We start from the raw sequence: 144,179 nt of genomic DNA, 5'->3' as shown, positions 1-144,179 counted from the left end.
TGATGAAACATGCAGGCATTTCATGTTCCTCTGCACCCATGAATTAAGAGTATCTAGATTTATTTTGACAGCTGTTTTCATATTTATTCATTTTTTCTGTCAATCTAAAATTCCCAAACATGTTTCTCATTGTCCTATTTTTTGATATCTTTGTATTCATGTTACAAACAAAAAGAAACTGCTTTCATAATTCAATTAAGTGTTGAGTTTAGAAATTATTTAATGATACTCATTTTGTCCAAGTAACGGGATCCTTTTAAATGGCTTGTAAGCTACCATACTGAAGTAGAGATAGTAGGAACTGCAGATGCTGGAGTCTGAGATAACAAGGTGTGGAGCTGGAGGAACACAGCAAGCCAGGCAGCATCAGAGAAGCAGGAAAGCCGATGTTTCGGGTCTGGAACCAGACCCGAAACATCAGCTTTCCTGTTCCTCTGATGCTACCTGGCCTGCTGTGTCCATACAGAAGTAGATATGTCTGGATCAATAAAATATATTGTATTCTGTTGAAGGTGGCTGTTACTAAATCTGGTCAGCATTTATTAGTACTTCTACAAAACCACGAGACAAATCGAGACGATTCTGTTTTATGTGAGCTAACTAATTTCAGAGAGGAATACCAGTACAATTTGCAATTCAGCACTCCAGGATCATCAAAATGGCTCTGGAGCAGCTTCGTTCTCTTGATCATTGAGCACTGCTGGATTGTGATGTGGTTGGGTCTTGGTTGACAGAATTGAGCACTCTCAAGATGCTCACTGATTTAATAGCCTGATAATACTCTCACTGTCTGGAGGATTCTAGATCATTTCCTTGCTTCCTTGGAAATTCCGATCATTATGTCCTCGAATGGTCAGTCCAGATATAAAAATGGTTTCTAAAATCTCCAAGCCATTCCTAGAATGAAGTGATCAATTTCAAGAAACATCTGATATCTCCAGTAAAACTTTCTTCAGTATGTTTTCTTTTATTTACTTAGGTTTCTGAAGATTCTACTTTACCTTCCAGGGAAGGACCAGTTTGATCCAGCGTGACTACAACCAATGCAATTCATCTCTGTTTGGCATTGACCTGCATCAATTCAGCAAGTGACACCAATGATGGAATTTAAATTGGGATATCTGGCCTGGGAATGGGTGATTGTACTGCACTTCTACCCATGAAGTAAGATCACTGACTCTTGATGGGGTATTGGTACCTCCACAAAAGCCTGTTTTATTATATCAGTCTACCCTCTGGATGTGCCAGGCTCATCAAACAGTCCATCAGATGTAAAAAATAAAACAGCCTAGCCCAATCTTATGCTATTGTGCAGATATACATATTTCCAAAGGACAAAGTGTTAATCTTCTCAAGAAAAATCCAAAGTAACTTTAATGTCAAAATAGAAATACATCCGAGATCAAGTAAGAAACAATGTTGTATGATTAAAACGCTGCAATAAAGTGTTGATGCTTTAGTATTTGAAATGGTAAGAAAATATCAATTCTGTTTGGACACTCGAACATGTCCATGGTTTATCCTTTATACTGGTCCTGGCTTGAGCTGCAGGCACGATAGGAATTGAAACATAGTTTTCTATTATATAGTATCCTTGAGAGTTTTCTTTTCTATAAATGAAAGGGATGGATTGGGACACCTGGTTAAGGGAAGTATTTAGGTTTGAAAGTTTTGATGAACTTCAGTGCTCAATAGCAAAAGTTTCAAAGTTTTTTTTTCACATTACTGAAACTGACTTTGCAAAGAGCATCTTTAATTCATGCTGCATTGTTTCTGCTTGTACAAATTATTGAGCAAACAATCAATGCATATATCCAGCATATTTAACAGATATCTGTTTTAGAAATAATTAAATGGAAATTGGCATTCTTTATTGACAATGGTTTCTTTAATCTCACAGCCTTTAATTCCTTTCTCCCTTGCATTGGGAATATATATTTCACAGCATAGAAAACATTGTGACGTTGCATTCCTACAACAAAAGGCTCTTAATCATCTCTCCAAAGTAATTAATTACTGCTTCCAGATAAAGTGAAAACACTCACCTTGAAATAACAAAGTGTGGAGCTGGGTGAACACAACAGGCTAAGCAGCATCTTAGGAGCACAAAAGCTGACATTTCACCTTGAAAACTTGCTTCTACTGTTTGGATGAAACAAAATCAAAAGTGCGAGGAGTTGGGTCTTAGAAAAGTATCTTTGATTTAAATTTAAATTGCTTGAAGCCTTGAGCACGTCATGTTAGTCAAATAAACTTGTGAAACTGAAGTTAGTAGATTAATAAGGAACAAGCTTGAATAGGTTGAGAGTTTACTGTCCTATACAGTGCAATTACTACTAAGAATCAAAGCAGGATAAACCTTGTGTGTAATGGGCTATATATGATCACTACTGATCAAGTTCCACAGCCAAGACTAAAAGAAGGACCCCCAATCTGCATTCTGCCAATGGGTGATGTCACTTTAGGTCACGCTTCACCTGTGACAGTAAATGAAAAGCTCACCACTGGAACAGACATCCAGGTCAGTTTGCAGCTTATCTCTCAGAGCTGGCAAATCAGCGAATTGTCAATGTCACTGTTAGAGTTTGTCACTCCTGAGGACACAGGGTTTATGCCAAGTTATCCTCAATTTAAATTTTCTAGTAATTGAGCTGGGGCTAGGCAGATAAACCCTACTGATTCGAGTGGGTGACACCTGAGAACATCTGAGCTGAAGCTGAGGGGGCCAATCATTGCCTCTGGTGGACCTTTTCTTTCTCCTTCAACAAGGGATCCCACTCTGTGGAGAGGCTGCTCAGGTTTCCCTGTTGGTCTCGCAACACAACAGTGGTCACTGCAAACACTTTGAAAATAATAACAAAAGCAGAAGATGGCCCAAATTGGACACTCAACTGGTAAGGTCAGTTGTCTTCCCTCTTCCCAATCACTGCCCTTACTTTAACTTTTCCCAGTTCTGACTGAAGGTCCGGACCACATGGAATCCCCAGTGGACCTGACTCTGTGACAAGTGCCCAGAGAAATTAAAGTTTCTGTTTGGTAATTCCACTGCATCCAGAAACTCTGAAATAATTCATTAAAATCAGAGAATTCAGAGTGTTTTGACTAACTTAAGCTTAATACTTATCCAGGAATAGGTAAGATTAAAAACCTACACTTACTCCTTTCATGCTCTACTGCACCCTCAACCCACCAAATTCGCCAAGATTCCATCAAATTAAATTCCCTGATCCTTGACACCCCTCCACTCACCAACATGACCAGCTGCTGCTGGATCTGATACACTCCAAATCCCGGCCTGATGAGACTCCATTGGATCAGATCCCAACCAGACCCTGGCCCAAAACCACCCACTTACCAGATCCAATGCCCCCTGACCTGGCCCAACATCATGCCTTCTAGACCTGACTCCATGAACTACCCTAAAGTATTCATCCACTTATCTGAAACCCTACCCACCTTGCACCTTGTCACATCATCCAGCAGGCGCACTGCCTCTCTCAACTACCTCACACCTTCACACCAACATTCACCTGGCCTAAACATTTAGCTCTTCTCAGTTGGCACACTATCCCCTTCACCCACCTGGCACTCTAACTCCTTCACTAACCTCACGTACCATCCCTTTCTCAAACACTATTAAAGTGGATCATTGTGCTGCTAGTCAATTAAAGCACAAAAGACAGCATGTTGGCTGCTGCAAAAGGGGGAGGGAGTTTTCTTCAGAGATCAATATCACTTCTGGATTCAAGGTTTTTGGGCAGTAAGGGGAGGCATTTTCCAGAGAGTTCTAGTGAACAAGACCACAAGGCTTTGAATCTTAATTGTATGGCAATCCTCCTATATTAGGAAAATCCCCAAGACTACAACAACCATCTCTCACAGGACAGAACATTCTATATCTCTCCAGTTAAAATATTTTTATCTGTTTTAAACATCGTTGCTCATTGGATTTCTGTGGGCTTTTCTTGATCTTACCTGAACTAACGTGCTCTTGTATGTAATTTGTCATTTTTTCTTATTATGTTTATTATTTTATGTTTCATTTTTTACCTTTCAATTTTTTAAAGAAAAAGTTTCCAAAAAATTGCTACAAATAACCATAATTGAAATATGTATGACAAACCTAAATTAGGTTTCAATTTTAGAACATCAATCAATGATCATATGCAGTTGTACTATTGAGTTTAATTAATTACACTACATATTTAATGAAATATTTGTATTTCCCCACTGCCAGTTTGAACCACTGCCCTCGTACCAAGGGAAGAAAGCTTACATTTCTCCAATTTCCCACCTGATTACCTAGTTAATGCCTCCAATCTTCACCGCTTAGGTTTCACCATCTCCGATGCCCTCTCTTGGACCGCTTCTTCTTGCAAAAGGCCAGAACAGCACTTCTTAACTCACTGCACCAAATTCTCTCATTTACCAAATTCTCAGATTTCAGAACTCACAACTGAGTTGCCAATCCTGTGCACCAAGGGAAGATGCTTCAGAAAGTCACTGCAGAAATTCAAGCCCTTCATTAAGCCTTTCATCATGTTTCTCATGTTCTCCTCTCATGTATTAGGTCCAATTCATTACTTTTTGAGGTGTATATACTGTTGTTGTGTATCTGGAGTAAGGATGCTCATATTTCTGCCTTTGACTGGATAACTGTTTTGAAACATAAACAAGTAGAAGAAAAGAAGCACAATGCAACATGAGTGAGTTTTCTTGGCGAGTCGGACTTGAATATTTAAACAATTCTAGATTTAGACCATAGTGTTTTATTAGAATTTACTTCAATTGTAGTCAACTAATGTCTATAACTTTTTGAAGTTATCTTTTTTATGCGTTGTGCAATATTTTATTTTAGTTTAGAAGAAGGCCCATTTATTTTATTTTCATTCATTTCATAAATTACACAATGTTTGCCATTTTAATGTAATTCACTGTAATCTAATTGTATTAATCCCGAAGCCTGAGCAACGTGATGGATGAATGCAGCCTTGTGTTGCCTTCAGACTTGTCAACTGACGATGAAAAGATTTTTTTTATTTCCACGTAGTTTTTTAGGCCCTTGGCAACAATGTTCAAATATTTCTCAGGCTTCATTGTCCAAATGCTTTGGAAACATGGCAATAATTCATACCGGAGAGATAAAAGAGCATCCGAAGGACAAACTAATCTTTTACTTCATTCACTAATTAATTCTGATTAATTAGATGCTCTCAATGAGAATCAGTTCTAATTGCTGGAGTTAATTTAATGTTTGTTGACACAACCAAGGCTTTTGATACTCAGGATTCTGAGGCCACCTGTCCTCATATTCAAATGCTTGGACAAGTGTGTTCAGATGATTTATAAACTTATCATTATTGTTTTCAGGTCAGGGTATGCACTAACCATGCCTTCTGAATTATTTACTGTGATAAATAAGGGAAGTAGGACTACATTCAATGACTTGGTCATTTTTTAACCTCTTACCAGAAGCAATTCAAACCCCAGCTCACTTATTTAGTTATATTGTCTAGACAAGCTCCCTTCAGTGGAGGGTAACAGCTTTTGAAAGATAAGTTTGGTGGTGAATGTTTAGAAGCAGCTGGTTAGACAAAAAGATAAATGAGTTGGTTAGATCAAAGTCGGAATTTCAGGTATCATAAGGGCTGTTAACTACAGTAAGAAAAAGAAAGATAGCCAAATATAGACATTGAGACAATAATTGAGGGAATACAGGAACAGAAGTAGACCATTCAGCCCTTTGAGCATGCTCCAACATTCTAGATCATGACTAATTGTCTCCCTCAATGTCACAAACTCGTGCCATTCCCATGTCTTTTAATGCCACTAGAAGTCTATCAATCTCAATGATGAACAGAATGACTCAGCTTCCACAGCCCTCTGAGGCAGAGAATTCTAAAGTTTCACCACCCTCCAAGTGAAGAGATTCCTCCTCATCTCAGCCCTAATGTCTCTGCCTTCTAATCTGAGATTATGCCCACTGATTCTAGGCTGCATTACCATGAAGGAAACATTTACCCTGTATTAACGCTGTGTACCTTTCTAAGAATTTTCTAAGTTCCTGTCAGATCACTTTCCATTCTCCTACACTACAGAGAATACAAACCCAGTCTCTTCAATATCTACTTGTAGAACAATCCTGTCATTCCAGTAATCAGCCTGAGAACCTCTACCGCAGTGTTTGACAAGTTAATGCTTCCTTAAGCAAAGGGACAGGAGCTATTCATAATGGTCCATCAATAATCTCACCAGTATTCTACGCAATTCAAACTAGGCCTCTTTGCTCTTGACCTCAAAGCCTCTTGCATAGGGGCGAACATACCACTTATTTGTTGTACCTGCGTACTAGCCTTAAGTGACTTATGAATGAGGACACCTAGATACCTTTGGACACCAACATTTTCTAAACTCTCACCATTTAAGAAATACCCCACATCTTGTTCCACTACTAAAGTGGATAACCTTGCACATATCCACTTCATAACCCAGTTGCCATGCTTTCATCCAGCCACTCAGTCTGACTAAATTCCATTGAAACTCTTTGCATCCTTTTCCCAATTCACATTCCAAACATGTTTTGTTTATCTGCAAATTTGGAAATGTTACAGTTGGTCTCCACATACAAATCATTGATATTGATTGGGAAATACTGGGGCACAGGCACTGGAACTCATTGTGTTCCATTGGTTACAATCTGCCAACCTGAAAATAACCCATTCAGTTCTATACTATATTTTCTGCTTGTTTACCAATCCTCAATCCATGCTTAGATATTAAGACTAACCCAACACTTTAAAATTATTTACTAATTTTTTCTGTGGATTTGGAATTGCATTTCAGAACTCAATTGAGCACTGCTGCCTCACAGTGCTGAGGACCTGGGTTCGATTCAAGCCTTGGGTCACTGTTTATGTGGAGTCTACACCTTCTCCCTGTATCTGCATGGGTTTCCAATTAGTGCTCCGGATTCTTCTCACAGTTCCAGGATGTCCAGCTTAGGTGGATTAACCATGCTAAATTATCCTGTAGTGCCCAGAGATTTGCAGGCTAGGTGTATCAGCCATGTTGAATGTGGGATTACAGGGATGGTGGGAGAAGGTGGTGCGTCTGGGTGAGATGGTCTTTGGAGGGTTGGTGAAGACTTGATGGGTCAAATGGCCTCAGTATACACTATAGGAATTCTATGATTCTATGACTCTGAGTCAACCTCTGGTGGCACATTGTCTCCAGGCACTACATTTTCAGAAGCATGTCAAGGCTTTGGAGAGGTGTTTAGGATTTGGAAAGAGCAGCCTGTAAAGCTGTCAGATATAGATTCAGTAGTGGGCTTTAAAATGGATTTGGATAATCAATTGAAAGATTAAAAAAATACAGGAGCATTAGAAAGAACCAGTGCACAGCTATGGATCAGTTATCTGTTTCTGTGCTTTAGTTGGTCAGAAATCACATGACACCAGGTTATTTGGTATAATTCCATGCTCAAAAACTACCAAGACATTTTACCATGACCTGGCCAATATAGGTTTACCATTGTCACTTTGTTTTCACACTTACGGCTAAATTTATAAATTGCTTCTTGAATGTAGTAAATCCATGCCTCCAGCAGTGGCTTAATTGAACTGAGGGGAAGAAAAATCAATGGGACAACAATAGTGATCTGGATTCTACCGTGCAGGGAAATGACAGATTTTTCTGCAGCTACAGATATGACACTAGGCTGCCTCCCTGGTGCTGAGGTCAATGATGACACTGAGCAGCTGCCGGACAGGGAAGGGAGGGGAACCATGTCGGTACCAATGGCATAGGTTAAAGAGAAGCGAGGCACTTAATTAGAATATTGAGAATAAGGAAATAAGTTAAAATTCAGGACTTCCCAGGAATACTTGCAATGCCATGTGCTAGCAAGATCAGGAATAGGTTGTCTTCGCAAATGAAAACATCCCAGAAATGATAGAAAAGCAAGTGCTATTAAGATGCAGGACATGAAGGAAAAGTCTTAAAAAACTTTAAAAAAAGTGTTGGAAATGTTCCTGGGACTGAAACCTAATAAAGCTGATGGGATCTGATAATTTACATCCTCCAACACTGAAGAAGATAAACAGGTAAATAACACTTGCATTTTCCGAAATTGTGTAAATTCTGAAATAGTCCGAGTGAGTTGGAGGGTAGCAGATGCAACTCCATTATTTAAAAAAAAGAGAGGGAGAAAACAGTTTTATAAATCAGTTAGCCTAACAGCTATAGTAGATAAAATACTGGAGTTTATGACGAAGGATGCAAATATGGTACACCTTGAAAATATCAGCAAAATTAGACAAATGAAAAAGGGAAGTCATGTTTGACAAAGTAATTGGAATGTTTGGAGGAGCTAATGAGTAAAAAAGGTCAGGGAGAACCAGAGGATGAATTGATTTCTGAGTCTCAGAAAGCTTATGATAAACCAAATCCTGGAAAAGGTTCTGCAACTTGTTATAGTTCCAGATGGGATATCCTTAATTGCTCTGATGAACTGGCCATCATTCTTTATTCACACATCCCCTCATTTGGTCTCAATGACATTAACTTAAAAATGGATCCATTCTCTTGTGGATACCTTTCTCCCAGATTGAAATTAAGTTATATTTTAAAAGAAGTCAATTTAATCAGACTGTCTTGAATTAACAAACAGTGAGATTATTAATTGCTAATTGGAGAAAAAATTACTAATACAACATACATGCACAAAGATTAGCAATTATAGGTGAGTTCAAAAGTATAAAAATTTAAAGAAGTACTGCTTAGTCTCTGAGCTAATTGCAAAGAGTGGATAGTTAAAATTTGTGACCATTGTGGTCGAGTTTACCAATAATATTGATGTTGATAGTTGATCAGTCAGTTTAACAATCCTTAGTTTTGTAGATTGGTTGAGATTCTGACATGTTGATTTCTTTGACCATGGTTGGATTCCAGTATTTGCAGTGAAAGAGAGAGACCTTTATTTGTAATATTCCTTTTTGCCTGGTTGCTAGCTAATTCTAGCCATTAATGTGAGAGAGAGTCTTTACCTGCAGCATAACGATAATTAGGGGATAATTCCCGATGGTGCCCTTTACTGTACAGTGATGTTTACATCCAATGGGGCTATGCAGCATTAGTGTATCAGTTTCTTAGACTAATCTGTCCTCTCGGCAAGAGTATGATGCCTTCATATAGCCCCAACCTTACTTTTGATGGCTTCATTTTTGGACTGCTATGTTGAGTCATTTCGCACAGGTCTGTGACGTTAATGAAGAGCACGACACACTGATATCCATCCGTCATTTCATGTTGATCTGTTGTTCTCCTCAGGCAATTCTCATTTCAACAGTAACAAACTATGTATCACCTATTGATCTGACTAAACTAACCTGTCATATGATGTACAGCTAAGTTTGCCACTCAGTTTACTTGTCATTGCTCAGAACTCTGAGATGATCATATTGAAGGATAGAGCAAACTTAATGCCTATTCTCACTTCTATGTTTCTAGAATCTGGAATCAGCACACTGTCAGGATGCAAGCAGTGGTGATCTCAGAAGTTATAAATAGCTAAACTATTGGCTGCACATCAAAGGTGACACAAGTGTCATTTGTAGCACAATGTGCTGGACAAATAGGACAGCCATGTTACTAATTCTGAGCATTAAAATGTAGAAATTCAAAGAAATCTGGGATATGGTATTCAAAGGGATGACAGCCTTGCCAAAAATACTGTACAACAAGATCAAACAAAACAAGTGTTCACAGCATGGGCACAGAATGTATTTTATGAGCATGCTTAAAAGCAGCCTGGTGCTTGGTAGGAAAATGCAAACTGCTGCAAATACTGGAAAACTGTGACAAAATAGAAAATGCTACGACATTCATTGCGTCAGACACAAAATTTGTGAATGCTCGACATTTCAGATGTTGCTCTCCATCTCTCGGAATGTTGCTTCTCACTTTGAGTGTAGGGTGTTTTGGCTCAAATTACCTGGTGTCCTGCTAGTCGGAATCCAGATGGACCCTGACAGAAGCTCCATGAACCTCTTAGAAGACTTGATGCATGAACTGCACATTAATTGCCCAAGATGTTTGAATTGTTGATGGGCAATTATCCTGCATCTGACTCCTTTGAAAGGGTGTCAGCTCTGAGTTAGAGTTGGAAAGTGTTGTGTAGTGACTTATTTACCTGAAGAGTTACCCAGGAAACATTAGCAGGATTAAAACTTGCTGTGAATCCTGGGTAAATTGCTTGTCATCACATAGACTCATCGCTGACTCTCCCCAGCCACTCACACTGACCTTGCAAATGCCTTGAAGCACTGATCCAATGCCCTTGCCCCGTCATGGTCTCCCCTTGACCTGACTACCTGATACCTGAACATCCTATCCCCTCACCCAGTATTTTGTAACCTCAACCCTCTCACCCAACTGTTACCAATATTCTTCACCAATATACTAGCTATCCCACACACTCGCTTCCAATTTATACATTTACGATCTCTCTGTAGATTATAAAATTGGTTTTGCAACCTCCGAACTCCGGAGTACAGAAGTTAATGCTGTAAAGAGGGGGAATATCTTGACCTTCAGTGCTGATCACACACTGCGCTGCCCTGGATCATGTATGCCCTGTGTTTCTGAAGAGGCTAAAACCTGATATTTGGATCAGAAGTGCAGGAGTAGGGCTAGAGAGAAAAAAAAAGTGGAGTGGCAATCTGATGCTATATGACACTCTTTAGAAGATTCAGCCTTTTCTATTTAGAAGTTGTGAGGCATTGATTTAAACAACTGACAAATGTTTGCGAAGAATAGCAGGATTAATTTGGGTGTTTGAGATTGCCGAACTGACCAGCAGCAGTAGCAACTGCATTGAAGGAAGTAATTGTTGCATATATAGAATTAAATGTACTGGTGAGATAGCTTTCCTGTTAGTCCTATTTGTCATAGGCCATATGAAAGGGTAAATGCTGTAAAGTCTTTGGTTTCTAAGGAGATGAGGTCTGTTTACAAGCAATTCTATGAAACTACTGAAAGGTAAGACAGTGTCACAAAATGGGCATTGTAATTTATTGATTCGATAATTGACTCTTTGTCAGTATGGTTTTTCACTTGGAAATGGCTCCCCTGGTGTTTCCTTTCAAATCTGTCTAGAAGTGGAGCTTTCAAACAAATTTGTCCCCTAGTGATTATGAACATCTATCCCTGTTTATCTGAAATTTGTTTCTTCCATTACTTTAGTGGAGATGATAACTTATTTGTTTTGAACAAGTTAATAGCCTCTGGTAACAGAGCGCTAGGAGGAATTTCAGATGAATGTTGACATCGATTACTGCCACAGTATAATTTCAAAGCCATGCTCTCTGCTTGACAGGAAGTTATTTCAGCCCCAGTGGGCAGATGATAGTTTTGATGCTTGATTGCATCGTTGCATCCCTTGTCAATGAATGTTGAGAATTTAAGAGCAGTGGAATTATCCTAGCCCTTCTCACCTCAATATGATCCTCATTGTTTCTTTCTCATTCTGCCTTCACTTTGCTTTGGGTAGCCATAGATCCCTATTGTAGGTGGGTGAACCATGAGCTTTAATGCAACATTGATCGCAATTTGCTTTATTATGCATCCATTCCTCACAATGCATCAACAGAACCTTCCAGTGCTCTGACTCAGACTGCTGGCTCACTGCGAGTGCTTATTTCACAAAGTTTAATCGTTTAGATGAATCCTGTATCATAACCTCCTTCTCAATAACAGTCAAGAAGACTCTTTTCTTTGTCCTGAGCAGTTAAGTGATACTTTACAATGTCTTGGCGCCTTTTCTCAATAGACATAATTCACCTTTCAGCTACAAGCTTTTCTTCGCTTCTTAAGCTGTTAAAATAGATTCTTGAGCCCATGCACTTGGTATGTTCACGGCAGAAGCTCATAAGACCATCATGGAATCGTAGAACAGCATTGCACAGAAGGAGGCCATTTGATCCATGGAAACAGTGCCACATCTTATAAAGAGGAATCCTGTTAGCCCCATTCTTTCCTCTTCCCATATCCCTGCAATATTCTATCTTTTACTTATGCAGTTCTATTTTGAAGGCTATTAAAGAAACTGATTCACTTCCTATTGGGCCTTGCATTTCAAATCTAAGTCATTTTTTGTGTTAACAGACTAAAACGTCCCTATAACAGCTCTGGATCTTTTACCAATCACTTTAAGTTGTTATGCGCTCTGTATTTATGCATCAACCATTGGAAACAATTTATTTTTACTTCTACTTCTGAAATTTTGTGCTCATACAGCAAGTTGTTTTGTTAGAATTACGTAAGATGCATGGCACAGAAAGGGGCACTTGGCTCAGAGAATCCATTGCCGTATTTCAGTTTCACTTACATAGAAACATAGAAAATAGGAGCACTACTGGGCTCATCTAAATCTTTGTAATGCTCTACTTCCTTTTTGCTCATATGCTTGTTGTAGCTTCTGTTTAAATGCACCTACACTATTCACTTCAACTAATCCCCATGTGTTTCAGATTTCTTCTGAATTCACGGTTGAATTTCTTCATGGGTCTTATGGTCTCTGTTGAGACGAATAACTTTCTAAAAAAAAAGTTACCCAAACCAGCAAAAGGAGATAAACTGGTGAACAAGATTTCACTTTTGAAGGCTTTTACTGTATCAAGAAAATAACATCAAACGTTAACTATTAGGGAATTAATGAGTTAAGTTACAGAAATGGTGCTTTTACATTAAGCCACTAACCAACCAAACTGAGCCTTATGAAATCATTTCACTGGATACTACACTTTGAATAGATATCCAGCATTACAGTTTCACAGTTACTTCCACCTTGAAGAGATTCAAGATTCTCTCTCACACCGGATCAAAGCATCAAACGCCTTTGCCAGTTATTCTCTATTTGAAGTTTCCAGATCCAATTATTTCCAGCAAGGCACTATGCAACAACTCTCCATTCCTACAAGAATCTCGTCTGTTCTGTTCCCTTTCTTTTGAATGGAAACTGAATTCTCACAAGCATCCTAATTGTTTGTTAATGCAAAACAGCTCTCCCCCCGCTCCGACCACCAGTGTAGCTCCTTCATTCTGTTTCTTAATCAGTGACTGTCATTTTTCTATACTAGGGTGTGTAAAGGTACTAAAATTGCTACCTCCAGTTCAAGAGATAACAAGGTGCAGAGCTGGATGAACACAGCATGCCAAGCAGCATCAGAGGAGCAGGAAAGCTGACCTTTCGGGTCTGGACCTTCTTCAGAAATGGGGGAGGGGAAGGGGATTCTGAAATAAATAGGGAGAGAGGGAGAGGTGGATGGAAGATGGATAAAGGAGCAGTTAGGTGGAGAGGAGATAGACAGTTCACAGAGGCGAATATGGAGGCAGTAAAGGTAAGTGTATATGGGGAGTTAGGGTAGGGATAGATCAGTCCAGGGAGGAAGGACAGGTCAAGGAGAGGGGATGAGGCTTATAGATAGGAGGTGGGGATGGGGCTTGAGGTGGGAGGAGGGGATAGGTGGGAGGAAGAACAGATTAGGGAGGTGGGGATGAGCTGGGCTGGTTTTGGGATGCGGTCGGGGGAGGAGTGTTTTTGAAGCTTGTGAAGTCCACATTGATGCCATTGGGCTGCAGGGTTCCCAAGCAAAAAGGAGGTGCTGTTCCTGCAACCTCAGGCAACGCCAGCTATGGTTACAGTTACTAAGAAGGCTAAAACTAAAATAGCTAACACCCTTGGCGTACGCGTTAGAATAACTTAACATTTCACTGTAAATTGCATCTTATGATGGGAGGAACAGTGCAATTACCACTTCATCACTGTGCTCAGCACAAGTGATAAGAAGATCAGATGCTACTTGCACCTTGTTTAATGTTTGCTCATCCTGGGCAATCTGGTTATTAGCCTAGAATAATATTTCAAATTCTGATCAAAATTAGTGAAAATGATACATGACACAAAACTAAAGAGTAAACATGTCTGCCTCTTGACAGATCCTTCCATCTTTAAATATGAGATTGAATGAAAAACTACCTTCTTTATATTTGGTAGGCAATCTTCCAGGACATTTATTGGATTAGTCTGCCTTTAATTTGCTTGTAAACCTATCAGTATGATTTGAAGGTCTTGCCTTAATGATTTGATCAGGGCATCTGCCAGAATAAGTCGTTTAAGGAATTATAAAATGCCTTCATTCTATTTTGCCAGGTTACTTTGAAGAACAATAGTTTAATGCAAGCAATTTTTCAGTTCTCCTTTTAGCTATCTGAAAATGTTCATTTATTCTATAAAGTAGCTTGTTAATATAATCTTTGGCTAGTTGGGATATCATTCATGCAGTCTATGACTTTTCAAATGCATAGAGGGCCACATTTTTCCATCACTTGTACTTGCATGTCTTTAAGGACTGACAAGAGACAGCTTATGCAAAAAAAATTTTAACATTTAACCCTGATCATTCAGATAACTTTTCTATGAGCTTATACCAGCCATTTCTTTTTTGTTCTAAGTTTAATTTGATAGCATAAAGATTTGATACAATTTTAATCCAAAAGAGGCAAATCTAATTTCCCACGAAATAGATGATTCTGTGCCTCCCAGATAATCATAATTGAACCAATTAATATTCAATTCCATCCAATCCTGAACAGACAAAGCGTATACTGTGCTATCTGTTGCTGCACAATTTAGTTGGGCTTGGAAGAAACATTGATCCTGAATATTATTGGTCTTGATTCCAACAAATATAACTAGTGATATGTTGTACAGTTCAGTGGAAGTTGGAAAACATATATATTTTGCATTTGGGCATTGTCACAGACAGCAGACTCTTGCACCTAGGAAGTGCCAAGGCAGAAAGAGTATGTTTCTATGTCAGATTCTGCTTTATTAGCACAATGAACTTAAACATAAACAGATGTCCTCAATCACTTCTCCTTTGCTGTCATCTTTAAATGTTTGACTTTACCAGATCAGTAATTCACACACACATCTGCTGACTAGAGGGCAGTCTTTCATTTGTTGGATAATTTCAAATAACCTCAAATTTTAAGCATTAATGTTCTGCTATCATTAGTTAAGACAACTTAGACTAGAAGATTCAATGGTAATAATGAAGCATTAGAAGGCAGTGGAAACCATCACTGCCAAATCCTACCAGGAAAATAGCTCAGTGAGTAATAGCAAACAATGAACCAAGGAGAATCAAGCAGAACACACGTATGAGTGAATGAATGAACCAATGAATGAATGAATGAAATGGTAGATCTTTCAGATTTTGTCATTTGTCTTTGTGGCTAATGACCTTGTTTTAAGTCATGGGTTGTGTTTTTATGTTTTCAGCCAATAAAATGCACAATCATAAAGGAAACTTACAGAATCTATTTTACAAAATTTTACAGTATGGATCTTGACATCAAGAGTAAAGAAGAGGGTGTACTGAAAACAAAAAAATGCCAGAAAACGCAGCCAGTCAGGCAGCACCCATGGAAAGAGAGCAAACTAATGTCTTGAGTCTTGATCATCCTTCATCAGATATCTTCATCTGGACTCGAAATGTTAGCTTGCTCTCTCTCCATGCATGCTGCCTGACCTGCTGTGATACCTGACATTTTTTGGTTTCAATGCAAATTCAGCACCTGCAGTAATTTTCTCCTAGAGAGAAGAGGGTGTGCATTTTTGTGTATGTGTAGTGCAGGTAGTTATGATGTGGGAGAGCAGGATGTTTATGAAGGGCAATTCTTATTATGAGAACATTTGACTCTTTGTTGAAATTATTTTTGTGTACATAATTATGTATGGAAGTTTTCAGTGTTTCAGTTTCAGTGTAGTTGTTTGTTGTTAAATGACTATCACACTTTGGCGTGGTTCTCACAATGTGAAACATCTAACGTCACAACATACGATTACACTGGTTGCATTAGGAATTTAATTATCACACATGGGACCATTATTTTGTCACAGTGAGCTATTGTCAACAACGCAAAACATTATTCAAAATGTAATTCCTAATGTGATAATAAAATGTGCAGGTTCACATAACAGAATTATATTCAAAGGCATAATTTGACAGGTTACCTTAGTACTTTCATTTCCATTTATCCCAGTTATATCCATGTCAGTTAGGAATATCCTCACAAAACATGACAGTTTAATGGAACTGTTCATTAATGTCCATGGCTGACAAAGTGAGTTTTTGGGTTAGTTCAGTTCATTTGAAAATATAGATGCAAAATATTGTAGCGAACAAGTGTCAGAATAATAGTAATTTATGTAAGACTGTGTAATACAATAAATGATTTATTTATGATGAGGTTTATCAGTGTCTAAGGCATGTTTGTTTATTTGTAAATTAATTGTAGTTTGGATGTCCTAGCCATCAAGGAAGATTCGTTGTCAAGTACTGTGCTGCTCTGCCATAACCACCACAATGAAATCATTCGTAGCATACCCAAATCAGTACCGTATTTCAAAACTCATTCCCTCTCATCTCCTACAGGTACGAGCAAAGCCTGCATGATCTCTGCCATCGAGAGGGCAATACCACCAGACCCCATCTCCTTCCCCTCTGAGTAACATGCCACAGAGCTCTCATAAGAAGCATTGGCAAGACTGCCTCCTGTACTCTCCAGCGGCTCAGATGCAGTCACTCCGGTGAATATGTTACCTACTTTAGACTTAGGAATATATTTTGGGGGATATGTCATTGGCAAGTCTCCACAGCTGGCAGAAGAACAAACATCCCAGGTTGCCGGCTCTCAGGGTACTGCCAGAGATCAGGCTCCAGCTCAGCTTCATGCAGGAGATGATCCCATGGTGCTGATTGTCAATACTTCCACTAAAATGCACAACCTCACACAGGAGCAGCAGGTACATTTAACAGAAGCACTCTGAAAACTGGCTGGAAAGTTGGGGGAATCTACAAAAACTATCTGTGTCATGCTGGTTCTAGAATGCATGACTCCTACATAGTCAGGCAAGTGGCTGCCATGGAAAACCAGGACTAGCACACACAGCGCCTGTCAGATATGCACATAGACTTATAGCCCATCCCTATAGTCACTACTTCCCTGCAGTATTAACAAAGCAACATGGGAACAGGAGACGTTGATGTCATTCTGGGGTTCCCCTTCCTCACAAGGAGACTGTCTGGTGCTGATCGACACTCAGCCGGAGGTGGGACTACATCTCAGGAAATTCTGGAGGTGTGGGAACCCTCCACCTCCATACTGCCTGTGACCTTCAACCCCGTGGGTAAGTCAAGTTGGGGAGGGTGATCCTCCATCTGGCCACTTGGACAAAACTGTCCTGGAGTCATTCACCAAGACTCTCAGGCTAACAGGTTTCACGATAGGACAGGCTCCTCTAACTGATAGAAGACAGAGTTGGGCTAAGTGGGATGTTTTCAGGATGGCAACTCGTGACTAGTAGAGTGCCACAAGGATTGGTGCTGGGGCCACAGTTACTTACAATATACAAGAACGACGTGGATGCGGAAAGAATGTACTAGCGCTAAGTTTGCAGAAGGCACAAACATAAGAGGGAAGGTGAGTGATAAGGATGACACTAAGAGTCTCCAGAAGGATATCAACAGATTAATTTTGTCGGCAAGAATCTTGACTGAATGAATATAATGCGGGGAAATGTGAGTTTATGCACTTTGGCAAGATGAATACAGGAATTGAATATGATTTGATATGATAACATGATAATATCCGGAGGGGTATAAATAGTCTAAGTGATTGGGCAAAGGTCTGGAGGATGGAGTACATCCATTTTGGTAGGAATAACAGCAAAATGGACTATGTTTTAAATGGTAAAAAATTGCAGCACGCTGCTGTGCAGAGGGACTTGGGTGTCCTTGTGCATGAATCGCTGAAGATGGGATTGCAGATGCAGCAGGTAATTAAAAAGGCAAAGGGAATTTTGTCTGCCATTGCTAGAGGGATGGAGTTTAAAAACAGGGAGGCTATGCTGCAGCTGTATAGGGTCCTGGTGAGGCCACACCTGGGAGTACTGTGTGCAGTTTTGGTCTCCTTATTTGAGAAGAGATATATTTGCACTGGAGGGGATGCAAAGGAGATTCATTTTGTTGATTCCAGAGTTGAGAGGGTTGAATTATGAGGAGAGACTGAGTAGACTGGGATTATGCTCATTGGAATTCAGAAGAATGAGGAAAGATCTTATAGAAACATATAAGATTGTGAAGGGAATAGATAAGGTGGAGACAGGGAGGTTGTTTCTGCTAGCAGGTGAAACTAGGGCTAAAGGGCATCACCTCAAAATAAAGGGAAGCAGACGTAAGGCTGAGGTCAGGAGGAACTTCTTCACCCAAAGGTTGTGAATCTGTGGAATTCCCTGCCCAGTGAAGCGGTTCAAGCTACCTCGCTGAATGTTTTTCAGGCAAAGCCCAATAAATTTTTGAACAGTAAAGGAATTAAGGGTTATGGTGAGTGGGTGGGTAAATGGACCTGAGTCTCAAAAACCAACCCTCTGGAGAACATCCCACCCAGACCCACCTCACTCTATAACCTTGCATTTCCCATGGTTAATCCACCTAGCCCACACAGAAAATAGATAAAATAACTATTAGATTAGATTCCCTACAGTGTAGAAACAGGCCTTTCGGCCCAACAAGTCCACACCACCCCTTGGAGCATCCCACCCAGACCCATCCCCCATAATCCACACATCCCTGAAAACTACGGGCAATTTAGCATGGCCGATCCATCTAGCCTGACATCTTTGGACTGTGGGAGGAAACCGGAGCACCCGGAAGAAACACACACAGACAGTCGCCCAAGGCTGGAATTGAACCCGGGTCCCTGGCGCTGTGAGGCTGCAGTGCTAACCACTGAGCCACTGTGCCGCCTTAATTAACGGTTCCAATGTAGTAACATCCCATAAACACACCCTTGGCAAATAACAAATTCAAAAAACAGATTGTCTCACTTGCAACTCCTGTAGCAGGCAGAGAGCCCCCAGCTTTTGGCTGTAACCAAGAGAGAGAAAAAAAATAGCTTCTACCTTTTCAAGACCCCAAAAGCAACTACAGCAGCCCAGAAGGAAAAACATCAAGAGAACCCGGAGAGTGGAGCAGGTGGGAGAAATTTACTACAGCTTCCAACCTGGCTGAGACCCCAGCAACAACAGTTGAATGCTAAGCCTAAAAATACTGGTTCTGTGGTGGGAGTTTAGGATATTCCTATTGTCTCAACTTTTAAAAAAAAGCACCTAAGACTTCACAAGTTGTTTATTTTCTCAAATACTACTCAGCACATGTCCCCCAAACTCTCTCTAAAAGAAAGCAGGACAAAACATGCCTCTTAAAGCCATTGTATCACCACACGTTCACATGGACCTTGAATGTCCGAGCAGTAGCAGAAAAAACAAAGGGAATGTAAAATTTGAGACCATGCGTGCTGTGAATTTGATTGAAATATGGTTATAGCTAAGTGCCATTGCGTTGTTTATGATATACTCACTCTATCTCTGCTACTGTACCCACCTGCCTCCAAGATTCAGGCTCGCATTATTGACTGTAGCATCTTCCCTCCAAGCCTGCCACTGACCTTACATGTTCTCTGCACTGCATACATCGTCACTCGGAGTGCTTCCTTGCAAGTACTAAAGTAATAGCTGTGTCATCCACTGTGTCACATCCCTTAATATCTGCCTCTCTCTCATTCCGGGAGGATACTATTGCAAGTAGGACAGAAAGAGTCAAGATTGGTGGTGGGCTGCATGCTATTTAGCTCTTTACCCTTTGTGTGGGCAGCATCCTGACTAAGACTGTCCCGAGTGGCTGCCAGGCTGTTTACAAGCTTCTGGACTGGTATTGAAGGGTGTCCTTGCCTGGCTGTGTTTGCACCACTAAGCAAACTTTATCTCGACTGATGCATGAAAATAATCATGACAAGCTTCCTGCCTTTGTGCCTGTGCTAAATGGCCAGACGAGACATAATATGAGGTTGATATCTCTGGCTGAGGGACAAAGCGCAAAGAGACAAGAAACAACAATGAAATACCATGAGCATCCTGTTAGGGTCAATGCAAGTGAGTGCTCTGACAATGACTGAAGAGGCTAGAGATGCAGCCTGGTCTAATCAATGTGCTGGGTGTCAGTCCCTCACTACAAAATACAGAATACTTACTCCAACCTGAAGTAAGTGGCAGGCTTTGTTCACCAGGTACCTGCTCTGTTTTTGCAAGTCGAGTTTTCGCAATGTCTGAATTATTTGGCACATTTGGGAAGATAAGAAGCTGAATAGTAATGAGGCGAGTTGGTGCAGTAATAAAGCATTTAACAAGCAACAATTCTCCTTAATTGGCAACTTGTTGCTGCCTAGTAAAACACACTGCAACAACAACAGAAATTGTTGGTAAGACTCCCAGGCCCGGTGACATCTATGGGAAGAAAGCAGGCTTCACGTTTTAGATCCGGAGACTCTTCAGCAAAGCCTCACTCTGCCACTTTTTAAAAGCACTAAAGATGGAGAAAGATGCTCCCAAAGTGGAGGTTGGCCTCTCCAGGCTTCTTATCTAACTCTGCCACAAATCTGTCCATTGTCCTCATTACTCAGACCTCTGTAACATTCTGCCTTTAATTTTGTACTGTCCCTTCATGTTTTTTGCATCAAAATATATTACTTCACGAATAAAAACTGAAAGAATTGCAGATGCTGTAAATCAGAAACAAAAACAGAAATTGCTAGAAAAGCTCAGCAGCCCTGGCAGTACATATGGGGAGAATTCAGAGTTAACTTTTCAGGTCAAGTGAAATTTCCTCAGTTCTGCCAGACCTCCTGAGCTTTTCCAACAAATTCTGTTTTTGCTTCTACATGACTTCACCCTTCTTCACACTGAACTTCATCTGTCACTATTGTTACTCCTGAGAGTACCAGTCATCAATTAAACAACTGTCCTCTCAGGTTAAAATTTAACAACTCCAGGACTCTTTTGACTTTTAAACTGCCTTTATTCTGCCTGTGTGTACAAGTTGCTCTCTCCCTTTGAAGTTGCTCTCCTCTGTGTGTGTGTCTGTGTGTGGGTGCATGTGTGTGTGTGTGCGTGCGTGTGTTTCATGTCATGTTTTTATGTTTCCTTCTGGTTAATCAGTAATAATATTCCCCACTCCTTCACTTGTGAATACCTTGCAATTGGCTGCTTAATGTCGATCTAGTTATTTGCATCTTTAATTTAGGTGTGATGGCTGCAAGCTAAAAAGAAACTAAAATAATTATTGCAATGACTGATAGCGATTTAGAAAGAGGAAAGCCAATCACTTACCCTCACCCGACTATGAACAAGTAAACAACACATGGTGTTGAGGAATGAAGAAGCTGCCTGCACAGAAGAAGAAAATAAAAAGACGTAGCTGGCATACTGACTTGGAATAGACGAGGATGCTAAGCTTATCTTTCATAATATCTATCAATACACAATGTGACTATGATATATTGAGTTAAAGTAGTCACCTGTAAAGGAAAAATCAATAATCTATTTACTGAATTTATATAAAAACACATTAGTATCAATAACAATAGAAAGTGCTCACATGCAGTTAAAAGTAATGGTACAACTTTGTAGTAAAGCAATGTAGCTTTATTGCATTGCAAGATAGTTGTAATCCCAGTCCAATCAAAATCACTACTTTCAACGATTTTGAAAATATTACTTGCCTAAAATGGCATGCAATAGCAGAATGGCTTTATTACCTGAAGAATGAGAAATGACATCTTAAATCAAGTCAGATTAAAGAAAAATATTTCAATTACATGAAAAAAGATAGAAAAAATGCGTGCCAGAAAGCAATTCAGATTCAGGGTGGGTAGGCATTAAGCCAATTGTCACTTTGGGAAATGAACATCACATTGGCACTACAAAAAAAAACTCTTCACTGTCCAAATCTTTGGAATGCATCTCCATCAATGGAATGAAATGGGATGAATCTTGCTTTCCTTTTCTGATCCTATGAGTTGATATTGGAACGAAATGATGGATTCCTTTCTAACCAAGGGCACATCCAAATCTCACAAACTGGGAGAAAGCCAACAAAATATAAATCAAATATCATGCCAGCCTTCAGGCTGCTTTTGGAAGCCTATATTCTCTGGATCCACAGTTACGTTCCCCAGACCCACACACACTTTACGCTATCATACAAAAATATAACATGGATGGCAAATTGAAAATCTTTTCATTTCTGTTTCTCTGCCTATTTCTGCCTTGAATTCCAATGATAGTTCTCTGTCACCATGGCTGGAGACAGCTACAACAAAGCAAGTAAAAAAAACATTGGTTTTTATTATTTCTCAGCCAGATTGAGAAACCTGGCAACACAGTCCAGGGTACAGTCAGTAATGAAATGTATTTTCTGTAATTGTTTGAAGTTAAACCACAGCTTGAGCAATTAAATGGGCGAAAGAACAAATTGGTCAATTTTTATCAGCGGTAGATGGGAATTCTGGTTCAAGCGAGTCGTGTCTTGGCAGAAGTATGTGCATAGGTCAGGGTTCAATTCTTTAATCTATTTGTTTGCCTTAATTTTGAACCATCTGAGAGAAAGAACTTTAGTCTGTATACCCATGCACCTGTAAATCCACAACTGCCTTAAGGAATTATGGGATGTTTCTGCACACATGCTCTGAGATTGATGAAATTAACTCTGTCTTAAAAAGTCATGTAAACCAGTCATATAGTTAAAGACTCAGTGTGACATCTTAAAGGGGCATGAGCAATACGGGCTATCATGAACTTTGTGGCAGAATTGCAACAGAAATCTGTTGAGGTCTATCTTGATGTTGGATGCTACTCACTGCATCTTTTATGCATTTATTGAGCAGCGAGGCAAGTTTCTTGCTGGACAGTGGTGAGCTGCTGACTAAGGGGAGTATGGCTTGTGAAATATATGATTGGAGGCATCTCTCGCTCCCTTCATATTTAGCATCCTGTCTTTTCAAAAGCAGTGAACAAGCTACGCATGAGAATTCTCAACAGGGACAGCAGATTGTATACCTGGCGGCTTCATCTTGCCACTGGCTGCATTTTGGACACTAAAAACGAACATTACAATGCCCATCCATGGGCACCATCTGCATGCAGCTCACATTGGCATCTGATATGTCACAACCTTTTGGAATCCTCATGGCACATTTCCAATCCACTTACCAGATGCTTTTGGGCTTCACTGCACCATAGGCTGGATGAGCAACTATCATTGTAATGCTGCAGCAAGGACCCAGTGTGCTGAGGAACATGAACTCAGCTCTACACTGGACTAGGCTGTATCTCCCACCTGTACTCATGTCATCACAGTACTAATTCACTCTGAACCTCCCTGGATGCTCACACATCCCTGCCTCGCATTTCCTTGTCTGTTTGCTCGCTGCCCCCCAGCTAGAGATACCAGGCTCACAGCACTAATGCATTGCTGTACTATTTAGAGAAAAAGCATAGCCAGGAGGCTTGTCCAGTAGGTCAGCAGGCCTCAGTCAAATCATGAAAGATCACCTTTGGTCAGGAGGTGTTAGCACCATGGGTCAAGGGCAGCCTCCAATAACAATACAGGAGCTTGGACATGGTCAGTCATTGGCAGGTTGAGAAAGCCCTGTGGGAACTGTTGTCAATAGCTAAAGGTGACTGTATCTCCTAGTTTCTGTTGAAATTAAGGAAGGAGATCAGGAAAAACTTGTGGGATTGTGCCGCACAAAGCATTACAAGCTTCCTTAGGCCATTTGAAAAAACAAATTTGACCAAGTACAATTTTAGATTAGATTAGATTCCCTACAGTGTGGAAACAGGCCCTTCAGCCCAACAAGTCCACACTGCCCCTTGAAGCATCCCACCCAGACCCATCCCCCTATAACCCACACACCCCTGAACACTACAGTCAATTTTGCATGGCCAATCCACCTAGCCTGCACATCTTTGGACTGTGGGAGGAAACCGGAGCACCCGGAGGAAACCCACGCAGACACGGGGAGAATGTGCAAACTCCATGCAGACAGTTGCCCGAGGTGGGAATTGAACCCGGGTCCCTGGCGCTGTGAGGCTGCAGTGCTAACCACTAAGCCACTGTGCCACCCCAAGTGCTTGGTTAATAAAACCATCTATTTTGTTAAAATCTCCTGGTCAGAACATCTTGTAATTTTGTCATTGGAATACTGTAAGGATGCAGTTCTCTAAAAGTTACAGACGTCTTATATTTAAATTATTGAAGAACATTTTAATCCTGACAAGCTCACCTTCAGGACCTGCAAAGGAACTAACTATGGATGTTGAATTTTCATCATACACACATTGCATAGTCTAATAACGTTCATGCTAGGTAAAAATCGATTCTTACCTTTTAGTGTAAAACACCAAACTCTCCATTCTCACCAATATTAAATATGTACTATTAAAGTCATATTTGCCTGAGTGCAAAGCTACTCACTGTGAGAAGCATAGAACAGCATACCGTGGAAGGTAACTGCTCAATTCCTTGTGTCTGTGCGTTTTAAGGCTTCTTTTGCATTTCCATTTTGAGGTGACCTTAACTGGAATAGTCTCTGGCTCAGTAACTCTGTGATTATGAGATGATGGGAGAGAGTGGATTCATCCTATTGAAACAACCATGCATGTAAAAGTCAGCACTTCTTTCACTAAAAATTTAATATAAGAATCTGGACATTTACATTAGATTATATGGCATTTTAAAAATTCTAGTTATTCAGTAAACTGGGGAATACAGTCAGATATAAATGTTATCTCATTTTAATGATTCTTTTTTACTTCCACCCATTAATTGTAGAATATCCAAGTAGTAATCTTTAGTAGGGAACTCATGAAGAAGCCTCTGAAGAGGTAATCTTTTCTTTGGAAGATGTCAGATACTCTTTAAGGAGGTTGAATGTTCTTTGGGAGAGATCAGGACCCCTTTTGGATTTATTGAGAATAGACAAGCATAGGCCAGAACCTTATCAGGGTCTGGGCGACATGGTCTACGGTGAGACATGAGGCAGAATCAGGCATGAAATGCAGCAAGCACCATCTCAACGCAAGATCATTTCACTCCATTTTTTAAGGATTTCACAAGCAGTACAGCGAGACAGTCATGAAGGAAGCAAGATTTGCCAATTGACGGGGCGTTTTGTTTGTTAACTGTGCTGTTAACAGCCCAACTCACCTCATTGATATTCAGCCACCCTTCTTATCTAACTCACCAAATAAGCTTGACATTAGGAAAACTCAATATGGAAACAGAGTGGGTAACCTGCTGGATTCAGCTTGACACTTGGCACAAATGAAACTCCATGTTGGAAGGCAGGCACTAAAATCTAAAGGCATACTCCATTGGCATTGGCCAAATATACTTTATTTCCACAACATCTGGCATTTCCCAGCCTCTTTTAATTATCAACCATAGTCAGTGCATAGACTAAAGAATAAAACACCTGACTTTGGTGCCAATTGGGCTGCTATCAGAAGATTACAGGTTCCTGTCTTGCTGCAATTACTTTTGGTGCAACATCGTGGCTCAGTGGTTAGCACTGCTGCCTAAGAGCACCAGGGACTCAGGTTTGATTCCAGCTTTGGTGACTGCCTGGAGTTTACGGCTCTGCAAGTTCTGCCTCTGAGTGGAATAGCCACATAGAAAAAAAACCTGCATTACCAGAAACAACTTACACCAAAGCTTTTGTCTAGCCATTGCAAGCATATGAAGTGGTACGAGCAGTCAAAAAATCACTAGAAACCTTTGTAGCTTTTGAGAACAAGTGAACAACCCACTGAATAACAGGTGATGGAAATGGTTTCCTTCTTCCCAATGCTAATAGTAGTTTGTCAGATCCTCTTGCAATTTTAAGGGCTGATGACCCATGATGGCCTAATCAGTGCTAATGAAAGGGACCTGACCCCAAATGCCCTCTGAAACACTCATGGCAGTGACTTTTGGGGGGCTAAGAGGATCTGAAATGTTTTACTAACCTGCTGAGGTTTTCTAGCATTTGTTGGAATTTTTCTTCCTGATTTCCAACATTCTAGATATTTTGCTTTTTATGATGTTTACTTCCAGCTCAAGTGAAGTTTAGGATATTCTGCTGCCTGAAAGGCCACCTTTATTCATGTTGAGCACAGGCAGCTCACCAATCAAATGCAAATGGGGGTAGAAATTGGTTTTATTCTCTCAAATGTGCTATTGTATGGGTAGTACTATTATTCTGCCCACCCAATGTAAGCTGTTTATGAACATAGGCCACCCAAAATTTGATTTTGATTTACACTTTCTGATAAAACCTTGGTGTTTGAAACTTGTTTAAGGTTCAGAATATTTTAAGAACCTTTGGTCTGGTCATGACAATTGTTAAAACATTCATCGGAGAAAATCATGAAGTTCTGCAATATCACATCTCAGCTTTGATTTCACCGAACTGAGGTTAACTCCTTAATCTATTATTGAATAACTGATTCATGCTCTGTCAGAATCACAGTCAATATCAGAATAATAAAGCAAGACAAATGAGTGTAGTCCAAGTTTTTGAGGGTGATGTGCTTTGATGTGCACTTTAACAGGTACTCTTTCAAATACTGAATGGAAATCTAACAATTGCATCACAACCTTTAATTATAACAAACTGCTTTGATTGCCATCCTGGATAATATTACTGTTGATATAAATGCATGTAATAGCTCATAATGCACCAAGTATTGTGTAGTAATTGCTAACCATGCTTGTAGGCTCACAGATTCAATGCATTAAATGCAGAGAGAAATAAAACAAGATAGCATTTTAAATTTAAATGTTAATTAAATTAATTTCAATTTTAAATAGATGTCAACAGAGGGGTTCAACAAAAAATTACTAATATAATTGCCATATTTAAAAGGATCAAATATACTTTATGATTAAGCAATACCCTGAATAGAGAAAACAAGCATGGGCTTGGACTGATTTCTCGAGTTTCTCAAAAATATACAATGTCCTGAAAGAACTTAAGATTGAAGAATCTAAATTACTTCAATGCATTTGATTTAGTGAAGATCATAGTAAGTAATTGGGAAGGACAGAAATATCTTATCAATGGGAACTGTGTCATAAGGAGCTCATTTTCAGCATTATTTTGATCATTATCTATGTAGGCAAGAAACATTTTTTGAGATAAAATAGTTACGCTAAAAAAGCTCGTGTTAAGCTTGCATTGAGTTCCCCGTAATCTGATGATCCATAGCGTTTTTGAGTACAGCAAAGGCACTCAATGTTAAGAACGTGGTGGAGACAGACATGTCATTTCTGTCTCCTGATTGTCTTTTTAATTATGCCGAACTAGTTGATGCAATTTTTATCTATTGCTATCCTGCAAAAAAACCACATTGTTATGTAAGAAAAGCGAATCTTCTCATTAAGATTAAATCATAGTTCATTTTCTATCATTATTGAATAAATGGGCACTTAGCAAGGAGCATTATTGGAGCATTCTACTCTAACTACAAGTTGCTCGTGGTTGATTCCACAAAATACACAATTTTCTCCCCAGGAGACTTTGTATGATCTAAAGAGGAAGAAATCAAAAAAGACCTTTCATTCCCTTTGTTCATTTCACTTGTTTCTCCATACATTCAGATATTATCACATTGTCAGACCCAGCTAATTGAATATTGCACAATTTTTTTCAAGTGATAATAGACTTAGATTTTCGACAATTACATGTAGTATCAGATGGTACTCTAAAAAACTGCACAATGAATGTGTACTGCTTATACCTTCCTGTTTTACCATCAGTGATACACTCTATGACCTCCTGTACTGGATGCTCTAATGCTTCGTCCAGACAAACGGTGAGTGTGCAGAGACTTGGATGTCCTTTACCTCCCTCTGTCGCCTGCAATGGGATATTTTCACTTCCATTTTGATGTCTAATCACCATAAACCTTGGTAAAATCCAGGTATTAATATGGCGTTGAATTTTATGCCCACCAGGAAGTAGGAAGGCAGGCAGAGGGACATATATAAGGCTCGAAAGCAACAATGCTGTGCTGATACTTGCCTGTCGTCTACCATCTGAAATTATTTCCCTGTGGGAGGTTGGTTAGCTCAGTTGTTTGGTTTGCAAGGCAGAGTGCTATCAAAAGCACAGTTTTAATTCCTGCATCAACTGAGGTTACTATGTAGGACTCTCCTCCCCTTGCCTAAGCAGCATGCTGATCTTCAGGTTAAACCACAATCACTTGTCTCTCTCTGTTTCTGTCTCTGTCTCTGTCTCTCTCTCTCTATAATGAGACAGCAGCCCTGTCTGGTAGGATTATGGTGACTCTATCTTTATTACCTTGCAGTGAATGGAGACATCAGAGGTCTCACTCATCCGTTGGCCAAATGACGCCTTTAAGACACCTATGGATGGAGCTCCTCGTACCACAGCTCAGTGGTGGGTGTGGTATAAAAGGTTAACAATTGTTATGCTAATAGCTATGCTGCAACATCAGTGACGTCAAATGACATCAGATCAGATGGAACTGAGAGTTGAGTGAAGATGTGAGGTCCTCACAAACCTTGACTTGGCGTAAACAGTTAATATATGTTTGTAAGTTTCCACTAGAATTGGATCCATTTCCTCATCTTTCTGAAGTGTCAAGAACCTGGTCATGATATCACTGCAGTGGTGGAGGCTAACACCAAGGTCCAGGTCACCGGGTGAAAGCAGGTAGTATTCTGGATATGCCTGCACACCCTCTGCCCAGCTGAAGCCCAACACCCCTGTCCTAAACCATGTTGGTCCAGGCCCCACCATTCCACTCTCCAAGGGCTGCTGGCCTGACCCCAGCCAGATCTCAGGCTTACTTCAATATCCAGAATGCAGCTGCATCTGCTCATTGGGATTGTCTGTCGTTCCAGTAGTGGCCATTGCTACAAGCGATGCTGCTGGGTCAAGAAAGTTGCTGCCCATGTGTGTGACTCAGATAGGGTTGGAAGCCTTGCCTCAAGATGATTAATGGCCGTGAAAATTGCTGCAGATTGAGCCAGGCAACATAAGTCAATTCACACCCCATCCTAATTTTTGCACCAGGGCAGAGAGGCTGCATGCTGGATAAATTTCAGTCCAGTGGGATGATGATATTGGACCAAGAAAACTAGATCAGAAATAAAACTTTTAAGTGGAAGTAAGTATGTAAGGATGTGAATGATAGTGTACTTGCAGATTAAGCTTGAGGTTTCAACATCCTCTACAGTACTTCATGGGCATTGACTACAGGCTAACAAAACATGGGCCAAATTTTCAAATGCCAAAGGGATTGTAACCTAGTGTGGTTCAGATTCAAAATCAAGGTCCCACAGGTCGCCACAGGATTTCATTTGTTGTCGTGGCGGATCCATTGTATATTTTAGCGGATGTATTATTCCGTAGCAACAAGCTGCAGTTATTTTTAAAAGAACAAATACATTTATAAACAAGCACTTACAATGATTTATATCTTATTCATTATATCCTTCATTTAAAATTAATTATGTTTTTGGCATCAAACTAATTTGTACTTTGCTGCCTGCCAAGGAACAGAAAGTTCTTAACTGAGCTGTGAGTCCTTCTCATTTGGTATAATAACATACAAATGAGTTTTCAATTTCGACTTGTGCCAACAACGTGATATCCTCTTGTAATTAATAACGGCAGGATATTACTATTGTAGCTTAGGAATGTGGTCAGCGCTAACTTATGCCCTTCTCCAGCAATGTATCAACCTGTCATCTGACCTTCCATGGCATTGGCACAGAGCATTCAAAAACCACTGAAAAGCAAGGAGATGGAGAGGGAGGAATCTTGTAGGGGTCTGAGCAACGTGGCCCATGGTGAGATGTGTGGCTAAGCTAGGCAACTAGTTTGGGGAGGCTTTTCTCACTCCACCTTTTATACTTACCACAAGCAGCGTGAATATATTCTCGCTAAACAGAGGCACAATTTCAATTTACAGTAATTATTAATTGACAAACACCTTGGTAACACCAATTCTTGCCTCATTAATAGTTAGAGCTCCATCTTACAAAACTCACTAAACAAGCTCAACTTGAGGAAAACCTGACATGAAATCAAAGCGGGTGCCTAAAACAAACCATCTCTTTTTGTTCCAAATGACCACTAGGTTGGGAACTGGGTCAAAACATCTCATGGCGCAGTTCATAGCCACTAGCCTGTCATCCAGTGATATTGGAATCTGATATGTGCCAGCCTCTAAGAACACACATGGCATATTTCTGATTCACATACAGATTGCTTTTGCACTTTAATTCTACACCTCCGGCTACACCAAAAACTATTATGCTGTAGCAAGAGCACTGTGTAACTCAGGAATACGCTCTGCACCCACCTTGATGTTTACAGCATCCCTGTATTGCATCACATTGCCTTGCCTTTTTGCACTGCCCACAATCCCCCCAACCCCACGCCCCCACCCCCCCCCCCACCCCCACAGTGCCAGCTAGAGATAACCAGGTTTATTTTTTCTTGTCTTGTCTTGTGTTTAGCACAGACACAAATCCAGGATGCGTGTTACGATTGTCAACATGCCTCAACCAAGGTATGGGGAATTATCTTTGCTCATGAGGTGCTGGCACAGTTAGTCAAGCAAACTTCTGTTACCGTTCCAAAGGACTTAAACACTGTGAGTCAGCCTCCTGGGGTGGTGAGAAGCAGAATCCTCACCTCACGAGGGATGAATAAATGAACGTTGAAACCAAGCGGAGTCTTGGGGACTGCTTTGCAGAACACTTCCCCTCGGTTCGCAATAAACAACTGCACCTCCCAGTTGCGAACCATTTTAACTCCCCCTCCCATTCCTTAGACGAGATGTCGATCCTGGGCCTCTTGCAGTGCCATAATGATGCCACCCGAAGGTTGCAAGAACAGCAACTCATATTCCGTTTGGGAACCCTGTAGCTCAATGGTATCAATGTTGAAGCTTCAAAATCTCCCGCTTCCCCATCTGTATCCCAAAACCAGCCCAGCTCGTCCCCGCCTCCCTAACCTGTTCTTCCTCCCACATATCTGCTCCTCCCACCTCAAGCCGCACCTCCACTTCCTACCTACTAACCTCATCTCGCCCCCTTGACCTGTCTGTCCTCCCCAGACTGACCTATCCCCTCCCTACCTCCCCACCTATACTCTCCTCTCCACCTATCTTCTCTTCCCCTCTATTCATCTTCAGTCCGCCTCCGCCTGTCTCCCTATTTATTTCAGAATCCTCTCCCCATCCCCCTTTTCTAATGAAGGGTCTAGGCCCGAAACGTCAGCTTTTGTGCTCCTAAGATGCTGCTTGGCCTGCTGTGTTCATCCAGCTCCACACTTTGTTATCTCCTATAGATTGAAGTGTTGCTAATGTAAGCCTACTATTTGAAAAATGGAAGGTAGAAGGAAAACGGAATTATAGACCAGTTAGCCTGAGATCAGTAGTGAGGCAAATGTTAGAGTTCACTATAAAAGATTTAATAGCAGAGCATTTGAAAAACGGTGACAGGATCTGACAGAGTTAGCATGGATTTATGAAAGGGAAATTATGCTTAACAAAGTTACCAGAATTCTTTGAGGATGTAACTCGTAGAATTATTAGGGGAAGCCAGTGGATGTGAAACTTTGTATAAAAGACGGGAAAATTAACTCACCATGGTTTGACAGCATCTTCCAAAACTCATGACCTCTGCCATCTAGAAGGACAAAGGCAGCAGATGCATGAGAACACCATCACCTATAAGCTGTACCCGCTTCCACTCCCCAAGTGACTCACCATTCTGACTTGAAACATGTCTGTGGCTGGGTCAAAATCCTGGAATTCCTCTCCTGGTGGCTGTGTAGGCTTCCATCCCTGCATCCCTACGAACTGCAGCAGCTCAAGAAGGCAGCTTACCGCCACCTTCTCACCTTCACCTTTAAATGTGCAAGATAGGAAGAACATTACATTTCTAAGACATAGGGAAGCTATGAAGAGATGCAGAAAAGGTAAATGCCTGGGCAAAGATCTGGCAAATGAATTGCAATGTGAGCAAATGTGATATTGTCCGTTTTAGTAGGAAGGATAAAAAAGAAGCATATTATCTAAATGGTAGAAGATTACACGCTCTGAAATGCAAAGGTGTCTGGGTGTCGTACTGCACGAATCACAAATGATTAGCTTGCAGCAAATAATTAGGAAAGCTAATAGAAAGTTACTATTTATTGTAAGAACAACTGAATTCCAAAGTAGGGAGGTTATGCTTTAGTTTCTGCCAATAGTGAGGCCATATCTGGAGGTACTGTGCACACTATTAGTCTCCTTGTTTAAGGAAGGATTTAAATGCATTGGAGGCAGTTCAAAGAAGATTTACTGGACTAATACCTGGAATATCCAAGATAATAAAATGTGAGGCTGGATGAACACAGCAGGTCCAGCAGCATCTCAGGAGCACAAAAGCTGACGTTTCGGGCCTAGACCCTTCATCAGAGTGATGAAGGGTCTAGGCCTGAAACGTCAGCTTTTGTGCTCCTGAGATGCTGCTGGACCTGCTGTGTTCATCCAGCCTCACATTTTATGATCTTGGATTCTCCAGTTCCCTGCATCTGCAGTTCCCATTATCACTAATACCTGGAATAGGTGGGTTGTCTTATGATGAAAGGTTGGACAGGCAGAGTTTGTAACCATTGGAATTTTGAAGTGTAAGAAGCCATATGTTTATAAGACATAGGAGCAGAAGTAGGCCATTCAACCCATCAAGTCTGCTCAGGCATGTACCAAGATCATGGCTGATCCAACAATCCTCAACTCCACTTTCCTGCCTTTTCCCTTGAACCCTTGATTCCTTTGCAGATTACAAAGCTGTCTCAGTGCCTTGAATATACTTGGCAACTCAGCCTTGACAGACCTCTGTCATAAGGAATTCAGATTCACAGTCCTCTGAGAGAAGAAATTCCTCCACATCTTTGTCTTTAATTAGCCATTCATTATTCTGAGAATATACCCTCTGGTCCTAAAATCTACCGCAAGAGGAAACAACCTCACTGTATTTACTCTGATAAGTTCCTAAAGAGTCTTATATGTTCCAAGAAAGTTGCTTCTCATTCTTCTAAATTCCAATGAGTACATGCTCACCCTACACAATTTTCTCCTGATAGGATAGTACCTCCATGCCAACTATCAAAGCGAACCTTTTCTGCGCTGTCGCCTTTATCAATATGTCTTTCCCTTAGGTAAGGGTAACTTGATTGCAACATATATGATCCTGAATGATCTTGGCAGGGTCATTGTGGAAAGGGTTTTTCCTCTTGTGGAATAATCTACAACAAAGGTTTACTATTTATTTAAGACAAATTTGAGGAGGATTGTTTTCTCGTGGAGGGTCATGAGTTTTTTGGAATTCTCTTGCCCAAAAGACATTCGGTGCAGAGTGCTTGAGTATTTTTAATGCAGAGGCAGATAAATTCTTGATAAGCAAAGTGGTAAAATGTTATTGGTAGTAAATGGTGTTCTCAGTTGTAGGTCTTTTTTGGAGTTTTATTGAGCTTTCTAATCCACTAATTTCAGCGGCCATCTGATTGATGATTCCATCAGGCCAGGAAAGACCAAAATTGCCTTTATGTCTGGTTCATTCCTTAGAATGACTGTTTTGTTTAACTCCTATGGGATGTAATCAAATCCTATTTAATGCTTCACTATTGTTCAGTACTTGGCTGACGAATTTATGTTGTTTTAAAAGAAACTTCTTGTTTTGGAGTCAAGACAATAACAATGACTTAGGAATTTATGTGTATTTTTGAATAGTGTATAGAAAGACTCATAGAATGATACAAGATAGAAGGAAGCAATTCTGTCCATCTTGTAGCCTCCAATCTTCTTCACAACACTCTAAGGTGACCTCCTGCAAACATTTGTCAATTTGTTTTGAAATGTATTGTTGTAACCTAAATCATGAAACGGCATCAACAACCTCAATTACTGGGGTCATGAGTTCAAAGTGAGAGGAGGAAAGTTTAAGGGAGATATGTGTGGAAAGTTCTTTACACAGAGGGTGTGGGCGCCTGGAACGCATTGCCAGCGGAGGTCGTAGACGCAGACACGTTAGCGTCTTTTAAGATAAAATTAGACAGGTACATGGATGGGCAGGGAGCAAATGGACACAGACCGTTAGAAAATAGATGACAGGTTAGACAGAGGATCTTGATCAGCGCAGGCTTGGAGGGCCAAAGGGTCTGTTCCTGTGCTGTAGGTTTCTTGGTTTCTTTGTTTGTTTCTTTTCAGATAGTGAATTCCAAGTCACATCTGCTCACTGTGTGAATGGATGCTTCTTCATGATGTCTCTGGTTCCTTTAGTAATTAGTTTATATATTGTTATCACCTCTTCTTCGTGTGGAAATTGTTTCTTTTCATGATTTTGGACATCACCATGAATTTCCCTTTCAACCTTGCCTACTTCAAGGAAAGTAACACCAGTTATCAAGTAGCTAAAGTATTTTAGGTCTGGTATGAATCTAATCGATCCACTCTGCATCATCCCTGTAGTGTGTCACTCAGAACTAGAAACAATATTACATCTGAGGAATGACTGGTGTTTTAGAAAATTTTGCTTTCTTAACAGCCTTCACAACTTGCCCTGCAGTCTTTGAAGACATTTGTCCATGTACAGCCAAATCTCTCAACTTCACCTTTGGAATTATAGACATTTTTAATCAACCTATTAAAGAATGTTATTACACATTTCTGGAGCAGGTGGGATTTCTGGCATAGAAATAGGGGCAACAACCTGCATCACAGTTTTAAAATTGTATCCTTTGAATTGCCTGCTCTCATTCATTCTCCCAAAACTAATCACTTCACAGTTCATCAATCTGTCTATATCCTGCTGACATTTGTTACCATTCTCTGTTGGTGTGTAATTTTATAAATAAGATGATAATTGCCTAGGAGTTAAACATAACGAGACATATAGGTGCTGGGAACTAAGATGCTGAACTCCCAAACTCCCAATTTCTGGTGAACAACAACCTCCTTACTGTTCACTATATTTCAGAGATTTTATGCGATCTGCAAATGATGAATTATGCTGTAGTACCTAAGTCCAGCCCAGTTTGAAAAACAACCATTCATGGCTACTCTTAGCTTTACATCCATTTGATCGTTTTGCACCAAAACAAACATTCATCACATAATTTCTTATTTAACTGACAATTAGATGATATTTTATTAGACATTTTTCAAAAATCCACACACATAAAATCAACCAATTTACCTCTATCCACCCCATCCTTCACTTTACCCATCCATCATTTTATCAATAAGGTTTGTCAATTTAGTAAGTTATAATTTGCCTTTAGCAAATGTATGTTCACTTTGAATTACTAAGTCATATTTTCAAGTGCTCGTGAATTTTATCCAGGATTACTGTCATTAAAAATTTTCTTTGCTGGATGGCCTGCGAGATTTAGTACTCTTTCCTTTTTTGAACAGTGATACAATATATGCAGTCTTCAATTATCTCATCTTTGAAGGTGTCCCATTACTTATTTACTCATAGAATCATAGAATTTTATGGTGCAGAAGAAGACCACTTATCCCATGGTATCCATAGTGGCTGGCGAGAGCCATCCTCCCCAGCTCACCTTCTGGCTCTTGGTGGCCTTGCAGTTATATCAATTAAATGCACATCCAGGTACTTTTTAGATGTCATGAGGGATCCAATCTGTACCACATTTTCAAGCAGATCCCACCACTCTGTCAATAAAAATATTTCCCTTGAATCATGATCTGTTATCCTAAGTCTATGCCCCTGGTTATGAACTCCTTTGTGACACTTCACCGGGGCAATGCACTGGAAATCAAACCCTACTTCCAGGCGTCACAAAAGTTGAAGATCTTACTGTAAAATATACACTAAATTCCTCAATTTACCTGCATTTTTAGATTCAGGTTGATAGAAAGCAAGTTCTACATTTGTCAGTTCTGAGAAAGGGTCACTGGACCTGAAACTTGTAACTCCGATTTCTCTCCGCAGATGCTACTAGACCTGCTGAACTTTTCCAATATTTTGTTTTTTTATGTTTCTTCACTTCTGCACTTAGCAAATTAAACCTATTTATTACAAATAAGTAAGTTCTAGCTACAAGTGACTATTATGAGCTGTTTCTATATAACTTTATCAGTTAAATCTCTAAACCCATTATAAAACTTGCCCTCTACACACATAGAGATAGAATTTATTTTTAATAAGTGTATTAAGGGTGGAGAGAAGAACTGGAAAGAGAATTCATTGGTCCCTCTCCCCAGGTTTTGTTCAGAAGTTCCTTTCAGCTTCCCAGGACTGTTCCTTGATCTCTCTTCTCCAGGTCCTTGCAGGCAGGAGGCACAAATTTTCTGTAATATTGGATAAAAGCAACAACTTACTGCAAGTAGTGATGGAAAATAATACGCCTTTCTTCAAGCTTATTTTAAGATTTTTTTTCCCTCAAGAGGTATTTTCTGGAGGCCTGAAGGCCTGTGACTCAATTATTCATATGCACAAGCTGTTTAGCTAAGTGGTAACCAATCAACTAGTTGTTGCCAGGCAAAAGATTTCTGTCTTTGACCATAAAATGAACTCAGGGCAAGGAACAGCACAGCAGATCTGGCAGCATCTGTGAAGAAAAAATATCAGAGTTTACATTTCAGGCCTATTGGCCCTTCCACAGAGCTTCTGTCTTTGACCTCTGGTCACCACTGTACAGACCAACCAGTTACTTATTTCTGGTCAAACCTCTTTTTGCACACACCCTTCGCTCAGCGCATCGACAGTAATTTCCCCCCTACTGCTTGAATAAGCAGCAGTGCAATAATACTAATGTTCGATGTTGACAGTCTGCTTTTAAGATGTGTTGAAACTACTTCTACAATCCTTGGTTTTCAAAATAGTCCTTTTCCCATTCAGTCCGTAATTAAAAATATAGAGAAACAAAAAGACAGAGTCTTTACATCTTCGAATCCACACTTACTTAGATCCTTCATAATCAATCCTGACTCTGCCTCCGATGTTCCACCAAAATAAGTCCCACCTTACCTAAAGTTCATTCTTATAAGAATTCTCTGGTCCGGGCAGCCTCATCTTAAATCTTCTCTATGCTATCTTTAGTGCAATCATGTACTTCCTATATAATATGATGGTCAGATTCATCGCAATAATCCAGCTGTTGTCTTGCTAATGTTTTGTAAACTTCCTGCAGAAGCCCAAAATTCAAGTCAAAATCATTGATATAAACCACAAGAACCACAAGACACTTAGGACTGAAAATAGTATTCCAGTTACAAATACACACGACTGTTACAGTTGACATTTTCTATCTGTTTCTGAATCAGCTTTGATTCAATGTGGATAAATGTGAGGTGCGGCATTTTGGTGTTGCAAACAAGGACATGAAATTAATGATAGACCCTGGCTCTTGTTTTAGAACAAGAGAGACCTAGGGTTCCAGGTGTATAATTCTTTGAAATTTATGTCACAATTAGACAGGCATTTAGCATGCTTACCTTCATTACTCAGACCTTTGAGTATAGGAGTCATAGAGACAGGACAATTTGTTTGTGTTGTGAGGGAGGGTTTAAACTAAATCTGCAGGGAGTGTGGGATCCTCAACATGCTCAACAGCAGGGAGGCAAGTGCGAGGCTGGAAGGAGATACAGTAATCAGAAATAGCAAGTTCAAGAGCGAGGTCAGACTGGAACAGGGCAGGGAGCGAGGAATGCCTGTTGGATTAGATTGCATCTATTTCAATGCAAGTGGCCTGAAAGATAAGGTTGATGAACTCAGGATGTGGATAGGTGCATGAGGCTTGGGTATTATAGCCATTACAGAAACATGGCTAAAGGAAGGACAAGTCTGGCAGCTTAGTGTGCCAGAGTACAGGTGCTTTAGGCAGGACAGAGATGGAGGCAAGAGGGAAGGGGCAGTTGCATTTTTGATTAAGGGGACTATCATAGCAGTAGCCAGAGACGAAATAACTGAGGGATCATCCAGTGAGGCTTTGTGGGTAGAGCTAAGAAGTTCAAAGGGGATGGTGACGTTATTGGGTTTGTACTGTAGGGTCTCAAATAGTCAATGGAAATTAGAGGATCAAATATGCAGGGAGATTGCAGGAGAAATAGGACTGTCATAGTCGGGGATTTTACATTTCCTAACATAAACTGGGACTGCCATAGCGTTAAGAGTTTGGATGGGTGGAATTTGTTAAATTTGTTCAGGAATGTTTTCTCAAGCAGTTGATAGAGGGTCCGACTCAGGAAGGGGCAAAACCCGATCTACTCTTGGGAAATAGGGCAGGACAGGTACCTGAGCTGACAGTAGGCGAGCACTTTGGGACCAAATTCTAAATTGGGGCAAGATGAATTTTGATGGAATTAGACAGGAACTTGTGGGGGTTGCTTAGAGTTTTTGTTTACAGGCAAAGGAACCTCTGGCAAGTGGGAGGCCTTTAAAACCATGATAGCTAGAGTTCAAGGTCTATATGTTCCTAAGAGGGTGAAGGGCAAGGTTGGCAGGAGTAGGGAACCCTGGATGATGAGAAGTATTGAGGATTTAATCAGAAAAAAGAAGGAGGCATGGCTCAGGAACAGAAGTTGGGATGTCATGTTGAGGTTGTATGCGGTTCTGGTCACACTGTTATAGGAAAGATGTTAAAGTAGAGAGGATTCAGAAAATATTTACCAAGATGTTGCTGGGAATGGAGAGTTTGAAATGTAAGAATAGACTGGAAAAGCTGGGATACTTTCACTGGAGTGTAGGAGGCTGAGGGGGGCCTTATTGAGGCTTATAAAATCATGAGGGGCATAGATAAAGTGAATGACAAGGACCTTTTCCCTAGGGTGAGGGAGTTCAAAATTAGGGGACATATTTTTATGGTGAGGGGAGAAAGATTTACAAAGGTCATGAAGGAAAACTTCTTTACACAGTGACTGGTTTGTGTGTGGAATGAACTGCTAGAGAAAGTGGGAGATGCAGATATATTTATAATGCTTAAAAGACATTTGGATAAATTCATAACTAGGGAAGGTTTGGAAGGATATGGGCCAAGCTCGGGCAGGCGGGTCTAGTTTAGTTTGGGAACATGGTCAGCGTGGATTCGTTGAACTGAAGGGTCAGTTTCCATACTGTATGACTCTATGACTCTATAATATTGAGGGTCTTGGTATCTGCTCTTGAATTTCTATTTTTAAATGTTATCTTTCCATTTAGTCCCTTGACATTCAAGGGAATTTGGATTTATTAATCCCTTAATTTTTCTTTATGGAAAAAGTGGTTTTGAAACCTCACAATCTTTTTTTCTTGAATTTTCCCACTGATTCATGTTATAACAATTAAATTGCAAAATGTAATTACCTCCCACTTCGTGTGAAAATTTGCAGGAAATGGATATTTATCACATTTGAAATAACTGCTCATCTGTCGGAATTGGTGTTTACTGTTTTTATCATTTTGCTGATCAAAGTGTATTTTTCCCTCAGTTCATGCAAGATTAGCATTATATTTTTGATAACTGCATTTTCATCTTGACTTTCTTTTCCATTTTTGGTTCTATACGAAGCTTTCAGTTGATGAAAAGCAGTGGAAATTATATTTAGTTAGATATGCAATACAAAGGATTTAGTATAATTAAATCTGTGTTATTGCTGATGCACTTATCGCAAAGTATTTCATTTTAAAATATGTAGGGTAATATTCTCTTTGATCACACTGTAAGCTAATTGTAGAGCATTGTACTGGGGAAAGCAGTTGACCCCCTTTATGGTTTCTACCACATTTAATACATATTTCTGGTCAACGTTGGAGTAATGGGAGCAAAGACTGTGATTGAAATGAACACTTGAAGGTGTGTGAAATTTAAAATTATGTTATCCTAGTCTTCTCATATTTTACATGTCAATTAAGTGCAGACTGTATGGACATTCTGAGTTGCTATGCTTTGCTTGAAATTCGATCCTCATAGGGATAGATTGTGAATCATATCTGGCAGTCAGTTGATGACAATTGACAAGTTGGTCTACAATTGGATTACCTTATGCCTGGGAACTTTAAAGAATAGTGGATGATGCAGCTTCTGACTCATATGATGGTCCTTAGACACACTGCAATGTCCCATTTGTGATATAATTGCAGACAAGTTACGTGGCCAAAAAGATTGTGTAAGAGTTTTGGAAAAAAATTTGGATGCAATTTCATTACAGGACATTTGTTATAATGCAAATTAAACTCATCAACGACAAAGCAATTATCTAAGCCTGATGAATGATTAATACCTTTGGAGATTCCAGTTCACTTCGGAAAATGTAACATTTTTTAGTATGTCACTGGAGGACATCAAACTGAGCTCCTTGACAGCTATGGTAGCAGTGAAAATGACAACTACCTTCATTTCTTTTTTTTTGCCTCAGGCACTGGCCAGGAGACGGTGTGTGTCAGTCTACAATTCATCATGGTATCAAGCAAGTAACTGAGGCATTATTTTTCAGAGTAAGGAGGTATATCACTTTCCCACTGATCAACAGGAAAAAACAGAGCTGAAGAGTGACTTCTCACAATAATCCTTGCAACTGGAGGGGACAAGCTGGCTCACAACTGTACAACTGTGTGAAGCTTCTGGGATGAAATATGTTCTAAAAAAAAAATCCAGTACCCAATGACCTTCTGGTGGTATTGAAAACTGGCACACACATATCTACCCACTTCCATGATCATGGGTCATCGGGCCTTCATCAGTTATTCAATATTTTTCAGCCCTCACGGAAAACAACAAATTTAAAAACATATTGCTTTATACAGTGTTGAAGAGTGGAGTACTTTCTACTTTGTGGACATGCTGACACATTTTATGTAAACCTATAGGTAGCTGCAAGCGTTGTAAGCTCATCACTGCTGAAAATACAACTCATTCCCTTTGATGACCTTTTTTTCAGGTTGTGACAATAAAATTCACAGTTGATGCTCTGAGATCACACAAGTGAGGACTGCACAGATTTACAAGAATCATTTCACTGTATTCTGACAGTAAAAGCAAATTCACATTCATTAGAAATGTGGCCTGAGCATCATGCAAAATGGGTGACAGCAAAACAATAACCCCATTTTATCCTCAGCCTAATGTTATTTTCCAATGAATTTACTAGGTTTTGTTTTGTACCAGCACTGAAGATTGATTGCTGGCTTGTATGTGGGCTACATTAGCACACCGTTCCTTCAGAATAAGAGCTATTAATAGTTATGGGCCATTTTCAGGTTTTGAACTCATGGTTTGTGACCACTATGCATTTATTGCCATTGAACAAGTCACATACCAACTTGATATTTTCTCCTTATTTGTCTTGTAACAGCATTGTCTTGAGGTGGATCGATTAGCCAGCTGCCTTAACACTCAATATGGGAATTAAAAGTATCTGCTGATAGCACATGGGCCAAACTGCATTTCTTAAAGGCAGCTGTTTTGGGTATTCTCACCATAGATTCCGGACCCCAAGAAGTCTCATGGCATCAAGAAAGTGTATGTATTTAAGCCTTATGCTGATGACTGCTGATTTATTAGTAGCAGTTCATGAGGGCAGTTCAGCACCACCACTACAAGGATGATTAAGGATGGGTAATAAATCCAGCCAGGGATACTCCACATTTTAAAAAAAAAATTCATGTGATCTGATAGGATAGGAAAATCAGAACAAGATAGGTAATTCAGCCTAATGTGACAAAGTGTGGAGCTGGATGAACACAGCAGGCCAAGCAGCATCTTAGGAGCACAAAAGCTGACGTTTCCAGCCTGGACCCTTCATCAGAAAAGTGGGAGTGGGAGAGGGTTCTGAAATAAAAGAGAGAGAGGGGAAGGCAGATCGAAGATGGATAGAGGAGAAGATAGGTGGAGAGGAGAGTATAGGTGGGGAGGTAGGGAGGGGATAGGCCAGTCCGGGGAGGATGGGCAGGTCAAGGGGGCGGGATGAGGTTAGCAGGTAGGAAATGGGGTTGCAGCTTGAGGTGGGAGGAGGGGATTGGTTAGGGGAGGGACAGGTTAGGGAGGCGAGGAGACATTCAGCCTTCAAGCCTGCTCTGTCATTCAATGGCTGATCTGTGGCCTAACTCCATATGCTTACTTTGGGGCCATATACCTTGATACCATCTTTTCATAAAAATTTGTCTATCTTTAATTTAAATTTAACAATTGAATTAGTATCAACTACCATTTGAGGGAGAGAGTTCTAAACTTTCACTCCTCTGCACGTAGAGGTGCTTTCTAGCAACTCTTCTGAATGGTCTTGCCCTAATTCTTAAACTATACCCCCAGTTCTAGAATCTTGAACCCGTGGAAATAGTTTATTTGCCCATTCATCTGATCTATCAATATCCTGTTTGCGCTGATGTCAACACCATTTTTACTGCCCAATTTTGTGACAACTGCAAATTTGGATGTTTGACGGATTATGCCATGATCCAGGGCATTAAAGAGTATTGTGAAAAATTGAGGACCCAACACAGATCTCTGTGGGACTCCATTAGTTATGGCCTGCCAAATGGAGTACCTACTCATTATTCTGACTCTCTGTTTTCAATCAATCAATTTCCTATCCTTTACAGTAATTTGGCCCCAGTTTTGTGGGCTTCCACCTTAGCTAACAGTCTCTTGTGTTGGACCTTATCAAAGGCCTTCTTATACAGATTATAGTTGGTAAACAATTTCGATCAATAGTGATGAGTCACCAGGCATGAATGGGCTGTAGCTCGGTCAGGTAAAGGACAATTTGTGCACCAATTTCTGGGCAGTTTTGGCGCAGCCAATTTTTGCTCCTGGAGACTCAAAAGGCAATATTAGGAAACACATCAAGAAGAATGCTGATGAGGTTCAACAAAGTAAGATGTTTTGTGAATTGAGAGATAGTAAGAACCGCTGACGCTGGAATCAGAGATAATACAGTGTAGCGCTAGAGGAAGACAGCAGGCCAGGCAGCATCAGAGGAGCAGGAAAGCTGATGTTTCAGGTTGGGACCCTTTTTTCTGAAAATGTTTTGTTTCCTTTGTTGCCTGTTAGATAACCTCCTGTTACTGTGAAGAAGCATTCCCTCATCCAGCTCCAACTTAGCGGATAGTATTGCACAAATAATTCTAACTCTCTGTAATGCTACTACCTACTTTTTGGACAGATTACAAAATCCTCATCCAGAAACCTCTGTAAAAATCCAGCCACAGTCCTGGCTAGATCCAGTTTCTCAACATAATATCTCCAAAAACAGACCACAGTACTTGCAAAGAGTATACAAAGGAGATAGTTATATATGATATCTCATCTGGAAGTCCAGTGTCTCAACTTTTAAATAAATTGGTGAGTCCCTCTCTCACCTTTCCACATGTTTCTTTTGCAAGTTACAAGTCTGTTCCAAATCAGTGGCAAAATTTCTAATGTCACAGTCTGATCAGTCTGCTCACCTGCTCAAGATCCCATCCCATGTGGCTTCAATCAGAATGAACAAGAATAGACAGAGGCACTGCAAGTCCAACTTGGAAAGCATCTGGTTTCTGCAGCAACCCTTTCTACAATACTACTCATCCGAATCCCACACATAGCTGTTGAATGTATTAGAACATCCTTCTATTGTCACATTAAGCTCAATTCCTGAAAGGCTTATAGTGTCATAGAATGGTCAACAATAATGGTTTCAGAATTGAAGAAACCCAAACATTATTTATAACCTTAATAACTTACCACTGTAACAGCATGTATAGGTGCTGCAATGCCGTGGGAATCATGATGAATTTTTCACGTACAGGAAATATCAAACAAGGCTCATTAAAAGCAATGTTATGGTTTCTCTTGGTGATATCTTGGGAACACAGTGAATTACACTCTAAAACACCAAAGCGTGTTGTATCTGCAACACTACATAATTAATGACTTTATTAATGAAATGCTATATTGTATATTTTGTGTGCAAAAGCTATGCATTCAAGTGAAACACTATGCTCGTTACTTGCCAATGGCTAACAGCACATCTTCAAAAACTTGTGCCATCCAATTGCCTTTTCAAATCATTTCTGGAGGTGCCTCTTGTCTCTTGCTGATTAGTGTTAGCTAAAGATTCTCAATAAGTGCATTTATATTGAAGGTTAGGTTAATGCAAGTGGAATTCATGCACCTTTTGCAAAAAAAAATTGCATATCCAAAACTTCTGTTGTGTCGGCTTAAATATAGCTAAAGTATTCTGACAGCAGAATTTTTCTTATTGTCCATTCAAGCAATTTATTAATATTTTAGTGGTTATTCCATGATTAAAAAGTAAATCAGTCTAACCAAATTAGTGACTGACCCAGAGTTTCCACTTTGCTGAATGTGGAGATATTTTCCATTCCTGAAGGCCATGGCAGGATCAAAAGTTGTAGGCAACCTACGAGGACCCAGAGCTTGCGGTTCAATAGAAGTGGTTTTGGAGAATTTCTGCATGCATGAGGTCCCCTCGGGATCTGTCCTCATACATTCTTTGGTTGCTTGTCCTGCCCTTAATGTGTTATTCATATTGATTAACCTAAGACTGCCCTAGGACTACTGACCCTGATGAATCCCTCCCCAATTCTCTGTACCCATAGAGCCGTTGAAGATTACAACAAGGAAAGAAGCCAGTCAGCTCATCACGTGTGTGCTAACTGAAATCAACCAGTCACCCATTCTAGTCCATTATAATCCTATTTTCCAGCACGTGATCCATAGCTTTGCAGGCTACATTTCCTTTCAACTGAGTTGGAGTATTTTGCCTCAACCACTAAACTGGGCAATGAATTTCCAACACCCACTGCTCATTGTAAAAGGTTTTCCTAAAGTCCTCACTAGCCCATCTACCAGTTAGAACAAAATGGTAATTTAGCAGTAATGTCACTGGAGCAATAATCCAGAGGCTATTGTCCTGATGACATAGGTTTGAATCCCACAATGGCAGATGTTGAAGTTTGAACTCAATTTAAAAAATGAAATTAAAAACTAGCACAAAAGCCTTTTAGGGAAGCCTGACCAATATGTGCCTCCAGATGTACAGCAATGGGATTCACTCTTAACTACCCTCTCGACAAGTAGGGATGAGCAATAAATGCTCATCTGTCCACAATAAGAATATCCAAATTAATTTAAAAAGTCACCTTAGATCTGTGCCCGCTTGAAGCCAAAGCCTTCGCTAGCAGAAACTGGCCTTCCCTGTCCACTTTGTCCAAGCCGCTAGTTAATTTGAACACTTCCATTAAATTACCATTCAGCTTCCTTGGTTCAAAAAAAAACAACTCTAGTCTTCTTTTCTCATAGCAGCAATTTTTAAACAACAGTAACACTTTTTGTAAATTTTCTCAGTACTCTCTCTCGAACAATTTTGTCCTTCCAGTAATATGGTAACCAAAGGGTACACAAGAATACAGCTGTTGCCTAACTATTGTTTTGCATACTTCTAGCATTGCAGCTCTGTGTTTGTATTGAATATCTCTCCCGGTAAAATAGAGCTTAAGAAATGTCTTCTTTCCAACCTCTTCTACCTGTCCTGTCATTTTCAGGGACCTGTGGACATTTACTGCGAGGTCTTTGACTTCCTCTATCCCTCTCAGTGTTATTTATTGTGTATTCTCTATCTTTGTTTGCCCTCCCCAAAAGCACAACCTATGACTTCTCTGGGATGAATTCCATTTGCAACTTTTCTACCGACGCAAACCAAACAATTGATATTATTTTGCAGTTGACAGTCATCCACTTCACTATGAATTACCCAGACAATTTTAGTATCGTTTGCAAATTTCTAATCATGCCTCCCACATTTAAGTCAAAATCATTAATATCTACCAAAAAACAGCAAAGGATCCACCACTGCAGTGCTATCGGGGATGACTAGAAGACCCAAGACATTGTCATTTCCGTTTCCCTCTGCTAATTCTCCTCCTTCCAAATCTTCAACTCAAAAATATCGCAATCTCTTAATGTATTCAAAAGTTTCCCTATTGGGACATATTCCAATACCTTCTCAAAGTATCCATCTTCAAGAATTCCCGTGTGACTGCTTTGCACAGCATAATTATCTTAAGAGAAATTCCATAGCTGGATCCAGAAATTTTGTATAACTTTCCAATTTATGCCTTAATTAGAAAAAAATCCCTGATCAATCAGGAGTTGCATCCTGACTTCGTCGTGGGGTGCACTCATACCACTTGTATAAATGATATGAAATATGCTCGCCTCACACCAACAACTGCAGCCTGGATCCCAGTCAAGAACCATATTGGAAATTGAACTGTCCAACTAAGAGAGATCTGCGCCAACACACAGGACCAGGGCTGCCTGCACAACAGTTAAAACATTTAATGAAAGGGCACAGTGAAAAATTTCAACTCAACAAACATATAAATCAAGTTGAAATAGGTCCACACTATGAGTTCCAGTGGATCTGCTGAACATTTTGAATCAAGAAATTTTAAAAAACACTGCAAGTGTAGCACATACACAGAAGGTCAGGCAACATCTGTGGATAGAGAAACAGAGTTAACATTTCAGATTGCTGGTTTTCATCAGAACTGGGGAGGTCAGCTTCTGTTTCTATTTCAGGCTCTCAGCATCTGCCCTTCAGTATACAGATTTGAAATGTGAAATTTAGACACCATAATGCGTCAATTCAAAGAGGCATGCCACCATTGTGAAGTGAAAATTGCTTTCGATAATGCCAAAGCTGCATTGTAAGTCTGCCCATCTCTCACTGGCAATGCCTGCATCATTCCAGGGGCAAAATACTGAGAAAGATAGAAACACAAAATGAAACCAGAAAATGTGGATACACTCAGCTGGTCAGACAACAGCTGTGGCTAATGAAACTATTATCACTTCAGATCAGTACCAGAAGGAGGATGAGATTAAATTAAGTTTTTAAATAACCACAGAGGCAGGGAAAGGGGAAATAACAAAAGGATCAGCCTGTAATACAGTAGAAAACAAGAGTAATAAAGGGTGTGAAATTGTTAGCATTTCAGTCAGTTTTACAGAGTACAAGTATTGTTTTCGTTGAGTGACCTGTGCTCTATGAGCTGAAAGACTGTGAATTAACACTAAGTATTTTCTAACTAACCTGTTCACAGACATTATTGCACACCTTTGGAACAGTTGAGATTCAAATATACCCCTCTTGGTCCAGACGTATGAATGCTATCACTGTGCCAAAAAAGGCCATTAAATCAACACTATCCATACATTACACAACACAAACAGCTGTGGCAGTTTATCACATGGATGAATTAATTGATCAGGTATTCCGCAGACACAATCTTTACAGGGCCTTATGGCACAGTGGTAGCATCCCTACCTCAAAGCCAGGAGACCTGGCTACAAGTCCCTTCTGCTTACAATGTGCGTAATAACGTTTCTGAGGATGTTTAATAAAACAAAGTCATATACCATCTTTATTTAAAAAGGCCAGGAACCCAAATTACAGGTAATGCAATTTTAAGGAACTGCAATGTTTAGAAGTTGTCTGGAGGGTTTTGGAGATGGTGGCTTCCTGGCTTTGCCAGTGAGGGTTTAGAGGGGTAGCTGAACTCTCCCTGTAAAATATATAACAGGTATGGGGAAAGCAGTCACAGTACCTGTGAGTCTACAGGATCACAGGGAGATGGAACAGGGGCTCCTCCAAGCTCCTTGACAATGTTAGGAAATTATGATCTGCATGTCCATCAACATTCTCTTGTATGTTGACCCGTCCTCATGTTTGTTCCCAGCAACAGATCATGTTTGGGCCCTTGCCCACTGGTGAACTGGGAATCAGAATATCTTTTTATCTTGGCCTTGCTGCAGCCCACTGTTTACCGCATGACTGGCCACATGTTGTTCCCAACTCTGTTCCTTCCTCTGAAGAACATGCAATACCAGTATAATAAAATGTGAGGCTGGATGAACACAGCAGGCCAAGCAGCATCTCAGGAGCACAAAAGCTGACGTTTCGGGCCTAGACCCTTCATCAGAGAGGGGGATGGGGGGAGGGAACTGGAATAAATAGGGAGAGAGGGGGAGGCGGACCGAAGATGGAGAGTAAAGAAGATAGGTGGATTACAAGAGAGTTGCAATGGGAGAGAGATTCCCTGAGGTTGGTCCGGAGGGAGGAGGGTAACTTCTTCAGGTTAGGCATCCCTGGAAGAGGCTTCGCAGTGAGGTTAAAATAGTATCAGAGATAATGGGAACTGCAGATGCTGGAGATTCCAAGATAATAAAATGTGAGGCTGGATGAACACAGCAGGCCAAGCAGCATCTCAGGAGCACAAAAGCTGACGTTTCGGGCCTAGACCCTTCATCAGAGAGGGGGATGGGGGGAGGGAACTGGAATAAATAGGGAGAGAGGGGGAGGCGGACCGAAGATGGAGAGTAAAGAAGATAGGTGGATTACAAGAGAGTTGCAATGGGAGAGAGATTCCCTGAGGTTGGTTCGGAGGGAGGAGGGTAACTTCTTCAGGTTAGGCATCCCTGGAAGAGGCTTCGCAGTGAGGTTAAAATAGTATCAGAGATAATGGGAACTGCAGATGCTGGAGATTCCAAGATAATAAAATGTGAGGCTGGATGAACACAGCAGGCCAAGCAGCATCTCAGGAGCACAAAAGCTGACGTTTCGGGCCTAGACCCTTCATCAGAGAGGGGGATGGGGGGAGGGAACTGTAATAAATAGGGAGAGAGGGGGAGGCAGACCGAAGATGGAGAGTAAAGAAGATAGGTGGATTACAAGAGAGTTGCAATGGGAGAGAGATTCCCTGAGGTTGGTCCGGAGGGAGGAGGGTAACTTCTTCAGGTTAGGCATCCCTGGAAGAGGCTTCGCAGTGAGGTTAAAATAGTATCAGAGATAATGGGAACTGCAGATGCTGGAGATTCCAAGATAATAAAATGTGAGGCTGGATGAACACAGCAGGCCAAGCAGCATCTCAGGAGCACAAAAGCTGACGTTTCGGGCCTAGACCCTTCATCAGAGAGGGGGATGGGGGGAGGGAACTGGAATAAATAGGGAGAGAGGGGGAGGCGGACCGAAGATGGAGAGTAAATTATCTCTGATACTATTTTTCCAGCATCTGCAGTTCCCATTATCTCTGATACTATTTTAACCTCACTGCGAAGCCTCTTCCAGGGATGCCTAACCTGAAGAAGTTACCCTCCTCCCTCCGGACCAACCTCAGGGAATCTCTCTCCCATTGCAACTCTCTTGTAATCCACCTATCTTCTTTACTCTCCATCTTCGGTCCGCCTCCCCCTCTCTCCCTATTTATTACAGTTCCCTCCCCCCATCCCCCTCTCTGATGAAGGGTCTAGGCCCGAAACGTCAGCTTTTGTGCTCCTGAGATGCTGCTTGGCCTGCTGTGTTCATCCAGCCTCACATTTTATTATCTTGGAATCTCCAGCATCTGCAGTTCCCATTATCTCTGATACTATTTTAACCTCACTGCGAAGCCTCTTCCAGGGATGCCTAACCTGAAGAAGTTACCCTCCTCCCTCCGGACCAACCTCAGGGAATCTCTCTCCCATTGCAACTCTCTTGTAATCCACCTATCTTCTTTACTCTCCATCTTCGGTCCGCCTCCCCCTCTCTCCCTATTTATTCCAGTTCCCTCCCCCCATCCCCCTCTCTGATGAAGGGTCTAGGCCCGAAACGTCAGCTTTTGTGCTCCTGAGATGCTGCTTGGCCTGCTGTGTTCATCCAGCCTCACATTTTATTATCTTGGAATCTCCAGCATCTGCAGTTCCCATTATCTCTGCAATACCAGTAACTGAGCTACAGGCTATGATAGCCTGTTCAAGTGATGGGACCTCTTCACTGTTGCTGTGCTGTTGATCTCTGTCTCCCACCTTGTACTGGTGTGGCTGGACAGGAGGTAATTGTTTGATGTCTGAAAGCTGGAAATCAGAAGGCCTGGTTGTAAAGGGAAGGATGGGATGGCAAACTTGATTACCATGTTCACACCATCTTGCGGTTTGATCATTTGTGTTGCACTTTGCTGAAAGTACAGAAGTCAAGAACCTACTGTTTTCCTTGTATTCTCAGCACAAAATACCGCGAGCCCAGTCACAGCCATTCACATCATCAAGTGAATCATATCACTCAAGGGTCTCAGCAGCTGTAGGCGTCCTTTCATGTTTTTGTTCTATTCTGTTCCCTGCTGTTAGGTACCACTTTGTCCTGCAAGAAAGAGGACAACATTCCATTGTTTGTGTTGGTCTGTTTGGATGCTGTGCCAGCCATAGCTGAAGAGTTGAAGCTATATGGATTTATGTGTGAGGCTGGTTGCTTTAGCAGATGTGTGAGGTTGCAGTGGCTTATCTGAATGCTTTACATGAATCCTGTGTGGTAGGAAGATTTGATGGGGGAGTGATGAGGGTGTGAGTATTGAGCAGCATCATGGGTTGGTGATGGAGAAGGAACAAGGTGTCATGTGAAGAGTGACTGATTTTGACCTTCCAGATTATGTCATTCGTCTTGTTGTGCCTCTAATGTCAGGTCCCTTGCACTTGTCACACCCTGTTCAATGATGTGGAGAACCATATCTTACAAAGGGTTCTGGGGTTCCACTCCCTTCGCTACCTGTTCCCATTTTCTTCAGAGGGTGGCTCTCTAGGTCTTGCTGAGACCCTACAGAACCATGGCATTTCTACTCCTGCCCATCTTCCACCAACGCTTTCAATGTCATATCATTCACCTTGGCTTGGATCTGAAGTGGGACAACAGTGGGGGCCACAGTGTCTGGAATGGGGAAAGAGGACAAAGCCCTGATATATTGAGGGAGGCAGATAGGGTCTACAGCAGGGGGAGAGGGGGTTGATTAAGTTTGAAGTTGAGGGACATGTCTGGATGGGAAAGAGGGTGTTAGGTTATCCAGTGAGAGGGGCAATATCAGACCAGAGTCTGCGGGATGTATGTGGTCTGAGACTGAAGGTGTAGTGGACAACAAAGAAAGTTACCTCAGTGTGCAACGGGATCTGAATCAGAAGGGCCAATGGGCCGAGGAATGACAGATGGAGTTTAATTTAGATAAATGTGAGGTGCTGCATTTTGGAAAGGCAAATCAGGAAGGTCTTACACACTTAATGGTAAGGTCCTGTGGAGTGTTGCTAAACAAAGAGATCTGGGAGTGCAAGTTCATAGTTCCTTGAAAGTGGAGTCACAGGTAGACAGGATAGTGAGGGAGGTGTTTGATATGCTTGCCTTTATTGTTCAGTGTATTGAGTCCAGGAGTTGGGAGATCATGTTGCGGTTATACAGACATTGGTTTGGCCACTTTTGGAATAATGTGTGCAATTCTGGTCTCCCTGCTGTAGCAAGAATAGTGTCAAACTAGAAAGGGTTCAGAAAAGATTTACAAGCATGTTACCAGGGTTGAAGGGTTTGAGCTAAAGGGAGAGGTTGAATAGGCTGGTGTTATTTTCCCTGCTGAGGAATGACCTGATAGAAGTTTACAAAATCATGAGGGACATGGTTAGGGTAAATAGACAAGGTCTTTTCCCTGGTGTGGGGGAGTCCAAAACTAGGGGGCATAGGTTTAAGGTGAAAGGGGAAAGGTATAAAAGGGACCTATGAGGTAACTTTTTCACGCAGAGCGTGGTGCGTATATGGAATGAGCTGCCTGAGGAAGTGATAGAGACTGGTACCATTAAAACATTTTAAAGGCATCTGGAACCGTATATGTATAGGAAGGGTTTCACGGAATATGGGCCAAATGCTGGCAAATGGGACTAGATTTATATAGGTTGTCTGGTTGGCATGGACGAGTTGGACCAAAGTGTCTATTTCTGTGCTGTGTATCTCTATGACTCTATGACGCTATGAGACAAGTATAGCCTGGAATGTGTGAGTTATGTATGGAATCTATAGAATAGTTATTCAGACATTGGTCTATATATCTAACGGTCGAACATTGCCTGATTAATTATTTCTTTAATTTCACAGAACGCTATGAATTCTCCAATTTAAATGGACTTTGGATAGAGGGATTACCCAGTGGAAAATTCAATTTGCCAGTCAATGCCTTTGGAGTCTGCTATAATGGGGACATTACAGGCTCCAAATGCACACCTCTCAGCCATGCTGGAATGACAATTGTCTGGCCATGAAAAATCAGGCTCAAAATGTGAATCTAAGGGACCTGTAAATGGCAACAACAGAGCAATTACCTGCCCTGGCAGTCTCAATAGTGAGGACACAAATTAAAGTCTGGTATTGTTGAACTGAGACTGAAAGATTATAAAGTGACTTATGACAAAATCAGATGTCATTATTTATCTTTCTATTGAGCTTCATTGGAATGGCATTGGAGGTCATAGTCAGAGAGGTCAAAGTAAGAATTGACTGAAAAGTAAGAGTGAAGTGTGATCAGAAATTCAGGGCTGAATGACGTCCTACACTAGACATTAGCTTTGTCTACACTTGGCTTATTTAATGTAAGGAGATTGCATTATGAGCAGTAAGTATAGTAAATGAAATTGAAAGGAGAGTATGAGTTGCTGGATGGTGGGTGGTAAGGACATAAAGGAAGGTACCATGGGATGGGCAGTAGGTGTTTGGTAGCATGGAAAAGTAGATCAGGACAGCAAATTTAACTTTGGTGCAAAGCAATTTTTCACTTCACAGTGATATTAATCTAGCAGCGAAACTCAAGGGCTATGCAATTATAATTGATTTTGAGAATTTCACTCATTATAGTTCTGACATTAATTTCTTTTCTGAATTTTGATTCTGAATTGAGATTGATTAGAAGCATTGTTAGAAATTGTGTTTGTTTATTTTTTCCAGGATTTTGTCAATATATAAACTGCAACATTAAGAATAATATTACAAACAAAGCTGTTGAGGTGAAGATGGGGATGAAGAACAGTCGAGAGCCAAGGGAAGGGTAAGAACACCAATGAGAATAGACAGCATCACAGAAGTGGTGAAAACACAGCTGGCAGCAGCGCACAGAGGGATAAAGAATAGCATTACATTACACACAAACTCCTTAGTGAGCACTGTGCATGACTGGTAGTGCCACAAAATGTTATCTGTTGTACTGTAGTTTTCTGAAGCAAGTGCTAAAAACAATGCCACTGAATCCCATCATCTGAGACTAAGAAACAATTGAAGGGCTAAAATGTTTCAGTGTTCTTGGATGGAATTTCAATTAAACTCAATGCCTGAAACGGTCAAGATTTCAGACATTAACTAGCCAAGAGACCTGCCAACATAACACTGAATGCTGAGGAAATACTGTAACAGTGAGTGACAAACGTAACAGTGCCTGCTGCTCCTCCTGGCAGTTGGACAGGGCAGCAGTGACGGCAAAGCTCCTCTAGCGCTTGTTGGTGATGGTGGCAACAGCAGATTGCCCAAGATGGTGGTGCCAGTAAGGTGACATCTCAGAGGAGGGCGGCCAGGGTGCGACTCTTGGCGAAGTGGTTGCGGTGGCCTGGCATGGCAGTGGAGCCAGGGATTCCTTGTTACAGTAGGTGGGGGCTTCTGGTGCTGGTGAGGCAATGGCTGCAGTGACAGCAGCGTAGTGAGCTCAGAGCTGGGACTCCTGGCATCGAGATAGCAGCAGAGCCAAGGACCCCTGGTTGCGGTCTCAGTAGGCCCAGATTGGGGACTCCTAGCTATCGGTAAAATGGCGGCAGCAACAGAGCCGTTGGCTCCTGGTTGAGGTAGATTGTGGGTTCAGCGCACGATTTGGCATTGGCATCCATGAGGCGGACCCGGTGGCAAAAAGATGGTGCCTAATGAGTGGCCATTACGCTGGTGGATCGAGTGTAGGTGTTGTGTCACTGGTGTGCCAACTCAGGACTCATGTTGGAGGTGACAGAACAAAGATAGACTCTATTTCAGTTATATATTTTAATTCTTTTTATTTTTAAGATATTCAAAATGGTGCCGGATTGTGGCGACAGTTGAAGCGTTTCGTTGCATTTCACTTTATCATTTAATATATCAAATATGAGTCTCAATAAATCAATTAATTCAATTCAATTCACCTAGCAAGAGGCCCTTTTGTTTAATGTCAAACTTCAAAGGAATTATTTTAGCGGGTCAAGATGGTGGCAATGTGTGGGCATTTAACCCATGATCTCATCCACTTTCCTTTCCTCCTTCTTTTCCTTTATTCTTTCCTCTTTTTCTTTTTCTCCCTCAGTATTTTTTAAAGTTTTTAATGTTTCTTGCCTAACTTTTGGAAGCCGTGGAGGCAGCGGCGGCCAAGTAATGTGGGACCCAGTGCGAGCCTAGATGGTGGCAGTGGTTCGGCGATCAGCAGCGGCGGATGGCAGTAGAGACCGTCAGCTGTGATGCAGAGGTTGGGGGTTGAAGCCTTGCGAGCAGTGGCGAAGCCTGACATGCCTGGGCAGGTCTCTGCCCAGCCCGGGTGAAAGCAGCGCAGAGTTAGCCCTCTTGGGGAACACTGAGCTTGGAGCATCAGCAGGCCCGTGGCTTAAGAAAGGACAGGAATGTTTGACATTTTAACTTTATTTCTTTGTTATGTTGACTGTTTAACTTATTTCTTTATTTTTCTATTTCTGTAACCAAGATTTTGCGCCCATGTACTTTGCACCTAAGATGACATCATAGTTGGCAACATAATGTACCTTTCACTGTACTCTTGTACTCTGTGCTTGAGTGCATATGACAATAAAACCTAAATCTAAATCTAAATCTATTCTCGTGAGTCGCATTTAATAATGTTAAAAAGAATTTTGCGTGAATTCTGTTGGGCAGAATAAAATGGCCTGCTGACCACATTCTTTGCATTAACGTGACTGTAGATTCTGCTAAAGGGAAATGTTCCTTAACCAAATACGCATTCTGATCAGAGTCACTAAACAATGTACAGACCAAAAGCATTTTGAGCGCACATTGAAATCAAATAAACCTTTGACTCCTTGATAATGATTAGAAACTTGGGTGTATAATCCAACATCCATTAAAAACCTGAAGAAACATTCAGAGCAGAAATGAATAAATTAGCAGTTGACAAGAAAATCTGAGATGTAAGTACTTCCTTCTACAGAATTGTTGATGTCTTGACTATGGTATAGCCCTTTGAACATAAAAGAATTTCTCTTTAATTAGTTCCTTCAAAAAGTTTAATGGACACCTTTGAAAGTGAATGAAAGCTGTAGGGTTAAATATTAGCAGAAATGATTGAGTACCCTGTGGTACACTACGGCTAAATCGTGCACTTACTGTAGACAGTCAGAATTAAATAATGCATAAAATAATGTTAAATTAATGTTCTGGTGTATTTGTTTGATTGCCTTTGGGGATTGAAAAAATTTAGAGCTTTGACTGAAATCTTTAATTTCCTTCAAGAAAATAAATGAATGATGATCAACCCATGGCAATGTAAATTGTGAAATGACTGCTTAATAAATAGGTTTAATGGTATAACAGTTAATATCTGCTTTGCTCATTTCAACTGTGTTTTGGACAATATTGAAGTCTTAACAATTGAGTTATCCATTCAATATTCCTTGCAATTAAGCTATGTTGGTCAGGGGCCACCTTAGAACAGTTTTTTTATTCACAGGGCATCACTTCTATGAGGAAAATGAATTCTGTTTTATCTCTAAATACTCACATTAAGTTACTGTGGTACAAAATATTGAAATCCACTGTATCCAAACCACATTTGTAAACAGAAAAGAATCGGAATGTCTACCTATAGGTTTGCCACTAAAATGTTGATTAATCTTCAATCAATGTGGGTTAATCTAATGAGCTCATCTGAAATACAGTTTAGGTCTCAAGTAAGACCATGAGCAATTGTTCAAAGTAACAACAAAGCAAGGAATTCTAGATAACAAAGTGTGAAGCTGGATGAACACAGCAGGCCAAGCAGCATCTCGGGAGCACAGAAGCTGACATTTTAGGCCTAGACCCTTCATCAGAGAGGGGGATGGGGAGAGGGTTCTGAAATAAATAGGGAGAGAGGGGGAGGCGGACTGAAGATGGATAGAGGAGAAGATAGGTGGAGAGGAGAGTATAGATGGGGAGGTGGGGAGGGTCAAACTGGGCTGGTTTTGGGATGCGGCGGGGGGAGCGGGAGATTTTGAATCTTGTGAAGTCCACATTGATACCATGGGCTGCAGGGTTCCCAAGCGGAATATGAGTTGCTGTTCCTGCAACCTTCGGGTGGCATCATTGTGGCACTGCAGGAGGCCCAGGATGGGCATGTCATCTAAGGAATGGGAGGGGGAGTTAAAATGGTTTGCGACTGGAAGGTGCAGTTGTTTATTGTGCGCACTGTTTCTCATTAGTTTCTATTGCAGGAATGCAGGGCAGCGGTTAATGTGAAACTGTTTAATTTCCTATTCTGTTCCAGATGATGGCCCCCATTTAATGTCATTGCTTTTGGTGATTGCTGAAGCTCCTGCCAGAGTCCAGTGGGAGCCTCATTAATGAACCCAGTTGCTATTGATGCCAGGCAAAGCCGTCAGGAATAATCCGGCAAGTCCAGTGAAAACAAAAGGAAAATAAGAGTGCTCTTCCAAGCTTAAGAGACGAGTCCAGGCCTCGGTTCTTTGGGCTGACAACATGAACATGCTCCAGCTACATGCATGAACACGTCTTATAAAAGCATTTACATGCTCCAATGCATTTCAATCAACAGGTTTCAATGAAAACATGTTAGTGGGACTAAAATATTTCTAACCCACTGAATTACCACTCCTTTCACCAATGAAAGTTTTGGCATGCACCTTGATCTAGACAGCTGGGATCCACTGGATTAAGCAGTGACAATGTCGCTGCCCATTTTGAATTACGCCAATTTCTACCACTGCCTTGGGATAATGAAACAAGGGAGCCTATTTTGAGTAGTTATTAATGGAAATAACTACAGCCAGGAAAAAGATGGTGCAGATGGGATACTTATTTTAGTTTCAAAGGCTTCAATTAGGAAAGCATTTGCTACTGAAAAGGACCCTTCTGCCCAAAACTGGTATTTTGTTTGATGTTTTCAGCGCGCCGATTATTTCCTTTTGGATTTCCTGCCACCATATCAAATATTTAGTTCATGTTTGTGGTTCACTCAAATAACGTAAATGAAAAATGACTATTAAAATGACAGAGATCCCAAAAACTTTAAACTTTGCCCAATACATCCCTAATATTTATCAAATGTAGTTTGCAATGATTTAGCAATTGATCAATTAGCAAATTTTCAGAGAACAGAATTATTCTTAAAATGAAAATGTAATCTGGAACAAATGAATCTAGGTAGAATCATCCTTTACCATGATAATGAGAAAGCAAGAATTACATATTCTCTAAATAATAAATCTATCTATGCTTGGCTTCTGCACAAACTAATATTTCAATGTCTGAACATCACTAGACCTTGAAGTGGGTACTTGTTGTCAATATCTTTAACTGTTGCTTGAGTCACATTCTTTTTCATCATTGACATTAGCAGTATTTCTTCTGTTATATCCGTGTTGTCCTTATTCAGTGAAATCTTATTGAATTGCCAACAACATGTACAATGCTTTCATGACAACAACTGCAGGGATTAAGAAAATATTATTGCATTTGCTCGAGGAAACAGTTTCCAGGGTTGGCTGGTACTGAGTTTGGCCACTTAAATTAATAGATTGATGCTCATGCCCAAGCCTAAAGTAAGCCATTTACCAGTGGGTATACTTCAAACTCCCAACTGAGTGACCATATAATTAACTGGAATATTAGCCAGAAAGAAACCTTATGATTTCTGCTTTCTCCACATCTTTTTCTTTGCCACTGGCTAAGTATTAGTGTGTACAAGCAGACTTTGAAACTAAAATAAATTAAATTGGGACAGTTTCTGCAATGGGAAGCCAACCCACAACAATAAGTTTACACCTGGCAGGCAAGCTGTAAAGCTACGTGCCTGCACCTTTCACCATTTCTGAACTGAAGTCTGCCTATCATTTACCTTCTAGATTCCTACCCGCTGTTTCATCAGCTTTTGAATAATGGTGACACTCTATCAAAGACACTGCCACCACAGGATATTGTATTCCTAACTCTCTGAAAATGTTTACTCATTTTGTTATATAAACATCCTTACAATTAATGTACAAAACATAGTTTGTGGTCAGAGGGAGCTTAAATAGCTTGAAAATTATCCCTTTGTGTGTTCCTGCAATATTTCTGATGATAATGATACCAGTCAACGTGACTTACAACAGCCTTATGACACCGATAATAATATCATTGATTGACACTACAAGAAGGTGCCAGTGTTTTGTTGACAATCCTATTAATAATCACTTTACTGACATCCTTTTTTAGCACTTTCACATCATTGGACTGGTTCTGGCAAAAGTAAAATATTGTTGTCTATCATCTGGGACAAAAGTAAACCAACAAAGTACTGCATTATTTTCTCATTTTCCCTCCCAGTAATGTTCAAGCTTGAAATTCTGACGCACTAACTTAAATAAGTCCTATCAGATGTGAAACAAGAATCAGAGAGCGAAGTGGATGTGAGTATACATGGGAACTTTTTATTTCTTTATTCCCATCATTATTTTGTATACCTTAATTTTGAAAATATTCCATTAAGCACTTAAATGCAGACACTGTTTATAAAAGTCAGAAGTACATTTAGGCAAATAGTTCACGTATTAAAGATTCAATATAGAGAATTTTTTATTGTGTTGTACTTGAAGTTTATATGATGAAACACATTTATTCAATTATTTCACATAAAAAGAGGCTAATCACGAATTAGATTGGAATGTTGCAAATGAGCACAGCACCATCATAACATGCTACAAGACATGAATTAATGCAAAACAGAAATAGTGCAGACATGTCCTGTCAGGTTAATGATTTAAAATCAACACCATGTATTCAACGTTACCAAGCTCTTCAATTATTTTAAAAATGTAAACTATCAAGTTAATCAAATTGTTTCATCTCAATATTTGTCCGCACATAAAACGCACAATGCATGAATAAACACACTGACATTATTGAATAGCAGATTTAATACTTCTCGCAAAATTTAATATTTCCCACTAAGAGGATTTTCTTACCTTCCCTGACAGCCACACTTTCTTGCATGATGAGATAATATTCCAGTTCAATTTTTCTCTCTGCCTGCCTTGAAGTTTTAGGGGAGAGACTAGTCATGAGTGGTAATGAGAAATGGTCAATAGAGAATCAGCAGCCTGTTTTGACAACCTTACTGAATGCCTTTTGTTCACCACTGGGCAACGTGTAAAATGATTTACTGTTGCCAGTTTTGCACATAAGTTTATTTTTGGCCATTGACTTTTCCTGTGGTTCAATTCCATGGGTGCCAGCCATTTATTGATTCATGTGATTTATTGTCTGAACAGCTATAAAATGAGAGAGGGGAATGTGCAACATGATCTGGGGTGTCCATGTACAACAGTTGCTGAAGGTAAGCAGGCAATTACAGCAGGTGGGACAGAAGGCAAATAGCATGTTGGCCTTCATGCAGGTTCAGTTCACAATTAGGAAGGGAAATGCAATGTTAGCATTCACTTTGAGAGAGCTAGAATACTAGAGCAGAGATGTCTTGCTGAGGCAGGATAAGGCTCTGGTCAGACTGTGTTTTAAATATTTTCAGCAGTTTTAGGTCCTGTATCAATGGATGGATGTGTTGGTGTTGGAGGAGGTCCAGAGAAGGTTTTCAAGAATGATCCTGGGATGAAGTGCTTGTTATTTGAGGAGCGGTTGAGGACTCTGGGTCTGTACTCAATGAAGTTTAGAAGGATGAGGGAGAATCTCATTGAAACGTAAAGAATACTGAGAAGCGTGTATAGAGTTGACGTGGAGAAGATGTTTTCACTAGTAGGACAGCTTAGAAGGGATGGCCATTTAGAACTGAGATGAGCAGAAATTTCTTCAGCCACAGGGTGGTCTATCTGAGGAACTCATTGCCACAGAAGACTGTGGAGATTAAGTCAATGAGTGTATTTATGACATTCATTGATATGTTCTTGATTAGAAAGATGATAAAGATTATCGGGAGAAGGCAAAAGAATGGGGTTGAAAAACATATCAGCCACGATCAAATGGCAGAGTAGACTCAATGGGCTGACCACCTAATTGTGCTCTTATTGTCTTCATAGCGAGGGGATTCAAGAAAAGGAACAAAGATGTCCTGCTGCAGTTGTACAGGGCTTTTGATAAGACCACACTTGAAATATTGTGTACAGATTTAGTTTTCTAATCTGAGGGAGGATGTTCTTTCTGCAAAGGTTTACCAGACTGATTCTTGGGCCGGTGGAATGGAAACATGAAGAGACATTGAATTGCTTAGGGCTATATTCACTGCAGTTCAGAAGAATAAGGAGGTGATTCCATAGAAACCTGGAACATTCTAACAAGCCTAGACAGGGTAGGTGCAGGAAGGATGTTCCCCATGGCAGGAGGGTCCAGAACCCGTGCTCACAGCCTAGGGATATCAAGTAAACAATTTAGGACTGAGACAAGGAGGAATTTCTTCATCTAGAGAGTTTTGGCCCCTTGGAATTCACTACCATAGAAAGCAATCAAGACCAAAACATTGTATGATTTCAAAAAGGAGTTAGCTGTGACACTTGGGGCTAAAGGAACCAAAAGAAGTTGGGGAAAGCAGGAATAGGCCATTGAGTTGGATGATCAGCTGTAATCTTTGGGAATGGTACAAGAGACTTGAGGGGCTGATTGGCCTATTCATGCTCCTATTTTCTATGTTCTAGATGTGTTCACAGGCTACTTAATCACAGATTATGACAGTAGGACAGGATAAGATGAGATGAATGAGATGGGGTGAGTGGATATAGTGCAACCACTGTTGAGCCTGAAACGCTCATCCGTACATTTTCAAAGAGGGCTTCTCCCTGACCTCAGATTCAGCAACTTCATTCCCATTTACCTTCATATTTAGTGGTAGTCAACAGGGTTTGCAATCTCTTTTCCCCATTTGATCATCTCTTCCCCTCTTCATATTTGTGAAAGTATCCATAAAATACTCCCTAAAGGAATTTATCAAAAATTTGAAGTGCTGATCATAAAACAATGTGTTGCTGTTGAAGTACCTTCCAATATTACTTTATATTCTATGCCTGGGTTAATAATTTTTTGACATTTAAACTAGTTAACTGTCTCCTTAGCTCCTATTGATTTACAATTACAGGTGCACGGTGATCAATGACTTTAATTCAGTAACAGCAGGCTTGATCTGCACATTTCAAGAAAACATAATTTTGCTAACAATTTGTCATGTCTAGTTTTTAAAAATGTACCATTTTTCCCACTTCTTGTCAGATTCGTACCTTCAGCCAAGTTTTGCTAAGGAGATAAATTTAAGCCAATACTAATAATATAAAATGTCAGAATAATATAATTTATGCTACACAGTCATCTTAAAGTTTTGACTCTTAAAAAAATTTCCCCTTGGGCTTTCTCACCATGCCCATTTGCAGAAATGCTACATTTTGTTTAGATCATTTATTGTTGTTGGGACGTTTTTGACAGATGTTTTATTTAATTGTATTTTAATTTGATTATTCTAAAACGACCAGCTTTTTACTATTTAATATATGGTATGAAAGTAATGAACTCCAAATTATATACATGATGTTTTTACTTTATTAGAGATTATTTTAACACTGATGGCAAGTATGTGGGAAGACATGTCAACCTATAAACACATTGACAATCGTTATTTTTAAATGGATTTTGCCCAAGACATTTTAACCAGATGCAACTCCTATTTTTGAAAGAAGTTGTTACATAAGTCATACTTACCTTTACAGAGTCATAACTAATTCCACACTCTGCATGCTTTAGAAGTGCACACCATTGCTGGGCTAAAGTCCTGTTTCATGCTTTCTTCCATGTGCACAGGCACTTCGACTGACCCATGTGGTTATATTTATTATTACCTTTTGCATTAGTTTTGTATTAAAGAATACTGAAGGTTACAGTGTTTTGTACAATAAATTGGAATAAAAATCAATGCGATCAAATTATCCTTCAGGAAGTTTTGCTAACTTAACTATGACTTGCAGAATTTTGTGTGGACATATCAAATAAACACCTATGATAACTGCCCTCACATGGGCAGATATTCAGCCTTATTGGAGTTCTCATTCCCACCTTCCACCCTCCCCATCCAAAGCAGCAATTTAGTGGCCAGATACAAACGTCTAACTGAGCTACATTAGACTTTTGCTTAGATTCAGTTTGTTAAAGTAGTGTGGTATAATTTGGGAGATAGAAGGAACTGCAGATGTTGGAGAATCTGAGATAACAAGGTGTAGAGCTGGATGAACACAGCAGGCCAAGCAGCATCAGAGGAGCAGCAAACCTGACGTTTGTGGTCTAGATCCTTCTTCAGAAATGCCCAAACGAAGGGTCTAGGCCCGAAACATCGGCCTTCCTGCTCCTCTGATGCTGCTTGGCCTGCTGTGTTCATTCAGCTCCACACTTTGTTATCTGCTATAATTTGGCAATTGGTTTTTACAGCTGCTACATAAAGGTTATGGAGGACACAGGATTTGGTGACTTAGGTATGGGGTGGTGGCTGTAGTACATCTTGACATGATCATCAAAATGCTACGAGAATGATGTTGGTATTATCCACCTGTCCCAGGAGCAGTGAGTTGGCTGGCTCAGCTTCCATATGGAAGTGGCCACCAAATTGTACAATTTCAACAACTGAACCTACAACCTCACAATAGGGTGCGGTCAGACTGTGAAGAACACAATGGCAATAAATTTTTAGGTACCTGGTACTTTTCATGTGAAAGGAAGAACACCTTGAAAGTACTTCAGTACATAACTCATCAGTTCAACCAGGAGGAGGTCACAGAGACCATCTCATCTAGAAGAAGAATGTGTTTTGTTTTCAGGTCCAAGAGGAGCAAACCAGTTCGGACAGCATCTGGCTTTGTCAGGATATTGGAATTCCAGATGGTGTATGGTCGTTATCGACTACATGCATGTGGTCCTGCATAGTATCCATAACAACAAGGAGATATAAATGAGCTACAAGGGCTACAATCCTATAAAGAAGGAGTTGACGTTTTTCCACTTCAATGCATCTGGCAGCAGAAATAACATACTCATGCTGTGTTACCCATATCCACTCTCCCAAAGGACCAGACACATGATTGGGTCATGAAACGGCTCTCCAATCACATGCGGGTAGGACGTATAGAATGGCAGACACAGAGCACCCTTTAAAAACACTTTGGAGCAGACTGTCAGCACCAGTTCAACTGCCTGAGGCCTCCTCTCTGGAGAGGGGGTCTTGGAGTTGGCTCCCTCACCTTCCAAATTGTTGTTACATGAAGGTATTGTCATTGGCTTCAGGAATTGGCTTCAAGTGGGCAGGGCCTGGGAAATGAATATTCAAGGCTATACGTGCTATCGAAAGGACAGACTGGTGGGCAGACGTGCTGGGGTGGCCCTGTTGGTGAGGAATGATATTCAGTCCCTTGCAAGGGGGGACATAGAATCAGGAGATGTAGAGTCAGTATGGATAGAGCTGAGAAATTTAAAGGGTAGAAAGACCCTAATGGGAGTTATCTACAGGCCCCCAAACAGTAGTCAGGAGGTAGGGTGCAGGTTGAATCCAGAGTTGAAATTGGCCTGTCACAAAGGTATCACTACAGTTGGTATGGGAGATTTCAACATGCGGGTAGACTGGGAGAATCAGGATGGTACTGGACCCCTAGAAAGGGAGTTTGTAGCGTGCCTCCAAGATGGATTCTTAGAACAACTTGTACTGGAGCCTACCAGGGAGGAGGCAATTCTGGATCTGGTGTTATGCAATGAACCAGAGTTGATCAGGGACCTCAAAGTAAAGGAGCCATTAGAAGGTAGTGACCATAATATGATAAGTTTTAATCTGCAGTTTGAGAGGGAGAAAGGAGAATCGGAAGTGTCAGTATTGCAGTTGAATAAAGGGAACTATGGAGCTATGAGGGACGAGCTGGCCAAAGTTCAGTGGTACAGTACCCTAGCAGGGATGGCAGTGGAACAACAATGGCAGGTATTTCTGGATATAATGCAGAAGGTGCAGGAGCAGTTCATACCAAAGAGGAAGAAAGATCCTAAGGGGAGGTAGGGGCGGCTGTGGCTGACGAGGGAAGTTAAGGACTGTATAAAGATTAAAGAGAAGTATAACTTAGCAAAGATGAGTGGGGAGCCGGAGGACTGGGGAGCTTTTAAAGAGCAACAGCGGATAACTAAAAAGGCAATACACAGAGAAAAAATGAGCTATGAAGGAAAACTGGCCAAAAATATAAAGGAGGATAGTAAAAGCTTTTTTAGGTATGTGAAAAGAAAAAAAATGGTTCCGACTAAAATTGGGCCCTTGAAGTCAGAAACGGGTGAATTTATTATGGGGAACAAGGAAATGGCAGATGAGTTGAATAGGTACTTTGGATCTGTCTTCACTAGGGAAGACACAAGCAATCTCCCAGATGCAGTAGTGGCTGAAGGACCGAGGGTAATGGACGAACTGAAGGGTATTTATATTAGGCAGGAAATGGTGTTGGATAGACTATTAGGGCTGAAGGCTGATAAGTCCCTGGGACCTGATGGTCTGCATCCCAGGGTACTTAAGGAGGTGGCTCTAGAAATTGTGGGCGCGTTGGTAATTATTTTCCAAGGTTCTATAGATTCAGGATCAGTTCCTGCAGATTGGCGGGTGGCAAATGTTGTCCCACTTTTCAAGAAAGGAGGGAGAGAGAAAACAGGAAATTACAGACCGGTTAGCCTGACGTCAGTGGTGGGAAAGATGCTAGAGTCAATTATAAAAGATGAAATTACGATTCATTTGGATAGCAGTAACAGAATAGGTCAGAGTCAGCATGGATTTACGAAGGGGAAATTGTGCTTGACTAATCTTCTGGAATTTTTTGAGGATGTATCTATGAAGATGGATAAGGGAGAGCCAGTGGATATAGTGTACCTGGATTTTCAGAAAGCCTTTGATAAAGTCCTGCATAGGAGATTGGTGAACAAGATTAGGGCACATGGTATTGGGGGCAAAATACTGAGTTGGATTGAAAATTGGCTGGCTGACAGGAAGCAAAGAGTAGTGATAAACGGGTCCCTTTCGGAATGGCAGGCAGTGACCAGTGGGGTACCACAAGGTTCGGTGCTGGGACTGCAGCTGTTTACAATATATATTATAGATATAGATGAAGGCATTAGAAGTAATATTAGCAAATTTGCTGATGACACAAAGTTGGGTGGCAGTGTGAAATGTGAGGAGGATGTTATTAGAATACAGGGTGACTTGGACAGGCTAGGTGAGTGGACGGATGCATGGCAGATGCAGTTTAATGTGGATAAATGTGCGGTTATACGCTTTGGTGGCAAGAACAGGAAGGCAGATTACTATCTCAATGGAGTCAAGTTAGGTAAAGGGGAAGCACCATGAGATCCAGGTGTTCTTGTACATCAGTCAATGAAAGCAAGCATGCAGGTACACCAGGCAGTGAAGAAAGCTAATGGCATGCTGGCCTTCATCACAAGAGGAATTGAGTATAGGAGCAAAGAGGTCCTTCTGCAGCTGTAAGGGCCCTGGTGAGACCGCACCTGGAGCATTGTGTGCAGTTTTGGTCTCCCAATTTGAGGAAGGACATTCTTGCTATTGAGGGAGTGCAGCATAGGTTCACAAGGTCAATTCCCGGAATGACGGGACTATCAATGTTGAAAGATTGGAGCGACTGGGCTTGTATACTCTTGAGTTTAGAAGGATGAGAGGGGATCTGATTGAGACGTATAAGATTATTAAGGGATTGGACACTGTGGAGGCAGGAAGCATGTTTCCGCTGATGGGTGAATCCAGGACCAGAGGACACAGTTTAAAAATGAGGGGTAGGCCATTTAGAAGAGAGTTGAGGAAAAACTTCTTCACCCAGAGAGTTGTGGATATATGGAATGCTCTGCCCCAGAAGGCAGTGGAGGCCAACTCTCTGGATGCTTTCAAGAAAGAGATAGACAGAGCTCTTAAAGATAGTGGAATCAAGGGTTATGGGGATAAGGCAGGAACAGGATACTGATTGTGGATGATCAGCCATGATCATAATGAATGGTGGTGCTGGCTCGAAGGGCCGAATGGCCTACTCCAGCACCTATTGTCTATTGTCTATTGATTGCCATATTCACATTGAGAGGGGAGGAGGTGACAAGGAATAAATGTTTTGTCCAGTGGTACTCACATCCCAAGATTAAAAAACAAACTCGCAGTACCTCCAAAGTGGGAAAGTTTTCCAATTTGAGCTGATATCCTTACTACAATGAGCAGTGGTTATTCACTGTGAATAGTTGCATCTTTTTTCCAATATATTTATTTGTTAACCCATTGTTCTCTCCAGTCACGCTAGCCACAGTGACAGTGGCGTTCTCTTCTCCTACTTCTTACGTCATTATAAAATTGCCAATCTCAGTTCCTATCTCTATCTCATTTCCACTGAAACTGTAGTGGGACATCTTCCTTCAGAGCCAATGATTTATTAGCTATACTCTTTGCTTCAAAAATTATAATTCACTTTGAATGTTGCTTCTTTAGCCATCATTGTCTAAAACACCAAGCATAATGATTTATAGACTTACAATTCTTGCTTAATGTATGATATAGTTTACCGACTTGGTACCTTATTTAGACAGCACTGTCTCGAAAGAAAGTTGAACTTGTTGACCTTTTGAATCTTACGATTAGATTACTGAATAATCAGCTGATTAAGCATGCAACAGATCTTCTGATTCAGGCTGCCAACAAGTCAGGCTATAGCGTGTTGACAACAACACTGACGAAGCAAATTCAAAACCCAATTCTTGAAATCAACACTTTGGGTGAAAAGTAATGAATATATTTATGGGAAATGAGTTCATGGCAATCAAAATCACACTTCAATTAGCATGTCAAGAGAGAAACAGCAGAAGATTGTTCTAACTATAGTTTACAGGCAGGTTTTTAAGAACTTATAAAGATCCACATGCAAAGTATTCTTTTTATTTCGATCTGTTAAATGTAATACAGAGGAATGGCTCTACCAAAGTTGACTGGAGGGGTGTGCGCTGAGGTATGGTGGGCTAAGTTCAGCCTCGTAGTGCCATTGGTGCTAGTGTTGTGAAAGTCTGAAATTTCAACAGTATCGGCTGGGCCACTTCCAGCCTTGTGGTGCACACTGACTGGGAAGTTACCAGAACAGGCGCATTATACATCCATCAGAAGCATGCAAACTAGGCAGATCATGATACTCAGCAGAGACTGAGGCTCATTTTGCACCCAATCTGTCATTTTGAACTTGTCTCTTTAATGTTTCCTCTCGTCCTGTCAGCTGAACAGGTGTACAGATGCCAGAAGGACTCCACACTAATATGATTAAAATAATTTGACTTTCTTTTAAGGCAGACGGAGCATAAGTGGGTGGTCAGTGTTGTTGAAGGAGTTTGGAGAATCTCCTGAATTCACAAGGGAATAGTGGTCACCTAAGCATAGTGGTCAATGGAGGTAGAAGGCCTGGAGCTGCCAGCAGAAAGTTTACTTCAATAATGGCATCTATGGTAGCAATTCCTTTGGCCTGTTGCATGACAGGGATGTGAAGGAGGCAGCAGGGAAGGGAGCAGTGTGCACTGAGAGAAATCAGAGAATGGTTCTGTCCTACACAGATATTACCACCAAAGGTCTTCAGAGAGCATTTCTCCTACCTCCACTTCAGGCAGGAGCAGTGTTTCATGTAACTATGTTTTACCATGGAGTTGTTGATTGAACAGTGCCATTTACCAAATAGACCTAGAGCTGCACAACAAGGCCAGAGTATCACTTCTAATGGCCATCAAATTCGCTGCTACTCAACTTGTACACCACAGAATCTTGCTAGGTCAGAGTCGGCAACATTTCAAACATTTCAAATTTCCAATGAGGTGATAGGAATAATGATAAGTTTAGGGAACTTCCTTCTCCTCTCTGGCAAAAGGGAGGTCAAAGAAGGAATGATTACGTAGCTTTGCCACAGGAATTCCCAGTGGTTCAGCCAACAAAATGTGTCCATTTTACCCTGTAGCTCACACAAATTAACAAGGTGACTTATGTTATATTAATTTATGCGATTTGGGATTATCAAAGGGTTGTTAAGAGTTGACACATTGCTGTGAGTCTGAAGTAGGCCAGACCAGGTTAAGCCAGCAGTTTTCTACCCTAAAGGACATTGGTAAACCAGATGGGTTTTTGAAACAATTAGCAACAATTTCACCCTTAATTCCAGACATGTATCGAATTTAAATTCCAAAATTTGCCATGGTAAATTTCAAACCCAGGTTCCTCAGAGCATTACCTGGCTCTCTGTATTAAAGGACCACGAGACCATCGGCCTACAAGGGTGATGACACCATGAATGAGTAGTTGGATTGTGTCTATGCTCAAAAATCATATTGGTGAATATCTACAAAATATTCATCCTCACTTCTCTGAGTCAACATGGTGAACCAAACAGTGGATACTTGGCAACAAAAGCTATGAACTCCCATAGAGATTGATACCCCACATTCAGCACCTGACTATCTGTGGACAGTGTATGAGACTCTATGATATGACTATGAGCATCATGGGACAAACTATCAGCATCTTTAGACAATTATTTGTTATCAGCGTCACCATGGAACGGTGTCCAGCATTATCCAAGGTATATGCTGAAATTCATATTGGCCTGCTTCTTCCACCACAATCTCACAGCCATGGGAACAAACTACAGCTTACACATCACGGCACACAACAGGATGAGGTGGACTGAAATATAAGCAAGTGCATATAGTAAGAAAATGCCACTTAGGTGATGCCAGATTGAACAGCGTCAATGATACCCAGCCCAAGAAAGTGGAATGCCGTCTCCTGAGGTAACGCATGGCATTGTCCTGCGAGTGAGAGGGTAGGATGTCAGTGAAATTATTGCAATGTGTTTTGATATGCCACCATTATTAAATTACTGGATGCATGTGAAACATACAAGACTGGGTGTGAGGCAAGATTGCAACAGTTGACCTTTGAGGTCTCCTATGGAAACCTAACCTCTCATGTTAGGTCTCCAACATCATATTTAAGAATATGGAAATTATCTTATTCTAGTTCTATAACCAGTCACCTCCTTTCCATCAAAGTTTACGCGTGGCTATTCAAGGAGCAGCTACAGCCATAGTAGATCACCCTGCCTTGAAGAAATGTGGGCTAATTGGGTGTTATGCTAACCAAGTACACATCCAAAGTACCCTGCTGAGCATGTAACCAGCCAGTCACACATTTTTGATTGGCCTGCACAGTATAATTATTGTGATAAGCCGGCAGCATTAAGTTTGTGTACTGCCCTTCTCAATGGGAAAAAGAGTAAGGGCAGTGCGCATCTCAATCTCTGCATCAGACCTCAGGATTCAGGTACATAATTCTATGAAATTTGTATCACAGGTAGACAGGACCGTAAACAATGCATTTGCTTTCATTGCCCTGAGATTTGAGCATAGGAGGTGGGATATCATGCTGAGCTTGTACAGGATGTTGGTGAGGCCTCTTCTAGAGTACTGTGTCCAGTTCTGTTTGCCATGTTATAGGAAGGATATTATAAAACTGCAGAGAGCTGAGAAAATATTTACCAGGATGTTGCCAGGAAAGGAGAGTTTGACTTATAAGGAGAATCTGCATAGGCTGGGACTTCTTTCGCTGGAGCATAGCACATTGAGGGGTGATCTTATACTGGTTTGTAAAATTATAAGGGGTACAGATAAGGTGAATGGCAGATGCCTTTTCTCAAGGGTGGGCCATTTCAAGACATATTTTTAAGGTGAGGAAAGAAAAATTTTAAAAAGACATGAAAGGCAACATTTTTTACACAGAGAGTGGTTATTGTGTGAAATGAACGTCCAGAGGAAGTGGAGGATGTGGGTACAGTCTGAACATTTAAGAGGCATTTGGATTAGCTCACAAATAAGAAGTGTTTGGAAGGACATGGGCCAAACACAGGCAGTTGGTACTAATTTAATTTGGGATTATGGTCAGCATGGACTGGTTGAACTGAAGAGCCTGATTGTGTGCTTTATGACTCTATGACTGTCTAAAAATGGGACCACTTTGAATTTTTATCCCAAAATTCTCTCTATCCTGAGCAAGCAGGATAAAATTGAAAATAAAATTGCAGTCTTTGATTTACTAATCCAGTCTTTGATTTATTGTCATGTATTGTAGAATGTATTTTTGATTAGTTCACTAAGACTAGCAATACTGTGTAATTGACCATTTTAATGATCAGTACAATCAGCTTCAGTTTAGAAACAGGCACTATCCTATTCCTTCAACAAGGAGTCACCTCTGTTTGAGACTGTCTAATCTCCTGCTCCTGGTTTGCTCTTACCCCTTAAGGTAAATTTTGATACTTTAGAGGATTGCTGTCTACTATAATTGAATATTGCAACAACATCCCTACCTGCAAACAGAATTCTAACAAGAGGCATAAAACAAGACTGCTGTGGTCAATACCACCATCAAATTCTCCAGCTCCAATTTTCCCAGTCCGTTCCTGAAAAATGCAGTTTAAATTGAGCTTTCTTATTTAAGTCTGCCTGAAAACAGTGGAATTTAATAACTCTATTAGTGATCCTTTCCTCTCAGAATCAAAGATGGCATAATCTTGTTCCTGCTTCTTGACTGACCTTATTTTTTCAATCATAGAACATAGAACATAGAAAGGTACAGCACAGTACAGGCCCTTCGGCCCACGATGTTGTGCTGTGGAATAATCCTAATCCAAAAATAAAATAACCTAACCTACATTCCCCTCAATTCTCTGCTGTCCATGTGCATGTCCAGCAGTCGCTTAAATGTCACTAATGACTCTGCTTCCACGACTACCACTGGTAAACTATTCCATGCGCTCACAACTCTCTGGGTGAAGAACCTCCCTCTGACGTCTCCTCTATACCTTCTTCCTAACACCTTAAAACTATTACCCCTCGTGGCAGTCAATCCTGCCCTGGGGAAAAGTCTCTGGCTATCGACTCTATCCATGCTTCTCATTACCTTGTACTCCTCGATCAGGTCACCTCTCTTCCTCCTTCTCTCCAGAGAGAAAAGTCCGAGCTCAGTCAACCTGTCCTCGTAAGACAAGCCCTCCAGTCCAGGCAGCACCCTGGTAAACCTCCTTTGCACCCTCTCCAAAGACTCCACATCTTTCCTATAATAGGGCGACCAGAACTGGACACAAATCACTTGCTTCAGTATTGTTAAAATCTTTCACATGTGCCTTTGGCCCTTCATAAACATGTTTCTCATTGCCTACTCTTCATTTAATGTAGCTAATTCTCCTTTCTGCTGCAAGACACTTTCTGTCTTTGAAGCTCAATATTACCAGGCCATTGCCCTCAGCAAACCAGACTGGCTCAGAATACATTTCTTCTTTAGGTTGTGATAATCTGGTGCTGTATATTGTCAGGAACAACATCATTGCTATGCCTCATTTAGAAGTAATCTAGTTTGCAATTACTCAAGGCTTTCAAACGCTCATGAAACAGGCTGACCTCATTTTAGTTTGTTGTTATAATGCTGGATTGTTTCTCTACACCGTTGGAGTAAATAAGAACAGAATAATTAACCATTGCAACAATTTGCATCAACAGCAAAATAAATACGTAAATCATTAAGGAACATACATAGAAAGAACTGCAATTGGAGAACATTAATCATGTCTTCAGGAATGCCATAAAATGTTCCATGATTTTGAAAATTATGACATCTTATTATGCAGATAATATATTACAAATTCATAACTGTGCTAGTTTGAGTGATTACACTTATAGGAATCTGAAGTTATTTACACATTGCAAAGGACAAAACTCTACAACAAACTTGTAAGATTTCAAATTGACCAAAGATTTTTGTGAAAAAGATCAGTTTATTTTGAAATAAGATTCACATGATATACCCACATCTAAAAATTAATGATAATACATGACAGTTTTCATTTTCTAAACATGTTAAACTTAAAGGCCCAAAAATATATGCAACTTTGACCTCTGTATGTTGCCAGATAAGCAGAGGCTATTTTAGAGCCATAGCTATTCCCTCATAAAGGAGGCAAATTTCTGAAAAACAAAATATTACAGACACAGGAAAGCTAAAACAGATGCAGAGAATGCTGGGAGTAATCAACAGGCATATTTGGACAGAGAAAGAGATTTAATGGCTGGAAATTTCTGTTTTTAAGTTAAAATATGGCTCTGGGGCATTTTTGAAGGCATAACATTTGCCATAGCCCATGGTGAGTTTTGAAGTGACAAATTATTTTTCAGCTCTTTTCATAGGCAAGCGAGTCCTATGATGGCCATAAACAGCAAGACACTTCGGCTGGTGGATGACAGTTTGTCTCCCATCTTGTACCTTTTGGGATCGAAGGATGTGGTGCCTTATTTAGCAGCCACCTGGGAACCCCTTCGTAACCCTGCAGGGCACAAGCTCCACAACAGGCAGTGGCCATCACTGCCATCCATCCCACTGGATATATCTGCAAAATGCCAGAAAATGGCAGCAATTCATTGCTGTTTCACATTCCTACTGATGGGCAGAAGGTGGTGCCATATCAGGCCTTGGTGACCTGGAAGCAGATCACATGTGAGGTCAAACATCTGAGAAACATTAACAAAGCAGGATCCAATATTTGAAGTGGATGTGTAGTTGTTTGGACTCTCGGAAATACAGCCAATCTCGTCCATTCCTCTACGTGAGGGTTTGTGTTTTCTCACTTATTAACCCTCTCCCTTCTCTTCCTCAGGCACAACAAGTTGACGTGCTGCAAAATGAAAGACACCCACAAAGTGTCATAACCGGCAAATTTGAGGATGAAGTCTGTGAATCCTCAAAGGATACATAACATCAGCATCTACCACCAGCAGAAAGATTCTTCCCTGGGAGACAGCTTTAGCTTGATTAGATTCAGGGACACAAATGTGGTGAGCACATGACTGTGACATGTCCCAGATGGCAGAGGAAGGAATGCCTGAGGTCTCTAGCACCTGAAGGACAACTGCAGACCAGGCAGCTCCTCAGCACCACACAGAAGTGGAGCTTTTGTACTCAGCCATAACTGACATGTCAACCTGAAGGGAGAGAGAGAGAGTGAGAGAAGAACATCAGATGGAAATACTGGATGTCCTCACTACACTCCAATGAAAAATGGCAGGCCTATGATAGCCAAGTGCTCACATGCTGGAACTATCTCCATGGAAAGGTTGGTAGCCATCTTGAGGGCCCACTTCTGGCAGAATAACAGTGAAAACTATGCATGGTGATCAATATTGCACTCACAAGAAGTGAGTGGTTATTTTCAAATTATAACGATGTTGCCTGTCTTTACTTGTACAGTCATCTTCTTTCAATCCAAATACAGCAAGGCCTGGACAATTTCAAGGTTTGGCCTGACGTGCCGTAAGTAATATTTACCCAACACAAGCATCAGTCAATGATTATCTCCATGAAAAAAAGAGAATCAAACCATCAACCCTTGATACTCAATGGCATTGCCACCGTGAGTCCCCTAATGTCAACATCCTAAGGGTTGCCATTGACCAGAATGTGATGGTCTAGACATATAAATATGACAGCTGCAATAGAAGATCAGAGGATAGGTGTCCTGCAGTGAGTAAATCACATCCTAACTCCACAAAGCCTGTCCATCATCAGGGCAGAGGTATGATAGAATATTCCCCACTTGCCTGGATGAGCACAGTTCCAACAACTTTCAACAAGCTGGACAGAATTCACAATAAAGCAGCCCACTTGACTGGCACCAAATCAACAAGGATTCGTTTCCTCCTCAATAGAAACAGTGTGTGCCATCTACAAAACACACTGCGGAAATTCACCAAGGGTTCTTAGAGTGTATCTTACTAACCCAGACCACTTCCATCTAGAAGGATAAGGCAACAGATACATGGGCTCAACATAATTTATAAGTTGCCTTCCAAGTGACTAACTATCCTAATGGAAATATATTGCCATTGTAATAGTGTCAAAATCCTGGAACTCCCTCCTTAACAGCATTGTGGGTCTACCTTCACTACATGGGCAGAAGTTCAAGAAGGAATCCCACTGCCATCTTCTCAAGGTAAACTAGAGATAGGCAATGAGCACTCGGCCAGCCGGTGACAGCCCTAGTCTCCAAATAAATTTTTAATAAAATCATTCTATGGATGGGTTAGGAAATTTGTTGCTGAAAGGAGTTTAGAAGAGGATCACTTTTACAGCACTGCTTATGTTTGAGAGTAATAGGTGTGTTTTCTCCAATAATCTCAGTAACACCTTTTCCTCAATGATTGGATTATCCTCTCCTACCATATTTGCTCTCTCCACTTCATTTCCAGCAGGGTGACTCACCCCACCCCCAGCCTTAAAGATGAAATACTTCACTGAATTCATACAGAAATGACCTATAAATAAAACTTTTAAATATAATAGAACAGTGCAACTTTCTGCTTACAGTACCTCCCTCTTACTAACATTCCAACTTCCTGAAACTCCTACTCCCTGATCTTGCTTGTTGCCCTATATCCCTCCCTTCCCTGAATCTCCAACTGTCACCCTTTACCCAGGCCTGAACCCCGGTCCAGCTGAACTACCTCCTCCCTGACTCATGCTCTCTGAAAGCTCGTTATGAATGAGTATTCTGGAGGTGAGTGGTGAGAGGCAGCAGGAGCAACTTCAAAAGTCATTTAAAATGGAATGCATTATAATGATACTAGTTCTGCACCAGTGCTGCCACACTTCCAAAACCCTGGAGATCCAGCATCGGATTGGATTTGGATCTTGAATGGAAATCAATGTCTAGGGGAAAGAATGGTGAGTGGCCGAATCAGGGAGTGGACAATTTGACAAGAGGATGGGTCAGGTTTGGGGAAAGGCTACAAGTGTGAGGGTCATGGAGGGGGAATGTTTGCATGTTAGATGGTTAAGGTCAGGGAGAGGGATGGGTGGCAAATTGGTATCCAGCACAAGGATGGACCACAATTCAAAGAGTTAGAGAATGGGAGATGCTATTCCAAAATGGCACCAACTGGGCCATGTGGTACATGACATTACAAAGAATCTCAATGAGATTCCAGGCCCCATGAACATACTGGTATTAAAACAAATTAATATTAAACAGGATAATGTTAAATAGGGTCCTACTGGACGAGCCCCTTACTGACCTAGGGAAAGTGCAAGCTTCTTGTACAGTGACTCTCATTAACCCTTGGCAACATTTAATTTATAAGGGACAGGTTGAAGTTTCACTCCTAATAACGATACAGTTCTGCTGCTTTCCAGTTGGTTCTGCCACTCTCCCATGAACTACAGCAGATGTCTGGCATCGATCCCAAGAAACATTGGAGGTGGATTCATTTCAAATTGGCAGAAGATCAGCTTTACAGATGTTACTGAAAATAATGTGCAACTCACAAAGTAATAGATCTGCCTGCTTTGATTGCAGAGTTGATTTAAAGAATGCTTCAAAAAAAAAGTAGCATTCACAGTTAAATATACAAATACCTTTAAACAATTTAATCAGTTGTCGTGTTCAAAATCAACTGCTTTTATAATTTGTTCTAACAAGACATATCTTTAATGCCAAAATCAATTTTCTTGTATGTGACAATTGATTAGCAATTCCTTGAGTTTCTACAACAAATTTATCATTATGTCTATAACTGGCTGATTGTTCCTCTGATGTGAGGTCCCACACATCAGTAACAAAATCAGTAACACAAAACATTATAGTTTTATCATACGTCTGTGCAATATTAAAGTTAAAATGTTGTAAGTTTAGCTCCAGATCTATTGAAACATTGGCTGTCCATAATAGCAGTTTTATTCTTTTCTTTATCTTTCCACACTGCATTACAGCAGCCAAAGCTACAGCCTGTATATATCAAGACTACAAGTACAAAATAATGGGAGATTCTCAAATCTTATCACCATGGGAACTACTAAGATCATGTTTTTACATGTACAATCAAAGATGTATCACAAACTGGCAAACCCAGTGTATTCTTGGACCATCTTTCACAGGACCATTAAAAGAAATATTGTGTGATAAGAATATTTATTCATTATTACGTATTGGGTTGCACTGGAGAAATCAGAAGGACATCTGCAAATAAATCATGTGTTCTCGCAGTGAACACAATCATTTTAACGTCTAATTATGCAGCATATTGGAGAGTGGTGACCTTATGTATAACTAGCAAAGGAGTATTACGCTTCTGTGTTGGGGCCTTTGCTGTCTACAATTGATGTGAATGATTTGGAAATGGAGATAGAAATTAATTCCTCCAAATTTGCAGATAAGAACTGAAATAACTGAGAGGTTCTAGAAATGACAGATTATAAACAAAAGGATAGAAGGATCAAGGATGTGTACTGATAGGTAAGCAGGTTTCAGTTAAGATGGACATGTGCAATCCGATGAGATTAAAAAAGGATCCTAAACATTGAAATCAACTAAATGGTTTTATGCTGTAGGGCAAGACAGATGAAAGAGATTGTGGATAACAATGTTAGATCTCTGGAGCTATCAGCAGTGTATGACGGCAAGAAATACAGAAAATATAACTTTGGCTTTTATAGCAGAATAAATGGAGTACAAATCTCAGGAAGAAGTTCTGAGACAAAAATTTGTTTGCTCTGCAAGGATGGTGTCAGCTGGGTGCGGTAACTGATCACTACACTCGAGGGTCAATTGAGAATGGGCCATAGGGATCGCTGTAATAAGCTGCAGTATGTCACATTTCCCCAGGCAAATCAGCAAAAAGAAATGAATTTCTGGGTGTTACTTTGCTAATGTGGTTTTTTTTTGTCATTAGGTCCTCAGATGAAGAAGACAATTGGCATCACATTTAGTGTGCCCAGCTGACACAATGTTCCCGCTCGTTGCAATTGAGTGCAAAGTTGAAATTTAGATTTCTTCCAAGCCACCACTAAGCTCCTGCTAGCTGTCTTTTGGGAGAATGGTCCCTTTAAAGCATGATGTCCTTTTCAGCCGAATCAATGTCAGCAAGGAACTCAACTAACTTATCGGAACCAACATAGCATCAAACATGAGGGAAGTCACCCCCTCTCAGTTAAACCTCTACACTGTTTTTCATGAGTAACATGGATTCAACAATATCCATTTTGTTTGTAGGGAGGACTGATCCAAGCTCTCCCCAAGTACTGTGTATAATTCTGGTCACTGTGTTATGCGAAGGATATTTCTTCACCTCACTACTGGAAGCCGAAAGGAGGCCTTCTTAGCACTGTCAATCACAACACTGGTCTTCTAGGAAAATAGCCACATTTGGACACTAGAAATAATCATGTTTGAAGATGCTGTTGTGTCTGCATTCACGCTGCATACTTGCTACCTCCACTACGCCCAAGTGAGTATGTCAACAAGGACTAACTATCTTCCAGAGATAATGGGAACTGCAGATGCTGGAGATTCCAAGATAATAAAATGTGAGGCTGGATGAACACAGTAGGCCAAGCAGCATCTCAGGAGCACAAAAGCTGACGTTTCGGGCCTAGACCCTTCATCAGAGAGGGGGATGGGGGGAGGGAACTGGAATAAATAGGGAGAGAGGGGGAGGCGGACCGAAGATGGAGAGTAAAGAAGATAGGTGGAGAGAGTGTAGGTGGGGAGGTAGGGAGAGGATAGGTCAGTCCAGGGGAGACGGACAGGTCAAGGAGGTGGGATGAGGTTAGTAGGTAGCTGGGGGTGCGGCTTGGGGTGGGAGGAAGGGATGGGTGAGAGGAAGAACCGGTTAGGGAGGCAGAGACAGGTTGGACTGGTTTTGGGATGCAGTGGGTGGGGGGGAAGAGCAGGGCTAGTTGTGTGGTGCAGTGGGGGGAGGGGATGAACTGGGCTGGTTTAGGGATGCAGTAGGGGAAGGGGAGATTTTGAAACTGGTGAAGTCCACATTGATACCATATGGCTGCAGGGTTCCCAGACTGACCTATCCCCTCCCTACCTCCCCACCTACACTCTCTCCACCTATCTTCTTTACTCTCCATCTTCGGTCCACCTCCCCCTCTCTCCCTATTTATTCCAGTTCCCTCCCCCCATCCCCCTCTCTGATGAAGGGTCTAGGCCCGAAACGTCAGCTTTTGTGCTCCTGAGATGCTGCTTGGCCTGCTGTGTTCATCCAGCCTCACATTTTACTAACTATCTTCCAATTTGCTTCAACCCCACTTCATCTCCTGGCTTATACATGTAAAGACTAGATAGAAGTTCTGCTGCTGACAAGGAGCCTCCTAGAAATGACAGAAAGCAAATGCAACAAAGCCCGCAACTCTCCTGTAGATGTCCTGCTAGTCTGCTAGAGATTCAGTAAAGGTCTGCCATAGCCCCACTGAATCTTGGCTTTAGTAAGTTTAATGTAGTTACAGCCTCTGCAACATTGGACTTAGACAAGAAGTGGTTCATAAAAAAACAGTTTAGCAATTTAATCAGAGTATGATGACAGAAACAAAGCAATAGGAGCTCCTTCATGAAGATATGCCACTTCTGGTCATGCTCCATGCTACAGATGCAATTTGCTGAAGTTGGTTACAGGATGGTCATGTGACTGCTCCACTGAAGAATTGCCTGGACTGTATTCTTTGAAACAGTTTGAAGGAGCTTGTGGCTTCAAATGTTCCAGGCACTGTAAGAACAAATTTGCATAACGACACTTACCAGTACAGCTTAATATTGTGCATCGGTGAACACTAAAGAATTTACCGAAATCCTTACCAAATTCTCTGTTAAAATAGTTGTTTTATAATGGTAATTACAGAAAGTTGAACACTAACATTACTTGTGCAAGATTTCATTTTCTAGTGTTTGGATGCCTATGACATAGCAGGAACTTAAAGGCGAATATATATTTGCAGAGAGAATCATGCACTCTGACATATTTTACTACAACGTATCCTCACCATATTCAGAAATGTGCTTGCTTGTCTTGTAAACAAAAATACTTAACCAATTAACAGGAATTGTAGGGGTAACAGCATAATTTCAGTTTTTCTGTTAGGAAATTTTTGGCTACTGGAACAATCTAAACTGGAATTATTGCTTTCTTGGTAACATAATAATCAGTCCAATTAGGTTAACAGATGTGAAAGCAAATTTTTTTCCTATTTTCCTGCACCCTACTATTGCTTTGAAAGAATTTATTTAATTTCAAGGAGCTTGAAGAGAGAATTTTATACACTATTACTTGATAAAAAAATTCATTGATAAAATGGTTTAATTATTTCTTCTCTACTTGGCTTAATTAATTATTTCTAGTGTAATTGTACTCTCTGCCAAAGGTATGGGAACTCATGAATATAGTTGTGCCTAAAGTTTTCAACTGTTCTAACTTTTCATTTGTAAAAACATTGGGACGGGGGGGGCGGGGAGGTGTGTGGGGGTGGGGGGGAGGTGTTCAAATTCTCATATTTCCAAATGCAGCAAACATGAAACGGATAATGTTACAATAACTAAAATGGACTATCAATTTTCACTTCTTTCATTTAATTTTTAACACCTTAGACATTTAAAGGACGAAAATGATTTCCAAACAAAATCGTGAAATCACTGCCTTAAGAAGACCACAATAATCATCTATCCACACACTGAACTCATCCATTAAAGGTGAAAAACACTGTTGCCATAGTCCTACAAAGTCATTGATCTGCTCTTCTATCAGAGAGAGATAACTGGATTGGTTTAACCTGAGGGTCGTCACATCTCAGCCAAAGTTAGAGGCTGAGAAGGAGAGTCCAATATTGTAACATCAACTGATGCAGGAATTGAACCCACAGTTTCGGTGTCACTCTGCATTGAAAGCAGCCATCCAGCCAATTGAACTTAGTCCAATAAATTATTAAAACGCAAGGCCCAATTGAAACTGATACTAACGTGTCATAAAAATGACTGAAACACTCACTCAGATCTGTATCTCCTGTTTGATTTATACTTTTCTGGAAGTTTCACACGTTAGCATGGAACTCACAGTCAGATTACTGTGAAAAAGAATAAAACCAGATATGGAAATAAACAAAGGAACTGTATTTAAAGCAGCAGCTGGAGTCAGACAGAGAGAAGTAAATGAACCTGTATTAGGAGAACAAGAAGGCTTGCTCTCTCTGTCTCTCCACCGCTTGAAAAATATTGTCCAGATATAAAGCAATTTGTAGAATCATCCAATTAGCAAGAACTTGAGGATATCTATAAATTTTACCATTGCTAAAGAAACAAGACACCATTTAAACAATTGTGGTCTCATGTTAAAACATAACACAACAAGGACTCTAAGGACCTTTTTTTTGGGCAAAACTGCCTATTCTTGTTCTTGAGATAGTAGGAACTGCAGATGCTGGAGAATCTGAGATAACAAGGTGTAGAGCTGGATGAACACAGCAGGCCAGGCAGCATCAGAGGAGCAGGTTCTTGTTCTCTTTTTTGCACTAGAAATTGTCCCTTTTTAAACAGCTTACCAATGTTTGCACTTGTGCTCAATGTTATGTTTTGTTTTTTATCCCTGGGTTACCAAGTAATAAGATTCCTCTTTCTTTTACACAGGTAAACTTCACAACCAGCTCCTTAAATCTTGCCTGGTACCACATTTCAATTGAAGCATGATATAGCTGAGTGCTAAAAAGAATTAAAACTTAGCCAATCAAGGGAGTTTGTGGAGATAGAGGAAATGAATAATCTCATCTGATGATAACAGTCGGAAGTAACAAACTACCATTTTCTTTGCTATAATTGATAAATATGGAAAGTTAGATCTTTGACATTTATTTTGGAAGATTGTAAAGTATTCCATCCGTGTCCCTGAGTCAGAAACTCCAGGGTCCTGTCTCATTCCTGGACCTGACAGCCATGAAAGATGTATTCATAATGTGACCAAACAAGTTAGAAATCTGAACAAACTTCCGATATCTTGACGGTTGGCAATAAGTGAGAGAGGGGTTCCTGGTCTTCTATGCTTGATATATAATGGCAAATTATATCCTTTGTTGACAGGTTAGTGAGTAGGATAAAAAGTTCCTGTGGAAACAAATGTAAACATTGTTTTGGCAGTCACATGTGCCACTAAGGGTGCATAGAGACAAGAAGAAACTTATTGTGAAATAACCATTAACTTTGGGATGTAGAAGGCGAATCTTGAGGGGAGACCTGTCTGTCTGTGGGTTCTCTCATTCAAGGCAAAATATCTCTGCTATTAAATTGATGCTCATAGTAACACCAGCCCTTACTGGAAACTTTCCCTGCCCCAACCACATCAGTTTGGATTTTTGTTCTCTTTGTGTTGTGAATCAATGACTCCCTGTGGAGATTGAATTAACCACTTCAGAGTATAGCAATGAATACCAGGAAAGGAGCTTTGGAGTCTGATGGGTTTTTACATCCTGTTTTTTTATATATATTTAAGTTAGGTTTGGCTGAATTATTGAAGGCTGTTGGGAAGATCTATTTATTTATGCCTCAGAGGACATATCATAGAATAATGGGAAACACAAAATTTAATTGGATTAGCTTTGCAGGAGCATAGAACACAAAACATAGAACATAGAAAAGAACAGCACAGCACAGGCCCTTTGGCCCACGATGTTGTGCCGTGGAATAATCCTAATCCAAAAATAAAATAACCTAACCTACATTCCCCTCAATTCACTGCTGTCCATGTGCATGTCCAGAAGTCGCTTAAATGTCACTAATGACTCTGCTTCCACGACTACCACTGGTAAACTATTCCATGCGCTCACAACTCTCTGGGTGAAGAACCTCCCTCTGAAGTCTCCTCTATACGTTCCTCCTAACACCTTAAAACTATGACTCCTCGTGGCAGTCAATCCTGCCCTGGGGGAAAGTCTCTGGCTATCGACTCTATCCATGCCTCTCGTTACCTTGTACACCTCGATCAGGTCACCTCTCTTCCTCCTTCTCTCCAGAGAGAAAAGTCCGAGCTCAGCCAACCTGTCCTTGTAAGACAAGCCCTCCAGTCCAGGCAGCATCCTGGTAAACCTCCTTTGCACCCTCTCCAAAGCCTCCACATCTTTCCTATAATAGGGGAACCAGAACTGGACACAATATTCCAAGTGTGGTCTCACCAGGGTTTTGTAGAGTTGCAGCATAACCTTGTGGCTCTTAAACTCGATCCCCCTGTTAATGAAAGCCAAAACACCAAATGCTTTCTTAACAACCTTATCCACCTGGGTGGCAACTTTGAGGGAGCTATGCACTTGAACACCAAGATCCAGCTGTTCCTCCACACTGCCTAGAATCCTGACTTTAATCCTATATTCAGCATTTAAGATTGACCTTCCAAAATGCATCACTTCGCATTTATCCAGGTTGAACTCCATCTGCCATTTCTCAGCCCAGCTCTGCATTCTGTCAATGTCTCACTGAAGCCTGCAATAGCCCTCGATACTATCAACGGCACCTCCAACCTTTGTGTCATCAGCAAACATATTAACCCACCCCTCAAGCTCCTCATCCAAGTCATTTATAAAAACTACAAAGAGCAGAGGCCCAAGAACAGAGCCCTGCGGGACATCACTCAGCACTGACCTCCAGGCAGAATACTTACCATCTACAACCACTCTCTGCCTCCTGTCAGCCAACCAATTCTGAATCCAGACAGCCAAATCACCCTGTATCCCATACCTCCTGACTTTATGAATGAGCCTGCCGTGGGGAACCTTATCAAATGTATATTAGGCAGCAGTCTGGATCCCCCACCCCCTGTCCCCCAAGTTATAAAGCAAGAGAGGTGCTGAGACTGATTCCTAGCAACAGTGTAATTGGCATCACCAGTGGTAGATAGGAGTCTAACATTGGTCGCATAACAGGTATCTGTCAGTGACCCGTCACAAGCGTTCCATGCAAGGTAATGAGTAGTGAAGGAATTTGATTGGTGTCCTTGCTGCATGAAATTTAAAGTTACTAACAGATTGGAGGAGGAAAGACATGGTTAGATCCTTCAGCTCTTTTGCAACTGATCCTCCTTTCATCTGGTTTCCACCTGGCTCCACAAGTTTGAATAAAGTCCAAGAGATATTGAAGATATGAAACTAATGGCTCTCTAAATAGCTTTAGAGATAGTAGCAACTGCAGATGCTGGAGAACCTGAGATAACAAGGTGTAGAGATGGGTGAACACAGCAGGCCAAGCAGCATCAGAGGAACATGAGAGCTGATGTTTCGGGCCTAGTCCCTTCTTCAGAAAATGAAGGAGGGCCTAGGCCCGAAAGGTCAGCTCTCCTGCTCCTATGTTGTTGCTTGGCCTGCTGTGTTCATCCAGCTCTGTAAATAGTATTTGTTTATTCCTGTGGTTTGGAAGTCCTTAAACTACTGACCACATATCGCTCTAAGTTCAGATCAAGCAATTCTTTAAATAGGAACTTTATGAATGGAGGCTTGAATTCATCTACTTCACTCTGGAACTCAGGTTCAATGCGTCATCCTCCGCCACGTCTGCCACCTGCAATCTGATCCCACCACCAAGGCCATTTTTCCCTTCCCACCCATATCTGCCTTTTGGACGGACCAGTTTTATGTCCCTGTTAATTGCTAAGCATCCAGAGTAAAACAAGTTTAGTCTCAGCAATCCAGAAGGCAAGTTGACTGCATAAGATAGCAGATCCTTTGAATGCAGCATTAGGTTGACAGAGATTGTAAGAACTGCCGATGCTAGAGAATCTGAGATAACAAGGTGTAGAGCTGGATGAACACAGCAGGACAAGCAACATCAGAGAAGTAGGAAAGCTGATGTTTTGGGCCTACACCCTTCATCAGAAATGCAGGAGGGGAAGGGGATTCTAAAATGAATATATAGAGGGGGAAAGTGGATGGAAGGTAGATAAAGGAGAAGATAGGTGGAGAAGAGATGGACAGGTCAGGGAGGTGGGGATGGAGCCAGTAAAGTTGAGTGTAGGTGGGGAGTTAGTTGGTCAGTCAAGGGAAGATGAACAGGTCAAGGAGGCGAGGACAAGCTGGGCTGGTTTTGGGAGAAGTCAAGGAAGGTGGGGAGACTTTGAAGTTTGAGAAGTCCACATTGAGACCATTGGGCTGCAGGGTTTCCAGACAAAGTATGAGGTGCTGTTCCTATAACCTTCGGGTGGCATCATTGTGGCACTGGAGGAGGCCCAGGATGGACATGTCGTCCAAAAAGTGGGACAGGGAGTTGAAGTGGTTCGCAACAGGGAGGTGTAGTCTTTTGTCATTAAACGAGCGTAGGTGTTACACAAAGTGGTCTCTAAGCGTCTGCTTGGTTTCCCAGATGTAGTGGAGGCCACATCGGGAACAGCGGATATAATATATCACATTAGCAGATGTGCAGGTGAATATCTGTTTAATGTGGAAGGTTTTCTTGGGGCCTTGGATCGGGGTGAAGGCGTGGGGTAGGTGTCGGGGGCAGGTGTAGCAAAAAGTGCTGGGAGTGGTGGGGCTAGTGAAGAAAAACCAGCGTTAAAATTTTGGGTCCGGAAGACTGTTCCTACTTCACCTTCAAGTATCTGTACTTTAAGGTCCTTCTCATTGCTGCTTGCTCATGAGCAGTCAGTAAGATAAAGCACTCTCATTGCATGATACTGAGGTAAGGTGGCATTTAAGTATTCAGTCATGTAGTGAAGTCTCTCAATGATACATAGCAGTGTGGGAGAAATTCTGAGGCAATTCCTTTTCAACCTTGCATCATTGGTTAGCTTTCAAAGTTTCAAGTTTGTGAAGACTGCTATTTTATTGAAATTCATTCATGAGATGAGGGTGTCACTTGCTGGGACAACATTTATTACCTATCCCTAATGTCCCAGAGGGTATTTAAGACTCAACCACATCATAGTAGGTCTGGAGTCACATGTAAGCCAGACCAGTAAGGATGGCAGATTCCTTCCCAAGAAGGACATTAGTGAATCAATGGGTTTTTCCAACAATCGACAATGATTTCATAGTCATCATTAGACTCTTAGTTATGGATTTTTATTGAATTCAAATTCCACCATCTGCCATGGTGAGATTTGAACCCCGGTCCCCACAACATTACCTTGGTTTCTGGATTAACAGACCAGCGATAACACCAGTCAATCATCACGTCCCCAGTAGGCCTGAAATGCTGAGCATCCTCAAAGGCAATGTTGAACCTCAGAGAGAGGCAACAATTTATGCAGTTTCTCTCAGCAAGTCCCTTTTGTTATAAGGGACCGGGGAGATGCGGCCTTCCCATTGTATACCTCTCAGCCTTGAATGAAATGCATTACCTTAGGACGCTGATTGATGGATTGAATCATTGCTTACAGAGACGTGGAACCATCACTGATTTCATGCTCACACTCAGAGTGAAAAACTGTGGAAGATCAATGCAGGCAAGCTCTATCATATTCCCTGAACATTACTTTTAGTCATTGTGTTGTCTACAGTAAAATACAATATCTTGGCTGCAAACAGCAACAGGGCTGTTCAAGGATCTTTGATACCAGAGGTTATCTGCATGCAAGGTGTTGGTTTAAAAATAATAATTGGAGCTGGGTTTTAAATATGATGTCAAACAGCATAGATGCTGCAAAAACCCAGCAGCAGCAAACACTTCCACTTCTCCTGTCATATGATTCCAGTAGACTGATGCTGGAGATGCCAGTTGCATAATTAATGGGTTTATGAACAGACATTTGCTTGAAAAATGTTAGCACGGGCCATGGCAATCCATTTGCCATGAATCCCTCCCAAAGAAAACACTTCATCAAAAATTGGAAAATTCAGTTCGATATTTTTCAGGGCCAGTTTGACTGCTTTTTGCTTCTTTTTTCAACAGCAGACAACGCAGACAAATTTTGTCAGGATATCCATTTATCAAGTTGGATTCTTGACAAGACGTCAATAGAAACGTCAATGAAATGTCAGGACAGCACACTCCGTGTTGCTTGGGCTTAATCTGGAGGCACAAATGAACGTGTCTAAATCCTGGATTACGCATGCTATGGGGCTAGTGGTCAGCAGAGGGTACTTTTCAGTTTTGAACATTCCACAACGACAATGAGCTTTATCTTTTCTAAGTATTCTTAAAGCATTTTCAATAACTGAGACTTCACTGCTGAATGCAACTTTTCTTATTTGTTAAAATTCAGGCTTTAGAATACATTTCCAGATCATGATATTTCATATTAAACACTTTTCAAACTTGGGAACAGCTTGCAATGTTTGATGAAAGAACAGATAATATACAGATCATAGCAGTGAAAACTGGTATGCACAGGAAACATTGCTCAAAGGAAGTCAGAAACTAAAAAAAAATGTGCATAAAAAGCAAGCGAGAGAGATTAAGTGAATTTCTCATTGCATTGATGTGGACCTAAGAATTAATCAAGATTACATCCTACCTTCAAATGAATATATAACTCGTTGTTTTCATACCCAACTTGAGAACATTTCCGGCAGTCACTTAGACAAATGTATTTTTGCACAAAATCTTACAAGGTGCAAGCTATAAAAGAAACGGATTAATCAACGGTGACATTTCAATAAGGAACTGAAAGAGCCTTCTATCAGCTCTGGGCATTAGTCCAATTCTTTCAGCTGCTTTCTGTACAGATAGATTGACTACAGCATACAAATAGCAAAGACCACTAAAAGGCAGATCAACGTCAATTAATTAACTGTGTTTTCTTTAACCATTCCAATTGGTTGGCTTCATGAATACTCACCAGTTTCAGTTGACAGGAAAAATAGCAACAAAACCGTAACCAGAAAAACATTAGGCTGAAAACTGATAACATACAGTCTATAAACACATCACTCCTTGATATAAATATAGAAATTGCTGGAAAATCTCAGCATGGCCGAGCAGCATCTGTGGAGAGAAAGAAGGGTTAATGTTTCATGTCCAGAGATTTTTCTTTGGAGCTGATTGTTGCTGGGAAAAGGTCGGTTATATATGCTGAAGATGGGGTGGGTGGAGGGAAGAGGAGTAAACAATAGATGGAAATGGAGCCGAGAGAGAGAGAGAGAAAAAGCAATGGACAGAGAAATGGGTAAACATCAGCCTGGGAAAAATCCATATCTCCTCATTGGGACCTTTAATGGCTGACAATGGGTTGCTTGGGGTAGCAGCTCATGTGATGACAAGGTCTGGTGTGGGGGGTGGAGGGGGTTTGGAGGAAGGAGATGGGAGAAGGCCCTAAAATTATTCCACTCAATATTGAATCCAGAAGGCTGAAGGGTTCCCAAGGGGAAAATGAGATGCTGTTCATCCAGAGATAATGGGAACTGCAGATGCTGGAGAATCCAAGATAATAAAATGTGAGACCCTCTGATGAAGGGTCTAGGCCCGAAATGTCAGCTTTTGTGTTCCTGAGATGCTGCTTGGCCTGCTGTGTTTATCCAGCCTCACATTTTATTATTATGCTGTTCATCCAGTTTGCTCTTGAGACAGAGATTTTGGCCAGGGAGCACAGTGCTGTGTTGAAGTGGCAGGCAACGAGAAGCACCGGGTCACTTTTGAGGACAGAAAGTAGCTGTTCTTCAAAGCAGTCATCCAGTGTGCATTTCATCTCCCCAGTGTAGGGCAGATTAAATTGTGACCACAAAAATATCTTTTACTAGAGGACATGACAGACAGCTGGAGAATGGGTGAATGAAGTAACATTAACAAGATTGGGCACACAATGTCAATGAGATTAATCTACAAACCATTTTAATGAGATTCAGAATAGAGTTTAGAGAGTTTCCAAGGTGCATGCCATTTGCGCTAATAGGACTGGAACGGTGTCATGGCTAGAAACCAGAAGGACATGGGATGTGCACAAAGAGAAGGGTGTTTTGGAAGGGGCAGATTTATATGGGGTCTCTTCTTTGTTATGTTGCATAACCTCCATTGAATACAGAGATTGCATGAATGAAAGACCCTTTTTATGGTCTACCACTAATATACTCCACTGGGGTTTGCTGGGTGACTTCACAAGGTGGCAACTTCCTGCTCTTGTTTAGTTGAACAGCATTAGTGGCAGGATAAACCTCTTCAGTGGAGGAATGTGGGAAAGCCGTGGAATCTACGAATTGAATTAGTTTTACTGTCACGTGCACAAATGGGTACAGTGAAAATTTTAGTCATTGCATTACAGTACCATCTGAGGCACAAAGGTACGTGGGCACAGGTCAAATTCTTAGAAGCTAAACAATTGAGAAGACCAGAAGAAATAAGTAGTCTGGCATTATAGGTCATGTGAATAAGTTAAAAAAATAAAGAAGTAAAAAGGCTCGGAATTTCAGACTTACCAATCCAGTCCATGTCAGCACAAAGCCTCAGGGGAGACCTCTACTGCTTCATTGCCACCTGCACTGCACTCACTAACGTAGGTGTCGCCCCATCTCTTCACCGCTGGGCCCACTTCCCTTATGCCACTGAACCCACACCTGCCCTTCAACCAACAGCCCCTGGCTCCACTGCCACTGCCAGGCCAAGAGTCCAGCCTAGGCTGTGGATGTCACATTGCCAGCCCTGCCATCTTGAAGAGACTGCTGCCACCAGTGCCACCGGCCCTGATCGCTGGAGGCACTTTGCTGCGCTGCCACTGGTCCTCAAACACCAGGAGAACAACCGTTGGCCCTGAACGCTGGGAGAAGCCATACCTGCCACTCCACATGTGGCCCAGTGGCTCAGTGGTTAGCACTGCAGCCTCACAGCGCCAGGGACCCGGGTTTGATTCCAGCCTCAGGCGACTGTCTGTGCAGAGTTTGCACATTCTCCCCGTGTCTGCGTGGGTTTCCTCTGGGTGCTCTGGTTTCCTCCCACAGTCCAAAGATGTGCAGGTTAGGTGGATTGGCCATGCTAAATTGCCCGTAGTGTTCAGGGATGTGTGGGTTATAGGGGGGTGGATCTGGGTGGGATGCTTCAAGGGACGGTGTGGACTTGATGGGCCAAAGGGCCTGTTTCCACACTGTAGGGAATGTAACTCACTCTGGCTACAGCATTGGTGCCACCGACCAACTCGCTTCAGGAAAGAACCAAAGGGACAGGAAAATAAAGTGAAAGAAAAGAGCAGAAGTAAAAGTAAAACAAAGAAGGAGAGCAGGTGGGAACAGGTGGGCCCCAGGCAATACCCACTTACAGCTCTGTTTTTTCATTGCCATCCTGCAGCAGAAGGATGCTGTACCCTCGAGTCAATCACACAGAACTCAAGAGGGGGAAATTCATTCAGCTGTGCGCAATTCATAAGATTTTCTACCATTAATTGCTGGACTTTTAGCTCATTATTTGTCAGAATGTTTTGTTATAGAGTAGTGCTTATTAATTCTTATAGGCGGTTGAAGCTGATGAAAAGGATGCCACAGTTCAGTCAGTCAAAGATATACATGTTACAGATTTGCCAACTGTTGCACTGTTTTCTTAAATTTTGGTAGGTGTTAATGAGACATATAGCCAAAATGTGATTCCAAGAGCATGGACTCATTTAGTTCCCAGTAAAGACTGTTCGCTGTGACATTGTTATTTCCTTTGTGAGGCCCCAGTCTTCAGAGGATCCAATGTATCAAGTTAAATGGCTTAAATGCCTAATAAACTGGTTCCAGACTGTTACATTTGAACTGACTTAAGACCTTGCAGTCTTGCAAATAAGACAGCAAATAATTATGTGTGCAAGTAACCAGCCTGATCGTTTAATCTGTTATTAAAAATATCTGACTTGGCTGATATCATTCGCCTTCCAAAGAGATATGAACTCTAGTGGAGTTTCAATTTGGAAGCACTTTACAATAAGGAATGCGACTTCAACCTACCTTACAAAGATAACATAAGATTTTGCTAATTAAGCAAATTCTTGCATTGAACTGGAAGACATAAAGAACCAGGACAAATCATAAATTAATTGAAGGCAAATTGATGACAAATTATCTGAAATTAGATTTAAAAATATTCAACTATGAGCTGTTCCTAAGTGCCCACGTTAATATTAATTTCGCAATGGCATTATTGAAACCTGAAAAAGATCTGAAGATACTAACAGCAAAGGCTCTTGCATGACTGAGTAATACTTTATATTTGTCTTGCTCCTGCATGCTTAAATGAATTACATTCGTTGAAGCACTAGAAGGCTTTAAATAAATATTATCAGGTTCACAAGTCTTTTTTATAATGTGGGATGTGGGTGTCACTGTCTGGGCCTTTGAGAATTGGTGGTGAGCTGCCTTCTTGAACCTTTGCAGCCTTTGGTGTGTAAGAACATTCACAATGCTGAGACAGAAGGAATTTTAGGAACCTGATGCAGCAATACAGAAGGAATGGTGATACATTTCCAAGTTAGGATGGTGAATAGCTTTGAGGGGAGCTTGTAGGTGTGGTGTTCCCATGTATTTGTTGCACTTGACCTTTTAGATGGGTCATGGTTATGGGTTTGAAAGGTGGCTAAGGGCACTGGGTAAATAGGCACACAACATTATGTGGATGCTACATACTAGTGTTACTGAGCATCGATGGCGGAGGGATGAGATTTGGTACAATCAAGCAGTCCGATTTGTCATGGATAATATAAAGCTTCTGCTGTGTTTTTGGAGCTGCACTCATCCAGGCAACTGGAGGGAATTCTGTCACACTCTGGACTTATGTCTTGTAGATGGTGGATAGATTTTGGAGAATCATGGGGTTAGTCACTCAGTTCAGTATTCTTAGACTCTAATCGCTGGTGATTATAATATTGATATGGTAAGTCCAGTTACTTTTCTGGTGATGGTATCCCCTAGGAAATCGATATTAGGGGGAATGGGAATGGGACATTAAGTCCCTCACGCCTGTTCCACCATTCACTGAGATTATGGCTGATCTGAGACGTAATTCCATTCACCTGTTTTTGGCCTATATCCCTTAATACCTTTGCTTAAAAAAAAATCAATCTCATTAAAAATTAACAGGTGATCTCATATCAACTGTCATTTGTGGAAGAGAGTTCCAAAACTCTACACACTTTCCTAACATGTCTCCTAAATAGCTTGGGCCTAATTCTCAGACAATGAATTATATGTCAACGGCCAATAATTAGATTATCAGTTGGTGATGATTGTTGCGTGGGACTTGTGCAGCATGAATGTTACATGTTTTACTTGTGTATGATGCTGAACATTGTCAAAGATTGCACAAACTGCCACACTTCTGACCTTATGATGGAGGGAGGCAGCTGGAAATGGCTGGGGCCAGGAAATTACCTTAAAGAACCTTTGCAAGAGATGAGATGACTGATCTCCAGCAACCACAACCATATTCCCATGTGCATCCAATGAGTGGATTGTTCTCCTCAATTGCTAGATTTAGATTTTATTGTCTTGTGTACTCAAGTACAGAAGTGCAGTGGAAAGTGTATAAACGTCACCACACAAGGTGCGATCTTCTGTACCAAGATACCTAGGTACGAAAACTTGGGTACAAAGCTATAAGAGAAACAACTTTAAAAAGTTGAACGTTACTTCATAGAATAAGTAGGAAGTTAAAGAAATAAGATAATTGTTTAATGTTAAAATCTAAACTTGGAAAGTAAAAGAACAAATTTGAAGATCAACAGTCTTTGATGAGTCCTCCATGTACCTCGCTTTCTGGGAGACCTCAGCTGCCTGTTCTTGACACTGCCACCATGGGTGATCTCACTGCTGTTGAAATTGGTGCCTCTCTCTTATCTCCTCCGTTGCCTCGGGAACGTGCCTGGGCAGGATCACTCGAACACTGACCTGAGACAGTGTCACAAGCTGCCGAGAGACCAGGTCAAGACCCGCCAAGAAACTAGACTGAGAGACCAGGCCAAGACACAGTCATGAGCTGCCGAGGGACCGGGCTGACATAAAACCAAAAGACCTGGCCAAGATCTGACACAAGCCACCGAGAGACCAGGCTCAGAGCTCCCAGGAGGCTGTTGACAGCCGCCATGGGACCAGGCCAAGACCAGCTATTATTCAGTTTAGTTTACATTCATTGATGCAATACTTAGTCAAATGCAGCCTTGAAATCAATGCAGCTACTCCCCGGTGGAGCTCCAAGCTGTAGTCCATGTTTAACCTAAAACTATACTTCCTTATTTAAGCAGTCAAATGAACTTTGAAGGACTAAAACGTGCCTACTGCTAGCCACGTCATGTACATGGACTACACATTGGAAAATTCTGATCATCAGTAAGCATCAAAGACCTTACATTAGCTCCCTGAAATGTCACATCCTTGCATTGTGTGGATCTTGCTCTCCTTAAGCACCAGAGGATCACCATGTGAGATCGCTTCCCTAGCTGGTTTGGAACAAAGGGGAGTTAAATAAAATCATTAAATCTGAAAGGCACAAATGGTTTACTGTTGATCATCCACAAATGAACAACAGTCTTCGCCAAAGGTCTAGAAAAATCTTGTTAAGTCAAAATTTGACTCATCCAGAGACAGCCACATATTAACCACATCCCTACCTCATTCAGATTCTGGAGGAGTTAATTCTCATGTTTATACTGTCTTCCTTCAGCGTGGTCCGAGGCAGTCTGCCTGTTAACAATGAGTGATTCTGCAAGCTGATTGCTGACTGAGGCAGGTTTCATTCTTTTCAAAACCTGGTTCAGGAGCTTTCGTCAACCAATATGTAAAGGAATTCTGACACTTCAGCCAATTCCAGTCAACTGAATATGATCTCCTCCGAAATAAATCATGACTGAACGTCAATTTTCTGGAATCAGATAAAATCACTTAAAATCAAAAATATGGCATTAATTTAAGTAATTCATCATTATGAGTTTTCTTTCTTCTCCTCTAGGTTTTGTCCCTCTTTTTCTTTGTATGCTTAAATGAGCTTTTTTGTGCAAGAATTACCCAGGTTTGGATGCGTGAATAAACTATACTTCTGTTTTATCACGAAGGACTTTGCTGTGGTTCATTATTAAATTGCACTTCATAGAGGGAATAACACATCACAACCTATTTCAACAGGAAAAGAAATAAGACAAAAAAAGGATTTTGCTTACAGACAGAAGCGTAAAAATATAATAAAATTCAATTCACCTCTTCCTCTCGTCCATAATTTAGAGCTGGATTTCTCTAAGGAGTGACAATTTCACACAGATGGTAACGTCACTTTTTTCACAAAAAGAAAGCAATGTACTTCTGGCAGAAGATTCTGATCAGGGTGTCACTAGAAAAGTGAAACCACACTTTCATTTTGAACAGTTCTGTCATAATGCAGAACTGTCAGGGCAAGGAAACGCGTGGCTACTTTTCACTGCAGTGAACTGCCATGTTCTGAATTATAAAAGGTTAATTATCACTTGCTATTTGTTGTCAAATACTAAGTACATTAAGCAAATGTAAGATCAGGATGCTGGTGCCAGATGACTGTGGGTGGCAGGGCGGGCAAGGCATTAGGAGATGGTTAGGTAAGGTTCAAGGGTGGGGAGGGTGTTAGTGTGCCGGATAACTACGATATCAGATGGGTAGGGTACCAGGTGGGAAGCATGTCAAGTGAGTAGGGTGTCAGATAAGTAGGGTGCCAGCAGTTTAAGGGGGTAGGCTGCCAGGGAGTGTGTGCCAGGTGGGTAAGATGACAGGTGGGTATGATGCCAAGTGCACAGGTGTAGGCTCCAAGGTGGAAAAGGTAGCAGATAAGTGATACAGTGTTGAGGGTAAGGTAGGGTGGGAGAAATTGATTCTGGTGGTGGGACCAGGGAATCTGGGTTTTGGGCCCAGGGACAAGGACGTGATGGATCAAGTAATGGATCCATAACAGGGTTGTGCAATCAGCTCCTGAGGGACAAAGGGGTATTGGGTCTGGAGTGGGTTCATGCGGTCAGCTCCTATAACTTGAAGGAGGTTCGCACGCCAGGGGTGAATGGGAGAAACCAAGGAGGATCAGCTCCAAAGTGGGTGGGAAGGAGTCAGGTCTGAAGTGGAGGAAGCAAGACTCAGAGACAGAAGGGGGGTTTGGGTCTGGGAGCTATAAGTGGAGGGTTCCTTGCCAACATGAATTGCCCAGCAGAATCTTCAGTTCACTGTGAAGTTCCTCTGGAGTCAGCTGTTATGGGGATTCCAAAGGGTCATCGTGTACAAATCTCATCTACACTGGAATAAAGTCTGTCTGCCCATTGGAAAATCTGGGCCAATATCTTTCAGCAGAAAGAGAGCAGCAATGACAATATGTTAGTACAATATCAGTGCAATGTGTTATCACAGATTTGGTGTAGCTAAGTGAAGGATTGGAATTTCTTACCCACAATCTGGTACTTGATAAAATGATCGACTATGAAATTGGATAAATGGCCAAAAATAGGCATGGGAATTGCAAAGGGAGATTAACAGACGATTTTTATTCCTAATTAGGCAGCATGAGAAGTTCACGCTGTTTCCTAATTTAAACAATTGCAGCGTGAAGCACATAATTGATTGTCTACATGCCTGAGCAGGGGTCTGAAAGTCGTGAGAGTCTGACATGCAGCAGAGTTAGGCTGCACTAATTAAACTAACTTGTAACTTCTAAAGTGGGGACACATGTAGCTGGAACAAGCCTCCCTATAATTTAACTATAGAGATTACCTTCTAGCTGTTTCAGTTACTGAAAGGCTTCCATAGTGGTGGTGCCTGAGCGTTCTCAATAGACACTTTAGCTATTCAGGATTCTCACAATATTCTCAAACTCCATTGAAACTGGCCCATTGCTTCTAACCACAGCTTCACTCCAGCTAAGTTAATGAGTCCAGCCCTGTAAATTTGAAATGTCAACATTTTGAAAATTGTGATTAAATACCTTTATTCACTCTGATACCGCACAGATTATGTAGTATTACGAAAGCCTTAGAAGTAAAAGTGCTGAACATTTGGCCATGACACATTCAGAATCTTTTAGGAATCAATTTTTTAAAAAATCAGTTGTCATATCCCTTGCTATGGATGGAACAAGCAGCCACATGAATCTGGATGTGGCAATTTACCATTGCAAATGGTGATGAAAAGCTTGGGAACAAATTAGGACCCTCAAATGAGAACTCCTTCCTTTAACTGATTCATCTAGAGAGTTAACAAGACAATACATGTCATTAAGTTATTGATAATAGGGGTAGGGTTTTCATGGGGAGTTAATTACAATTGAGAGAGTTTAAAAACATTGTGGGTACTTCTGATTATGGATAATAGAGTGAAATTCAAGATGTTGGCTCACTCTCCCATTAAACGAGCCTCAGCATTTTTTTCGATTGAATAAAAAGAGAGCAAAACTCAAGAGATGTGTTTAACACAGCTGAAATAATACTGTGTACATTACACCACCACACTGTGGTTTTAGATGGGCCACAGAAGTAACCCAGTTAATTTTAATTTGCATTACAGAATTTAACCAGGTTATGCATTTTTAAGATAATAAAATGTGAGGCTGGAAGAACACAGCAGGCCCAGCAGCATCTCAGGAGCACAAAAGCTGACGTTTCGGGCCTAGACCCTTCATCAGAGAGGGGGATGGGGTGAGGGAAGTGGAATAAATAGGGAGAGAGGGGGAGGCGGACCGAAGATGGAGAGAAAAGAAGATAGGTGGAGAGGAGAGTATAGGTGGGGAGGTAGGGAGGGGATAGGTCAGTCCAGGGAAGACGGACAGGTCAAGGAGGTGGGATGAGGCTAGTTGGTAGGAGATGGAGGTGCGGCTTGGGGTGGGAGGAAGGGATGGGTGAGAGGAAGAACAGGTTAGGGAGGCAGAGACAGGTTGGGCTGGTTTTGGGATGCAGTGGGTGGAGGGGAAGAGCTGGGCTGGTTGTGTGTTGCAGTGGGGGGAGGGGAAGAACTGGGCTGGTTTTGGGATGCGGTGAGGGAAGGGGAGATTTTGAAGCTGGTGAAGTCCACATTGATACCATTGGGCTGCAGGGTTCCCAAACTAAATATGAGTTGCTGTTCCTGCAACCTTCGGGTGGCATCATTGTGGCACTGCAGGAGGCCCGTGATGGACATGTCATCTAAAGAATGGGAGGGGGAGTGGAAATGGTTTGCGACTGGGAGGTGCAGTTGTTTATTGCGAACCGAGCGGAGGTGTTCTGCAAAGTGGTTCCCAAGCCTCCGCTTGGTTTCCCCAATGTAGAGGAAGCTACACCGGGTACAGTGGATGCAGTATACCACATTGGCAGATGTGCAGGTGAACCTCTGCTTAATGTGGAAAGTCATCTTGGGGCCTGAGATAGGGGTGAGGGAGAAGGTGTGGGGGCAAGTGTAGCATTTCCTGCGGTTGCAGGGGAAGGTGCTGGGTGTGGTGGGGTTGGAGGGGACTGTGGAGCGAAGAAGGGAGTCACGGAGAGAGTGGTCTATCTGGAAAGCAGACAGGGGTGGGGATGGAAAAATGTCTTGGGTGGTGGGGTCGGATTGTAGATGGCGGAATTGTCGGAGGATGATGCGTTGTATCCGGAGGTTGGTGGGGTGGTGTGTGAGAACGAGGGGGATCCTCTTTGGGCGGTTGTGGCGGGGGCGGGGTGTGAGGGATGTGTTGCGGGAAATGCGGGAGACGCGGTCAAGGGCGTTCTCGACCACTGTGGGGGGAAAGTTGCGGTCCTTGAAGAACTTGGACATCTGGGATGTGCGGGAGTGGAATGCCTCATCGTGGGAGCAGATGTAGCGGAGGCGGAGGAATTGGGAATAGGGGATGGAATTTTTGCAGGAGAGTGGGTGGGAGGAGGTGTATTCTAGGTAGCTGTGGGAGTCGGTAGGCTTGAAATGGACATCAGTTACAAGCTGGTTGCCTGAGATGGAGACTGAGAGGTCCAGGAAGGTGAGGGATGTGCTGGAGATGGCCCATGTGAACTGAAGGTTAGGGTGGAAGGTGTTGGTGAAGTGGATGAACTGTTCGAGCTCCTCTGGGGAGGAAGAGGCGGCGCTGATACAGTCATCAATGTAACGGAGGAAGAGGTGGGGTTTGGGGCCTGTGTAGGTGCGGACGAGGGACTGTTCCACGTAACCTACAAAGAGGCAGGCATAGCCAGGGCCCATGCGGGTGCCCATGGCCACCCCCTTAGTCTGTAGGAAGTGGGAGGAATCGAAAGAGAAGTTGTTGAGGATGAGGACAAGTTCAGCTAGGCGGATGAGGGTGTCGGTGGAGGGGGACTGGTCGGGCCTGCGGGACAGGAAGAAGCGGAGGGCCTTGAGGCCATCTGCATGCGGAATACAGGTGTATAGGGACTGGAGCCCTGGGACAGGGAACCCTGCAGCCCAATGGTATCAATGTGGACTTCACCAGCTTCAAAATCTCCCCTTCCCTCACCGCATCCCAAAACCAGCCCAGTTCGTCCCCTCCCCCCACTGCACCACAAAACCAGCCCAGCTCTTCTCCTCCACCCACTGCATCCCAAAACCAGTCCAATCTGTCTCTGCCTCCCTAACCTTATTCTTCCTTTCACCCATCCCTTCCTCCCACCCCAAGCCGCACCTCCATCTCCTACCTACTAACCTCATCCCACCTCCTTGACTTGCCCGTCTTCCCTGGACTGACCTATCCCCTCCCTACCTCCCCACCTATACTCTCCTCTCCACCTATCTTCTTTTCTCTCCATCTTCGGTCCGCCTCCCCCTCTCTCCCTATTTATTCCACTTCCCTCACCCCATCCCCCTCTCTGATGAAGGGTCTAGGCCCGAAATGTCAGCTTTTGTGCTCCTGAGATGCTGCTGGGCCTGCTGTGTTCATCCAGCCTCACATTTTATTATCTTGGATTCTCCAGCATCTGCAGTTCCCATTATCACTTATGCATTTTCAATGTTGTCATGCTGATTGAAGTAACACAATAAACTTAAATTTTCAAACTATGGATCACCTGTGGGCGACCTCATCTGCTGCCACATCAATGTCGGAAAATTGCGGGCAGCATATTTGTGATTTCCCTTACATGCCATGCTAACAGAAGAACTTGCCAACCAGTGGCACATAAATAATTAATCCTATCATGTTGATTACAGAAGTCAGTGATATGCCCGATTATTTTGTAATTTCATATTTTCAAACTGAATTTGAAACGCCTATGTGAAACACTAAATTTATTTGTTAGTCAGAACTTTTGTTTTTACCTATTCATTACGTGAGAACATTCTTGGTTAGACACATTATTGCCCATCATTAATTGCACTTGACAAGGTGGTGGTGGCGAACTGCTTTCCCAAACTACAGCAGTCCTCAGAATGCACTTCCAGCCTGCAGTGCTGTCAGAGAGGGAACTTCAGGATTCTGACCCAGTGGTAGTTGAAGGAACAATGATAAACTTCCAAGTCAGTGTGTGGCTTGGTGAGGAGCTTTCAGGTGATCGTGTTCCCTGGCATCAACTGCTATTGTCGTACTGGGTGATAGTTTACTGCTTGCTGTCTCAAGGTTAGTATGTTGGGTATACTGTAAGAGGCACAATATGTAGGTGTACCTTTAAGTCACATTCTCATGAAATCACCACAGTATGAAAGCATGTATCCCGTCTCATTACGGATCATCTGGAACATGACTGAAAGAATGCTACTCAACTGTAACCTAGTTCTTGTGTGTAATGGTTGACATTTGTTGGATTCTTTCAAAGCATGATATTCATTTTTCTTACACTACAGGGGATAACATAAGTATTGTCACATCAAAGAAAATGCTGGGATGGAGTTTTACAAAAAAAAAATCATGGCTAGCAGTGACGGTCATCTCTAAAAAAAATTGAAAATTCTCACTAGCAAATATTTGGAAAATGAAATGAGATCCTGACACCAGTCTTGGACATCAGAATATTTTAACTTACAGCAGTGTCAGTCTGTGTAAATTGTGACAGGTATACAAATTACAAATAAGGTAATTAATAGCAAGAAGATAGATTTTTTTTAATTCTAACATTGTCTCACTTAACAAAAGCTGAAGTTGCAAATATCATCAACATTGAAGGCCACAGACCTGTACTGATGCTTAGTGGCTATTCTCTCTTTCCTCCCCTCTTTAAAAGAAAGAACTGTGGATTCTGTAAATCAGGAACAAAAATAGATGTTGCTGGAAAAGTTCAGCAGGTTTGGCAGCATCTGTGAAGAAAAAAAAATCAGAATTAATGTTTTAGGTCCAGTTACACTTGCTCAGAACTTCTGAAAAATCTGCTACAATAAGCCTAAATTGGGATTTGTCACAGCTTCATAAAAGCTGCCCAGTTCTTATGTGGCACCAAGGGATATTGGGCATATCTGCAAGGAATCTGGTACCAAAAGTTAAGACCCCATGACAATACATATGTGACCGACAGGACGGTACCACATCTCAACACTCTGCAAGGAACACAACATGTCATCGTGATTCAATCAAGAAAAATGAAAATTTCAGGAGGTGATCAAGTTTTCCCACACTTAACCTCACCCTACATGTTAATGGAGAATGGTTATCAAAAGCTTTCACAAACATCAATGTCATATGCCCGAGAAAGGCAGGACATCACACGCTAAAAGCTTAAATCAAAAGAGGAGCATGTGCCATCATTTTATCACTACCCAACCTGAAAGCACTTGCAGAAGTAAGTGTCCACTCCATGGTGCAGCCTATGAGAGACTGTCTCATAGCATACAACAGATCACCAATTCATACCTTGGCAGAATCAGACTCTAGTCTCAAGAGGAAATCTCATCTTTGCTTCTTTAAATCTCTTACCTGCTGGACACAAATGGTCCAGACATGGCAGGCCTACAAGCCTGCACAGATCACAGTATTGTCACAGCAGTAAAAGACCCATGCATAGTACATGGGGAAGTTTACATTCAGGAGTATATTCCTTCTCTATGCCCCCCAGTGTTTGACATTTAGCAAAACAATAGTGCAACTGTCTCTGACATGATGAGCACTGTTTTCTGTTTATTCTGGTTCGTTGCACAGATTCCAACTGACGATGGACTGCAGTGCATTGGAAAACCATTTCATGCCACATGTACCGAATTGAGATTTTCTCCCTGTCACCCCTCTAGCCATATTCAAATAGTCTGTCAGAATGTATGGTATATGCAATCAAATCTATGATCATCATATGTCAAGCAATGAATTGAGATTTTCACATTGCATTACTGAGCATTGGAGAAAGGATTCTCATCCCCAGAACATGTTATGCTCAGAAGGAAAATGCAAATGACCTCACCCAGAAACCAATTGTCTAACCATTCCAAGAATCAAGATCTTCTTCAAAGTCAGAGGAGAATTAAAAAGACACATGAAGAGTGAGCAAGTAGGGAACGATGAAAACTGTTTGCTGTGTAGACAGGGAGATGACACTGTGCCCTCTAATAGACAGCAGGGAGGTGCTGCCACAGTGGTGCTGGAATATCTCCTTCAGATGGGCAGCTAATAAATAGCTTTTGATTTCTGCCTGAGTGCTTTTTTCTTAAAAATTGAGACAAGAGAATCATGAGTGGGCAGTGTCAGAGCTCACACAGGAAGGCTTTTAGTTTTGCTTTCAGTTAGTGAGAAAGTTTCTGCAGCTGTTGAGCTAAAAGCATGAGTTCTTGGCTGGAAGAGTGAAGTTTTATATAGCGAGGCTTTCTCTTAAAAATCAAAAAGATCAGATTGTTTCTTCCTTCTGAGGTGAAAAGCAGCATGCAAGAATCATAACTCTTTTACTGAATTGTATTTTTGTCAAGGATGCATTTATAAGATGCTGCTTACATTGGTGCAGTTGTTGTAAGAATAAATTGTGTTTGGACAAAAGCCTAATGGTTGTCCAATGAAATCACATCTGGAACAAAACACCTTACATTTGCCTTTAAACAAATACAAAAGTTTGAGTCTAGGTTATCTCCTTACAATACTTTGGTTGGGAAGTTACGGGGATGGAGGTGGGAGATTGTGTCTGGTCTGGTCTGGTCCAGAACAAATTAGAAATTCAAGAACAAATACTTAGATAACTAGGAATTATTTCTAAAAAGGCAACAAGCCGAGATAATACTAATTTATTACTGATCACACTGCTACATTGTGAAGGAACAGAGTCCAGCTCAGAACAATGAACCAACACACAAATCATGCATGAAAAGAATGGAGGAAGAACATTCTAGCGATGATAGTTGCGTGGTGATGTTGAGTGAGAGGTACCAACAGGAAATTGACAAAGTTGTCAAGAAAAAGGAACAGAGAACAATGTGTACATCTCCATTTGATGACCAGACCAGGTCAGGTTGTCACCCCATCAAGACTTTACATTGGAGTTTGAAATGGTTATCTTGTAAATAGTTTTTTTCTCTGTTTGTATAATTGTTGAAATGACAATACAATTTTTATGAACCACATCTGTTTGGAAATGTTTTTATCTTTGGGGAAAATGAACAATGCCTCAAAGTCAGTATTCTAGAGACCCTTAATACACAGAGAATGTGTGCCTTGAAGAGATATGCTATCACTGCTTCATTTTCTGTAGCCCACAGATACATCAGGGATCACTTGAGCATGATATGCTACTGGAATAAAGCTGCTCAATTTTTAACTACTGTTTGTGTACTATAGTTAGCTGTAATAAGCATGTTAAGTTCTTTATCATGATGATATCTACTCTTGGTTTCTTATGTTATAAGTAATAAAATTAATATTGTTAAAATGCCCTGTTGGAGTCAAAAGTCATATTAGAGTTTGCAGATTTGGAAGGTGTTGCCAGAGAATCCTTGGTCAGTTAGAACACTGCAACTTGCAGTTGCTGTCACTGTGTGTCATTGCTGAAGGGAGTGAATGTGAAAGGTGTTGGATAGGGTGCCAATCAGCCTGTTTTGTCCTGGATGGCATTGAAATTTGGATTGTTATAGGAGCTGCACCCATTCAAGCTTCACAATACTAACATGTGCCTTGTAGATGGGAATAGGCACTGGGATCTATAACAACTGATCGTAGCATTCTACATCATCTCGATTTCAGAAAATATTCTTTTATCTCCAAGTTGTACTTTTATAATGGAATGTCAAAAATGCCATGAAAAACAATTGAGTTCACTGACATTTACACTGGAATTATAGATACACAGTTCTGGAATTAAAAGTTCTGTGTTTTGTACACAAAATTAATAACATGTATCCTCATAAACTGAAGGTTATATTTCTAAAATCTTGAACAATTAGCTTGCTTCATATATTTCTTGCTTCAGTTTGCATTTTTTTTAAAAGGTGTTCACAATGTTTTGCCAAGAGGAATTTGCAAGTAACCAAATCCCACTACTCCATGAGTCCCTGTAATTAATACAAATGTTTTTTTCAAACCGAAGTGACCAATTGTTCCCCTTTGGTCCTGTATCCAGAAAAATTCTCCTGCCTTCCTTAAAAGAATTTTGAAAAACAATTGGCAAAACTGGTTAATATTTAAAGTGTAATCTGGAATTAGATATTTATTTAATCACAAAACAGACACTCTTACACAACACAAAATACATCAATGACTTTGAAGAGATGGTCTTTAAAAAAGGGCAAAATAAACACATCCTTTCTTGTCCAATGGTCTGAAAAGCAATGGATAAAAATCAATAAATTCTCACCATCCACTGATTTCTTATTGATAAAATCCAATTGCTGATGGTCCAAATCAAGCCATCAATCAGGTAGAATTCAAGCTGTGTATGGGTCTTGGGATAAAGGTCACAGTTCAGCTTTTCAGCTAATTATCTTGATGACAAGGAGCTTTGGAGGTTTCTGACTCCCAAGGTTTGTAAACCACAGAACAATTCCAAAGAAGATTCCTAAGCAACCATCAGCACAGGGCTCAATAGTCTCTTCAAAAGGCATGTTTTCCAACAAGCCAGTAAACCTCATCTCTAAAACCCTTGCCTGGCTATTTTCCGATATCATTTGACTTCCAGTAATCAACAGGTAGATTACAACCCACATTAAACTGTTTATCTCATTTATAAGAAACTACATGAGCCCCCTTTAAATTCTTGGCAAAGAAGCCTCCCTTTTTCTTTCATAAATACCTATATGGTGACATCATTTTGGAAAATAGATATCAATTCTAAATACATTTCATTATGATGTAGACATGGAAACATATATAGTACAATAACACAAAGAAGTTAAGCTTACAGTTGTTCATCCTTCCTCACTCAAAATTCAGTGTATTCAGTTCATTGTTACCTTCTTAATCTTTAAACTATTCAAAGACCATTGTATTCCCGATAGACTAAGGGGAATTATATTACCCTTTTCAAAAATATAAACAAACAAACAAAAGCAAACAATTTTTATGCTGTAATATTGATTAATATACTTCATCCAAACAGTTTAACATTTCGATTCTTAAAGATTTTTACACAGGCCAGAGGATTATGGTCAGTATATAATAGCATTTCTTTTTGGCTAGACATTAACTGTAAAATGATAGACATTAACTGTAAAATGTTTAAGGGCCCCATAGTTTCTTCCAAAGCCATATTTTCCAGAAATGATGGGCAATAAATCCACCATGCCTCCCTTTACCTCTGTAGGAACTTTGTCTGGCTATTTTTCAAAGTAATTTGACTTTTTGTAATCAGCAGATCTTCAAAGTCTACACGAAACTGCTGATCTAATTTCCAGGAAACCATTTGGGTTCCCTTAAAACCCTACTTTTTAAATCCAGAAAATATCTAAAATGGTTCAATTTCTTCCAGTTTCCACATGTGTATATTTATCGACAATATTCCCCACAATAGGGATACATTAGTTACTGGCTAGACCAGAATTTTTTGCTCATCCCTAACTGCTGTTAAGAAGTTAGTGGTGAGCTGCTTTCTGGAACTGCTGCAAAGAGACCCCTGAACCAAGGGTTTGACCTAAACTGTACCAAGTAGGTGAGTAGTTAGAATTGAACAGACTAGTTTCCTGCCCTTTCCAGTTTTATCTTCAAGTTTTCAAGACAGATGAGGCATCCTGCAAAAGAAGGTCACATGTATATTGGCAAATTAAAACATGATTATGTTAGTTCAACCCCACTTGTCTTTTAACTTGTGCCTGAGTGAGAAAGCAACCAAACTCTCAGATGCAAATGCCAGCTTTCTGTTACCTTAACTCAGCTCTGTCCCATCTGCACCACCATCCTGTAAAGGCATCTCCATTAACGATCTGATTGGTGGTCAATGTTTGCTCAATCTTCCCTTACCGACAGTTGCTTTGTGTTTTCTTACCGTCTAGAAAAGAATGGGAAGTGGGCTAGTTGATTGAATTAAATTAAGTTAACTTAGAATAATCTAACTAAATTAAATTAAATGAAGACATCCCAGCCTGAAGCACTGTTTCACATTCACATTGGTGCCAACATTCTTCCATTTGTCAAAAACAAGTTTGGGATTAATGTTGAACTTAACGATTCAGGAAGATAACTCCAGTCATGTTAATTCAAAAACTTACGCTTCTTTGTCATGCTCAAAACATTTAAACCAATATTCAATTTTCTGAAACGTCAACATTGTTTTTCACTGAATTAGTTGCATATTTTATAGTTAAAAGCACTTATACTCTGATAAATAAGAGTTATATTATTGAAATCTGGTGCTGTTAAGACTTGTATTTATAAGTAACCAAATTTAAGCCTTTTATATAGAAACTTTAATGTAGTTACTTATAAGATAGTCATTCACAGATGTACAAATAAAAGCAGCCAGATATTGAAACAGTGTCCTAGGAAACATTTTAACAAATGATTTCTGAACTCTTACACAAGTGTTGGGCAGAGAACCATTTTTCTGAAAAAAAGTTCCAAATCTTACCTGGGTGAATTTATTGAAAAGAAGGCAGAAACTGTACAGTAGTAATTTCAAATTTTGTGTACTTTTTCATCCTATATTGATTGACCGGCTTGGTTCTGTAATGGATGTGAAATGCTCTCAAAGAAGCTACAGCTATGAGACAGGAAGTGACCTGCAGCTGGCTTGGTGGTATCTTAGTTAATGTAGGGAAGTATTGTTGAGATGTGGGTTGTGGTGAGCTAGCTGAAGGAATGTCAACAGGATCTGGCCATCACAGAGGTGTAATCATGAAGTGACTCTGATAATGGACAGATGATCAGATGAGATTCTGCTTCCTGTTGTCCACAGTGTCAGAACGGCATTTACTTTACCTATGCGATATCCCAGTAGCTAGGGTAAAAGATGGAAAATAGGTTCTATTTGAAGCACATGGGCTCATTTAGATACTTGATTGATGTATCTGCTTTTTGAAAGACTGGTGGCCTAAACTCTTTAAACCCAGTTGGGGGAAGGCTAGCATATGTGAAATTTTTTTCATGTAATCTAAATGAAAACCTGTCCATTTTTGGAAATTAAAAAAAAATCCCTCATAGTTTGATTTCAGATTGTGTGTTATATTGTGGGAATAGGCATCAACAATGAGTCTTAATTTACACATTTTAACATTCTGCATCCTTTTATCTAAGGAAGGAACTATTTTGTTTAATTTAAATTGGCTTATGAATATTGATTGAAGTAAATCACACAGGGTCTCAGTGGTTTTTGCTTTGGACTCAATGCAGTATGAATCTGCCAATATGAAACAACTACTATTGACCAAATTCTCAGGATGACAGAAGTCCAAAGTTACAGTACCAAGAGTTCAACTCCTTTCCTCAAATTCAAAACACTTGAGCACAATTATGATGAAAACATAGTGCATCCTTTCAAATGCCAAATTTTCTGTGACGTATGTTTATAACTTTCAAATGAGTAAATCAGATTTTAAATTTGGTCTTGTCTGCAACAATCTCTTATTGGACAGTGGAATAACCAATAAGGGAAACTGAGCAAAATATAGAGCTGTATGAACACAGCAGGCCGAGCAGCATCTGAGGAGCGCAAAAGCTGACATTTCGGGCCGAGACCCTTCATCAGAAAATGGCTTGGGGATAAAAGATTAATTTCTTTATGCAATGTATGGATATGTAGTGATTAATTGGCCATTGAATGAAGCCAGGTTTTCAATCCAGAAATTAACTGCCAAAGGTTTTCTTATGTGCAGCTGAGAGAACCAATCTGTGGTCAAGAGATCCTGTGCATGGGATACCACAGTCCATTTTAATCATTGATTGTAACTTTGTAAGTAGAGGGCTTAAAACTGTATGATCATTGTAGCTTTATATAGTGTCTTTTGTTCTGAGTGTTTGTGCAGTCAAGCTCCATGAATTTGACATCAAAATGAAATGCTTTTTTGAAGTCTGCTTCATTTAAGGCTGTGCAGATTATATGTAGCACATTCCAAAGATCACATTTTATGTCTTCTGGGCTGATAAGAACATTCTAAGTGCTTCTGGATGTGAAGTTCAATTGCACAGTGTGCATATATATCTCCTTTGTAGAAGCACACAAATACCACTGACTTTTTCCTGTCCAGTTCCCTTGATGTCAGGCCTTTGGAGGTACATCTTTCACATTTGACCAAAAAATGGTTGGGAGGGTGGGATCATCAATGGGTTGATGCAATATACAAATACTGAAATTAATTCATTGACTGTCTGCTTTGGCTACAAGAAACAGCAAGAGTTGTGGTTGAAGAATTATGGACCCTGTGCCGTTGCTGTATTATGGATAAATAATGGACTTGCGCCTGAGGTAATTTTGACTTCCTTGTGCTTGGGTAAAATTGGTTGGAAGAGCATGGTGAGTTATTGGATCAAGATCAAGTTTTCTGAAAACTTGAGAAAGACAATGAATTCCATATCCTTAGATCTTGATGAGACCTAGTTGCTGTGCCCTTTATTTTGTAACAAAATTAGGATATTTAGATTCGATTCCCTACAGTGTGGAAACAGGCCCTTTAGGCCATCAAGTCCACACTGTCCCTTGAAGTATTCCACCCAGACCCATCCCCCTATAACCCACACACCCTTGAACACCCTGGGCAATTTAGCATGGCCAATCCACTTAGCCTGCACATCTTTGCACTGTGGGAGGAAACTGGAGCACCCGGAGGAAACCCACGCAGACACGGGGAGAATGTGCAAACTCCACACAGACAGTTACCCGAGGCTGGAATTGAACCCAGGTCCCTGGTGCTGTGAGGCTGCACTGCTAACCACTGAGCCACCGTACCGCCAAAAGGGGAATCTCTCCAAAGGAAGGAGGAGAAAGAGAGCTCACTTATGAAAGCCCTACACCTAGAGAATCTTCCAGGAGAGCCACTCTTGCTGTGGGATAAATTAGTAGAAGTACTTCAGGAGGCTTCACTTCGCTAAGGATATAGGGTGAATAAAAACCGAAAAAAAAACCGTGGATGCTGTAAATCAAACAAAAACAGAAGTTTCTGGAAAAGCTCAGCAGGTCTGGCAGCATCTGTGAAGAAAAAATATCAGTTAACATTTCGGGTCTGGTCGCCCTTCCTCAGAAGGAACCAAAATATTAACTCTGATTTCTCTTCACGGATATTGTCAGACACGGTGAGCTTTTCCAGCAACTTCAGTTTTTGTTCCTGATATAGTGGCAAAACTGTGTCACCTGTTTCATGAAAACAGAGTCTCAAAGCAAAGTGGGAACAGCCATCCTGGTGGCTGTCAAGATCATTATTGCCCTTTCCTTCTTTGTAATCAATTCCTTCCAGACAGCTGGGAACATTAGCAACACTTAGCAATATTCTGTCTATAGCAGTATCTGGAAGGCAATGAGGTGCTCCGCAGGAAGAGGAAATATTCAGCCACTTATGGGATCTCCAGGATAGCAGGCTTCTCAATGGTGTAGGCTCTGGGCCTTAAGAGCTTGTCTTTGGATTGCTACAACTTTACATACGTGACAGCAGATGTGCTGACTGGCTTGGAGTAGCAATGCTGGCAGCGTGAATGTTGGCATTCTGAAAGAGGGCAGCAGTTTTTACTCTTCAGTGCCACTAGTTCTTCCATGACTCAGCAGCACAGAAACCCTTGTAAATTGTTAAGCAATTAAATTACATGACTGCTGTATGTCTCATCAAGTGCTGGGATCTGTAGACACAATGGCATCGGACTCCAGATGCAATTTCATTAATGTCTTGTATGTTTGTAACATTATGTTCCCGCTTTTATACTCCATTCCTTTATTAGTAAGTACCAAAATTCTGTTTGGCTTCCTTATTACCTGCTTTATCTGCACTATGCCTTTCTGCAATTCGTACATGAGAACACCTGGATCCCTCTGCATTGATGCATTTTGAGATTGCTCTCCACTTAGATAATAAGTTGCCTTTTTTTATTCTTCTGATTAAAATGGACAATCTCACACTTACCCGCATTAAACCCCATCTACCAATTTTGGCCCATTCACCTAAATCATCTGTTATAAATCTGTAAATTTCTTTGTTGGAACTTAACCTTTCATCTATTTTATTGTCATGTGCGAATATGGCTAGAGTACATTCTGTCCCTGCATTCAAGTTATTAATATAAAATGCAAACTGTTGGGGCCCAAGGACTGAACCTTGTAGCACTGCACTAGTGACAGTTTGCCAACTAGAAAAAGACCCATTTATCCGGTCTTCCTGCTTTTCTATATGTTGGCCAAACCTCTTACCTTGTGCATGAACCTTTGATTCATCACCTTATCAAATGCCTTCTAGACATCCAGAAATACCACATCAACACGACACCATCATCTATTTTACTTGAGATAATGGGAACTGCAGATGCTGGAGATTCCAAGATAATAAAATGTGAGGCTGGATGAACACAGCAGGCCAAGCAGCATCTCAGGAGCACAAAAGCTGACGTTTCGGGCCTAGACCCTTCATCAGAGAGGGGGATGGGGGGAGGGAACTGGAATAAATAGGGAGAGAGGGGGAGGCGGACCGAAGATGGAGAGTAAAGAAGATAGGTGGAGAGGGTGTAGGTGGGGAGGTAGGGAGGGGATAGGTCAGTCCAGGGAAGACGGACAGGTCAAGGAGGTGGGATGAGGTTAGTAGGTAGCTGGGGGTGCGGCTTGGGGTGGGAGGAAGGGATGGGTGAGAGGAAGAACCGGTTAGGGAGGCAGAGACAGGTTGGACTGGTTTTGGGATGCAGTGGGTGGGGGGGAAGAGCTGGGCTGGTTGTGTGGTGCAGTGGGGGGAGGGGATGAACTGGGCTGGTTTAGGGATGCAGTGGGGGAAGGGGAGATTTTGAAACTGGTGAAGTCCACATTGATACCATATGACTGCCGTCGAGACATTAACCGCCTCAACCTCTCCACCCCTCTCACCCACTCCAACCTCTCCCCCGCAGAACGGGCAGCCCTCCGCTCCCTCCGCTCCAACCCCAACCTCACCATCAAACCCGCAGACAAGGGTGGCGCAGTGGTAGTATGGCGTACTGACCTCTACATCGCCGAGGCCAGACGCCAACTCTCCGACACCACCTCCTACCGCCTCCTCGATCATGACCCCACACCCGAGCACCAAACCATCATCTCCAACACCATTCATGACCTCATCACCTCAGGGGACCTCCCACCCACAGCCTCCAACCTCATTGTTCCCCAACCCCGCACGGCCCGTTTCTATCTCCTTCCCAAAATCCACAAACCTGCCTGCCCTGGTCGACCCATCGTCTCAGCCTGCTCCTGCCCCACCGAACTCATCTCCACCTATCTGGACTCCATTTTCTCCCCTTTGGTCCAGGAACTCCCCACCTATGTCCGTGACACCACCCACGCCCTCCACCTCCTCCAGGACTTCCAATTCCCTGGCCCCCAACACTTCATATTCACCATGGACGTCCAGTCCCTGTACACCTGCATTCCGCATGGAGATGGCCTCAAGGCCCTCCGCTTCTTCCTGTCCCGCAGGCCCGACCAGGCCCCCTCCACCGACACTCTCATCCGCCTAGCGGAACTCGTCCTCACACTCAACAACTTCTCTTTTGAGTCCTCCCACTTCCTACAGACTAAGGGGGTGGCCATGGGCACCCGCATGGGCCCCAGCTATGCCTGCCTCTTTGTAGGTTACGTGGAACAGTCCATCTTCCGCACCTACACAGGCCCCAAACCCCACCTCTTCCTCCGGTACATTGATGACTGTATCGGCGCCGCCTCTTGCTCCCCAGAGGAGCTCGAACAGTTCATCCACTTCACCAACACCTTCCACCCCAACCTTCAGTTCACCTGGGCCATCTCCAGCACATCCCTCACCTTCCTGGACCTCTCAGTCTCCATCTCAGGCAACCAGCTTGTAACTGATGTCCATTTCAAGCCCACCGACTCCCACAGCTACCTAGAATACACCTCCTCCCACCCACCCTCCTGCAAAAATTCCATCCCCTATTCCCAATTCCTCCGCCTCCGCCGCATCTGCTCCCACGATAAGACATTCCACTCCCGCACATCCCAGATGTCCAAGTTCTTTAAGGACCGCAACTTCCCCCCCACGGTGATTAAGAACGCCCTTGACCGCGTCTCCCGCATTTCCCGCGACACATCCCTCACACCCCGCCCCCGCCACAACCGCCCCAAGAGGATCCCCCTCGTTCTCACACACCACCCTACCAACCTCCGGATACAACGCATTATCCTCCGACACTTCCGCCATTTACAATCCGACCCCACCACCCAAGACATTTTTCCATCCCCACCCCTGTCTGCTTTCCGGAGAGACCACTCTCTCCGTGACTCCCTTGTTCGCTCCACACTGCCCTCCAACCCCACCACACCCGGCACCTTCCCCTGCAACCGCAGGAAATGCTACACTTGTCCCCACACCTCCTCCCTCACCCCCATCCCAGGCCCCAAGATGACATTCCACATTAAGCAGAGGTTCACCTGCACATCTGCCAATGTGGTATACTGCATCCACTGTACCCGGTGCGGCTTTCTCTACATTGGGGAAACCAAGCGGAGGCTTGGGGACCGCTTTGCAGAACACCTCCGCTCAGTTTGCAACAAACAACTGCACCTCCCAGTCGCAAACCATTTCCACTCCCCCTCCCATTCTCTTGATGACATGCCCATCATGGGCCTCCTGCACTGCCACAATGATGCCACCCGAAGGTTGCAGGAACAGCAACTCATATTCCGCCTGGGAACCCTGCAGCCATATGGTATCAATGTGGACTTCACCAGTTTCAAAATCTCCCCTTCCCCCACTGCATCCCTAAACCAGCCCAGTTCATCCCCTCCCCCCACTGCACCACACAACCAGCCCAGCTCTTCCCCCCCACCCACTGCATCCCAAAACCAGTCCAACCTGTCTCTGCCTCCCTAACCGGTTCTTCCTCTCACCCATCCCTTCCTCCCACCCCAAGCCGCACCCCCAGCTACCTACTAACTCATCCCACCTCCTTGACCTGTCCGTCTTCCCTGGACTGACCTATCCCCTCCCTACCTCCCCACCTACACCCTCTCCACCTATCTTCTTTACTCTCCATCTTCGGTCCGCCTCCCCCTCTCTCCCTATTTATTCCAGTTCCCTCCCCCCATCCCCCTCTCTGATGAAGGGTCTAGGCCCGAAACGTCAGCTTTTGTGCTCCTGAGATGCTGCTTGGCCTGCTGTGTTCATCCAGCCTCACATTTTATTATCTATTTTACTTGTTACTTTTGCCTTTGTGAATATGCATTATATTCCAATTCACGAGAAACTTCGCAAATTCCAGGGAATTTTGAAATATTATAAGCAATGCATCCATTGCTGTATCTCAGCAGTCACTTCCTTTTAAGACCCTAAAATGTAGGCCATCAAGCCTGGCGGACTTGTCTTCCTTTAATCCCAATAGTTTCCTCAGTAATTTTTCCCTACAGTGATGGCAATTGTTTTAAGGTCCTCCTTTTCTTTCTCCTTTTCTACAACCTCTGCAATACCTGCTACTGTTGGGATGATTTCAGCATCGTCCACCATGAAAACTGAGGCAAAATATTGATGTATTGAATCTGGATGCTATTTTTTTCCATTATTAACATTCGTTTTGTCCTCTAAAGATATAACATTCACGTTAGGTATCCACTTCCTTTTTGTATACTTACAGATGTTTTTGCCAGCAGTTTTCATTTTTTGTTAATTTTCTTTCATCATTTGCCTTTATCCATTTTATTACATTTTTAGTGACCCAGTTGGTCTTTAAAGATTCCCAACCCTCCAGCCTGCCACTGAACTTTGCAACACGGTATATCTTATTTTTTTCCCTTTTGTTACTTTTTAATCTCCTTACTTAACCATGGATGCTTTTTCCCCACTTCACAACCTTTCTTCCTGTATTAAACACATTTTAGGTGGAAGGAATTGACTATGTTCTAAATCAACTTTACTATCTTTTTATCTTGTTTACTCAGGCAAAATCTGTCCTGATGCTTATCTAATTATCTATGTTTAACGCCAGAACTCTGGTATGGAACTTAAATTCCTTATCCTTAAACTGAATTTCAAATTCCAGCATGCTGTGATCACTCTTCTCTAGAGAATCCTTTGGTATGAAATCATTAATTAATTTCCATGTCATTATAAAATACTAAATCCAAAATAGCCTGCTCCCGATTGATTTTCTGATATATTGTCCAAGAAACAGACTCTTAAAAATCTTATGAACTCTCCCTCGAAAATTACCCCTGTCAATTTGATTAATCTTGTCCATATGCATATTACAATCGCCCATATTGGTGTACATCATCCTTGGAGTGCCTTACATGCTTACCGACATTCTCGCCTGATTCCTATGCAACAACATTGATTAGCAACTTTACAATAATGATATTCAATCATTAGCTGACTTAACCCTATCCTGGCTGCAGTCCATGCATGCATCGGTGTGAACTTGTTGGGTCGAAGGACCTGTTTCCACACTATAGAGATTCTATGAAGCTCTGCCTCTAAATAGCTTTTAACATTTGTTGTGTGCCAGTTTCTGAACTGGTCGTTGTGAGTATTAATTTAAGTAATTGTGCTCTTTTGTTCAAAGTAATCTATCTCCTCTTTCCCTTTAAACTTGTTTCTGCAATGGCTAACCAGCTGACTGTTCTCGACTTGTCTGAAGGTACAGAAGCATTTGCCGAACACAAACATAAATGAAGGGGTTGCAGAGGAAATCAGGAAGACAATGGTTACTCCATCTACAGGCTCTATTTCATGCTAACTTTCTGCTTGATGTTGAAACACGACTGGAGAAGTTGCCTCAGGCAGCAAACTTACTAGCATTTAGAGTGTTCTCCATTTCATTGAATGCCGCTGGCTGCATCGCCTTGCTGTCAGTCAATTTAAAGGACCATTGTTTTCTCTAGTGCACTGAGAGGACTGAGTCATGTGTGTGACAGGAGGAATGCACTGTTGTTCATGCCCCACAACTCCACCAGTCACACCATTAGTATAAAGGTATATATTCCAATGCCTAAATAACAATTGCTGCTTTCTTGTACACCTATCCAGGTGTTCACCAGGCCTCTTAAACATTCACAAAATAGTTTATTTACTACAAACATTATAGTTAAATTGTCAAAAACTGGTTAACATCCAAGTTAAAACTCAGAAATGAAAACCACATCTCATCATCCCAAACATAAATACACTCATACAACACAAAGTCATGAGGATGTTTTAAAACAAAAGGATAAAGGGAAAAAAAAATCCCTGTTCATCAAGGTTTGCAAAAGAGACGATAGAATAATTTTCTCATAGTCCACAGGATTTCCAGTCAATGCAATTGAGTTGCTGGTAAAAACTGATGACAAGTGCTCAGTTCTGATTGCAATTATTTCTTTGAATTTATCGACTAATTTTTGAAAAGTGGACTGCCCAGTTTTTCAGGTTTTACAAGATTGTCAAAAATATTTAGCAACTTTATCATGTCCCCAGAAACTTCTGATTGGAAAAGGAGAGTTGCAGCAGACAGAGTTGTAATTTCTGCAGGATCTTCCTCACCGATTACTTAGGTTGACGAAACAAAATAACCAAGTTCGGAAAGGATTGCGCCAACCATCTTTACAGATGTTCCATGATCTGTTCAAAAGTGGGTTTTCTAGTAATTCTGGGCAATCAATACCCTAATTACATTCACTACTGCCTTTACAGGGTTACCTCAAGGAAATCTTTCCCCATGATACAGAATAGATCCGGATAGGTTGACTAAATTTAGGATGTCTAGCCCTCCCTTAGAGTAACATAGCTTCTCTTTTATAAGCATAATAGACTACACTACTGCAACTTCCCTCTAATTAGGACTGCTCCTTTAAAGACAACAACTGCCTAAAGCACATATTTAATAAAGAAAGCTGCTTGGCTCCCTGGATTGTACAGTAAGCAACTACATGGGAATGGAGCTGGGATACGCTGCAGTCATGTCTTACCTAACTGTTATCATGAAAATGAGTTCAGAAGGAAATTTTTCCCTCTTACCAACACATTTCCAATGGGTATATGGGTGTACTGAGCCATGGACTCCAGGTGCAAATTTCAAGCTCAGTGAATTTATATCCTTCATCTCTCTCAGTTCCTATGTGCTATTGAACTATAAATAAGTCTTTAACTAGACATAATTGGTTCTGTTTGATGTCTACTGCCTCTTGTTGCAAATAGAAGAACATAGTGGCTAACTCTCACAGCCTTGATTTGAACTTCCCAGTCTGGGGTGTGAATCAATGGTTGGCAAACTGTACTTGAAACCAATTTCCTGTTGCAAAATGTGCCCTGCATTGTTTGAACTTAGAGGCTACATTTTAACATGCCACTCATCTACTTTACTTCCAGAAATCAGTGAGGAGTGGTGATCATAGTTTCGTAGCTGCTCACTTTGCTTGAGATCTGGCGAGATCTTGTTGGCATTTTTCATCCAGGAAGGACTGAAAATCTGAGGCTGAGAAAGATTCTCCCTTCTTCAGCAAGAACAGATAATTCCTGCTCCTCCTGGCTACACAAAGGAAAAAAAAACCTTCCCTTTTGTGATATCTCCTAGGAATGATCCTATTTTGAATTAATTATGCAGAGGAGTGCATTATACTCAATAGATTCCTTGCTCTGTCCTGACTTTAAATTGCTCTCATTGTTCATTCATTCTATTATTTCTCACATAATGTTTTGGGACAGGTTTCACATTGAAGCTGCTTGCATAGACACAAATTGTTGTTTGACTTATTAGGAGTTGAATGCTGTTAGTACAGGGAATGTATTTCAATGCTATTTGCTGACAAATGAATCTTGGGTGTTTCAGTGTGAAAACATCTTGCTAAGCTCATAAATACTATCACCTCTGGCTTACTGGGATTCAATGGACAGAATTCCCCCAAATTACGATTGTTTAGTATGGAAAATTCCTGTGAACATCATACGTTTGTCCTACGTATAGGGTCTGAAAGTGATCCAAACCTAAACCTATATCTCTGTAGCATCAAGTTCATCTATTTTATCCTATTATAACTCAAAATTCAATGAGTATGTATTCCATTTCTGGCCTTATCTTCTGCTGGGTACCTTTCATCTTAATATTTTGATTCCTTTAGGAGGTGGAGGAATGGTTCCCAGGCTGATTACTACCCTGTAGAATTCTATCATGAACACTCCTTCATGGACAATGTGTTCTGTTATGGACTTGAACTCAGTGCCTTTGGCCCAGTGCACCTCCCAACCTCTATATCAAGCTTGCCTGACTGCACTCCAATGGTCAAACCCTTTTTAATATTTGTTGAGATGGCATGGCATGTCATAGGTCTGGGTGGAATGCTGAGTGACGGTGTGGGCTTGTTGGGCCAAAGGGCCTGTTTCCACACTGTGGGCATTCTCTGATCTATGACATGCTAGGCATTGGCTTATAAAGCACAGAAGCATAATAACCATACGTACAATAGGACCATGCCAGCATACAAAAAGCAAAATGTGCAAGTGAACTTGTTTTATCTTTGAATTGATGTGCACTACCTATTAAGAAAAATACTTTTGCTTCAGCTGTAGTTGCCTCCTTTCTACTGAAGGCAGTGATTTCTTTGCCAGGCGATAGTTGCCCTGTAAAATATTTCCTAAATGTCCATTCCTAACATATGAGTCTTGACTGTGTGCGTTGGTGAGTTATTCAGATCTGGCTCCACTTATGCACACACAGAACATTAGGGTTTGATTTTTCATCGTAGAATCTCTACAGTGCGGAAACAGGCCATTCGGCCCAACAAATCCTCATCACTGCTCCAAAAAGTGTCCCAACCAGACCCATTCCCCTAATTCCCCATGTATAACCCACCTAACCTAAACATCCCTGGACAATATGGGCAATTTAGCAAAGCCAATCCACCAAACCTGCACATCTTTAGACAGTGGGAGGAAACTGGAGCACCTGGAGGAAACCCATGTAGAAACAGGAGAGATAATGGGAACTGCAGATGCTGGAGAATTCCAAGATAATAAAATGTGAGGCTCTGATGAAGGGTCTAGGCCCGAAACGTCAGCTTTTGTGCTCCTGAGATGCTGCTTGGCCTGCTGTGTTCATCCAGCCTCACATTTTATTATCTAGAAACAGGGAGAATGTGCAAACTCCACACAGTCGCCTGAGGCTGGGATCAAACCCAGGTCCCTGGTGCCATGAGGCAGTAGTGCTTACCACTGAGCCACCATTTTTGTATGCATATTTTCCTAACACAAGTTGCACTTTTGTGCACAAGTCGTGTCTCCTACTAATCCTAACTCACTCCTTATACACCCTGCAGCACTGAGTTAACAGGGTTCTCAATAACAGCATTTCCTTTTTGGGTGGCAGCCCACCCACAAAGCAGAATATATCACAATGTTAGATCACTGTATGCAGATAAAACTCCTAAATACTTAATTTTTTTTGCATAGTATATCCCATCATTTTTAAGAAAGATACATTCACTCTTGTGGTTGCATCATTTATCAACCATATAAGTATTATTTTCAGCTCTTTTTTACAATGTAACCCATGAACCTTTTCTTGTTTCTTGCTGGGCAGAACAGAATAAATGAGTCTTTCGGATAATTACATTATGGGTAGAATAAATTGCTGTTGCCTAGAGCAAAAACAAAAGCCAGGAGTGAGTCCACAATGTGGGAGGTGAAATGTTAGGTTCCAATGATGAGCAGAATGTTGGGAACTAAGTTAGAAGTAAATTGAAGGTGGCTTGTGATTCCTGATGACCGGCAGTGGGAATCTAATTGTCATGCATTAGCATGTCATGCATAATCATTAAATTACATGTGCACCAGATTAAATTGTATCTTCGCATTGCAGTTAGCAGGAAATGAAAGATATCCACCTTCAGATTCATGACTGGTTTAAGTTGGCTTGCAGAAGAATTTGTCTCCTTGATAGTTTTGGAATGAATTGAATCTGCTTTTTTTGTATGGGAAACTTGTTTGAAAATGGGTCCAGGCTCAATTCATGGGTCTTGCCTTTGGATTTCTTGGAAGCACTGCCCCTTTCCATCTCAAGTGGCTGCCTCACACCTCAGTGAGCTCACACACACGCAGATTGTGGGTGCTCTGTTCATAGACAACTTTCCAGTGCTTAAGATATGATTGCCTTGAAGCCAGAGCCTAACTCTGTGTCGCTACTTGTTTTGACAGCCAAGATACACACTGGATGATGTAGTCCACCCCCCTGCATGAGTGCCAACCCATTAAAGAGCTCTAACAGTCATCCTCACGTCAAGAATGGGAAGACTAGGAACCCATCCTCCTCCTTCTCCCTCCCCCAAAATATATCTACACAAGTGACAAGAGAAAGAGGGAATAAAAAACTCAGTTTGAATGGATACCCACTTCCACCACCCCCAATTTTCACATGAATTCTGCTGAGATCAACTCAGACTGTGCCCCACCGGAAGTGAAAACAAAATTGATCATAATCGAACCCAACTCATTAACTCAGTCCCAGTTCATTCCCCCTTCCTTCATGAGTAGAATTTAGGGTCTGTAGTCTATTGTTAATGAGCTGTGCATCCTAAGCATGGCTATTTGGTGCTTTTGTTTTAATGATCATTTTTATTAACTGTTTTCGTGTTTTGGATCATCAGTTATTGGTTTGTCATTCATTTACATTTGCTTAGAAAGTTGCTTATGCTTTTTCCATACTTCAGCTTTGTTTAAAAAAAATTCATGTTTAATATTTGGTAAATCAGATCTCAGGCAGCTGTTGCTGGGTATTCCTGTTGAAGGATACTGGGCATCACATAGGAAGTATGATTGCTTCTTGGGCGACTGGCAAAATGGATTACTTTTATTTCAAAAGAAATGCTAAATGTCAGAAATCCTTAGCACATTTCACAGGAAATGTGAAGAAAGAAAGAGGGTAGAGACCCTTCCTCAGAACTAATACTGAAGCATTGTCTCTCTTTCTCTCTCCATTGATCCTGTCTGGCCTACTGAGTATTTTCAGAATTTTCAGTTTGTATTTCAAATTTTCAATATCTGCAGAACTTTGTTCTCCTATTATCTTCTCTATGCTGGGCATTTTAAGTGCAGTTAGTTTCAAATTCTGCTAAAATTAGAAAACATTTATCACTCAATACAAAATCTATTTTTCATGTTAACAATATCCATTTCTGTGGATAGATTAGCACATTATTGCAGGTGTTTGGCCTATGAAGCCTATGCTGACCAACAAACACCAAACAACATTAATCTCATTTACCTGCACTTTGTCCATAGGCTGCTATGCCAGTTATTCTGAACTTTTCTGAGGAAGGGTCACTGGAGGCAAAACATTAACTCTGATTTTTTATTCTTCACAGATGCTGCCAGACCTGCTGAGCTTTTCCAGCAACTACTGTTTTTGTGCCATGTGATATCCCATGGTGAACAATGCTGTCTCCATACCAACATCTTGCCCACTTCTAGTCTCACTGTAGGGGTGCTCGAGACAACTCCTAAATTTTGTTCTAAAGATGGAAGACGGGAATAAATGTAAAATGGATCTTAGATCCAAAGCAGCAATGACCTGACTGAATTGTGAAGCAAATTTGAGGGCTGAATGGCTTGCTTCAGCGCCTGTGTTCTGACTTGAAGCCCAAATATTCCTTCAGGTTATGCCTCAAAATATACTGCAATCCATTTCAGTACCAGAAACTACCAATCAGACCCAGATGTACGGACATTTATTCTAAGTTAATTCAATATCTTCAATTTCATTTTTAAAGAAGAACTCAAAGTTAGCAAAATGTACAAATTTCAGAATAAAAACCAATAAAACGGCGGATGCTGTAAATCAGGAACAAAAATAAAGTTGCTGGAAAAGCTCAGCAAGTCTAGCAGCATCTGTGAAGGCAAAAACAGAGTTAATTTTTTGGGTCCGGTGACTCTTCCTCAGAACCTCTGAGCTTTTCCAGCAACTTTGTTTTTGTTCTTAAAAATTTCAGACCATTTTTCAGGACAAAATTGTTGCGTTTCTATTATAAAGTATTATTTTGTGGCATAACTCAGATGTGTTGCTGATATTACATGGTAAATTCTGCAGAATACACTTGTAAGGAAGAGGGAATCTGTTTTTCTTTTGCCAAACAAAGTAGTTTATGAGTCTTTCATGTTTAAATCCCAACAAGCATTGTCTCAGATTTCAACTCTGACTGAAATGAGTAGAGAAATATTTTTGCAGCTGTGTGACTATGAAAGGATTCTGCAAGCTGTCATTTCAGTTTCAGACGGAAGATCTTCATCCTTTCCACACTTTTCATCATTGAATACACCACAATTGGCCACAGTTAATTTCCAACATGTCTATTCTAATCTAAGTATAATAAAGGCAGGATATTGAGGAAATGAAAGAGACTTATAGGATATAGCACTGAGACAAAGATCAACATTCCTTCAATCAGATTTGACAGACCACACTGCTTTGTTTAATTCTCAAGTCTACTTAAAGCTGTAACTTTTAGTTTTTGCATATTTTTGCTTCTGATCGCAGTGGTTATTTTGGAAACCAAAGATCATGGAGGGGATTGTTGCACTTTTTTAAAGGCAAGCTAATAATACATATTGTGAGTATTGTTTGCACGAATATTTCCTTAAGCAGTTGGGGGGGTGGTGGCAAGGGTGTGTATGAAGAAAAATTCAGACAGAAAACAAGTAACCGATTTGTCTATGGAGTTGTGATCAGTTGTCGATGGCATTGGTTTTCCGTCAGCCGCAAGTATCTGATTGAATCCCAGGTAGTTGGCTAGTTTGTTGGAATAATAAGATAGCCAGAATCATTCCGACCTCCAGAAAGGGAAGTGGTGTCTGTCCTTCTTGCAGTAAAACATTTCTAAAGCGTGCAGAAAGCCAGTTTCTTTTCCCTCACCAGATGCTATTGGCTCTTAAACAGTCAAACAGAAAATTTACATGTGGTGAACCAGATGCTCTGTGCCTCCTACAAGAAAACAAAATGTTTCTGGAGATGGGAGAGATTACCAAACAGTGAGTCCTGGCAGATCAAAACGATCATCTGAGTGTACCCTGGGGACAGGGACCATTGAACTGCCTTCCCAGTTTGTCCCTCTACCCATAACACCAATGTTTTTATTTCAGTGTCTGTACGTATGTATGTATGTATGTATAAAAGGGAGTTGTATAAGGCAGCTAGAATTTAATCAGTACAGTGATATCTTGACAGTTCATAGCTGTTTACCTAGAATTAGAATCTATTTATTTGTAATAATAAGTTGGTCATTGTTAAGGATGATCCTTCATTGTTCAACGGATGGAATCAGGAGTGGGCGCGAGGGCAGCCAGGAAGGTAAACTTTCAGTTTAAAAGACTGACCTTGTGAGACTGCGGCCTTCCTCGTTCAGCGGTGGGAGCCAGGAAAGCGCAAGGGGACAGCTGGCTAAATAAAATCACATATTCTGGCAGTGAAAAAGAACCCTGGAAAGAAGTATCAACAAATTTAATTAACTCATTTTAATAAATTATATAAGTTAGCAAAGTAAATAACTAAGCAGAAATGGCTAGACAGGTGTTGTTGTGTCTCTGTATGATGTGGGAGCTGGCTGATCCCATTGTGAATTGCACTGACCACAGCTACAGCAAGTGTTGGTTGCTCGAGGAACTTCGGCTCAGAGTTGATGAGCTGGAATCGGAGCTTCAAACACTGTGGCACATCGGGGAGGGGGAGAAGTACCTGGACGCTGTGTTTCAGGAGGCAGTCACACCTGCTAGATTAAGTACTTCAAATTTGGTTAGTGGCCAGGGGCAGCAGGGTGTGACTGTAAGAGAGGCAGGTAGAGGGATCCTGCAGTCAGGATCAGAGGACCCTCAGCTCTTGACCTTGTCTAACAGGCATGAGGTACTTGCTCCCTGTGTGGATGAGGAAAAGGGCAGCAGGGAGGATGAGCCAAATGACCACTGCACTGTGGCATGGGAGGCCATTCAAGAGGGGGGAACAAAAAGACGTGGTAGTTGTAGGGGATTCTATAATTAGGGGAATAGAAAGTATCCTTTGTAAGCAGGATTGAGAGTCCTATATGGTGCGTTGCCTGCCTGGCGCCAGGGTAAGAGGCATCTCTGACTGGCTTGAAACGATATTGGAATGGGAAGGGGAGGATCTAGTTGTTGTGGTCATGCCGAAACAAACAACCTACACAAGACAAGGAAGGAGGAACTGTTCAGAGATTATCGGGAGCTAGGAACCAAATTAAAGAACAGGTCCTCAAGGGTTATAATCTCCAAATTCTGCTTGAACCATGTGCAAATTTGCATAGGGAGACAAGAGTAAGGGAAGTAAACACATAGCTAAAAGCGTGGTGCGGGAAAGAGGGCTTCTCTTCATGGGGCACTTGCATCGATGTGGGAACAGGAGGGATCTTGCCGTTGGGACAGTCTCCACCTGAATCAAGCTAGGGCCAATGTTCTAGTGAAAAGGGTAAATAGGCTGGTCAACAGGAATTTAAATGAGAAAGTGGGGTGGGGGGGGGAATGGTGAAACTTGCCCCAGTTGGAAACAAAGCAGAAGGTTAACATCTGTAGTGGTGGATTCAACTACGTGGAACATTATGAAAGAAATGACAGGGAAGGAGAACTCAGCAGAGGTTATTAAAATCTCCAGCATAGGACAGAGTGTTTGCAAAGGGCTAGAAATCAAACTTCAAGCACACTGGATAAATGAATGACAATGAGAAGAGGGACAGTTAATACAGGACTGAAGGTATTATGTCTGAAAGCACACAGTATAAGGAATAAGGTAAAGGAGCTTGTAGCACAGATCGAAACAGGCAGGTATGACGTGATGGGCATTGTGGAGACTTGGCTGCAAGTGAATCAGGATTGGGAACTAAATATCCAAAGATATATATCCTTTCGAAAAGATAGGCAAATAGGCCGAGGGTTTGGGGTTGCCTTATTAATGAGAAATGAAATTAAATCAATAGGAAGAAACAAAGTAGGGTCAGACGGTGTAGAATGTGTGTGGGTAGAGCTGAGGAACCGCAAAGTTTAAAAAAAAACACAGGTGGAGTTGTGTACAGGGCTCCAAACAGTAGTCAGGAGCTGGGGCGCAAGATACACCAGGAGATAGAAAAGGTGTGTAAGAAAGGCAAACGCACAATGATCATGGGGGTTTTCAATATGCAGGTGGACTGGGAAAGTCATGTTAGTAGTGGATTGCAAGAAAAGGAGTTCATGGAATATCTACAAGATGGCTTTTTGGAGCAGCTCGTGGTGTAGCCCACAAGGGAACAGGCAATATTGGGTTTAATGTTGTGCAATGAGGCAGACTTGATAAGGAGCTTAAGGTGAAGGAGCCGTTAGAAGACAGTGATCATAATATGATAGAATTTACTCTACAACTTGAGAGGGAGAAGATAGAATCAGAGGTAACTGTACTACAACTAAATAAAGGTGACTACAGAGGTATGAGGGAGGAGCTGGGCAGAATTGACTGGAAGACGAGCCTAGCAGGAAAATCAGTAGAACGGCAATGGCGGGATTTTCTGGGAGTAATTCAGGCGACACAGCCATTGGACAAAGAAGCATGATACAGAGAGGATGAGGTAACCATGGCTGACCAAGGAAGTCAGGGATAGCATAAAAGCAAAACAGAAAGTATATAATGTGGTGAAGAGCAGTGGGAAAGCAGAGGACTGGGAAGCTTACAAGACCAACAGAAGACAACTAAAAAAGAAATAAGGAGGGAGAAGATTAAATATGAGGTTAAGCTAGTTAGTAATATAAATGAAGACTGTAAGAGTGTGTTTCGATCTATAAAGTGCAAAAGAGAGGCAAAATTGGACATTGGACCACTGGAAAATGATGTTGGAGAGATAGTAGTGGGGAACAAGGAAATTACTGAGGAACTGAATCATTACTTCACATCAGTCTTCACTGTGGTAGACATGAGGAATATCCCAAAAGTTCAAGAGAGTTAGGGGGCAGAACTAAGTATGGTGGCCATCTCCAAGGAAAAGGTGCTGGTAAAACTGATTGGCCTGAAGGTAGATAAATCACCTGGACCAGATGGACTACACCCCAGAGTTCTAAAGGACATAGCTGAAGAGATAGTGTAAGTGTTAGTGGTGATCTTTCAGGACTTGCTAGAGTCAGGGAGGGTCCCAGAGGACTGGAAAATTGCTAACGTCACACCCCTGTTTAAAAAGGGAGTAAGGCACAAGATGAAAGATTACAGGTCGAAAAGCCTAAACTCAGTTGTGGGTAAGATTTTGGAGTCCATTGTGAAGGATGAGATTTCTGAATATTTGAAAGTGTATGGTAAAATAGGGCAAAGTCAGCATGGTTTCATCAATGGACGTTCATGCCTGACGAATCTAATGGAATTGGTTGAGGAGGTAACGAGCAGGATAGACCAAGGATGTTATCTACCTGGACTTCAAGAAGACTTTTGACAAGGTGTTGCACAGGAGGCAGCTGAGTACGATAAGGGCCCCATGGTGTTAGAGGCAAAGGGTTAGCATGGAAAGAAGTTTGGCTGTCTGGCAGAAAGCACAGAGTGGGGATAAAATGGTCTTTCTCAGGATGGCAGCTGGTGACAAGTGGTACTCCTCAAGGATCAGTGCTGGGACCACAACTTTTCACTTTGTACATTAATGATCTCGATGAAGGAACTGTGGACATTTTGGATAAGTTTGCAGACAATACAAAGATAGGTGGAGGGACAGGTAGTATTGAGGATGTGGGGAGGCTGCAGAAGGACTTGGACAGGTTAGGAGAGTGCGCAAAGAAGTGGCAGATGGAGTACAACGTGGGAAAGTGTGAGGTCATGCACTTTGGTAAGAAGAATAAAAACATAGACTATTTTCCAAATGGGGAGAAAATTCAGAAGGCTGAAGTGCAAAGAGACTTGGGAGTTCTAATCCAGGATTCTCTCAAGGTAAACTTGCAGGTTGAGTCAGTAGTCAGGCGGGCAAACGGAATGTTGGCATTTATTTTGGCAGGACTTGACTATAATAGCAGGGATGTACTGTTGAGGCTCTGGAAGGATCTGGTCAGGCCACATTTGTAGTATTGTGTGCAGTTTTAAGCCCCACATCACGGGAAGGACGTACTGGCTCTGGAGCGGGTTCAGAGGAGGTTCATGAGAATGGTCCCAGGAATGAAAAGCTTAACATACTTCGGCAGCACAGTGGCTCAGTGGTTAGCACTGCAGCCTCACAGCACCAGGGACCCAGGTTCGATTCCAGCCTCGGGCAACTGTCTGTGTGGAGTTTGCACATTCTCCCCTTGTCTGCGTGGGTTTCCTCCGGGTGCTCTGGTTTCCTCCCACAGTCCAAAGATGTGCAGGCTAGTTGGATTGGCCATGATAAATTGGCCGTAGTGTTCAGGGGTGTGTGGGTTATAGAGGGATGGGCCTGGGTCTGGGTGGGATGTTTCAGGGGGCGGTGTGGATTTGTTGGGCCGAAGGGCCTGTTTCCACACTGTAGGGAATCTAATCTAATCTAATCTAATCATATGAGGAGTGTTTGAGGACTCTGGGACTATACTCATTGGAGTTTAGAAGGATGGAGTTGGGTCGGGGGCGTTCTAATTGAAAGATACAGAATGCTGAATGGCCTAGACAAAGTGGATGTTGGGAAGATGCTTCCATTGGTAGGACAGACTAGGGCCCAAAGGCACAGCCTTAGAGTAAAGGGAAGACCGATTAGAACGGAGATAAGAAGAAACTTCTTCAGCCAGAGAGTGGTGAATCTATGGAATTCACTGCAACAGAAGGCTGTGGAGGCCAGGTCATTGAGTGTACATTTACGACTAAGCTAGATAGGTTCTTGATTATCAAGGGGATCAAGAGTTATGGGGAGAAAGCAGGAGAATGGGTTGAGGAACTTATCCTAATTGAATAATGGAGCAGACTCAATGGACCGAATGACCCGATTTCTGCCTCCTATGTCTTATGGTCTTATGATGGAAACCTTGTTTGAGCTTTGTTAACCTGGGTCTAAAAGACAGGTAAACTAGGGAATTTTGTACACTTTCATGAAGCCTTTAACTTTACCACAATACGGCAAGTCAAAAGGAAGCACGGTATGGGGTTGGGTAGATATGAAAGGAGCTAATGCAAAATGGCCTCAAAATGATACCTTGATTATAAAAACAAAGAAAAGAGCAGACCTTCCTCAGAACAATGGGACTGTACATTAAAGTGTCTTGTTTTTAAGGTATTTTGAAATCAACCTGTTCAGAGATGTTATTCCATACCTTGGAGCAGGTGGATCTTGAACTTGGATCTCTTGGCTCAAAGATAAGGACACTACCACTGTGTATCAAAAGCCTCTATTTAAAATGGTTTTTAATATGTGTACATACATTTACAACAGTTGTTTCCTTTTTCAAAATCTCTGGTACCTCATATGGCATCAAACTTCTATACAAATATATATTTACAGAACAGAAGAAAAGTTAATTGATCCACTAAGTCTTTGCCTGCGGTTATAATTGATCGAAGACACCTCTTATTCTAATTGCTACTTTCCTACTTCCATGTCCCTCTATTGCCTTTACCCTCAGCTATGCAGCAAGTATTTCATGCAATCACCTCAATGCAATCTGATTCACTGTTCTGCATGGCAAATTCCTATTATTATTACTCCTTGTTTGAATAATATTCTCCTATATTCTTAGTTGGTCAGAAACTTATTATTTTATACTTCCATTTCCTTGTCTAGAGTTACCAAAATGTATAACACCATTTGTAGGGTAACATTGTGGCAACAAATGCACATACTTACTTTAACCAAACCAGCTTTTTACTTTCTGAATTGCTTGCCACATCATTGCCAGATAATTAAGTATTCTTCATGTTATAATCACTGCACCAGTGACCCTTCTTGTATAGTTGAAAACTGGAAGCACATACTGTACAATTCATTCTGGAGGTTCCACCCAGTGTGCAAATCAATGCCATCATTTCTGGGGAGAGGTCCTAGTGAACATAAACACTTATTAAATTCTCCTGTTTAGATTTCATTCTTAGTTATGCCTGCCAAGAGAAACATCACTTTTCCTGGAGATAGTTAATCATCTGTTTAAAGGAGTCTTCCATTATTCTGGAATATATTTAAAGTAGCATCTACAGCCTTCTCTTGAGCTGTGAACAACCCAACAAGAGCAAATATCATCTTGCTCTGTGACACAAACAGTTGCAGGAAATGTGATTGGTTCCAGCATACCAGCTGATGCTTGTCACAAGTAACAGATTCCAATGGACCAGAACAGTTTGTGATGTTCTCTGCAATGTTCAGTAATTTTCCTAAATTCTACCTCAGAAGTTAAGCAAATTAAAATAAGCAAAAAATAAGCAAAAACTGGAGTGGGAGAACGTACTCTTCAATATTGTAGATAAATGCAATTATTAATGCATTTCAATTTAACTTGTTGAAAACCTTATTACAGGCACCTTAATGCATCATATTTTTCGGAAATGTTGGCAGTGTTTGAACATTTAAATGCTTTTGAAAATTACTCAGTTTTGTAAAGATAACAAGGTGTAGAGCTGGATGAACACAGCAGGTCAAGCAGCATCATAGGACCAGGAAAGCTGACATTTCAGGCCTAGACCCTTCTTCAGAAAATGTTTTCTAAAGACTTATTTCAGGCAATTAGACTCAACAGGCCAATTAAAATGTTTAGCAAAGATTAAACACGACCAGCAATCACTCATTGCTGTAATCATTTGTTTTGATGGAACTGGGTGGTGCATGAGAAAACTGGTTTCCTTTGTTCTCCACTGAGACCTGGCTTTGGTACATGCACAGACAGAAGGAATTAACATTTCTCTCTGATGATCTTTAATTTTATGTTTAAATGAGTTTTGGAAACCAAATGCTCACCTCCCAAATACCCAGTTCTTCAAAAATGTAACCAGTATGAGGAATGGAAATAGTCATGTTTTTCAGTCAATTTCTTTTTGTAAGATTGATTTAGCTTTGTTCCAGACAACAAATGGGCATGTCTGATTAGCCCTGCTAAACATGACAAAGGAGTGTTCCATCCCGACACTTAGTGGAAATTGAAAATTAATGTATTTTCTAACATTGTAAAATTTTCTCTTAAAATAAATGCATCTCTTCCTATTGTAAAGATGTTGTACATACGCGTGTGCTTGTTTTGGTATACTTAGACCATTTAATGCAAATTTACATGTCAAGTTGGAATAATTATGGGAGCAAAAGCAATTCTTTGTGATTTGCAGACAATTCTCCAGCAAAACAAAATGTCAATGTTGCAAAATCTGTCAGGTAGAAGCTCACCCAATGTTGTTATTAATGGGATTTTATCAACTTAAGAGGACTCACATTTAAACTACAGCAATAGAATAGTGCAAAGCTTACATTAAACCTTTCTGCACTTTAAACTTTAATAAATTTAAATGCATTCATCGGAGAAGCAATCTATAACAGGATAGAAATGCATACTTCAATTGTAACAACACAGAACAGTGCAAATTTCAATGCTTTAAGCTAGCCTTTTTTTGTCGAAACAATGTGCCAACTGTATGCCGAGCAGTTCATCTTTCTTTTTACATTTCAGCTGTCAATCATTTCAATATCATTACAGAGAATAATTATCAGAATTAATATAAAAACAGTTGAGGAATTGTGCTTTTGCATGTCACTTATTTACTTCTACAGCAACGACATTATAAACAACTTGGATTTTGACCCTAAATGTCTACATGATTTGCCCAAAATAACTCAGATAGAAGTCCTGGATGAAATTTATCAATGCATATCATCACTCTGTTAGCTAAATGAAAAAGTTGGATAACATAGAATGTAATGGTGTGATCCTTTGTTAACAATCACTGCCTATATCTCCCAGAATTGTGTTATCACAGTACTCATAGCTCAAATTGGGGATTATCTGGGATCAAAGGGAGAAATAACGAGGAGTGCAAAGTTAGAGAGGCATGAGAAGCATAGATGGGTAGATAAGGAGTGATGTTTCTGTCTAGTTGAAGGATCAATAACCAGAGGGCACAGTTTTAAGATAAGGAGCAAGGCACTTAGATGTTATTTGGGAACTTTTTTAAAATCGAAGGGTGGTGGACATCTGGAAGTTACTGGTCAAAAGAACAGGAGGGTCAGGAACTACCAAGAAGTTTAGGTGAGCCCTGGAAACATCACAAGGCTATGGGCCGAGTACTTGTAAATGGAGTTAGAATAGATAGTTGTTTGTTACCTGGTCTGCACACAATGGGCCAAAGGGCATTTTTCTACGCTGTAAAACTGGTTTCAGTGGTGCTTGGAAGATCAAATTTGATATTGTTGTCAAAGCTAAAGTCTATTACAGCAATATGATTGCATTCTGGACAATAAATTTGTGGAAAAATGAAAAGAAACATCGGAACTAGGATCAAGAGTAGGTCATTTGGCCCTTTTGAGCTTACTCCACCATTCACTTTGATCATGGCTGATCCTCTATCTTACTGCCATATTCCCATTTTATTTTCATATCCCTTTGGCGGCTTTAAAATCTAAAAATATTATGAGAAATAAAATTTAAAGAAAACTTTATGACTGTGTTAGTGAATCAAACATTTGAATAAAATAACAGTTTAAAAAGTGTAATGTATGAAAGCATTTGCTTAAAAAAAACTCAGCAATTGTTTTGCTCACAATGGCTCAAGAATTAGCGTTGCTCATCACAGGTCTCGAAACATTAACTCTGATCTTTTTCTTCACAGGTGCTGCCAGGCTTGCTGAGCTTTTCCAGAAATTTCTTTTTTTGTTCTTGGCACAAAAATTAAGTTTGACAGAATGTAAAAAGCTAGCAATTTTTAAAAAAATACGAGGAAACTGAAAAGGGATTCCTACAAAATACAACTAACTGTAAAAATACTGAAAAAGATAGAAGAAACATGGAGAGACAAATTCCAAAGGGTGGCAAGACAGGCCCAATAGAATTTTCTCAGGCCTTGATTAGTGTAGACAATTGCAAGAAAGTCAGGAAAACACAGAGAAAATGAAACAATCAGAATCCCAATGTTGAGAAAAGAATCCGATTTTTCACCTTTAACATTTGAATGGGAATTACTGAATATCATGAATTATTGGTAACAACTTTATTTTCATGTTTTTACATCTCATTAACAACTAACCTTAGCTCAATTTTTTTTAATACAGTTCCTCATCCTCTCCTCCTTCCCTGAGTAATTAGCTGGGCCAATTTCCAGAGGGGTACCTGACAACAGCAGGTCGTTGCTTGCTTCTTTGGGTCTTCATCCAGCTCCATTGTCACTACCATTTCCCAGCACGATCTCTGGGCACTCTCTTATTCCACCTGTCACTTAAGTTGGCATCTCAAACAATCAGTCTCATCATGTATCATGACTGATTTCAGATCAATTCACACAGCATTTCATCCCTTCAGAGCTTCATGTTGAAGATCAGGGATATCTATACCTGCTTGCTTCTGATACATTGCTTTGTGGGCATGGACATAGAAGTATCTCATGCTACACAAGATGCCTCTTATGCCTCCTACCTTGCTTTCTTAGCAGTTTTTCACTTCATGTTGACTTTGAGGCTGCCAGCTTCTCACTACTTGCATCACTTTTTAACAGATGGAATCTTCAGCAATAACTCACAGGCTGCCAGCTTTTCTGAATTGCAATATTGCTGAGCACATAAGAAGAGGCAGGTACCTTGTCAATGTTCAAAGCACTGAACAGTCCAAGAGGTTCATATGGCACTGGGCTACGTCTGTATATACTTGCAGCATGTGCCATGCTCATACAGAAAACACACTGCATGAGCTTCAGGGAAGTAACCATTTCTGAAAGTAAAAGTGGAGTGATGGAGAACTATGGTCAGTCAGGTGTTGCTAGCACAGTCAGTCAAGGGGCTCCATTGATCATAATCCAGGGGGCTGGTCATGGTCAGAGTCTGGGGACCTATGTCTTTGCAGTCTGGGCATTGGACACTGTTAGTCCTGCTCGTCTAGTCTGGTCAAAAAGTCTGGAGATCACAGATACATCAGTTGAGGGCGCTTGTCTGGAAGGCTGGGCTATGCTCTGCCAGGGTTGTCCTGCCAAGTCAGGTGAGGCTGAGCTACAGTCAGTCCTGGGGGTTTATCTATGCACAGTCATGGGGTTCAACTGGGGCCAGTCATGGAGTTCTGGTCTTTGGACTTGAAATGTTAACTCTGTTTCTGTCTCCACAGATGCTGCTAGACCTGCTGAGTTTGCCCAGCAACTTCAGATTTCCAGCATCTGCAGTTCTTTGTTTATTTAACCTCAAATCTGGGTTTGGGATTCATTGGTCATGAAGAAATTGTTATAGTGAAAGGGGATAATTCAATATTGAAAAGTGAGAACTCACAGAGCATTGGCAGGGATAGGGAAGTAAAGGGGTAGTGTAAGTATGGAGCTGTTTTTCTCTTTTGGGGGTGGTGCATAAATTACTCTTTAGTAGTATGTCCAGCACTGGCGAGGCCAGCATATGCTGTTCTTTCTTATTCCTTTTGAACTGACTGGCTGGCTGGGGCCATTTCAGAAGGCAGTTTCAAATCAATTACATTGCTCAGGGGCTGGAGTCACATCGAGGCTACACCAGGTAAAAGGACCATATTTCCTTCCCGAACTCGAAATCAATTTTTACAACAATCATAAATGGTTTCATGGTCATGAGGCCGTGCTAGAGGCAATTGTATTAATCATGCATTCACTGACTCTGTCATGCCGCCCACCTACTATAAAACTGGGTTCCACTAAATTCCATTTGGCAACCATTAACAGTATAAATTACGGTAGCCAGCAAACATGAATATTACATACTTTGCATCAGTTGGTTTTCTATCATGTTAGATATACAAAGCCTTACAAATGTTCTTGCTTGGAATCTTCACCTCGCTTAAACAATTCTGAATCGTTTTTTATACCCAACCGTGGAACACAATGCTTTGAAGCTGTCACACTTCAGTGAAAATGTACTGATATGTTCTGTGATGTTCAAGAGTTTAACTGCATTTAACTCACTCAATGTAGCATTTGCATTTTTGATTCTGCAACATACATCAGGATACACTTACAGCCCTTGGAGTTTTATATCAAGGCATGATATTTTCCTCGTTGTGAAGGCAAAACTTCCATGCCACAATGCGTAAGTCTATACGTGTCAGTTCATTGTGACTTGGTGTGAAGGAATCAAGAGTATCATGATTGATAGATAATAAAATGTGAGGCTGGATGAACACAGCAGGCCAAGCAGCATCTCAGGAGCACAAAAGCTGACGTTTCGGGCCTAGACCCTTCATCAGAGAGGGGGATGGGGGGAGGGAACTGGAATAAATAGGGAGAGAGGGGGAGGCGGACCGAAGATGGAGAGTAAAGAAGATAGGTGGAGTGAGTGTAGGTGGGGAGGTAGGGAGGGGATAGGTCAGTCCAGGGAAGACGGACAGGTCAAGGAGGTGGGATGAGGTTAGTAGGTAGCTGGGGGTGCGGCTTGGGGTGGGAGGAAGGGATGGGTGAGAGGAAGAACCGGTTAGGGAGGCAGAGACAGGTTGGACTGGTTTTGGGATGCAGTGGGTGGGGGGGAAGAGCTGGGCTGGTTGTGTGGTGCAGTGGGGGGAGGGGATGAACTGGGCTGGTTTAGGGATGCAGTAGGGGAAGGGGAGGTTTTGAAACTGGTGAACCTTCACAAGGGCAACTAGGGATGGGCAATAAATACTGGAATAGCCAACATGTTCCACGTGTGAAGAGAAACATGTTCCAAATTGCAAACAATGTCCTGGCATACTTTGAGTTCACTGTGCGAATCTGGCAGATGTGAAGCATTATCTTTTACTGAGAGATGGTACGAACTGCTGATGCTGGAGTCGGAGATAACACAGTGCGGAGCTGTAGGAGCACAGCGGGTCAGGCAGCATCAGAGGAGCAGGAAAGGATTTTCTGAAGAAGGGTCCCAAACCGAAACATCAACTTTCCTGCTCCTCTGACGCTGCCTGGCCTGCTGTGTTCATCCAGCGCCACACAGTGTTATCATTATCTTTCATTGTTTGTCATGGAATGTAGTTGTGAAATCAGAGCTTTGGGTGCTGCCTTGAATCCTTTGTTCTTGGACAACTGTTTAATTGACATAGCAAGGAGAGGTAATTAACACACAATGATATCCTCATGATTGTTTCAGGCCACAATTCTTAATACACGTATTAAAGCCAGATATACCTTACAATTGAAGTGAAAATCGAAACCATTTGGATGGCATCACTGAATTAGTGGATCCATGATTAATGCCATCATCCCTAACAGGACCTTCAAGACCAAGATTTTTATTCTGCTTTCCAAGAATAAAAAAAACTAACTTGTCTCTAACTATTTGCATGCGATAGCAGCCATTTTGTGGAGCTACTGTACACTTGACTTTTGCTCTGAAATGGCAAGATTCCATGGTCGGCAATGCCACAAAGTATGCTGCAAGGGCTGGTTCGACCTCAGGTGACTTGTCAGAAAACGTGAGGAAGATGTCAGAGATAGAACAATGTATCAATCATGATAGTATCAGAGATAATGGGAACTGCAGATGCTGGAGATTCCAAGATAATAAAATGTGAGGCTGGATGAACACAGCAGGCCAAGCAGCATCTCAGGAGCACAAAAGCTGACGTTTCGGGCCTAGACCCTTCATCAGAGAGGGGGATGGGGGGAGGGAACTGGAATAAATAGGGAGAGAGGGGGAGGCGGACCGAAGATGGAGAGTAAAGAAGATAGGTGGAGAGAGTGTAGGTGGGGAGGTAGGGAGGGGATAGGTCAGTCCAGGGAAGACGGACAGGTCAAGGAGGTGGGATGAGGTTAGTAGGTAGCTGGGGGTGCGGCTTGGGGTGGGAGGAAGGGATGGGTGAGAGGAAGAACCGGTTAGGGAGGCAGAGACAGGTTGGACTGGTTTTGGGATGCAGTGGGTGGGGGGGAAGAGCTGGGCTGGTTGTGTGGTGCAGTGGGGGGAGGGGATGAACTGGGCTGGTTTAGGGATGCAGTAGGGGAAGGGGAGATTTTGAAACTGGTGAAGTCCTAGTCTACTTAGAATACACCTCCTCCCACCCACCCTCCTGCAAAAATTCCATCCCCTATTCCCAATTCCTCCGCCTCCGCCGCATCTGCTCCCACGATAAGACATTCCACTCCCGCACATCCCAGATGTCCAAGTTCTTTAAGGACCGCAACTTTCCCCCCACGGTGATCGAGAACGCCCTTGACCGCATCTCCCGCATTTCCCGCGACACATCCCTCACACCCCGCCCCCGCCACAACCGCCCCAAGAGGATCCCCCTCGTTCTCACACACCACCCTACCAACCTCCGGATACAACGCATTATCCTCCGACACTTCCGCCATTTACAATCCGACCCCACCACCCAAGACATTTTTCCATCCCCTCCCCTGTCTGCTTTCCGGAGAGACCACTCTCTCCGTGACTCCCTTGTTCGCTCCACACTGCCCTCCAACCCCACCACACCCGGCACCTTCCTCTGTAACCGCAGGAAATGCTACACTTGTCCCCACACCTCCTCCCTCACCCCCATCCCAGGCCCCAAGATGACATTCCACATTAAGCAGAGGTTCACCTGCACATCTGCCAATGTGGTATACTGCATCCACTGTACCCGGTGCGGCCTCCTCTACATTGGGGAAACCAAGCGGAGGCTTGGGGACCGCTTTGCAGAACACCTCCGCTCAGTTCGCAACAAACAACTGCACCTCCCAGTCGCAAACCATTTCCACTCCCCCTCCCATTCTTTAGATGACATGTCCATCATGGGCCTCCTGCACTGCCACAATGATGCCACCCAATGAAGGTTGCAGGAACAGCAACTCATATTCTGCCTGGGAACCCTGCAGCCATATGGTATCAATGTGGACTTCACCAGTTTCAAAATCTCCCCTTCCCCCACTGCATCCCTAAACCAGCCCAGTTCATCCCCTCCCCCCACTGCACCACACAACCAGCCCAGCTCTTCCCCCCCACCCACTGCATCCCAAAACCAGTCCAACCTGTCTCTGCCTCCCTAACCGGTTCTTCCTCTCACCCATCCCTTCCTCCCACCCCAAGCCGCACCCCCAGCTACCTACTAACCTCATCCCACCTCCTTGACCTGTCCGTCTTCCCTGGACTGACCTATCCCCTCCCTACCTCCCCACCTACACTCTCTCCACCTATCTTCTTTACTCTCCATCTTCGGTCCGCCTCCCCCTCTCTCCCTATTTATTCCAGTTCCCTCCCCCCATCCCCCTCTCTGATGAAGGGTCTAGGCCCGAAACGTCAGCTTTTGTGCTCCTGAGATGCTGCTTGGCCTGCTGTGTTCATCCAGCCTCACATTTTATTATCTTGGAATCTCCAGCATCTGCAGTTCCCATTATCTCTGATACTATCATGATTGATACATTGTTCTATCTCTGACATCTTCCTCACGTTTTCTGACAAGTCACCTGAGGTCGAACCAGCCCTTGCAGCATACTTTGTGGCATTGCCGACCATGGAATCTTGCCATTTCAGAGCAAAAGTCAAGTGTACAGTAGCTCCACAAAATGGCTGCTATCGCATGCAAATAGTTAGAGACAAGTTAGTTTTTTTATTCTTGGAAAGCAGAATAAAAATCTTGGTCTTGAAGGTCCTGTTAGGGATGATGGCATTAATCATGGATCCACTAATTCAGTGATGCCATCCAAATGGTTTCGATTTTCACTTCAATTGTAAGGTATATCTGGCTTTAATACGTGTATTAAGAATTGTGGCCTGAAACAATCATGAGGATATCATTGTGTGTTAATTACCTCTCCTTGCTATGTCAATTAAACAGTTGTCCAAGAACAAAGGATTCAAGGCAGCACCCAAAGCTCTGATTTCACAACTACATTCCATGACAAACAATGAAAGATAATGATAACACTGTGTGGCGCTGGATGAACACAGCAGGCCAGGCAGCGTCAGAGGAGCAGGAAAGTTGATGTTTCGGTTTGGGACCCTTCTTCAGAAAATCCTTTCCTGCTCCTCTGATGCTGCCTGACCCGCTGTGCTCCTACAGCTCCGCACTGTGTTATCTCCGACTCCAGCATCAGCAGTTCGTACCATCTCTCAGTAAAAGATAATGCTTCACATCTGCCAGATTCGCACAGTGAACTCAAAGTATGCCAGGACATTGTTTGCAATTTGGAACATGTTTCTCTTCACACGTGGAACATGTTGGCTATTCCAGTATTTATTGCCCATCCCTAGTTGCCCTTGTGAAGGTTCACCAGTTTCAAAACCTCCCCTTCCCCTACTGCATCCCTAAACCAGCCCAGTTCATCCCCTCCCCCCACTGCACCACACAACCAGCCCAGCTCTTCCCCCCCACCCACTGCATCCCAAAACCAGTCCAACCTGTCTCTGCCTCCCTAACCGGTTCTTCCTCTCACCCATCCCTTCCTCCCACCCCAAGCCGCACCCCCAGCTACCTACTAACCTCATCCCACCTCCTTGACCTGTCCGTCTTCCCTGGACTGACCTATCCCCTCCCTACCTCCCCACCTACACTCTCTCCACCTATCTTCTTTACTCTCCATCTTCGGTCCGCCTCCCCCTCTCTCCCTATTTATTCCAGTTCCCTCCCCCCATCCCCCTCTCTGATGAAGGGTCTAGGCCCGAAACGTCAGCTTTTGTGCTCCTGAGATGCTGCTTGGCCTGCTGTGTTCATCCAGCCTCACATTTTATTATCTTGGAATCTCCAGCATCTGCAGTTCCCATTATCTCTGATACTATCATGATTGATACATTGTTCTATCTCTGACATCTTCCTCACGTTTTCTGACAAGTCACCTGAGGTCGAACCAGCCCTTGCAGCATACTTTGTGGCATTGCTGACCATGGAATCTTGCCATTTCAGAGCAAGAGTCAAGTGTACAGTAGCTCCACAAAATGGCTGCTATCGCATGCAAATAGTTAGAGACAAGTTAGTTTTTTTATTCTTGGAAAGCAGAATAAAAATCTTGGTCTTGAAGGTCCTGTTAGGGATGATGGCATTAATCATGGATCCACTAATTCAGTGATGCCATCCAAATGGTTTCGATTTTCACTTCAATTGTAAGGTATATCTGGCTTTAATACGTGTATTAAGAATTGTGGCCTGAAACAATCATGAGGATATCATTGTGTGTTAATTACCTCTCCTTGCTATGTCAATTAAACAGTTGTCCAAGAACAAAGGATTCAAGGCAGCACCCAAAGCTCTGATTTCACAACTACATTCCATGACAAACAATGAAAGATAATGATAACACTGTGTGGCGCTGGATGAACACAGCAGGCCAGGCAGCGTCAGAGGAGCAGGAAAGTTGATGTTTCGGTTTGGGACCCTTCTTCAGAAAATCCTTTCCTGCTCCTCTGATGCTGCCTGACCCGCTGTGCTCCTCCAGCTCCGCACTGTGTTATCTCCGACTCCAGCATCAGCAGTTCGTACCATCTCTCAGTAAAAGATAATGCTTCACATCTGCCAGATTCGCACAGTGAACTCAAAGTATGCCAGGACATTGTTTGCAATTTGGAACATGTTTCTCTTCACACGTGGAACATGTTGGCTATTCCAGTATTTATTGCCCATCCCTAGTTGCCCTTGTGAAGGTGTTGGTGGCTGTGGTGGCAGAAAAATGGAGACTTTTCTTTGAAGGGAGAGGGTATTATTATAATAGCATAAGATGGAGGTTGACCATATTGCTGCCTAACAGGACTCTTTCCCTCCAATGTAGCAAGAAACATTTAATTGTGCATTATGCATTTGGATAAGATCCCATATATCAGAGTTTCTTATAGAAGTATGACAGTGCCCTGCAATAGATGGCCTAAATGTTGAATTGTTTGAGACTTCATTACGATGGATGTGGAATCTTGGTAACTCCTTCAAGGAAATTGCATTATTTTTCCAACATTAATTGCTGATTATCTGTTCAGATGAAGAACCCTCAGACTGAAACAGGATATAGGTACAACGTTGCAGACAATGCAAAGCTGGGTGGGAGAATAATTTGTGAAATCACGCCTCTGCATAATTTGGATAAGTTGAATGAGTGGGTAATTGCATGCCAGCCAAAGTATACTGTAGGTAAATGTGAGACTATCCACTTTGTCAGCAGAAACAAGAAAGCAGATGATTACCTGAATGTAACTGATTGGGAAATTGGGAGTTACAATGAGCCCTGGATGACCTTGTACACTTTCTGTAAGTAGGTGTGCTAGTGATTCAGGTGGTGAAGGTGTTAAATTGTATAAAGGCCGCAACAGTGAGAGGATTCAAGGATACAACAGGAATATTTTGCTGCTATTATACAGAAGTTTGGTCAGATCACACTTGATGTATTGTATGTAGATTTGGTCTCCTTGTCTGAGGAAGGATGTCCTGTCTTTGAAAGGAGAGCAAGAAAAGTTTACTGGGCTGATTCCAGGGTTGGCAGGAGTGACGTATAAAGAGAGACACTGGATCAGTTAGGACGGTATTCACTGAAGTTTAGAAGATTAAGGGAGGATCTCATAGAAACTAATAAAATTCTAGCAGATCTAGACAAGGTAAATGCAGGAAGGATGTTTCCAATGATCAGGGAGTCCAGAACAAGGAATCACAGTTCATGGATAAGGGTAAGCCATTGAAGACTGCGATGAGCAGAAATTTCTTCACCGGAAGAGTGATGAGCCTGTGGAATTCTCTGTCACAGAAAGTGGTGGAGGCCAAAACATTCCTCAAGAAAGAGCTCATTATAGTTCTCAGGGCAAAAGAGAACAAAGGGTGTGGGGAGAAAGTGGGAAGAGAGTATTGAGTTGGATGATAAACAATGCCTTTATTAAATGATTAGGCTGGTTTAAAGAGCCAAATGACCTACTCCTGCTCCTATTTTCTATGTTTCTACACTTCCACCAGAACTATCACGTATAAAGCCATTAGTCTCCTTTAAGGTGGAGCTGTTTGATGTTGGGCCAGTTAGGCAGGATATTATAATTAACCTGACGAAATTCTCCTGCATCATTGTACCAATCTGTGCCCTTCATAAGCTGATGATGTGGCAGGGGATCAGGGAGGAGGGGAGGAATGGGCTGTATATAGATGAAATGGTGATTCAAAACCAATCTGCTGACAATGGAGATAGTAGGAACTGCAGATGCTGGAGAATCTGAGATAACAAAGTGCACAGCTGGATGAACACAGCAGGCTAAGCAGCATCGGAGGAGCAGGAAAGCTGACATTTCGGGCCTCGACACTTCTTCAGAAATGCAGGAGGGGAAGGAGATTCTGAAATAAACTGGGGAGAGGGGAAGGCAGATAGAAGATGAGTAGAGGAGAAGAAACTGTTATTTGTGTGATATACATAAATGATCTGGAGGAAGGTGTAGATGGTCTGATGAGCAAGTTTGCAGATGACACTAAAATTGGTGGAGTAGCAGATCGTAAAGAACGCAGCAGAATATAGATAGATTGGAGAGTTGGGCAGAGAAATGGCAGATGGATTTCAATCCAGACAAATACGACATGATGTATTTTGAAAGATCCAATTCAAGAGTACACTACTTTCTGAAGAAGGGTCAGGGCCCGAAACATCAGTTTTCTTGCTCCTCTGATGCTGCTTGGCCCGCTGTGTTCATCCAGCTCTACACCTTGTTATCTCTGCTGACAACGGAGATGGGTTTGAAAATTAGTTTGGTGGCCAGGAGGAATGTCCAAGAGAACATGGTGAGTGATGGATCACAGAGTCCAAGAGATCCAGAGAAGCTAAATGAACCTTGTTTCCAGAATAAATGACCTTTGCTTAATTGTCAAGATTTTGTTCGCTAACTGTCAAGCAACCCTTGATAAGCGCAAATGAGATAGGGATATTTTTCATTTAGTCCCTGATCCTTTGTGATGCTTGATAAATAAATTGTTATCTATATGATTGTATGTTTGAAATCTTTGGGTAACTCTATTTTAAAGTTGGGGCGCATAACATGTTCCAGTGAGAGAATGAACTAACATCAGACATTGCTAAGATGTTGTAGCTCTTAAGGCATGGTCGGGATATCAGTTACAAGTGTTGTGCAATGACTTTCCTTGAGTTAACTTTCAGGTTGAGAGGAATTCTGGGGAATATCCTTTTGACCCTTCTATTAGCTATAACACTTCAGAGTGCATGGAGATTGTTACACTACAATGTAATACTTGAACAGCCTGTAGGGCAGCATTGAAACTGTGAGAAACTGCATTTTGTACTGCTTTTGTTGGCAGACCAATGCATTAGGAAGGAGAGTGATCATGTGAGCTGCCCATTGTACATCTCCTAGCCTTGAATGGTAGAGCACTCAATGGAAATGATATCTGGAATTAACCTTGCTTCAAAGAGATTTGAAGAATTATCACCTGTTGCTTGTAAGAGAGAGCAAAGCTGAGTGATGTCACATCTTTTTCTTTCATGGAATGATTAAAGAGGCTGTTTACCTTTCACATAAGTCTGACTGAGCTAAGGTTGGCAGTAAAAGTCATACTGCAACAGACATTTTAACATTAAGTGAAAATAATTAACATTAATGAAGGATATTTGAAAAGATGTTTCACTCAATATCTCTCCTCAGTATATTTCCTAACTTCTTTGCCTCCCTCTACATCTAAGTGCAGTCGTGACTTCCATAGCAGGTGTAGAGCGAGCCTGCTCTGAGAGTAACACTGTTAGACTGGAAGACTTGGACGGTCTTACCCTGGTGGAGGAACCAGATCTGCTGAAAGTGTCCTTCCCAAATCCAGGGTGCAAGGTCACTCTCCTCAGCTTATTTAATTGCAGGCTTTGGGATCACAAACAGGAAGAAGTGGGTAAGATGGCGGGGCATCTTCCTGGGTGGCACAGGAGGCCAGCTTTAGCAGGGCAGTGCTGCTCCACCTCCCATTTAGTGGCCTACTGGCATTAGCCTTTCTCTCTGAGAAGAAGGGAGACCTGGAATGTGGTGGATGTCCCTTATACCCTTCTCATCATGCCATTGAATCTGACACTGAGTATGGCTGCGTATTTTCCTTTGCCTTTGATTTTTTGAGCATTTTCTGCAGAATCCGAGTGTTGCAGCATTTTATTTTTAAATTGGGAGGACCACAGACCCAGTTTCAAAGATTTGAGCAGTGCTTTCACAGCACTGATCGTATGTGTTAAGTCCCTATCTCTTCCCTACAGTTTATAATTCAGCTAAGATAACAAAGTGTGAAGCTGGATGAACACAGCAGGCCAAGCAGCATCTTAGGAGCACAAAAGCTGATGTTTCGGGCCTAGGCCACACAGTTCAGCTTGTTCAGTTTTGTCAGTAGGTTTGTAAGGAACCTAAAGTCGAGCAAACACACATTATCTGACAGCGCACTGTACATCTCATTTCTTGATTTCAGAAGATTGACAATTTCAGGCATCAGATCCAAAAATCATTGTAGGAGCTTCCCTAAACCTTGCCACTTTAAATCAGCATGGACGATCAGTTCACCATAGCCAGCACAGGTTTGATCAGTAAGGATTTTAACAAGTGGTGCTAAAGGGGTCTTGCTCGAGTTACAGCAAACTTGCATTTTATGAGAAAAGTCCATAATTTTACTCACTAATGCTTGCCGATGGATTATATAGTTGTAATTGACAAAAGGGGCGGGGGGGATTCAGTATCATTTCTGCAAAATGCAACAAAGCCTGCTAAACATGTCTGGTGCACCATCGGTTGAGATGGAAACCAGTTTCTTGATTGGAATGTCTTTCTCAAATGCATACCTTCTCAACTTGTTGCAGATATCCTCATTCATTGTTGGGTCTAGGCCCGAAACGTCAGCTTTTGTGCTCCTGAGATGCTGCTTGGCCTGCCATGTTCATCCAGCTTCACACTTTGTTATCCTCATCCCTTGTTTTCTTCTTAAGGGGGAAAAAGGTTTGCTCCACCTATCCACCCCACCCACCCCCCCCAATTGACCAATCCCGACCATTCCCTACCTGCACTCACCTATCACCATCCCACCTACCTTCCCCAGTCCCACTCCTCCTCTCTCGATTTATTTCTGAACCCCCTCCCCCTCCCCATTTCTAAAGAAGGGTCCTGATCTGAAACATCAACTTTCCTGTTCCTCTGCAGCCTGGCCTGTTGTGTTCCTCCAGCTCCATACTCTGTTGTCTCTGACTCCAGCATCGTAAAGTTCTTGCTATCGCTAGAGAATCATCTAGAGAAGCATTCACAGTCCTTCAGGTCCAGTTTTAGATGCTGAAAGCTGTCTTTGGACAAAGATTCCACTCACCTTGTTATTGTGGATGCACCATGATATGCTCTGGATTGCCATTATTTTTTATACTTTGCTGTTAATATCTTTGAGTGAGTTGTGTTCACAGTCATTGATTCTTTAATTGTTTCTCCATTTGTGAATGATTTCTTCCGCTTCTGTCAGAAAGTGGCAAGTGCAATGTGACACTTCAGTGCAGGCTTTAATATTTTGCCCTGAAGTCTTTAGTCTGAAGAAGGGGTGCTGGACTTGAAATGTTAACCTTGATTTCTCTCCACAGATGCTGCCAAACCTGCTGAGTTTTCCAGCAATGTCTGTTTTTGTTCTTGTGCCTTAATTTTGCTGTTGGTTTGGAGGGAAAAATGACTGAGATTTCAAAACAACCTCAGCGTGTCGATTTTCTTGATCAGAAGCAAACTGTTTGAGAGAAAACAATCCCTGAATTCACTGCGGGAAATTATATGATGTGGTTCAAAATTACTCATTTTACTCATTGATATGCTTTCGTGATATTTGAGGCAAACTCTCTCATCTTTTACTAATGTGAGCAGAAATTGATTTTCCCAGTACACGTGTATGTTAAACATTTTGGTTTCTTCTTAGATGGTCCATGCTCATCGCTCATCACTATTGCTTCACCTTGTAGTTTGTGATGTCACTCTACTGCTGGTCACTTGCAGGTTGGACTCTGGAATATCCAGAACGTAGCTGGCTGCTTTCAAACATAGAGGCACATGAGGTTATGGCTATGGTTATGGTTAGTTCCTGGGGTCACAGGTCAGATTTTGTAGCTCAGACATTGGACATGGGTTGCAGTGGCTTTCCTTGTGAGATAAGCAGCTAAAGTAATGACGTCAGTGGAGCCAGCTGAGCTGTTGCTGCAGAGGGTCTGCATGGGCTTGTTGGCTCTTATGTTTTGAATGTATTGGCTTCACACACAAGCTCTTGGCATAATTCATTTAATTTGTTTGCATTGCGGCTGCAAAACTCCTTTTATCAAGCAATGATGGACACTCTGGACCTAACTGAAACATAATGCAATAACCTGGCAAAGATTGTTTAAGACCACGCACTTTTCTTTCGGTGCACAGGTTCCTGAAGTGGTAATCATACAGTGCATGATGACTGAAAGTCACACAGAGAAGGGGACAGCAGGGCAGCAGTAAGATCAACAGCCTCTGCTATCAACCAGTCAACTGTAATCTATGTTTGAGAGAGCACGTGCCTTGTGTATTTGGATTTCCATTTTGTAAGGTGTCATATAAATGTTACTGCATATGATTGGATCTCACAGTATTGGAGGTAATTTTATTATCCTGAAATGAGAAATGGTTAACATAGAGAATACAGATAGTATGGAAGAATGAGTCTTTTCAGGTTGGAAAGATGCAATTAGTAGAGTGCCCTAAGAATCAGTTATTGGGCGGCAATTATTTTACTTTTTTACTATCTATATTAAAGCTGGGTGAAGTGTAATGCATCCAAATATGTTAATAATACAAAATAGGTTGGCAAGTACGTTGGGGTAAGGTCACAAGGAATCCTCAGGAGGATATGAAAGGCTGAGTGAGTGGGCAAAAAACATGGCAGATAGTGTTTGCTGTTGGAAAATGTGAAGTCACGTGCTTTGGTAGGAAGGATTAAAAGGCAAACTATTATTTACATGGAGGGAGAGAGAGACTCCAGAAAAGTGCAGCAGTGAGAGATCTGGGTGTTTTTGTACAAGAAACTCAATGGCAGCGTATACGTGCGGCAAATAATTAAGAAGGCAAATTGAATGTTGGCCCTTCATTTAAAGAAGTTTCAGTTTTAAAATAATGAAGTCTCGTTACAACTGTGCAAGCATTTGGTGAGGGTAAACTTGCAGAACGCTGGACAGTTTTAATCCCCATTTGAAGTAAGGATATATTAGCATTGGAGGCAATTTAAAAGAGATTCACTAGATAGAATCCTGTAATGAGGGGACTGGTTTATCAAGGATGAGTAAATAATTTAATCATTTTAGTCATTAAAGTTGGGCATTGCCTCAAAATAAAGGGAAGCAGATGTAGGGCTGAGGTCAGGAGGAACTTCTTCACCCAAAGGGCTGTGAATCTGTGGAATTCCCTGCCCAGTGAAGCAGTTGAAGCTACCTCGCTGAAGGTTTTTAAGGCAAGGCTAGATAAATTTTTGAACAGTAAAGGAATTAAGGGATATGGTGAGTGGAGCGAATCTCAAAAAGATCAGCCATGATCTTCTTAAATGGCAGAGCAGGCTCAAGAAATCTGGATATAAATTGTTCCTTTGGGAACACCCAGCATGGGTTCATGAAGGGTAGATCACGTTTGACTAATTTGGTGGAATTCTTTGAGGACATTACTTGCATGGTGGACAATGGGGAATCTGTGGATGTGGTGTATTTGGATTTCCAGAAAACATTTGACAATGTCAATTGGACTGAGGTACGATCTTATTGAAACATAAGATTCTGAGGGCTTTCGACAAGTTGGATGTTGATAACATGTTTCTACCAGTGGGGTAGCCTTCAGCTAGAGGATGTAGTTACAGATTAAGGGAACACTCATTTAAACCTGATATGCAAAGCAATTTCAACTCCCAGTGGTAGTGGATATCTGGAATTCTTTATCTCAGCGATTTGTAGGGCTGGATCTCTGAAAGCATTTAAAGATGAGGTGGATAGATTTTTGAAATATCAGAGTTGAGGGCTAGGAGGAGCTGATGTGAAAGAGGATTTGAAACCTGGGGCAGATCTTACATGATCTAATC

At 41.6% G+C, this 144,179-nt stretch overlaps 3 long non-coding RNA genes across 3 annotated transcripts in view; all 3 read right to left on the bottom strand.

Moving 5' to 3' along the window:
• The window catches only part of LOC132209847 (uncharacterized), a 25,513-nt gene extending 4,165 nt beyond the window's left edge, over positions 1-21,348 (bottom strand). Inside the window, exons 1-3 of the long non-coding RNA XR_009445990.1 lie at positions 21,293-21,348; positions 4,303-4,656; positions 2,046-2,142 (exon numbers count right to left, since the gene is read on the bottom strand). This is a non-coding gene — a long non-coding RNA (uncharacterized LOC132209847). The remainder of the gene's footprint in view (positions 1-2,045; positions 2,143-4,302; positions 4,657-21,292) is intronic.
• A 3,144-nt stretch (positions 21,349-24,492) lies between these two features.
• On the bottom strand, positions 24,493-86,527 carry LOC125453762 (uncharacterized). The gene is made up of 3 exons (XR_007247847.2): positions 86,357-86,527; positions 31,754-31,893; positions 24,493-24,606 (listed from the first exon to the last, which is right to left on the bottom strand). It is a non-coding gene; the product is annotated as an uncharacterized LOC125453762 (long non-coding RNA).
• Positions 86,528-98,859: 12,332 nt separating this feature from the next.
• Positions 98,860-120,615, bottom strand: LOC125453763 (uncharacterized). The gene is made up of 3 exons (XR_007247848.1): positions 120,513-120,615; positions 103,939-104,062; positions 98,860-98,975 (listed from the first exon to the last, which is right to left on the bottom strand). It is a non-coding gene; the product is annotated as an uncharacterized LOC125453763 (long non-coding RNA).
• Positions 120,616-144,179: the final 23,564 nt, after the last annotated feature.

This window comes from Stegostoma tigrinum, chromosome 7 (assembly GCF_030684315.1).
Source record: "Stegostoma tigrinum isolate sSteTig4 chromosome 7, sSteTig4.hap1, whole genome shotgun sequence".
Lineage (NCBI taxonomy): Eukaryota > Metazoa > Chordata > Chondrichthyes > Orectolobiformes > Stegostomatidae > Stegostoma > Stegostoma tigrinum.
Note: the sequence above shows the minus strand (reverse complement) of the source record. Positions and strands in the feature narration are given on the sequence as shown.